The 144,179-nt window shown below is 40.9% G+C and overlaps 1 long non-coding RNA gene across 2 annotated transcripts; it reads left to right on the forward strand.

Annotated features, from left to right (window-relative positions):
- Positions 1-405: 405 nt before the first annotated feature.
- LOC125457860 (uncharacterized) lies at positions 406-86,512 on the forward strand. Of its 2 annotated transcripts, none has more exons than XR_007248684.2 (3): positions 406-520; positions 48,540-48,698; positions 85,786-86,512. It is a non-coding gene; the product is annotated as an uncharacterized LOC125457860 (long non-coding RNA). The 2 variants fall into 2 exon arrangements; XR_009446638.1 differs by lacking the exon at positions 85,786-86,512 and adding an exon at positions 79,263-79,435.
- The last annotated feature ends 57,667 nt before the right edge of the window (positions 86,513-144,179 follow it).

Below are 144,179 nucleotides of genomic sequence, written 5' to 3' on the forward strand. Positions count from 1 at the left end.
AAACCTATACTAATATTGTGGTACACAATTTAATTGATTCAAAAACTAGCTTACACCATGATGAAGTGCCAGAGCACCAGTATACTAGACTGTAAGTATCTTGAAAAATAAGTACACTTTTCAATTAATGATTAGCCTGAGATTTCTGCAGTATCCTTGTACAGGAGAAAAAGAATTTCCATTTCTAAATATTTTCAATTTTCTTTCCAAAATTTGGAAAATTAATAGGCAGTCTGCATATTTAAACAACACCCTGCCAACATACAAATCAGCTGAAGTTTAAAGGGTTAAGCTTGTGCCGAAGGTATCTGTTGAAATTCAATCCATTTTCATATCATTTTATGTATAGCAGGAATGAAAGGGTTAAACTGAAAGTCGATAATATTTCCTGCTGCTGCTTGGGAACCTCGCCTGTGCGTTTCTCATGAAGTTCTATTTACCACGGGGTTTGTTTTAGAGAATGGATTTTATTCAGAAGGTGGCTCATCTGTTTGTTTCCCAGGAGTGTCCTCCTCAACAGGTACAAATGACTTGTTGTTCCCCTGTTCTGTCTGCCTCCTTGGCGACTGATAGACGAGAGCTATTCCCCATGCAATGAGAGTCTAAGTGATCTGGGTCGAGTTAGCAGCAGGTTTGCAGTGGGCGGTGGTTGTGGGGGTGGTGGGCGTACTGTTTACTGCAGAATAAAATTGCTTTTCTGCTTGGAGATCTTTCAAGCTGAAACTTTTAAAACAAAGAAGTTAACTCTTCCTGATGAAGTGTGATTATAGGGAGACTGAAGGTAATTTAGATTTCTCCACTTTCTTCATGTAAATTTCCTGTTTACAAATGACACCTCTTTGCTCAGGTGTATCAGATTCACTTCCCTGCAGAAAGGAAAACTGAACTCTGTGACTAACCAACTGGGTTGAAAGTTTAGCTTGCTGTTGACAGATAAATGCGCTAATTTTCTTCTGGAGCTGACTTTGCCCTGTACAGTGGACCTGTTTCCAATGATTGTTTCAGAGGACCCTATAATCTGTCCAAAAGATGATGTCAAGTACTACAAGGGCCTCTGCAAGCTCTGCTGGTAACGTTTTGGCGATTGAGTTACACAGCTGCTTTTGAATTCGGTTACTTTAGCTTGAGCCTGGCTGGGAAATGAGCTTCGTGAACTTTTCCATCAACACAAGTTGCACTCCTTTCTAGAACTGACAACATCCTCACTTGTAGGAAAACCGATCTCAACCCAAGCTGAGATGTTCTTTTTCTGACTGAAGAATGTAATAATTTCACTCGCAGCTAAATTAAAAATATTGGTACTGCAATGATATGGAGTAATAAAAGAGCTTCCCTTTTTAAAATGTGTCCCAACTCCTTTTTGACATTAATTTTAAGTGATACAGGCATAGGTAGTAAGGGCAGTATTTATAATCCATACTTAAATACCTTATTGCCTAATTGAATGGTGTCGTGCAGGTTTGGGGGTATAGATTCAACTTTTTTTCCAATGCCAACGAAGGAAGTGTGAGATGGTTTGTGATCAGGTAGATAACTGACTTGCAGGTGGTGGTGTTCCCTATATACTGGCTATAATCATCCTTGGCGATGGTCATGTCACCAGTTTGAAAGGTACAGGAAGTCTCGTTGAATTGCTGCAGAACATCTTGTAGCTAGTATACACTGCTGTCATCACACATCTGTGGTAGAGCAACTGAATATTAATGATAGTGGATGGAGTTCTAATCAAATGTGCAGCTTCGTCTTTGAAGGTGTAAATCAAGTGGATGTTGTTAGAGCTGCACTCATCCAGGCTAATGGTGAGTTCCATCATCCTCCTGCCTTAGGTTTTGTAGACAGTGGAAAAGCAACAGCAGAGAGAAGCTAAATCATTTGCAGAAAATTACCCTGTTTCTGCACTGCACTTGTAACTACAGTACTTTTTTGGGCTGGTTCTGTCACTTAAATGGCCAATAGTTTCCCTGACAATGTTGAAAGTGGGTATTTCAGTGATGATAAATACCATTAAAAATTAATGGACGTAGCTAGATTCTCTCTTGTTGGAAATGATCATTGCCTGGCACTTGTGGGATGGATGTTTCTTGCAATTTGAACCCAAAGCTGAATGGTCGAGACTAGGTGAAACTGGCTCATTACCCAAGCAATTACAAATGGAATGGAACACTGTAATCATCTGAGAATATTTCCACTTTTGACTGGTACTTGGATTAGCCCAGACCAGAACATTGCTCTGAGGACCTCCTGCAGCTTTTAACATCCACCACTACAACTTAGGTATCACTCCAACCATTCAGAAGTTTCTCCCCCAAATCCCCATTGACTTCAACTGAAGAAATACTCAGCCAAATGCTGCCTTGATACCAAGGGCAGTCACTCATATCTCATTTACCGAATCAACATTTATTTGCAGCAAGGCTGCAGTGAAATTTGGGGCTGAATACGCCTGGCTGAACCCAACCTGAGCATTGATCAGTAGGTTACTATAGGGTAAAGGCCACTTGAAAGCAATGACCACAACACCTTCCATCTTTTTTGATAATTGAGAATGGATTGATGGGGCCGTTATTGCCTGGATTGCATTGGTCTTGCTCTTTTTTGGAGATGACATACCTGGGCAATTTTTAAAATTTGTTGGTAGATGCTGGAGTTGTAACTATATTAAAACAGACCAGCAGGAAGAGCAGTTGATTCTGAACCACAAACCTTTCGCATTACATGAGAAATGTTGTCAGCACCAAAAGCTTCTGTTTTATTTAATGCATTAAGCTGTTTCTTAATACCATGTGGTGTAAATTGAATTGGTTGAAAACTGACTTCTATGATGGTGTGATCTCAACAGCAAGCGAAAATAGATAATTTCTTCAACGTTTTTGACTGAAGTTGGTTGCAAATTGTTCAAACCTGCCTTTTGCACTGAAATGATGGGTGCCTCAATCACTGAAGTTTCAGGTTAATTGCAGGTTCTCTTCCTCCTGTTAATTGCTTGGGTGTTCACCATTATCCAAGACTGGATATGATAAAACAGCAAAACTTTGATTAAAACCATGGGGTGTGGGGTCAGTTGGCTGATCTGTAAATACATAATTTCAGAATTCACGTGTTTGAGGTTTCACTGTTAGTTTTAGGAATTGAACTTTTTATTGTAAGAATGGTGGGAAAAATCTGGGTTTGAGAAATTAGTAAGTACACCATCGTACTTATCATTTAAAGAATTGTCCATCTATACATAAAGATGTCACAGATGAAAGTTTGAAAACATTAAAATGAGCCACATTTCCTGAGCGTCTTACGGGTTTAAATTAGTCATATGGATATCAAAGAAACCAAATGCACATTTGTAAACAAGAACATTCCTTGTTGGAGCTAGGAAGTCTGGGCAGAAGCTCATTAGCCTCATTAGAAATATAAATTATTCATGTGTGTCTCAGAATCAAAGCTTTGGTTTTAAAGGTACAAGTTAATTAATTAATACTTCAGACATCCCAGCTAGCTTCAGTTACCATAGAAATAAGTAATATAAATGGAGTGTTGATTGGAACTCTGGGATGTTGTAAGATTTTCAGAATGGAATGAAAAAAATGACTAAATTGGTGAGAGTTAGCCCTGAGTTCAGAAGGCTGAAGAAACCAATCTTCCCAGAGCTGTAGACTGGGAATGTAGAGCTCCTTAGAAAGTTTCTCATTTTCTGTTTCAGTCAGGTCAGGAATAATGAGTGAAGTTTGGGCTTGAGCTGAACAAACCCAGACCTACAAGGGTAAAACAGTTTGGAGTTGACCCCGAGAAGATGGATTACCTTCGAGAAATTTATAAATCAAAGATATTCTTGGGTGCAATCGGAGGGGAAAATGAAAGTTTTAGTTGGATATTTTTAGACTAGATTCCCTACAGTGTGGAAACAGGCCCTTCAGCCCAACAAGTCCACACCCACCTCTTGAAGCATCCCACCCCGACCCATCCCCCTAAGCACTATGGGCAATTTAGCATGGCCAATCCACCTAGCCTGCACATCTTTGGACTGCGGGAGGAAACCGGAGCACCCGGAGGAAACCCACGCAGACACGGGGAGAATGTGCAAACTCCACACAGACAGTCACCCGAGGTGGAAATTGAACCCGGGTCCCGGGTGCTGTGAGGCTGCAGTGCTAACCACTGAGCCACCGTGCCGCCCCTTATTCAAAATTGTTGTCTTTCATTATGCCTTTTGATATAAAAGTGTAAGTAATTATATAATAGAGTTAAGTTAGTAGTGTTTGCTTTATTTGATGCTTGTGCAGCAAAATTCATTTGTTTTAAAGCATAGAATATTGTGGCATAACATTTTCAGTAAATAGCTAGATATTTGAATTTTTCTTCAAATGTTAACAGGCTTTATGGAGATTTATAATATGCCTATCAAATGCAACTTCCACTTGTACTCCTGCATTGTGGCTTTAACTGGGTTTATGTCTCATTTTTAGATATGCCTGGTAATGTTTCTGGCTCTCTCACTTTATTGAATTTGCATGGGTTCCCTGGTTTGACGGTTATGCGGATTGAAGGATATGTCAGGGCTCGAGGTTGCAAATTGTGTTTGCATACAGTTCCCTGTTCGTAGTGAAATATAATGCTTCATAGTTGTGCAGTTTTGAGCTTTTAGATTTAATCAAACTCTAACCTATTTGCCACAGTTGTAGTATCTGAGAACACTGTAGTGCTGGAGTCCACAATTTAAAATGATATCTTGCTGGTCTCCTCCCAATGTTGCTGTTGATAGATGCATCAATGGCAGATATATCAATGAGGATGAAGCGTCATATTGTCCTCCCATCATTTGCTATGCATGCAGTCTAGCAGCAAGGTCCTTCAGAACACATCCACTTTGTATCATACACAATACTACTTTCCTATTCAGTTGGAATTTCTTTGCCTCTCTATCCACTTGTACTACTATCTAACACTATGATATCTAGCCTCAACGAGTGTAATGAAAATTGCATGCGAGGGAATCATGTAGATTCATATGTCCCCTGAAAACATTAACTATGGGTTTGTCTTTGCATAATCCTATAAAGTAGTACTTGAGAACAGTGGTCTGGAAAATATAACTTTAAGTTTGTGAGTACCTAGCAAGGTAAAGTCAACTTAGTGGAAAATCAAAATAGCAGTAAAAGAAAATTCCATCAGGTCATCATCTTTGAGATACAAACCTGTATGGTGTAAACATTTGTGGCTTTTTCCATCGAGCCATGTGGCTACAAGAGTGTCTGCTCCCAAGCCATATTGCACTGAGGCACAAATCACTCAAAATCACCTTCAGAACATGTTTATATGCCTGACACAAGATTTCTGAAGCAACTGTAATTACTCAGAGCTCATTCACAGGAGCAGCCTCCAGCAGGACAATAGAAATGCGTTGGGGATGTCCTCAAAGCTTCTTGGAAAGAGTCAAACATTTGTGGTGATTCATGAGTTACCTTGCTTGTGGCCAAACAAAATAGAGGAGGTTCTTTTGAGGTGGCACTGAATATGTTGACAAATTTTAGGAAACTACAGGGATGGTGGAGAAGTATTGGAGAGAGTGCACAAACCCCCAAACAACCAATCTAACAAATGCTCAAGTATCATCTGTCATGCATGTAACATAACCTGCATATAACTTATCAGTCATCTTAGAACATATCAAACCAGAGTGCAAACAAATAGTCCTCATTCCTGAGGGGCTATCTGAGAAGATGAAGAAGCTACCATGTGAATATGTTGGGGCATGGAGAAACTGGCTTTAAAAATGTTCGTACATCCTTCTTAAGTTTGCTTGAATAAGAAAGAAAAACTCACATCCTGAAACCTTGCTGGCAATTAAACACTCCTCCTTCCCTTGGCCCACCCTTAATAAATGTAACTCAATTGAAAGAGTTAGATACTTTACAAATAAGCCAGTGAGAACTTAGTCCACTTATTTACACCTGAAAGGATTCAGATGTTTTCCAAGAAAGCCATCACCCAAGAAAACTTTCTGACAGATTTGAGCTGATTCTATCGGTACACAATGTTCAAAACAAATAGCACATATGCAAATTGTGTAAAACTGAGGCAGTATTTTGCAAAGCTCCGCAGTTTCATTTGACACAAGAATGCAAATACTGTCAATCCCTGTGCTAGCCTTTCAACTGCTTTGGGTGGGATCTAGGTGTGGGGCAAGCTAGGCTAATTTTAGTAGTGAGGCATTTAACCAGCAGCAGAAGTGCATGGACAGACATTCAGGCAGATATAATCATCTGAGATAATGGGAACTGCAGATGCTGGAAATCCAAGATAACAAAGTGTGGAGCTGGATGAACACAGCAGGCCAAGCAGCATCTCAGGAGCACAAAAGCTGATGTTTCGGGCCTAGACCCTTCATTAGAAAGGGGGATTGGGAGAGGGTTCTGCAATAAATAGGGAGAGGGGGGAGGCGGACCGAAGATGGATAGAAAACAAGATAGATGGAGAGGAGAGTATAGGTGGGGAGTTAGGGAGGGGGATAGGTCAGTCCAAGGAGGACGGACAGGTCAAGGAGGCGGGATCTGGACTTCATGCTGCATAAAGTGCTGATCAGCTCAGTCCTAATTTTGCTGTAGTATTCATTTTTCTTACCCCTCTCAAGCAGAGAGCTGGCAGCTGACTCACTGTCAGGTCTTACCAAAGAAATTCTGCAGACAGCTTTCCAGGAGCTACGTGATACAGGTCAAGTGGCATGATCGGTGAATTTCTTTGCAAATCTTCCAATGTCTCTCTGATGCTGCACAAATAGCAAGGGCCAGCTGCTCAGAAAATTCATAAGAGTGAAACCATAACACATCATATTGTGTCACATGCCAACACACACAAGCATGCATTGCCAAACCTACCAATTTGTTTAAGAAAAATCAGCTGCCATCACTGGACTAAACAGCATGGGAGAGCCTTTAATTAACTATTGTTTAGGGATTCTGACAAGCCAATATATAGAAGAAATATGGAAAGATTAATCGGAGAGGAAGTCATTCAGTCCATTGTGCTAATGCAAGCCAAATCTAGTCCCATTTTCCTTTCTTGGTCCATAGCCAGAGAGGTTATAGCACTTCAATACCTATCTAGCTATGTAAAAACAGCAAGGCTTCCTGCCTCTAACTCCCTATCTGGCAATGGGTCTGAGGCTCCAATTATACTCCTGATGAAAACATTCTCCTCAACTTGCATCTAATCCATCTACCTATTACTTTCAATCCACACCCATTGATCATTTATTAATGGAAGTAGATAGTTCCTGTACAACCTGTCTGGTTCTGTCATGTTTTAATGCATCTCACCCAATTGGGTCTTTCCTCATAGCTAAAACTCTCAAATCCTGGCAGCATAATCTTCGGCACCCTCTCCAGTTTGATCACATCTTTCCTATATACCAGTGCACAGAAATGAACACAGTATCCGAGCTTCGGTCTAACTGATATTTTGAATGAGTTCTAGAAATGACTGCTCAGTATATAGTCTTAGGCTAAGCCAACGAAGGAAAGTATCTTGTATGTTCTTGTCCACATTATCCACCGACTCTGCTTCCTTCAGGGAAATAAATAAAAATATTCCAGAATCCATGAACCTAGATATAATTATTCACCAGGGCATGACAGGAACTTTAGTGAAAAGGACTGTGGGATTTTTTTGTGTTCAAGAGACAGCAGATGAGGCCATGGTTTAACATCTATATCAGAAAAACAGCATAACACTCCCTCAGTACTGCACTGAAATATCATCCCAGATTATGTGCTCAAATGTCTGCAGTAGGGTTTAAACCCATGACCTTTTGAATCAGAGGACAGAGTGCTATCATTGAGCCAAGACTGAATTAAACCCAGCACAAACCAGTTGGGCCTGTTCTCTGTTGTAATTTCTATGTAATTTGATGTTGAGGTTTCTTTCACTAGAGCTGAGAAGGTTAAGGGGTGATCTGATGGAGATCTTGACGATTAGCGAGGTTTACAATGATGGATTCTTTTCACTGGTTAGCAACAAGGTGGCAAAACTTTGGGATAATCACAGGAACGGAATGAGAGAGGGACTTAGAAAAACATTCTTTTCACACAGGTGAGTTAGAAAGTGGAATTCTCTGCCATGAACTATTGCACAAACAGGATCAGTAAACATGTTAAAAAGGAATAAAGTAACTAGAAAGAAAGGAAAATTAAAAAGAAAGGAAGAATGGATTAAATTTAATGGTGCGTCAATAGACCAGACTTGATGAAGTAGGCAGGCTGATTCTATTCTGCAATAGTCTAAATTTCTAATAAACAAGGTAATAGAATGATAGAATGGAAGGTTTAGATGGGATTGTGGTCTCACTATTCAGGTAATCAGTGTTGCCATATCATCCACCAGGACCTGAGTATTGTGCTGACCAGAGAAGGGAGAATGTAAGGTTGAATTGCAAAATAAATACACTTATTCTTAATAATAACAAAGATACAATACTTACATTTATGTTTGAAATGATGAAAATATTTTAATTGCTTAGCAATATGATTGTATTTAATCATTTAGCAATTAGGTCCATAAACATACTGACACGAAAATGAAAAACTAATATGTTATGAACATATTTATTACTCGTAAATTTGTCAACTACTTCCTTTATCATTTTATACACAGCACTTTCTTAAGGTTATTTCTTATTAACAATCAGATTCACTACCTTCAGTAGAAGAACTATTCAGTATGATGTACTCAGCCACAGCACAACCAATTCAATTAGCAAAGAATTTAACTGTGAATTATTATAAAACCATATGTATACCAAATGAAACAAAGTTAGCAAGTTGACTTAGAATTTCAAAGTATATCAACCACCCAGTGAAAAACATCCCCAATGATCCTTTCTTTAAATTGTCTATGGTTTTCACTAGAGGGCACTGCCACTGCACAGGCATAATTCTGTCTGAATAGAAAGTGCTGTGTGGCCATTAAAAAATTAATTGTGCCACATTTTCTCAAACAGCAGGCAATTAAAAAAAATTGTGCGGTTTTATTTGTAATTCCATCTACTTGTCTGAGGTAGACAAGTCACAGTGCTTGTGGTCACAGAACTTTCTCCCCCAATCACAGATGTTTACTACACATTATGAGTTACGGACAAAACATTGCAGTAAACCAGACCAGCCTGCAGTGAGACCACTACCCAGAATTCAAGAAGTGCTGGATAGTTCCCACTAAGTTGTGGTCGACTTGGAAACAGCGACTTATTAATCTTCTGTTAGAGGGCCAGCTGCAGCCCTGGCAGATACCATATTTTACCACCAACCTGGGTCCGGACACTCATTGTCCATTTAAGAAGAGGGGAATAAAATCCTACAAATCAGCTGCTTTCTACGTGCAAAAATTGAGCTTTTCTATGATAATTCTGGTGCGTCATCTTACTGCAGCTAAGATTTACCAACATAGAGAAGCTGCCTTGTTTCCAGCATTAATCATATTCTCCCAGCATATTGCCATGGTTGCCTGGACACAGGATTTGAGCAAGGCCTCTCATTTGATTCCCACACATCAGACCCTGAAAAGCATTTTTTTTCTTCAGCTTTTGATTGTCCCTCTGCTGAAGCCCTTCCCCCTGCTGTGTCAGTATGGGTGGGCAGAACACTGGCAGAATAGGCCAGGGGTGAGGGGCAGCCTAGGCTGCTGGTCACACATCAAGGCCTGAAAACAAAGCCCCCAGGAATCATCCTTACAAACACAAATTCCCTTCAGAGAAAACAAATTTGGTTTTCCCTCATAGTGTGGGTGTCACTTTAGTACTTTCTGAAACTTTATTAAACCTGTTGCAGTATATTGTATTTGTATCGCACAACATCCAATAAAGAAAATTTCTTTAAATCTAGCAGGTAAATTGGACCAGACCATGGGTAAAATATAAAATAAATGAGTAAAATGGGCTTTAGAAGTCCAATCGTCTGCTACATTTGAAGGTGTCGACTCCACAGTATATTAGCGAAAAAAATCTTTGTTGAACTTCAAGTGAAAATTTGACAAATTTAGAGGCTGTGCCTTCTTTGCAACTTGTTGACCCTACAATCAAGGAATAAATCTAACCTTTAAAGATTCAGTAATGCCCAACAGTTAAGCCCTGTGACTTTGAAGAGGCTTTCACAAGCATCAGAAAAAGGGGAATGAAGTGTGAATATCATTCAATTTAAACCAGTCCTTGCTCAAAATAGTTACATAAATGATACCCAAACGAAGAAAGAAAAAAATCTTAGTGTTTTCAGAGTTTTCTTTGGCTGTTATCTGTGCGCTGTGTTTGTCCTTATGTAGCTCCACCTCAAGATGCCTGAGCATTGATGTAAGACTTTGAAATGAGCTTGCACAGGAGTGCCCAGATTAGCAGCTTTGCCAGGCTTTAGCCACTGTGACCCTTTACACTTCAGCAGTTGGAGCCAGACACTTTGAATGCACTATTTTTTTGTTAGAATTCCTCAGTTTTATTTTTATCAGGTTTTATTTGTCTAAGCATAATAATCATCCATTTTGCAAATCAGCAAAATGAAATTCTAGGCAGTGGCATAAGAATACAAGGAACAGCTGAAGAATTAGAAAAAAGAATGACTTTAAAGAGAAAATACAATCACTTGAATGATTTAAGATTCAGCTGTTCACAAAAAAAGTGTTTAACATAAATGCCTACAAACACTGCTATGCTGTCTCTGAACATTGGTCAGCTCAGCATACGCTCACTGGCAACAATTTGCAAAAGCAGGAAAAGGGAAAAGCTTTTAAACTCTACTTCAACTTTCTTTAATTCCTTCTAAGCTGTTTTAAATAATATCCATCTTCCTGCTAAGTAAATACGTGGTGCATATCTACTGCTTGACTTTATTGTGGATTACATTTGTTAATAACAGATTAAGGGTATTCTTCATTCAGCATTTTACACAGTAAGGTACATAGGCACAACTGAGTTTTCATACTAATATTTCAAGTATTCTTAATTCTGCAGGAGATCATGGCTTTTAACCAGCCCAACTTTGACATCAGCCACCGGGAATACATAGACAAAACCCATTCTGTAGAGTTTACACTGTATCACACCATATGTGGGATGAAACAATCCTGTCTCTTATAGAAGAGATGCAGAAATGGACAGCAGTGCGGGGAAGGCTTCCCCAGCACTGATGTCCTACATTATAAATGATACAGGTGGAAAAGTGAATTGACTGTTATGGTTCTATGTCTGCACCAAGTGGGCATGAAGACTATTCCAATATGAACTGCACTGTGATGTGAGGGTGGGGTAGGGATAGTACAAGTTTTTGTACTGAACAACCCCGCCTAGAGGTTTTCCACTACAACTTTCTTCCATGCTGGATTTGATCAGTGAAAGAGTAGAAACAGGGTTTTCTTACTTTTGCCTTTCAAAGTGCATTAAAGAAAGGGTTAAACTTCAGTCATTAGACACAGGAGACACAAGTTAAAAACATTTCCAAAATGATGAGTGAGGTAATGCTGTACATTTAAATTGTAGAACGAAAACAAATGTCTCATAAAAACTTGGTTGCAAGTACTTCTATTGTAAAAGTGGAATAAACAACACAGCAAAGACTTGTTGAAAGCTTGCCGAGTTGGGACTGAACATTTGCTCTCTTGTTTCCCTAAACAAGTTGTTGAAACACATCATTCATCCTGCTGGGTTAAGGAAGTTTACTGATCCTATCGACTCAATCATATATAGCCACATTCAAAGCAATGCAGGAGGCTGTTTGCTATTGTTTCCAGTTCTCAAGCATGGTCAACATCAGTAGGTCCAATTGTGCTCTTTATCTTCATGCTGTAGATGAAAAGGAGTAGATATATACACTTCAGCATTTATTGCTTCCCTAGTTCTTTGGAAGGCGATTAAAATGTTTTATATGAACTAACATGTCACTTCTTGTGACCTGAGTAACCTGGCATATTTTAAGAAGTGGGACAAGAAGGAAATGGAGACTGAAAAGTAATAATCAATGCTGTAAAGAAAAGAAACAAGAACAAATTGAAGAGAAAATAAGAATACAGAAGTGTTATTCGTGAGAATAAGGAATACCCCTCCTGACATTTTCTCATTGCATCAAGTCCATTGTTCATTTTGGAAGCTCCTGTCATAATTTTCAGTTACACAGAAAATACAGGCAAGAGAAACAGTATTTTTAATTACCTCTATTTCTAAAATAAACCTCCAAACATTGCATTGTAGTGTGTACTGAGGCTTTCGAATGAGAAGTTGTCAAATTTATATCAGTTTCAAATTGTGGGAAGTTTGTTTTTAATTCTATTAATGACCTTCAAAAAAGTCCTGCTTTTCCATCCACTGTTGCAATAATTCCCAGAAATACGAACTGCAGGATCTAAACGAACTGTCCTTTATTAATTAGTACCATTTCAGATTCCTTGGTAATGGCGCTATTCAGATTAAACGTGGTTTGAAAGGAAATTTAGACTCAATTTTGTAAGTTAAAAATCTAATTTCCTGATGTGTAGCACTGGAAAAATAATAGGTAAATTGAAACAATGAGGGTTTTTTTTGGTTACCAGGAATACTTCTAAAATGATCCTTATAAAACATGCATTTTACTGCTGCTTAAGTTTCTACCCAAAAATGGGTTAAAACAGATTACATTATGAAAATAATCCAATAGACAGACAACGGCATATATTCCTTGTGTTCTAAACATGAGCAAGCCAAAAAGTGAAAATTCATTATCTTTTAAGAGGAACTTCTCCAGAGCTATGAAGTAATAAGAAAAATTGTGGACATCATTTCAAGAGTTATTTAATGATCAGACCCCCTGTAAAAAGGGTGAAATTTCACTATTTACATGTTAGGAAGTAACAAAGCCTTGCCTAACTTCATAGGCCATTCCCATGCTCATATACTTAGCAAATGCAGCTTTGTGTACATTTCACAGAATTTTGGCAGCATTACTGACTTTTACAGAGAACTGAGCCCTTTGGTAGACATAAGCCACAAAGAAGAGGATTATAGGGGTTATTCTATGGCTGTCTGTCACACAAATAGCTAATTAACTGCCGATTGTATCCCCTTAAATCTCTCCTTATATTCAGAATATTGGCCAAACCTACAAAAATAATTACAACACATCTGAAAGCCTAGTCAAATACATGCAGGAAATCTATGGAGTATATCTAAATGGGAAAGACAGTTAATTTTCACCATAAGCAGCAAGACAGTATAACACGTCAGAACTTCTTTTTCAACAATCTACCTGTTTAATTTAGTTTTAGAAATTCTGAATGTGACAAGGATTATTCTAAAGGTAAGCAAACAAAGTTCAAACTACACTGCCAATAAATAGATACTACTAGTATCATAAATATTACATAGCAATTAATAAATTCAAGAAGGAATTTATGAAAACTTTTTTTGTTTCAAATATAGAGCTCTCTCTCACATGAAGTACTTAAGGATATGAGCACAGATGCATTTAAGGGAAGGGCAGAGAAAGTGCGTAAGGAAAAAAAATTCAATGCAAGGTTATGCTGATAAGGTCAGATGAAGTAGGGTGAAAGGAAGAAGTGTCATAGCAGACTCTCCACAGATGCTACCAGACCTGCTGATTTTCTCCAACATTTTGTGTTTGCTTCAGATTGCCAGGATGCACAGCATTTTGACTTTATTGGGGTACAAGCAGGCTTGTAAAGAACATAAACAACAGTACGAACCATTTGGGCAAATGGCCTACTTCTGTGCTTTAAATTCCACGTAGATTACAACAAGCGTAATGTTTAATGTGCCCGGAGTTACTGACTCTGAATGAAATAACAAAGCAGAATATATCCAGTTCCTGAATGACATGAGCAGAAAATTAGGAAGGCAGTGAGAGATAGCTAATGGGAAGCTTCTCAACATCACAAGCAAAGGTCCCATTTTCCAGCTAAGTGTTGAACGGCAAGACAGAGTTCTCACGAGTGAGTAGTTTGAAGCCTATCTGTATATAGTAGCACTATTTAACATCCTTGTTATGTCACCACCCCTCATTGAGACACAGGGTTTTATTTTCCACCTGCCACATGGAAACTGCATGGTGACAATTCCCAACAAGAAAGTCAGAGCGATGGCCTAGTGACTCCAACTCCCTGCTTGCTCCTTCAAACCTCAATCAATCTCCAATATCTCCATGGGCAGTGACTTCACACAAAACTCCATCCACCAGAACTCCATCTCAAAGCAGGGTGGCAATTTACTCATGTCCACCATGGCTGGGACCACTGAAAGGAGCCATACAGGGGAGCTGCAGACTGGCATCACTTGATCGGGTGCAAGGCTAGACATGAAAGATGTTCTTTATTCATTCATGGGAGATGGATGTCACTGGCTGGCTAGCATTTATTGTCTAAACCTAATTGTTCTTGAGAAGAAGGTAGTGAACTGCCTTCTTCAATGCTGCAGTCTATGTGCTGTAGGTAGACCCACTGTGCCCTTAGGGATGGAATTCTTGGATGTTGACCTAATGACAGTGAAGGACTGGTGAAATATTTTCAAGTCAAGATGCTGAGTGACTTGCGGGGGGGGGGGACTTGTGGGTGGTAGCATTCCCATGTATCTCTTCTAGATGGAAATGGTCATGGGTTGGAAGGTGCAGTCCAAGAATCTTTGGTGATTTTCTGCAGTACAACTTGGGGATGGTACACGCTGCTGCGACTGAGCGTCAGTGATGGAGGGGTGAATGTTTGTTGGGATGGTACCAATCAAGTGAGTCGCTTTGTGTTGGACGGTGTCAAGATCCTTGAGCGCTCTTGGAGCTGTACCCATCCAGGCAAGTGGGGAGTATTCCAACACACTCCTGGCTTGTGACTTATACATTGTGAGCATACTTTGAGAGTCAGGAGGTGAGTTACTCACTGCAGTATTCCTAGTATCTGACCTGCTCTTGTAGCAACATTATTTACTATCAAGTCTAATTCATTTTTTGGTCAATGGTAAACCCCAGGATGTTGATAGTGGGGGATTCAGTGATGGTAATTTCATTGAATACCAGGGGGTGGTAATGAGATTGTCTCTTATTTAAGTTGTTCATTGCTTAGTGTGGTGTGAACTTTACTTGCTGCTTTTCAGCCCAAACTTCAGTATCTGAAGACGTGCAAATGGTGCTGAACATTGTGCAATTATCGGCGTTACTGACCTTATGATGGGTGGAAGGTCATTGGTGAAGCAGCTGAAGTTGGAACTCTGAGGAACTCCTGCAGAGATGCTCTGGAGTTGAGATTACTGACCTCCGGCAACCAGAATCAATGTCCTATGTTCCCCGTATGACTCCAACCATTGGAGAATTTTCCCCATTTATTGGAGTCCCCCATTTCCCAATTCTCTTAATCGTCAGCCTTGTCTTTTGCACCAATGTGTTGGGTTCTTTCATCATTAAGGATGGGCATATTTATGGAACCTCCTCCTCCAATGAGTTGTTTAATTTTCCACCATCATTCATGTTGTGATATGGTAACACAGCACAGCTTACACTTTGCACCTACATTTTGCACCTTTGCCACCCTTTCCTCCAAGTGTTGTTCAACATGCAGGAATACTGATGCATCAGTTGTTGAGGGAGGATGGTACATAGTACTGAGCAGGACATTTCCTTTCCCATGCTTGATCTAATGTCATGAAACTTTATGTAGTCTGGAGTCAATGTTGGGGACTCCCAACATTGTATATCAGTGTGTTGCTACTGCTGTATGGTCTGTCCTGATGGTGGGACAGCACATATCCAGGGACCATGGTGATAATGGTATTTGGAATATTGTTTGTAAGGTATGATTTCATGAGTAAGTCCAAGTCAAGCTGTTACTTGACAAGCCGGTAAGACAGCTTTCCCAATTTTGGTATCAGTCTACAAATGTTAATTAGGAGGACTTTGCAAGGTTGACAGATCTGTTTCTGCCATTGTCATTTCAGGGCCGAGGTTGATGCCAGTTTGTCCCATCCACTTTTATTCCTTTGTTGAAACTTGTAGCAATTGTTACAACTTAATAGCTTGCTAGGTCATTTCGGAGGGCAGTTGTAGAGTTCTATCACATTGCTGTGGGTCTGGAGTTACATGTTGATCAAACCAGGTGAGGATGGCACATTTCCTTTGCTGACCGACATTAGTGAGACAGATGGGTTTTTCTGGCATTCAGCAGTTGTCATCATTAGATTCTTAATTCCAGATATTTACTGAATTCAAATTCCACCATCTACTATAGCAGGATTCAAGCATAGGTCCCTAGACTATTCACCAAGTTTCTGGATTGATATTTTAGTGATAATACCTCTAGGCTATTGCATCCACTAAAGCAATGTTATTAGTAATCTCAGTTCCCTGCAGTAGCCAATACTTCCACCTCTGACGAGTGGGAGGATAAAATGCCAGGGGGGCTATAAGGGTGTGGTATGGAGGTAATGAGGCGAGTTTGGGAAGCTAATGTGAGAAAATTTGCTGGGGATTGAGGAGAGAATCCTGCTACAAAACCAATTAAAAAATGATACATTAGTTGTTTCTGGTAACATTGAGCCTGTAGTCTCCTTCAAATTCTGGTTTCTCACTCAATCGAATCTCCACCAGTTGTGTATTTGCAAATGAGAAAAACCAAAAAACTAATATCGGTCAACTTTCCAAAAGATGAAGACACACTTGAGTGTTACATATATGAATGCACAAAGTATTCACAACTAAATTGAAAGATAAAAACATTAATAATCCTGGCCAAATACAATGCACAGTGAAATTTTAGCACCGTATATACTCATGTAAAAGTTGAACTTGTTAGGGCTTTTTAAGGTTAAATTTATGGGGTTGACTGTTACATGGATACTACTTTTGAGGGACTGAAATTTATGCTACAGTCTACAATACCGGAAGCACAATTGATCTCTAAACGAATAAAGAGACAAAACACAGCAAATTTCGGTAATTACTGTAATTTCTTATCTTCGAGTTCAGCAGGCAGCTTTTGTGTAATCTTAGTTCTCTGCTGAAGTACTAAGTCATGCCTTCTCATAAACCTGTGCAGCATCCAGCACTTGTCTTGAAATCTGAAATCCTAACCTTCTTTGGTATGTTTTGTGCGTAGATTCGGATGGTTTCATGACTAATACATCTTCCATTTTGAACATTTTCAAGTACCCACTGATCAACATTTTTCTCCAATTGTGGTCACTTGCCAGGTTTATCTCTATTTGTACACATCCTGTTTAGTATTTTCTGAAGTCAGTTCACTATCTTTGTCCGGTCTCTCTCAAATTTCTCTGAAACACAAAATTCTCTTGATGCCACACAGTTACTTGTCTTCTCTGCAACTTCAGTAACTTTCAGTTTAAATTCTGCTGTATATTTTTTGGATTTTCTAGAGGGCATTTTTACACAAAATGATGAAGAAATTTCAAAGTGCATAATAGCACACAAAGAATTCATTTCCCCATTGTAACATTTATGTATAGGATAATACCTTGACTCACGAATGTTGATATATTATCTGTGAAGAACTAGGGTTGGCTTTTACATGAGATATATGGAAAATGCCTTATTTTTGGCTAAAATGGGGGTGTTGATTTTGCTTGAGTATATACAGTAAGTCGAATTGCAATGGTCTTTTAAACAAAATTGTATTAAGCAGAGTCTTGTGATAACCGAAAAAAGCTTCTATGTAACCTGAATTGCCTCAAAACATGCCCCATCATTTTCAGAGGCATTTGATAAGGTACAAACATAGCCAATTCTCTTGAATTAAGAAGTCTAACAATACAAGACAGGGAGTTGGGCTAAGGCTGTATTTTCAGGGTGGCAACTTATAACGAGTGTCACAGGGATCAGTGCTACGGTGACAATTATTTACCATATTTTTGAATGAAACAGATGAGGAAAGTTTGTGGATGACACATAAATAGGTAGGAAGGTAAGTGGTGATGATGACACAAGGATTTTGCAGAGGGTATAAACAGGTTAAATGCATGGCAAAAATCTTGGCAGATGTAATATAATATGGGGAAATGAGAAGAAGGAAGAACAGAGGAGTTGAATATTATTTAAATGGAAAAACACTGCAGAAAGCTATGGAACAGAGTGATTTAGGAGGGCTCATGCATGAATCAAAGAAAAATAACAGCCAAATTCAGTGGTAATAGGGAAGGCAAATGGAATATTGGATTTCATTTCAAAGGAAATGGAATATAAATATGGGGAGGTTTTGCTAAAACTATACAAGACACTAACTAGACCACAGTTGGAATATTGTGAATAATTTTGGGCCCCTTGTCTAAGGAAAACTATATTGGCATTGGAGACAGCCTAGAGGACACTCATTAATCGATGGGGCAAACAGCCTCTTTCTACACTGTAGCAATTACTTGACTGTGTGAAATATATGCCACATCAGCCAGACACTACTGTTTTCTTTTCAACTCAATTTGACTGTCTTTTCCTGTGTCCTTCTTGTTACTAAACTTTTGTTTAAAAAAATTACACACATGCAAGGTATAGCAATTGAGTAGCAGCTAGTTCAAGGCTTATATTTACCTGCTGTACAGAGAATTTTTCAACTACAGTGGCAGGGACACTTCTTGATACAATGAACACAAGTAATTTTGTTTGTACATTTTCTCATTGCATCTCTAAATCTGTAGCATTCTAAATGGAGTGCAATAAAAATGAGTCCATTCAAATTTAAATTGCTAATTTTGATCCTTGTACAGACCATACCTTGAATAAGTGATTTGGTAGGCTAGTCATTATCTAAATGGCTTTCGATACTGTAAAATTGTTAAAGCTGTCCAGAAAAATGCTTCCCTATGAAAAGATTTATAGCAAGCTTGCATTACAAGTTTGGATCAATTTGCATATCAGGTAACACTATGCATTATATCCAGTTACATTTAGTTATCTTCCACTTTAGTTAAGCTGTAACAAGGTGCAATTTTCAAGAACTACAAATGGACTTCTTGTAATAATTGTACTCATGTAATTATTGAATTGTATAAGATTCATATGTTCATTTTCACAATATAACTTAGTTGAGGTGTTTCTTTGGGGAAAAAAAAACTGAAGACCGCAGGATCATTCAAAGGTCATGCTATCTCTAGAAACTTAAGTGTCAGTCACACTAATAACTGCTGTACTGAAAGACAGTTAGATATGTAAACCAAAACATTTCACAAGATGGTATATATGCCAACTAATACGCATTTACATATTTAGCTGATTTGGCTTGTACATTATTTACATATATTGGGTCCTGAAAATTCAACTCACAAAATGCTGATGTTATTATATAATCTTTACAATCAATGCTCACTGTCAACTTTGCTTCTCATCCTATGCTACATTTAGATAAACTTTATTTGAAATGTGTAACATTAAAAATGTGCTTTCTCTATATCTAAAACAGAGTTCAACATTTTTTTTCTCCAAATTCATTTAGCTGTACTGCATGAAGAGAAATGTTCAGAGATATTCATGTATTCATTCTGGTAAATTCAAGTACAAACTTGCAGGCCACATTAGTATGCTGGAGTTGCAATAAATGTCATCATTCTTGTAGACATTTACAATGCTTATTTTAATGAACAATTGTGAATTCACATGGTAGAGACAATGCCAACTTACGAATAATCTTGCATTACAATTTGTAAATTCTGGGACTGATTTCGAAGTGCCAAAGTGGTTCAATTTAGGGCCAATTTAGACAGTAGATGAAACCAAGGAGTTCACATTAGATTCAAAATTATGCATACAAAATGGAAGATCATGTATTGATCTTATAGATCATGCACCTCAACATCGAGTCTCATTTTCACCTTTCACTATTCTCTTGATCATCATCTCTACAGAGCTGCAAAGAGGACTAGTATCCTGGTGACTTGATCAACTAGGGCTGAAGAGAGGGCTTGAAACTAATTACAGCAGGTGGGGAGTGTTTGCAATTTGGCAAGTGTAGGTTTACAAATCAAGAAAATATGGCAGAATTACAGAGCCGCTATTTGGATAAAGACTGCTCAGAGTGGGGCCAGAGAGATCACACTATACAAACATGGAAAGTCAGCGATAAATATGGTCAAGAGGGGAAATAGCAGTAAAAAAGCAAAATTAATGGCTTTACTTGAAACTATCATATTCAGAACAGAACAGATGAATTAATTATAGAAATATAAGCTGTTGGGTTTGATCTTACAGTCATTGCAGAGGCATAGTTACAAGGAGATCAAACTTGGGACTTAAATATTCAGGGGTATATAATGTTTTTGAAAGGACAGGCAGAGAGGAAAAGGTGGTGAGTTAGCATTACTGATACCGGATGGAATAACTACGATAACAAGAAATTATCTTGGATTGCAAGATGTAGAATCCGTTCAGATGGAAGTAAGAAATAAAACCGGAAAGAGAAACAGTAATTGTCATCTGTATAGGCCCCTACAGTAGCTGTGCACTGGGATGGGGAATAAATCAGGAGGTAATGAGCGTATGTAACAAAGGCTGTACAGATTAATCACGGATGATTCGTTAGATTGTTTGGAAGAAACCAGAGAAGAATAGCAGGTATTTCGGAGAGTTTCCTAGAATGGTATATTGTGGATTCAACCAGGGATCAGACTAGTTTTGAATCTGGTGATGTGTGATGTGATAGTTTAATAAATGATGTCAGAGTAAAGGATCCCCTTGGAAACTGTGGCTAAACCATAATAGAATTTAGCATTCAGTTTGAGAGGGAGAAACTTGCTGTGCTAAGCTTAATTGGGAATAAGGACAGCATTAGTTGGAATGGACTGGTAAAGACGTTTAGCAACAAAAACTGTTGAGGATCAAAGGCAGGCTTTTATGTAAGTAGTCATGGCTCACAGCAAAGAACAAGCCTAGTGAGGAAGGAGTATTCCGGGAAGGTGTAGGCCACCATGATTAACCAGGAAAGTAAAGGATAGTAACAGAATCATAGAGTCATACAGCACAGAAACAGGTCCTTCAGTCCAAACCAATCCATGCCAAACATAATCCCAAACTAAACTAGTCCTACCTGCCTGCTCCTGGCCCATATCACTCCCAACCTTTCATATTCACAAATCTGTCCAAATGCCTTTTAAACATTGTAATTGTACCTGCATCCACAAACCCTCAGGAAGTTAATTCCACACGCAAGCCACCCTCTGTGTAAAAATTTTGCATCTTATGTCTTTTTCAAACTTTCTTCTCTCACCCTAAAAATGTGTCCCTTAGTCTTGAAGTCCCCTATCTTAGGGGAAAGACACCCTCTCATTATTTTATAAATTTCTAACAGGTCGCCTGTCAACACCACTTCCCTCAAATACTCCAGTGAAAAAGGTCACAGCCCATCCAGCCCTTCTTAATAACACAAACCTTCCATACCTGTAAACATCCTGGTAAATCTCTTCTAAACCCTCTCCAGCTTGCTAATATCCTTCCTATGACTGGCAAACAGAACTGGTCACAGTATTCCAGAAGAGGCTTCACCAATGTCCTCTACAACCTCCACATGACTTCCCAGCTCCAATACTCAAAGGACTCAGCAATGAAGGCAAGCATGGCAAATGCCTTTTCAACCACCCTGTCTGTATGTGACACAAACGTCAAAGAATTACGTACCTGCATCCTTAGGTTGCTTTGTTCTACAACACTACCCAAGGCCCTAAAATTAATTGCACAAGCCCTACCTTTTTTGTCATATCAAAATGCAATACCTCACATTTATCCAAATTGAACTCCATCTGCCATTTTTCAGCCCATTGACCCATTTGATCAAGATCCCTTTGTAATCTTAGAAAACCTTCTTCCCTATCAACTATACCAGCAATCTTGGTATCGTATGCAAACTTACTAACCATGCCTTCTATATTCTGATCTAAATCATTTATGTAAATGACAGACTAAACAGGGCCCAGAATTGATCCCTGTGGAACACCGCTGGTCACAAGTCTCCAGTCCAAAAAGCAACCCTCCACCATTATATTCTGTCTCCTGCCATTATATTCTGTCTTCTGCCATTAAGTCAATTATGTATCCAATTGGTGAGCTCACCCTGAATCCCATATGACCTAACTTTAATAATTAGTCTACCATGTGGAACCATGTCAAAGCTTTTACTAAAATCCAAATAAATCACATCTAATGAGCTGACATCTTTATGGTAACATCCTCAAAAATTTTAATCAAGTTTATGAGACATGATATTCCTCGCACAAAACTATGCTGACTATCCCTAATCAATTTTTGCCCTTGTGAATGTCCAGAAATCCTACCCTTTATACTCGCCTCCAACAATTTACCTGCAACTGAAGTCAGACTCATAGGTCTATAGTTCCCTGACTTCTCCATATAACCTTTCTTCAACAGAAGTACGTTAGTCACCCTCCAGTCATCAGGCACCTCACCTGTAGTTATACATGGTGCAAATATTTCTTCAAGGAGTCTTGTAATTTCTTCCCTTACTTCCCAAAATATTCTGGGATACATTAGATCAGGTCCCAGAGTTTAATCCATGTTGATATTCTCTAAGACCTCCCAAACCTCCTCTTCTGTATTGTGATCCTTTTTTGCAACATCAAACTTCATTTCTCTGCATTCTCTAGACTCCTTTTCTTTCTCCACAGTAAAAACTGATGCAAAATATTCATTTAGTATCTCTCCCTTCTCCTAAAAGACAAAAAGAAACATACAATGTGGCAAAGATTAGCGGTAAACTAGAGGATTGGGCAAGTTTTAAAACAAACAAAAGATAAATGAAGAAGTAATAAAGAGGAAGCAAATAAACCTTGACGTTAATTTTGCATGTAACATTAAAACAGACAGCAAGAGCTTCTTTAAGGATATAAAAAGGACGACAGAGGCCAAAGTGAACTTAGGTCCTTTATATAATGAGATCGAGAAATAATAATGCAAAACAAGGAAATGGCAGAGTAGTTCGATAAACACTTTTCATCAGTCTTCACAACAGAAGATGCTAATTGCATTCCACAGATACTAAATATTCAAGAGGCAAAAGGAAGAGAGGAAATAAATAGAATAATTATCACTTCAGAAAAGTCCTGGGGAAACTAGTGAGGCTAAAGATTAGTCCCCTGGACCTGATGGGATGCACGCTAGGATATTAAAGGAAGTAACTACTGAGATAGTTGACATCTAATCTATCTTGATATGAAAAGAGTCCATGGTATTGGAGGTAGTATAGATGTAGAATTAGCTAAGTACTACAAAACAAAGTTCAGTTAAGGGAAGGTATTTTCAGAATGGCAACCTGTACCTCATGGTGGATCACCGCTTGAGGCAACAATTATTAACAATATATGTTAACAACTTGGATGAGGAAAGTGAATGTATTATACCCAAGATGACAGAATAATATGTGGGAAAGCAAGTTGTGAGGTGACACAAGGGTATACAAAGGGGTATAGACGGGTTATACGAGTGGACAAAAACCTGGAAGATGGAATATAATGTAGAGAAATGTGAGATTATGCACTTCAGCAAGAGGAATAAAGGAGCCAAAAATTGTTTATGTGGAGAAAGACTGCAGAAAGCTACAGAAGACAGGGAATTGGGAGACTTTGCCCAATAAGCACAATATTCTAGGATCCAAGTTTAGTGAGTACTAGGGAAGGCAAACGGAATATTGGTCTTTATTTCAAAGGAAATGGAATATTAATGTAGACAAGTTCTGCTCAAACTATACTTGGCACTAGTCAGACCACAATTGGAATATTGTGAACAGTTTTGGGCCCCTTATCTAAGGAAAACTATACTGGCATTTGAGGGCACCAGAGAAGGTTCATTAGGCTGTCCGATGAGGAGAGGTGTGTAGATTTGGCCGATACTCATTTGAATATAGGTGAACAACAAGCAACCTTATTGAAACATGCAAGATTATCAGGCAGGGTAGATGCAGAAAGTTATTTCCCCTTGTAGGAAAATCTAGGACAAGACGGCATAATTTTAGAACAAGAAGTTGCACATTTAAGACGGGGATTAGGAGGAATTTCTTTTCGCAGAGGGTTCAAAATCTGTCAGATGCTTTACTGTAGACAGATGATGAGTCTGGATCATTAAGTATATTCAAGGTTGAGACAGACAGCCTTCTAAACAGTAAGGGAATCAAGGGTGATTGAGGAAAAGGTAGGGAAGTAGAGGATTATCAAATCAACGATGGTCTCATTGAATGGGTCAGCACAATTTATCAGCTGAATCACCTGCTTTTTCTCCTTTGTCCTATATGCTTATGGCTGTTTACTGTTGCATACATATCTTGTCTTTAAGAAACTTCACCTTTAAAGGGCCCCGTATGTATACGATAATTGGATTTTGCCTGGCTGTTGGTCTGCTGTGAGTTTTCAAGATACACAGAAATCAGTTGTTTTACTGTAATATCCACTGCATAACTTGTAATTTTTTACTGTTTAAAAATATAGCCTTAGAGTTAATCAATCCCTGAAGAGTGATTGATTATTAGACCATTATTGTTCACAGGACATGGTGAATAACGATAGAAAACATAATGCCAATAAGGCCAATCACCCCCGAACAGTCAGCAAGCAAGCTAATCTACAGGTAGAAAAAACAGTCAATGGTTCTAAATCATACTAAAGTGTATGAGACAACTTTAGATGTCTTTGCTCATTACAACATTGGAGTGTGATGAAAGTACAGCTTGCTGGTAAGCAGACAAATCTCAATCAGTTTAACTCACTTAAGAAAGGCAAATGAGCTGGTTGTGTGCTGGTTCAATAGCAAGCAAGGGAATTCTCAGAATGACCTCACAATTCCCTGGTTCAAGTTGGAGCAGACTATAAATTCTAAAAAAATTTAAAATGATTAAACAGCATTCAGGATTACTTTGGGAGCACCAAATGAGTAAAGGCAAACCATTAAAATTTGTTCAGCAATAGGGAATGAAGTCTACGTAGACTTAATCGGGATTAGTCATCAAAAAGATAAAGGATCCCCAAAAGATTTGAATCACCTTAGAAGACCAATTAAGAATCAGACTAAACTTCCATTTTTGTTAACAAGAATTTATGTCATTTATGTCGAAACCTACAGAATGTACAGACTACTTCATGATGCAGAGAAAAGGGTTCATTATACATTGTTTTCAGTGAGGAGCTGGAAAATAGGATTATTGAATTTGTGTTTGCATCAATTCCCAAAGAAGCCTTCCAGAAAGATTTGATAGCAAACAATATTAATAGCAGCAAAGAGCTACTGAAAGACGGACATAAATACAAAGTGATTTTTGCAGGTTGATAAACAAGCTCAACATTTGATACAATCACAAAAACCTCTCACCATAATATATTGTGTGTAAGGTATGGCCTTCTGAATGCACTAAGAAAACACCCAGCCTTCAACCAATGTTACAAGACAAATGGCAGAAAAGGCTATTGGCAGAATCAGCACACTGGAGAGAAAAAGGCTGACGTAGCTACAAAGAGCCATGCAACCCAATCAGACTGTGCACAGTGATTAGAGATAGTGGGAACTGCAGACGCTGGAGAATTCGAGATAACAAAGTGTGGAGCTGGATGAACACAGCAGACCAAGACCCTTCTAAAGGGTCTAGGCCCGAAACATCAGCTTTTGTGCTCCTAAGATGCTGCTTGGCCTGCTGTGTTCATCCAACTTCACACTTTGTTACCTCTGCACGAGGTGATTGAATTCAACCTCAACAAAGACCCTCTAATATGTTGCAGAATTTGACAGTGTACGTGATATGACAAAAAGCCATGAACACATGTTTCATTCTGTCAATCTCAAGGGAGACAATGTCATCATTGAAACAATGTCTAAAGTATTTGCAAAATTTCATATGATCTGTTCTCAGAAACTGTTAACTGCTCATTACTGGCTAAGACTAACACAGGGCACACTTGCCTACAGACATGGGAAGCCATGCAGAATCCTATCAATGTAAAATATTCAGCAATTATGGTTGATCAGTTTTAAATCCAGTGTGCCTGGATCTTGCACATACTATTCATTCAAAATCCTGCTGGACCAGTATTTACACATGTACCAGCATGCCCTGACCTTGCACCATTCACAAGTCATGGAAATGACCACTAGACACAAGAGAAACTTCAGCAGTCTATTCAAGAGACATTTGAAGAATTGAGAATGGCACACTTGCTTCTGAATTAATGGAGCTAAAATTTCAGCCCTCTGCTGTGGAAAGGAAAATGAAGGTTCAAAAGCTAAATGCTGAATCAATAGCTCAGGATAAATCTAAACTTGAGAATAGCATTTTGAGATCTGGATTCATATTAGCAAATTAGCTGTATATTATTGGAGACTTACAGACTCATCTGTTATAATAAACAGTTAAACCTTCTGTTGGAAAGAAAGGTAATACTGTATGTATACCTTGCCTTTAAGAGAGTTAACCTTTAAGCACTCTATGTGAGTATGTATACAATGTTTGGATTCTTCTTGATTGCTGGTCTGGTGTGGAATTCTAAGCCGCACGCACAGAAATCATTTTGCTGTAATATCTGTTTCAACTTGTAATGTGTTTTGTTTGTTTAAGCCTATCTTCTAATCAACCTGCTCAGAGATGTTATAACACATCTCTAGACTAGGTGGGACACGAAACTGGGCTTCCCCACTCAAAGGTAGGGATACTACCACCACACCACTAGAGCCCCTCTTTTCGGTTTAAATAACTAACTGTCAGATTTAATCAAACCCTGATGAGCAACTGATGAGTGTTAGATAATTATCGTTGACATAACACTCACCTTTGTGCTGTTATTGATGTCATTCATAATCTGTGTTCAGTAGAGATTCACCTTCTAATATTTCAATTTTGCTACTAAGATAATAAACTGAAAAGACCAGGAAATTCTGTGTTCATCCAACCAAGCCAGCCAACTTAGTTGTCAACACTTGTATTTGTGTGGCAGAGACAGTAATTTGGGATCCAAGTTAGGCTTGGCCACGTTAACTTATACCAAAATTATAATTCTGCACTGAAAGTCAGTGATAGTAGGAACTGCCAATGCCAGAGTCTGAGATGACAAGGTCTGAAGAAGGATGCAGTCCCTAAACGTTAGCTTTCCTGCTCCCCTGATGCTGCCTGGCCTGTAGTGTTCATCCAGCTCCACACCTTGTTATCACTGAACAGGCGATGTAGTGTTGAAAATCAGATGAGATGTTAAAGAAAGGTCATCCCACACACAGTGACTGAAGTACATGTTGAGATGACAATCTTGGGAGAGGAAGGAAATGTTCTCTAATATCTTGCCAATTTACTGTCTCAATAAATCACCCTAAATTAGGGCAATTTGAAGTTTATTTCAATGCTAACTCAGGACATTACATGGCTGCTACATTTGTTTGTCTATGATACAACAATCACTGCACAATAAGCAAAGTTTGAATACTTCAATGTACTAATGTAGATGCATATCTTTGATATTGCAATACAAGCTAACACTCCCTGGTAATATGCTGTGATGCAACACTATGCTTTCTGAATGGGCCCAGTTTGAATGACTTTTCTCCACAACAAAATATTTGCTCATTTTGCATTTATCCTTGTTGATCACTATTTATGTTGTTGAAGCCTATGCTTCCTTACCATTAAAGTTGAGACTCTGACATTCCACTGTAACAAATATATAACACTGAAGAAATTAAAAATATGCCCCTCTTTTTTGTGGATATTACGGACTAACTGACGTAATTATACACACACCAATCTAATATTGAAACTGGGTGGATACTGGCATCAGCAAAGGCTAAAGTTCATTTTATAACTCAGATTAGTCATTTGCTGCTTTTTACAGGTGTAAGCTTAGACCAAGAGATGATTAAGCTCATCAGAAAGTTTAACTGAAAAAATTCATTTAACTGAGTCACATGTGGTAACGGTGATCTTTGTAATAATTGTTGCAGTGTAAATGTGCAGTTTTGCTGAACGGGCTGCAAAATTCCCATTGCCCCAGGACAGGAAAGGCGGGGGTCAGACAGAGAGTATTTGGTAATACCGTGAATTAGAGCACTTTTAGAATCAAGTACAAGTCTTAGCAGATAAAAATCTTTGTAAGTTACAACTCAACCATTTGGTCTAGCATGATTCATCAATTTAACTTAAATAAAATATTTTACTCCTTCATGTATGTTAGTTAAATAGTAAAATGCTGGTATCGTTAAACATAATATAGTGGTAGTTAGTAAACCTGTATTTTTCTCAACTTTAAAACAATGCAGAAAACCTGATGAATAATACATAAAAAAATGAGAAAAGTTCTTCCAATCTAATACTACAGTGAAGAAGGATCAGTGTTTGACAGCAAGGGCTGTTGATTCAAATAAAATTGGGTACATAACAGGAGGTTGTGGAAGTGTGCAGAGGGTCAATGGCTAAGGAGAAATGGAGCCTATAACAATTGTGCTGATTTCAAAAATCTGCAAATCTAAAAAGTTGTTACTTATTGGAAGAAGCACATTGAACCAGAAAATAAAGCACAGTATGTTTTTGTTCACTCTTGCTACAGTTATAAGGATTATAAAATTATAATATTTTGGCTGTAGCTTTGAATTTAAGGCAAATGAAGGGGGGTATGTGACCAGTTATGCCACCTTCCTGACAGCACAACTGGGTGTTTTGCCTCTTGGAGATCAAGGAAATATTTAGAGAGTTTTACTGGAAAGAAGGTGGAAGGAATTTACACTTGGAGCCAATAGAGGCGCAGTCATTGAGTTGACAATGAGTAGAATCTGGGGTCTGGATTTTCAACTTCGAGGCAATGTATGGAGGTAGGAGTTCACCTGTCTCACTGCATCCATTCGGGATAATCGTCCTGCATGGTGAAATCTGCATTCTTTTGGGATGTGGCGAAGTAGGATTCAGGAACTGCATGATGGAAACTGGCCCTCCATCTCCAGATAAAGATTGGAGGTGGCCATGGGCACTGCTGAATGGCAAGGATGGCTGGCTAAGTGGCCAACGTCAGTTCCCTGGGATTATTTTCTTAAACATTTGTGATTCTTACCCTCACACTTCATACCCCTTACCACCCATCAACTTACTACGTCCATACATGAAAACCCATGCGCCCCCTCCAATGTCTACGGTCACATGGCCAATTTAGTGCATCCTTTGTTCTGTAGTTTTATGTGCACGTGAGAGTTCAAATTCAAAAACAGACTGGTCAAGGAGAAGGCAAGGTCAAGAACTGCCTACAGGTTTGGGCTTCTTTAGAACATTGATTCTTGAATATTAACAGTAATTACAGTTATTTGAAGCAATCTGAAATAGTGCAGGCTCTGATTTTACTGTTCCATTATTTAAAGACTGTTATCTACATTCTATGTCACTTATTCTTCCAATTGAATTAACTGCTCCTAAACTGTACTATTTAGGTCTACTAGGAAGCAGTTCCAAGACATTATCACGAAGTCTGTCCATTTTCCTAACATAACAATGCCAACTCCAACACCTATGACACCCCTGCCAACTTTTGCCCTTACACCCTCCATGAAACTCGCCCAATATTTATCCTATACCTTAAAAACCATCATGTGATGAAACAAAATAAGATTCAAATTGTATTTTAAAGACTTCCTTCATCAAAACAAGTAGTTTATTCATAGCTACACAGATACATAAGCCTTTGATAACTTCTTTGTGTAATCAATTAAGCAAACTTACAGTCACACAATCTTACCCCACTGTGATAATGACAGTTGTATAATGCAGGCAAGGAATAGTAATACTGAAATAATAACACCTATTGTTCTGTCAACAGACAGCTATTGAAACTCACAGAACATTATCTCAACCCAGACAAACTGGGGAGTTTTGTTTTATTTTTAAATGCAGTCCATTAAAATAACTTCACAACTTGACAGCTCAGTAAACCTTATTCACATACTGCAGGTAAGCATTAAATTCAGTTCACCCTCCTGAGTTTGGATTTTTCCCCCATGAGTTACATCCTGTTACTGATTCCCTTCATTCTGGCAAAAATAGATTTATTGGAAAAGGGGTTGGATGTCCAGATCAATGTCCTGTCTGCCAAAATAGAGTCCCTGGAGTTTTGACAACTTCATGACAATCTCAGTCTGTTTCCCAAAGTCTCAGGATTATGTTAAAAGTATCAGATTGTAAACAGTTACATAGTAAACTGTTCACTTCCTTTCATTTGAAAGGGAATTGAGTCAGTACAGGTAATTAATATTTCTCCCTGGATGCAAGGTTACTGCATTCCACATTGTGGTGGGAAAAGGTGCAGAGAAAACCATCTTTGATACCAAGCTACTGGCTTCTCTCCAAACAACCCAATATCTCAAATTTAAAGCAACTCCATGTGGTCCGCAGAAAAAAGTAACTACTTGACTTGGTGAGCTACTACAATTGAATACAGATGGGGTTTGTTTTGTGCGGTTGGCTGGATGGCTGGACTACAAAGCAGAATCATGTTAGGTTCAAATCCCCTGCGGCTGAAGGTCACTATGAACACCCATATACATAATCACCTTTCATAAATGTACATTATCTCAACTTTAGCTGTTTTCTTTAGCAAACAATACTATGCTCCAACAATTCTTTGCATGAAGAAATTTCTCCTAATCTCTCTCCTCACTGACATTTTGGTAAATCAAAATTGGTGTCCCCTTGTCATTAATCTCCCAGCCAGTTGATAGTGTGTTTTCCTATTCCTCCAACCAACACCCTTCATAATTATAGAAGCTCATTGAACTTATATATTTTTCTACACTGTTCTAGTAGAAATAGTCCCAGCAGTTCGTTGAGAAAAAAAAACATTAAGTAACTTATAAAGGGGTCAGTTCATGTTATTAACTTTCATTGAACAAAAAGGCTGCAAGGTCAAGAGAAGTAGTGGGACAAATATCTGTCAGTGTCCAATGTGCAATACATTGAGTACACCTTGAGTTGATAGAAACCTATAGTATAAAAATACACAGAATTGACAAAGCTCAGAGCCAAATTGGACCATTGCATTGAGAAAGGTTGCAGTAATGGCTAGAATGTGTAATGGAAATGGCGCAATGTATGGGGATGTTCTCCTTTTGAGATTGAGAGACTTTGTTTGGAGTAGAGCAAAAGTCTTACATGTACAGTTAAAAAGAAGTGTCTGGTGTTAGATATATTGCCTATTTCTTTACCTGTGAAGCCCTGTGTGTTGAATTGTTTGTTCTGCAGCTGAAAAGCAGGAGAACATGGGACATCGCCACAGCTTCAGACATTCCTGTGCTGGCATGGATAGGTACCAGTAACTGATGGTGAAGTGTGGAAAAGTTTCAGCTCCCCGTGATTTTCCACCAACTCAATTCATCCCCTGAATAAAGGGCATCATCAGACATGACTGCATTCTGAATTGTGGCATGCTGATCTGTGGTAGCACTGAGCCAGCCAGTAATATAGAACATAGAACAATACAGTGCAGAACTAATCTAAGCCCCTCCCCCACACTATCCCATCATCATCTATCTGCTTATCTAAGGACTGTTTAAATGCCCCTAATGTGGCTGAGTTAACTACATTGGCAGGCAGGGCGTTCCACGCCCTTACCACTCTCTGAGTAAAGAACCTGCCTCTGACATCTCTCTTAAATCTATCACCCCTCAATTTGTAGCTATGCCCCCTTGTACAAGCTGACGTCATCATCCTCGGAAAAAGACTCGCACTGTCTACCCTATCTAATCCTCTGATCATCTTGTATGTCTCTCTTAAATCTCTTCTTAGCCTCTGTCTCTCCAATGAGAACAGACCCAAGTCCCTCAGGCTTTCTTCATAAGGCCTTTGCTCCAGACCAGGCAACATCCTGGTAAAGCTCCTCTGCACCTTTTCCAATGCTTCCACATCCTTCCTGTATTGGGGCGACCAGAACTGCATGCAATATTCCAAGCGAGGCCGCACTAGAGTTTTGTACAGTTGTAGCATGACATCAAGGCTCTTGAAATCAATCCCTCTACCAATAAAACCTAACACACCGTAAGCCTACTTAACAGCACTATCAACCTGGGTGGCAACTTTCAGGGATCTATGTACATGGACACCAAGATCTCTCTGCACATCCATACTACCAAGAAATGAGAGATCTGGAAATTAATGTTAAATAGATACCTTCACTATGCACAGAGAGTAAACATGAAATATCTTGATTGAAATAAAACTTAATGAACAGCAACATCAGGACAAAAGAAGTTGGTTTGGTGGCTCAATGGTTAGCACTGCTGCCTCACAGTGCCACCCTTGGGTGACTCTCTGTGTGGAGTTTGCACATTCTCCTCGTGTCTGCGTAGGTTTCCTCTGGTTTCCTCCCACAGTCCAAAGATGTGCAGTTAGATGGTTTGATCATGTTAAATTACTCGTGGTGTCTAGGGATGTGCATGCTAAGTGGATTAGCCATGGAAAATGCAGGGTGATAGGCTAGAGGGAGTGGGTCTGGGTGAGATGTCCTTCGAAATGTTGGTGTCGACCCAATGGGCCAAACAGCCTGCTTCCACATTGTAGGGATTCGACATCTAAGTAAATGACATGTTTAAAGAAAGAACCGGAGAGTGTTCTTGTGGTTCAGGAAAGCCAGGTATGCTCAGAGCAACAAAAAGACTACTAGGGCTGAGATCATCTCTGTCCTGCTTTATCGCTCAGCATGCCTCTATGATCATCCCAAATCTGATTTGGTCCCTGCTCTGTTAACTTGTTCGCGAACACTTCCTTCAACCCTCGGTGGTGGACTGCCAACCTTGTTCACTTTGGGTCACTGAGGTCTGTATTATCCCTGACAACTTCAAGCAGCAGTCGGCATTGGGAAAAGTAAGGATCTTGAAATTTCAACCTCTTGGCCCTCATGCCAGACAGACTGTTTGGCAATTCCTGGCCAGAGTTAAAAACTAAGGAGATATATAGCCAGTTATGGGACAGTTGGGAAACAATACTTTCATTATGACTTAATACTTTAGCATGCTAAAAGGAAACATAATAATGCTTCAATTCATTTGCAGCATTTCATAGTCATTTTGTGTCAAAGTCATAATAAATACAGTAAAATTGAAAATGCATTGAGAAGAGCTTTAAACATGGACTGTGGTCACAAGTATTCTCACTGTTTGAACCATAATCCTTTCATGGCTTGAGCAGCTAAATACACCCTGATAATCAATCAAGAATTATTTTCATTTTAAGAGCTAAAATTTTCAGGAATTTCAGAAAACAAAACACACATTATACACAGTTAACAAAGAGAACATCTAATTCAAGTGATAAATATATCAGACTGCCTGGACCTTGAGAGCTTCTGGACCAAGTGACAAGGGTGCACTGAAATATTTGCTTTCTGGACATATGAGCTCTGGCTTCTTCATTTAGAGATGCAATGTTTTCAGAAGTTAACAGAGAAATCTCATACTAAAATATATCCAAAAATATCTTTCATTCAGATTTCATTCAGGAAGAAAGGGAATAAATTAGCCTTCAGATATATTCTGTCACAGAGGTACAGAAGTTTGTTTCAAGCATTTATTTACTTTATTTTGTCTGTCAAATATTGGAAATGACCAGAAACACAGGCTCCAATGTGACAGTGGTCTGTGTTCCTAGATGTGAAGAATGAATGAATATAAAATTAAAAGTATCAATTTAACCACTTGAAAGAAATGATCCAGCAAAAAATCCCTAACGTTCCCAGTAACACCCATTTGTATTATGAGGGAAGAAAAAGAATGAATTCATTTGGATGAATCTTAACATTTATTGTAACGTAGCTAGCCCCTCAACTGGGTCAGCCATGTTCTGGAGGCCTCCCATGCTAACTTCAGGCTCCAGCATTCCAGCAAACAAAGTGAGTTAAACAAGCTTTCCAAAACTGAGTTATGTAAAAGATGTCAGAATTAGGTTAAAATTTAACGAAAAAGTCCTTGAATGGCAGATTTAGATCCCGGTAATTCTCAAAACAATAGTTTCATATTTGATCAACGGAGCTTTACCAAGAGGTATGGAGAACAGAAAGGCACTGGCAGCAGTTCAGAACACTTTTTCTTGGACAGTGTGCAGCCAGCTATGTCCTACCGCTCCTCCCCACACCCCACCACCACCTTCACCCTTTTCCCTACCTTACATCTTCCTATCCTGATCTCCAGAAATTGCTGGGTCAAGTGCACCATTCCTATATGAACTACACACAAAAAAATCCTGCTATCTGTCTCCCCATTTAAGTTAATTATCAGAATTGGAGGTCCCAATTCTTGCATTGCATATATGGACTAAAGTCACTTCAGAAAGTTCAGTTTGTCCATTTCTGACTGTGTACTTTCTAATTGCATGTAAATTCTAATTACTGTCAAATAACCTTCCTAACCCTGAAAACAAATCTGTACAAATGGAGATTTTTTTCCTTCTATTAGATTTTAATTATTTTGCAGACATTTTCAGAAAGACTTTATGTTTAATGTTATCTTTATGTTATTGCTGTCTGCCTTAAACCAATGTTACATTGCCAGTCTAGGCACTGCATTGTTAGTTAATAAAATTCCAGTTGGATTGGGTGCTTAGTCTGTTCACAAAGTGCCAGATATTCTGTGCAGGGTGCCACACTGTTTGAATCTCTGTGTACAGTATCTTGCAGGGCAAATGGTCATAAAAATTATATCAAAGTTAAGTTTAACAAACAGTAGGTGCTGTTAGTTTGTCAGCTACAGTAAATTTTTGTTCAGTTTGCATTTTCTCCTATTACTCAGGCTACACAAAACATCAAGAGTTGGAAGCAATATATCACTTGCTCTAAATACTCCATTAATGCCACTTTGAAAATAGTCACTGCTAAGGGTGAGTTAATTGCCTGCTGATCTCCCTTCTGATTGGGCATGCACCTACCAGCCATTGCCACCTCCCTATAGCAGCAGGTGGATGATGATTCATATGCTATTACATTGTATTGTATCATATCAGAGTTTTAGAACATTGTGCCATTCTACTGACTGAATCAGCTCTTAGTCAGTTCAGAAATTATTTTAAAAACCTAATAGCATTATGGATAAAAATCACTGCAATCCAATGATCTTTCTAATAAAGCATTGCTCAAGTGCATTTGCTTTAGTCAGAAAGATACTAGGGTTCAAGTTTTAGCTAAGTTAGATTCGAGCATACGGACTCAGGTGAATGCTGCTCTGTAAGGCATTCGATTCAGAAAAGAGGAGGCATTTACATCAATCTTGGCTTTATTTTCTATGCTAGACAACCTTTCTATAAAACTTCAGAGCTTTGCTAAAACATGCGCTACTTTTTTTAAGATTAATTGATAATTTCAGGTAACACCCTTCTTAAAAATTTTGGACATACATTATGCTGATATCCTTCAGAATCTTTACCCCAGTCAAACCTGACCAACAAGTCAAGGCAGTCTCTAAATAATGAAAAGTTGTAAAATAGGCTACAACTGAAACAGAAAATTTAGGCTAATTAGCAGTACAAATTAATTAACCATGCACTGGCATAAAAATCAGCTTTAACTTATCATAGCTATTTAACTGATACAGTAGCATGATATAGTTTTATAAAAAAGAATATTATAACTATGAATTAAAGGTCTGACGTAACACTGCAGGACCAATATTCATTATTGTACAACTTAAGATTGAACATTACAATTCATCATTATCAATATTTTGCATTTTATGAATATACTAACTAGAGCATAAGTATCTACTTTGCTTTAACATTGTATTACATTTGCCTCTCTGACCTTGTGGCCAAATCATACATGTTAAGAAATTATAGTTGGAGCTAGACATTAAACACATGTGTAAATAACTAAGGTGTAGTACCAATCTATAGAGAAAACATGTTTCTGATTTTATGGAACAATTTCCATGCTATTTCTTGAAAGACAACAGGGGAATCTTCCAGTGCTTTAGCCGATACTTATCCTTCAACTATTACCAGTGAAACAGATTGTCTGATATTTATCACATTGCTGTTTGTGGGATATTGCCAAATGGAAATTGAATCACAATAATGACACTTCAAAACCTACTTTGTTGCGTAAATTTTATACATTTAGGATGTCCTGAGCTTGTGTAAAAGAGCCATACAAATCCATGATCTTCTTTCTTTATAAAGTAGAGATCATGAATTGTGTCAGGAAAAGAGGAAGATCTAGACAATTAAACATCAAACCAAATGTGTTTCTTTTTTAATGTTGAACATGGTTACTAATTTCAAAATACTTTAAATATACTGTGATAATAATGATATATCTTCTAAACCAAATGTCTAAGAAAAACAAAACAATGTATAGAAGGTAATAATATTTTGCTTGAAGGGTTTTGTCTCAGCATACATTTTCTTGTTGGGTCATTCTGCATGTCTGAAGGTTTGTCACTATTTCTAATTTTTTTTAATATCATAAAGTGGACACAAAATATACAAGCTTTTCATAGAGATTATAGAGCCATGTCCAGAAATGATGAAAAGGTTTGACTTGTTTTGACACCATAAACAGTGGAATATATCAAATGTCTCACAGTTGTTCAATCAAATTTGAGATGCTACAAGGGACCTGTCTAAATTGGTGCATTGTCAGTCAAGGTCTGTCTTTCATTAAAAGTTGGCCAAACAATTAACATTTGTGTCAAATTGTTCTTTTCCAAGTTAATATGGATTTTTCAAATTCCCCTTATCCCATTTTCACGTTCAGGGAAACTAACCAAAAAACATTTGAATGACAATGGAGATATAGCTGAAGCAGTCTGAATTTGTCAATAATGGGATAGTACAGATCACTGTATTACTGTTATTGTTGCAGTCAGTCCTGATAAAACAGAAAGTTTGTTCTAACCGCATTCCTGTCTTCCATTTTTCCAAACCCTGGACAGCTGCTTTCATATTCATTCCCTCCACTTCATTAAGTTTGCTTCCTTTCAGTAGCTACCAGGATTTGCTTCAAATGATCAGCAGCAGATATTAGCCTGAAGGAACTGGCAGTACAAAGTTGTTGGCATGCATGCCAAATATTTAATATTGCATTCCCACATCATTCCATATGGGGGCATGTCTCCCTAGAATTTACTTTTGAGAGGAACACAAATGTGCGTTTCATATTATTTTAGAGACATAGATCATGGGAAACTTGAAAAAAATTGTATTGTACCTTCTTACATGATTTATAAATGTATCTACTTAAGAATTCAGAATGTGTTGGCAATGATAGTACAAGAACAATCTTGCTAGCATAAACCAAACGTTGGAATGTCCAAAGAACAGTGAAGTGAACCAGTGAATATGTCAATGTTTGTGAAGAAAATGAAATTAAATACAATCTCATTGGATTAGTGTTGGGAGTATCCTGTGAAAGTTAAAGACTGTGTTTGGAAAAAAGACTCCAACAGCAAGGAAAGACTTCAGTAGCAGTCTACTCAGAAAAAGGATGGTTTCCTTCAGTAGTTTCACCGGAACAGTTTCAGCTGGCTTGCTTTCATTGTTGCTGAAGCAACAAACAAGGAAAAACATCCTTTTTGGCACTGTATTCTTTGCCTGCTGCACAGCAAGTATACCAATGTAATGGGATCAAGGCCAACAATAACTTGATCTGCTGTCTGCATTTTCCTTTAAATTGAGAAACGTAGATAAGAGGTCAAAGCTGATTATTATTGTACCACTTGGGCTAAAAAGACAAGGTAAGTTGAGAATTATTCATTAGATGCTGCCAAGATTGGGGTTCGAAAGCCTGAAATTTGTAAGAGGAGTTAACAGTGCTTATGATTTTGATCATGTAAAGAATGTAATAAGAGTACAAAACTGATTGATGAGCCTTTTGGAAAATAATATTATATTAATAATGATCATGTTGAGCTTTTGCAAATATTTATCCTCTGCTACCTCTCACCTGAAAATGCTGGCTCACATTGGAACATTGCAAATGATTTAGGGAAGGCTTCTTTCTGTCCTCCAAGTGACAACAACACAAACACAATCCCAACAAGGGTTAACTGATCAAAGTTAGGACAAGTCAGCCTAACCAGAACCCCTTCCTTAAACTGAAGATATTGACACCAATTCTAATTTTAATACTGGTGCTACTGCATGGACCAGACTAGATGGTACAAATTGTGAATTCACTCTGGAAGTTACCTGGCCTTTACAGCTCATCAGATAAGTATCCTGACCAATCAAGGCAGTTGAATACATAGGCTTGATTTCAAAACATTGGGAAAGAAAGAGCATTCAGTTTTATAGTTCAGACACGGGGAGAGAATACAAACAAGTTCAGTGGTCATAGCAGTATCTAAGAAAGAGCCAACAATTGCTGCGAACAGTGAGGTTAAAATTTAAAGATAAAAAATGAGTCTCCTTTTAGATGACAAGTTTGCTGTTGTGGTTTGTCTTGGCAAGTGAGGGAGATTTTATAATATTCAAGTGTTGAAGGTCATTGGCATTATCATGAGAGTGAACTTGCTGAGATGAGTAGTGGGAACTGGGCAACATGACAGAAAAAAATCCAGTTCTCATTGGAGAGATTTAACAACATGGTGAATTGAATTGTCACCTTTGAGTCAGAAGGTTGTGCAGAGAATAGAGTACTAAGATCTGGGATAAGCCCCACTGCAATACTGAATGAATGCTACATTGTCAGAGGTGACATCTTTTAGATGACAAGTTAAATCAAAGTCTCATCACTTCCCTCAGGTAAACATAAAAGATCCCATGGCACCATTTCAGAGGCAACTACCACACATATCCTGACTAATATTTATCCCACAATGTGCATCAATAAAATGTAGAATAACTTTGCCTCTGTAACGTAATGCACATCTAACGTTCATTTAAGTGGTGTTTCATGATGTTTTGCCAAATTCACAGCTCGGCTGTTTATCTTTGAGATATTATGTCTTTTAGTAAAGCCTAGAATAATTCAACAGATATATAAAAATGAGGGAGAGATCATTAAATCAATATATGTGGATACATATTAAACAAGTAGTAGTCTGTAGAATTACGAGCATAGTAAGCATTAAGCTCTCTGTTTGACCTGCATCAGTTAAAAGTCATACAGCTTAAGCATTGCAAATGCATTATAAATTAAGAAACAAGTGTCACTTTGAGACAGCGCTTAAAATCTTGTTAGCACGTCAGCAACCCTTGAGCATCACTCCTAAATTTGATGAAATTTTTAAAACATTTGGATGAGAAGTAAAATAAGCTGTCTCACTTGAACCCATTTTAAAATATCATACAAAGTCAAGGCTGATCACAGACTAGATTTTTCATTGTTTACAATGCTCCTGGTAACTTCCCCTCTGTTTTCTATGATAAACTTCATTTCTATGTAGGCACCTTCATGAGGAAGACAAAAAGTAAAAGCCACAAATTTGATCATGATTCTTAGAAATTCTATTGTGTGACTGAACAATTAGATATTTGACCAAGGGTTTGACAATCTCTTGTTATCTCAGAAGCACCTTGGGACTTTTTGCTAACTCAATTAATTACAAGTAGTTGTTGTGACATCCAAATAGTTCACTAGCACAATACATTTAAGGGAAGCAGTTAATAACCGTAGCTTGGAGTATGGTTTGTAGAGCTCTAGGGATACTAAGCCGGACACTGCAAGCTTGCATTGTCCTTAATACCCACATTTGTGAAATGGATAGCTACTGCCTCCTTAGTAACAAATTACCAGAGTCATCAATCAGCAACAAATATATTGTTTGTAGATTGACTACTTGTCTTACTCTACTGTGCTATTGAGCCACAGCTTGCCATTCTTACAAAAGCAGTGTTGGCATAGTTCCTATGATATTATGCATGACTCATTGACAGAAATTTAATGTTCAATATATGTTGCCAATGTAAAATCAAATGATTGTTTATTAAAGAAACTAGGATGAGATGATTTTAGAAGAAAATAAATGTGTTTTGGTAATTTATTTTTGTCTTTTTAAGTCTCCTTTCAAGTAGGCACTGTTTCTTGGCTGAAAGGAATGGCAGACAGGCAATCTGCTAAGAGTCTATGCCAATGCCATTTTACCACCCACTGAGAAATGGGCATGAATGGACCTTTTGCTTTCTTTGTACATTTGTTTTGGTGGGGGGAGGAGTAGAGCTGGAATGAGGTGGGGAGAGGACAAACAGCACAGAGTGATCTGGTGCTAAAATAGCTAAGAGGCAAAAGGACTTTATTTGCACTCATGTAGAATATTTCCATTTCATTCATGCTCACAGTCTGAAAGAGACTGCTACATCTGAGTTAACTAAAGCTAAATTAGGGACAGTTTGCTTTCTTTTGATTCAGTCATGAGATGTCAGCATCAGTGATGAGACCAGCATTCTATTGTCATCTTTGGCTGCACTCAGAAGGTGGTAGTGAGCTACCTTCTTGAACCACTGCCACCCACAAGGTAGACTGTCTCCTAAGGTGCTATTAGGTAAGGAATTCTCACCTAGCGGAAATTTGGTTGAGACTACCAAACTTATTTGAGACCTTTTACCTACAAAGAGAAGACATATTTATCCCTTTTATTAGGCTTCAATTAAAAAAAGAATTGGTTAATACAAAGTACAAAATCAGGCCCAAACTGAAGCAGTCAATCCCACTAGTCTACCTAAATCACTCTTACCTCTTCCAGAGAAATGCCTTGTCTACACTTAAACCACCTTTTATAGCATTTCATGACACAGTAAGCATAAAGTAGCATGATAAATAAATCACTCAAAGTCATTTATCACTAGTGGGATTTTGCATGTTGTATTCCGAGGTTGAAAATTTGGGTTTCAGGCTTGTGAATTTGATCTTTGTGTACGTTTGATATTAACAACCAAAATTTGAGGCTGCATCAGAAAAATTCATGGCTTCATGGAGATATTCAAATCCAATCATGAAGTCTTCAATAGAGATAATGGGAACATGCAGGTGCTGGAGAATCTGAGATAACAAAGTGTAGAGATGGATGAACACAGCAGGCCAAGCAACTAAGATGCTGCTTGGCCTGCTGTGTTCATCCAGCTCCACACTTTGTTATCTCATGAAATCTTCAATATTGAGCGTTGTTAGATTTCACTAGGAGCATAACATACCATCAAAACTAAACACAGAGGGGTCCTGCCAACTTGCCTTTTGAGGGCAAAATTTCTTCTACTTCTTTAATTTTTCATCAACAGGAATAGTGCCAGATGACTGGAGGATAGCAAATGTGGTTACCCTGTTCAAGAAGGGGAGTAGAGACAACCCTGGTAATTATAGACCAGTGAGCCTTACCTCAGTTGTTGGTAAAGTGTTGGAAAAGGTTATAAGGGATAGGATTTATAATCATCTAGAAAAGAATAAATTGATTAGGGATAGTCAGCACGGTTTTGTGAAGGGAAGGTCGTGCCTCACAAACCTTATTGAGTTCTTTGAGAAGGTGACCAAACAAGTAGATGAGAGTAAACCGGTTGATGTAGTGTATATGGATTTCAGCAAGGCGTTCAATAAGGTTCCCCATGATAGGCTATTGTACAAAATCCGGAGGAATGGAATTGTGGGAGATATAGCAGTTTGGATCGGAAATTGGCTTGCTGAAAGAAGACAGAGGGTGGTAGTTGATTGGAAATGGGAAATGTTCATCCTGGAGAGCAGTTACTAGTGGTGTACTGCAAGGGTCGGTGTTGGGTCCACTGTTTGTCATTTGTTTGTTATTTTTATAAATGACCTGGATGAGGGCGTAGAAGGATGGGTTGGTAAATTTGCAGATGACACTAAGGTCGGTGGAGTTGTGGATAATGACGAAGGATGCTGTAGGTTGTAGAGAGACGTAGATAAGCTGCAGAGCTGGGCTGAGAGGTGGCAAATGGAGTTTAATGCAGACAAGTGTGAGGTGATGCACTTTGGTAGGAGGAACCGGAAGGCAAAGTACAGGGCTAATGGTAAGATTCTTAGCAGTGTAGATGAGCAAAGAGATCTCGGTGTCCATGTACACAGATCCTTGAAAGTTGCCACCCAGGTTGACAGGGCTGTTAAGAAGGCATACAGTGTTTTAGCTTTGATTAATAGAGGGATCGAGTTCCGGAACCAAGAGGTTATGGTGAAGCTGTACAAAACTCTGTGGCGGCCGCACTTGGAGTATTGTGTACAGTTCTGGTCACCGCATTATAAGAAGGATGTGGAAGCTTTGGAAAGGGTGCAGAGGAGATTTACTAGGATGTTGCCTGGTATGGAGGGAAGGTCTTATGAGGAAAGGCTGAGGGACTTGAGGCTGTTTTCATTACAGAGAAGAAGGTTGAGAGGTGACTTCATTGAAACATATAAAATAATCAGAGGGTTAGATAGGGTGGATAGGGAGAGCCTTTTTCCTAGGATGGTGACGACGAGCACGAGGGGGCATAGCTTTAAATTGAGGGGTGAAAGATATAGGACAGATGTCAGAGGTAGTTTCTTTACTCAGAGAGTAGTAAGGGAATGGAACGCTTTGCCTGCAACGGTAGTAGATTCGCCAACTTTAGGTACATTTAAGTTGTCACTGGACAAGCATATGGACGTACATGGAATAGTATAGGTTAGATGGGCTTGAGATCGGTATGACAGGTCGGCACAACATCGAGGGCCAAAGGCCTGTACTGTGCTGTAATGTTCTATGTTATGTTCAATTTTCAATTATCCTTTGGTATATTTTGGCTTATGTGCTACAGTTGTTTGTTGGTCTTCCATTTAGATTTTTTCCTTCTTAACTAGTACTTTCCTCCATTTAATGTAGCAGTGTCTACTTTAGCCTTTTAGTGAGATGAGAATAGATATTGATTGGAGCTTCTCACATATCATATAATTGAATTTATGAAAAGGAATTAATAAGGGTCAAAGGTAAACAATAACCTCCAAACTGTTTCAGACACAGTCATCACTACTTTGGAAGCTAGACTTAAACAACGCAAACAGAGATGTGCTCTTGCTACCTCCACTGCACAGGTCAGATTATCAGAGTGTTCTGTTTTTAGCTGAATAAAGATTTGCAAAGAACTCCTGAATCAGAGACAGCTATTCCCATTTAAATGACAGTTACAGTTACATGAAATATTCATAGTCAGAAGTCACATGACATCAGGTGAAGTGCACTCTGAAAGCTTATGATTTCAAATAAATCTGTCGGACTATAACGTGGTACTGTGTGACTTCTGCCTTTGTCCACCCCAGTCCAACACTGGCACCTCCACATCATGAAATATTCATGACAATGGATCAAGTAAATGGTGACTATCATGGTTGCAAAGGACACAAGCATCATTGTTTTCCATAAAGAAACAGAACACGACTAAGGCATAATAATCAGGTTGTATTTAGTAGCGGTTTTCCCTCACTATCGCCTGCAACAAACCTCTTAAATCCCTTAATCACTCTCACTATCCCACCTCCTAAACTGATAACCTTACATGGCCCCTGCATTGCCTATTCACTAAACCAGGACACATCAACACCTTTGATCACCTCCACCCACACTAACAGCTATAGTACTCATTTTTTGTTCACTCAATCCCTTACTTTCTCTCATTCCAGAAGACAGCTCACAATAGGACAGAAAGTGGTAGAGGTATGCCTGACATTCAGTCTCTATAAAGGAATGAATCCTGGACCTCGCAGGAAGAGAAGGCTAAGACCAATTCAGGGAAGATGTCAAAACATCCATTTCCTCCAAATGAGTAAGCACCCATGCTTCATTCACTGCATCTCTCATACTAACTCCACTGTCCATGCCATTTTTCAACATCTCGCCTATTTTGCATGTTTAGCAAGATAGAAAGCTAAATATTAATGAGGCAAGTTGTACATTAATAGGGTGGCTAACAAACTACAGTCCCCCTTACTTGACAACTTGCGACTGCCTAGAAAGAATGTCACCAAACTGCTCAGCAAAAGCATAAAAGATGCAGTGGTGGGCGTTTATGGTACAGTGGTAGTGTCCCCACTTCTGAGTCATAAGAGGTGGATTCAAGTCCCACCTGCTCCAGAGGTGTGTAAGAACACCTCTGAATAGTATAATTGGATAATATCTAAAAGATGGAGTGAGATGGTCGCATTAGTTGAGACAGGTCTCAATGGAATTCTTGTCTGATTATCCTCCAAATCTCATCATAGCCTGCATTACTTAGACCTGTATGAGATTTCCTTCCAAATGACGGGGAAGTTCCCAGCTTGCATTGATGTCGTACTTCGTGAAGCTTACAAGAATCTGAGAAGTGCACTGTAATCATTGCAGTCAGGTACAAGAGGGAGTTGGATTACTGCTTTGAATCTTTTGGCTCCCTCCTTTCAAAAAGGGTAATTCCCAATTGATTCACTTCACACAGTAACCACTCTCGCTCTTCAGTGCTAAAGAGAACATTGTTATCCATTCATGTTTGCCGTACCATGGCGAGCAATAGTTCACTTTACTGTTACAATCACAACTTTCCGTTCTGTGGCAGGCTATAGCTCTTAAAATGTCACATCCTTATTGAATTAAGCCAAGTATCCATCGAGCCGAGTTCTTTGGGTAAGCTTGTATACTTAAAACAGGGAGCTTCAGACAGGCTTTAATAATCATAAAATGCAAGTCTGCTCTTAGCTTGAATTTCAGTCGTAGCTCTGCTTTCATATTGGGCCAGAACAGTTCCATTTGCTTTATAAAGTCCTGTGTACTTTTATTGGAATTATGGAATTGTTAATAACTCTAATTGCTAAAACTGATCCCTTTTAAAGATTTGCAATGAATCCAGAGTCAACATAACAGCTGGAATTTGTTCAATATGATTTTCTTTAAATCATCCAGGATGTGGGGTATTACTGTTTGGGCCAGTATTTATTGCTGGTGCCTAGTTGCCCTTCAGAAGGTAGTGATGAGCTGCCTTTCTGAATTGCTGAAATCCATTTGCTGGAGGTAAATCCACAATGCAGTTTAGGAAGGAGTTCCAGGATTTTGACACAGTGACATTGGAGGAATGGGCGATATATTTCCAAGTCTGGGCAATAAAAGGATTGGAGGGGAACCTGCAGGCGATGGTGTGGGCAAAGGAGCACTTTCTGGTACCTGACCTAGTTCCATGCATAACTAATGTATGTTCCCCAGCTGTCCAAATTCCAACAAATTCAAATACTGTACCCATATAGACTAATTAAAGTAACGCTAGTGAATCTTCTCAATCCATACATATTTCTGCAGTAACAAGTTCCACTTCCCTAAGCCTGTCTTGGTAACTTTATTTAAAAATAAAATCAGGTTTTAAAAATTGGCCTTCTTCATGACTCTATATCCCCTAGTGTCTTGAGCACTGCTCCACAAAATGACCCATACCAACTCCCTAGCATAAGACTCAGTCTTTCCAAGTTCATGAATACTAACCACATGGACCCTTAAAAGGACATGGCTGGATAGGGGGCAGTGAAAATATTTTGGGCAGATTACCCACCACCTTTCTGCCCAGACCCATAATACAGGAAGGCAGTATGAGGCACTCACACAATCAAACTTTTCAAGGCTCTTAATTATCCAATTAAGTGGCAATTAAAGGCCTAAATGTATTTCCACTGCCATAACACACTGAAGAGAGGATGATGGGAGGCTGTGAGAAGGTTTTTTTTCCACCAAAGGTGCAGAAAGATCAGGGAAGAAGCAGTGGTACCTCCTTCTGAGGTTCCCTGTGCACATCAGAGCATCCCTCTTTCCACCTCCTTGCCTGGCCGCCAAACTGTACCCCACAAAACACACCAGACTCGCTCTGTGGTGACACTGACATACTGTGGGATTGCATGCAGTTCCAGCAGTGCCAACCAGAGAGTTCTGGCTCTACTGGGACTGCCTGAGGTTGTAGCCAGTCAATGTAATATTGCTGTGGGACAAATCTTCTTAAAGTTTATTGGTTTGTGACCAACCTTTCTTAAGGGTGGGGCACAGAGGGGAAGAATATGTCCTCACACCCACCACCCCACAACCTCAGGAGCAGAAAAGCTGACATTTCGGGCCTAGACCCTTCATCAGAGAGTGCTCCTGAGATGCTGCTTGGCCTGCTGTGTTCATCCAGCTTCATACTTTGTTATCTTGGGTTCTCCAGCATCTGCAGTTCCCATTATCGATGTAAATATGAGACCTTGGTACAGATTTGAAAAAAGAACACATTTGAGGAATGTAGCAAACTATGGTTAGCCAAGAGTATTATGTAATGAGTAGATGGTATGAGATTTCAAGCTACATTTATTGCATGCCATGCCAAGCTCTTTCACAGACTTCGAGCACTGTCTTTGTATTTCACACAGAGCACACAGTCAAGATGCAATATACAATTGAAAGCCTTGCCATACATACATCTTCAAGTGCTTCACACATCAAAGCATTGTAATGCAATCTGGCAGCATGATGCATAGCCATTTACTGACATTACACATTACACTAAAAGCAAATGTCTATAAACAAGATAAGAAAGTATCCACTTAATAGTAATTCACATCAAAAATAATTTAACAGAACAGCCACTGATCAAAAATGTTTGGTAATTTGAAGTTTGTACTCGTGAAGAGATGTAATTCTGCTTCTCAGATGAAACACTTCAGCATGACAAACAGAAATGTAGAAGAAATAAACCTGTTGGATACCATGATTCCTACAGTAGAGATGACAAAATGGGCACTTACTAGAATGCCACAGATAGGGCAGTTAGCTCTGCCAACTGTACGATGGGTCTGCACACATATGCGTGGATGAAAATCTTGTTAATTGTCCTCACTGCCAAAACTAAACTGATTAAGCCATCATGGCATCTTGGATACCTTTGCAGTATTTGTCAGCCAGAGATGAGTAGGCAATCTGCTGGGTCAACTTCCCCAGTTATTTCTTGCCTCATGAAATACAGCTGCTCTTCCAATGTTGAAAATTTCTATCTGAGAGAGGTTGATAATTCTGATCATATAATTTTGTTTTCTCTGAAAAATCCTCAAGGAATGACTACCCTTAGGGAATTTTTTTAATATTAAACTATTGATTGTTAGACAAAGTCAGCATTGTTAGTTCATGTCATATTACAAGAACAACATAAAGACTTTGTCTACCTATTTGAATAATATCTCAGAAGACTAGTTGCAATTGGTCTCAAGTTTCTTCAGAGCACCTATTTCTGTCTCTAAACACAGGGTCAACTGCTACCTTCCTGAAAAAGCCTCAGTGCCCATGTACTACTTTCCCACGATGCCCGACTCATTTCCCCTCCCTTTCACCACAGGTGAAGGTCCTTGCCATTGGCAGAAGTAGTCACAACTGTAATTCCTCTCAGGGTCCTCCACACCATAAATAAAACATAATTATGGACCAGGTCCACTGTGGTCAGTCTGGAGTTACCTTGCATGATCCATGTAAATTCCCTGGAATATCACAGGCAGTGGCAACACAACACAAGAAACAGGAGGAGTAGGCCATTCGTCGCTTCAGGCCTGCCCTACCATTCTACAACATTGTGGTTCATCTGCCCCAGGCCTCAAATCCTCTCTCATGCTAGCTCATCACAGCCCCCAACTGCCTAATATTACAAAAATCTACATACTCTTTAAATGCTTTGTAATCTAGCTTCTGTTAGTTACACAACTGTTTGGGTTAGAGAATTCCAAATATTCACTGCCCTCTGAGAGAAGAAATTCCTTTGCATCTCAATTTTAAATGAGTGCCCTTATATTCTGTAGAATGTTCCCAGTTCAAGATTCCCTAACTAGTGGAAACATCTATTCGATATCTAAACTGTCAAGCCCTTCAGAATCCTGTATGTTTCAATAAGATCACCCATCAGTCTTCTAGCTTATAATGAATAAAAACATAACCTGTTTTGCCACGAATCCCAGGAATCAGTGAAACTCTTCTGAACTGCCTGCAACGCCAGTGGAACCTTTTTTGAATATGGGGACCACAACTGTCTATGGCATTCAGGTGGCCTCACTAATACCCAAGTAGTTTTTAAAAAGAGCTAGTTTCTTGCTTTACCAACTGGGATCTGGAACTTCTGGTGCAGGAAGGACCCATCCTCATCCCCCAGGACTAGCAAAGGAGACTATGGCATCAGACCCTGCCAGCATTACTGGAAGTTGCCACTTGGGTCAATGTAGCCTGGAGGAATGCCAAGTAAAGCCACAAGGTGGTCAATAACCTTCTGCTCTCCATGAGAGTAGTCACCACCGCATCCTCCTCTCTGCTGCTTCACACTCACTATGACCCTGTATTCACCAACCAGCAAGGCTTATCATAGGATCTCTACAGTGTGGAAGCAGGCCATTCACCCATCAAGTCCACACCGATCCTCCTAACAGCATCTTACTCCGACCCACCCCCTAGCCCCTCTCTGTAAATCTGCATTTCCCATTTCTAACCCACCTAGCCTGCACATCCCCGGACACTGTGGTATACCACTGTCACTATCACATGTAATCTCTTCCCTCATTCACTCTCACCCACGCAATCACCCCACCCCACTAACCCTACATTCTCTCTGTGTTGCTGTTTCACTCACTTGGGCCACCTCACCATCTACACCAACATCTCTGCCAGCCATTGTCACCTCACTCATGCCTTCCCATTCTCTCCTTACAGGAGAAAACAGCACTCAATAGGGCTAAGAGAACCAAGACAGGTGGTAGGATACTGACATCTGGCTCCTCAGCCCTAAAGAGGAGAACATCCGGGCCTAGGTTGGGCAGGATAATGACCAATCACGTGATGCTGCTGAAAACTTCATGTCTTGGCAAATAGGTAAGAATGATTCTCTACCATTGTACTAATCTCCCATTGCTGTCATTGTGAATGTGTTCCTAACACACCCACAATTCCACCCCTCGTTCATGACATAATCTCTCTTTTGTCTCCTCCAGCTCCAAGTAGCATCAGACCCTCTCTTTGCCTCAAACGTATACAAATAGTGTCCTGCATGAGTAGGAAATGTCGATGATTTTTTGCAATTGCAGAGAATGTGAATTCACAATGTTTGTTTTTTCATTGTATGCAAAGAATGTATAGGACTGGTTTAGAAAAATATTTATATACATACACAGGTACTATGAATAATGTATATTTTTGCAATAAAAATCAGTGGCCCATAAGTTACAGGCACATGGCGTAGGTATGTGATTGATGCAGCCCTGTGAAGTACAACATATCTAGCCTTTGGTTGATGAGTGCTGACAACCACCATAGGCTGCCTGGTTTTGTGTCAACACTAAACAGCAAAGCAACACAGAAGTACTTAAACTGAACATTTAAGGACTGGCTGATGGGCAAAGAACAAAAAGGCAGGTCAGGGATGCTGTGAGCATCTTAAGTAGATATAATATGAATGTGCCGTATGAGACCAACTGAGGAGCTCTGAAGTGCACCCTGATCCAATTCACAAGGTGGTTATTTTTTAATCCCTCAGCATAAAATGTCCTGGCTCTAGTGATACAACGAAAGTAGCCAGTGCACTTCAAAGTGCAGCACTGTATAGGAAATGGGTCAGAGATGTTCCAATGTTGATACAAGCTCTATCTTTGAAGTGTGCACTGAAATGTTGGTAGTTGGTGGGCATTGATAATGAGACAGAGTGGCAAGTTAGAGCTGTCAGGTCAAGTCTGACTTAAATGTCGGGAATTGTAACCAGTCAGTTTCTGTCCATTGCATATTAAAAAGGGGAGATGAACTAGTAATGAGATATTCATCCAGGCAAATATATGCAACTAGGCCTCTATCTGCTCACTTGCAAAATTCTCTTCTCACTGTTCAATTCTTGGTTTGAAAATGAGACATTTTGCTCTCGATATCAAGAATCTCCTTACTGACAATCTCACCCTACTTTCCCAACTTTCTCACCAAGGCCCACGTCTATTGGTGGGAGGAAAGATTCCACTTCAGCCCAATCAACTAGTTTGTTTGTGAATAACTTCAATGTTTCTGGTGTTGTTGACTTTTTGTAATTTGAGAATAATTCAGATTATTTCAGATACATCTTTCATTCTGCGTGAGATTTATTGTGTCCCTGAGTCTTATTTGTGGCTTTAGGAGTTAACACTGTTATTTGATCCATTTTGTCCCCGGTGATAGTGACTGCAGAAATACATTAGACCAATTGTAACTTCTGGCAATCCAAAGCTTGTTGGACAAACTATTCTAGAATTTTACATTCCAAACTTAAATTGATTAAAAGTCTGTCAATCTCAGTCTGGAATATACTCAACAGCTCAATCTCTCCACCATTCTGTGGTAAAGAATTCCATAGATTGACTACCTCCAGAGAAAATATTCCTCCTCATTTCAGTCTTAAATGAACAACCTTTACACTAAGATTGTGCCTTCTGGTCTTAGAATTTCCTACAAGGTGAATCAACCAGTGGAGAGGGCAGACAGGTCTAGAGTTTAAAGTGCCATATGAAAGACAGCATCCCAAGCAGATAGGTATCCCTAAGGACTGCACAGATGTGTGGGATTTGAGCACAATGTTCAAACTCAGAGGTGAAAATACTGCCGACTGAGGCATAACTGATAGCTTTTCCCCATCCCAAATTTGACAGTCTGCTCATCATGTTCTTATTTATCATTTTGACTAGCTCTCAGTGGTTCCATTCCACAAACTATTTTATCTATTCCTGGCAAGGAAGATTTTGCTGTGGATTTGCATAGTTTAGCAAAACAATTTTGTTTACACATTTTCTCACTAACTAACTCACATTGCACATTTTTCCCTGTTATATGATTTGTCACAGTGCTAATAATCCACGAACTGTTGTTGACCAGGTAAATCATTAATTTTTCCATTGTACAAGTGACATCTCTAGTCCATTCATTATTTATAGCTGTGTCAGTGTAGCATAAGTCTCAAAATTGTGGTTTGCTGCCTTGTGGTTCTGTAAATATTAACCACTCAGTGAATATCTAGATATCTTTCTCAATGCTGATGTGGTTTAGATCTGATCATCTATTATATCAAACACAATTCTGGCTCTAATGAGGCCGTTTATAAAGGATCTTTATAAAAGAGAACGAGTCTTTCTTCTACACATTTATAAGATGTTAATCAGTACTTTTTACTTACATCTTAAAACCTTTATTAAACATACCTTTTGTATGTAATATCCTTCTTAGTTGTAAAATATTCCTGAGACATGTCCCATTAACACCTCACCATTAACTTATCTCTTCCTGCAGCATTCATAACAGCATTACACACCTCTCGCACTTCCTCACTTATTGTATAATGTGCTGGCTTGTAATTTTGTTTTCTCTCCAAGGCCTATTTGAAGCTGCAAACAAATCAAAGCACTCCTTTCATTTTCTCCACGCTTCTGTAACATTTCTTAGCAATTTTAAATGTTTTAGCAATTTATACATCCCAGCTACTTCGAGCTTAAACAAGATGGTAGCCAAGTTGAACAGTTCTCAGGAGACTGAATAAAGCAAAAGACTGTAGTCAATGTATCAGACTCTTTCTCTGCAATATAGTATTTGTGTATCAGTCCATCTCTGACCACTAGATGGTTTTACACAAATTTAACACATCAGGCTGTATTTGAAAGCATCTAAGAAACATTACGTTCACCACCAATCTCAAAGAAAGATCCCTACATAGATTTAGCAATCCATGAGGTTTGGTCCATCGGTATTTGTCTTTCCTAACCAGTTCAAAACTAGACCCAATCCAAGGGTCTACTGAGGCTTCCAGCAGCACAAATGGTAAGCAGATAATTACCTTGGAGAATCAAAGCTACAACAGGGAAGCCAAAGCACCAAATGTTAGCTTTTAACTTGAATTTTCAGACAGCAAAATAAATGACAGTTGGTTTAACCTAGAAGCTAAAATGTTGTTAAGTAATTACAAAAGAAGGTGGAAAAATATCATTGTTCACATTCAATAAATACAAAACATGCTTTTCAGGGCCATTGAGGGTCATTCACAGTAATTACAAACATTAGTGCATCATTAATAATCCGATTCCACCTCTTCCAATAAGGTTTAACTTTTTCACAGGTTTTGTAGTGAGATTAATAAATAGAACCAGCAGCAGCAATGTACCAATTGCTTCGAGATTACACAATCTGGAGGAGGATAGAACCACTGACAGCATTTCTGGATTTCCATGCATTTTCTGTACAAGTGCAGATTCCCAAAGTTACTGTCACTTTCAATGGTGTAATGAAAGCAAACTCTACCATCACAAACATAAATGCAGGCTAGTATTACACCAGATAATTTGAGAGACTGGGACCACTAGGATAGTTGTACTTATGCCTTAGCAATCAAGTGAATTGGTGCTAGATAAAGTAATGGTTATCTCAAATTATCCCAGTCATTGGGAGTGATCAAGTGTGGAATCTTCCATTCTGGAGTGCAAATCTGGCAGCGGCCATGGAAGTGAGCCTCACTTCCGCTTAATGGTGTGTCGGCTATTTTTGCGCAATTAAAAACTCATTACAAATGCAGACAGGAGGAGAATTACAAATCCTGTAGTGACGAGGCAGACCCATGTTTTTACAGAGGTGAAGGTCCAGGCATCATAATTAAAAAGCACTTGGTCAGGCATTCACTCCAAGCAAGCCAGGAGCATTACTCAAGTTATTGGAATGGATGCCTGTAACTAAACATATTGGTACTGCGCACCCCCCCCCCCCACCACTTCCCCAATCAAACCTCCACCATTGTCCAGCCTCCTTGACACATCCAACCCAGATGAGTGTTCCATGATCTCAATCATAGCATGGCATGATCATGTACTTCCCAAAGATGACAACAATGGCTATTCTCTCCAAAGTCCAGCATGTCCAATACCTTGGAGACAGTAAGAACTGCTGATGTAGAGTCTGAGGGGCCCTGACCCAAAACGACACCTTTCCTGCACCTCTGATGCTGCCTGGCCTGCAGTGTTCCTCCAGCTCTACACCGTGTTATCTAAGTCCAATACCTTGCCCTCTGAATGCCTGCTATATCCAACTGGAAATATGGAAGCACATGTTGCTCACTCATTTGGAACTTAATTGAGCAGAGAAATGAATTCTGATGAACTGACCTTTGAATGAGCATGTATAATACGCAAAGCAAAGCAAAAGGCTCCCCAATGGGCAGCACTGGAAAGCTCAAGCTACCTTTAAAGTCTGAGAACTTAATTACAAGCTTTCATCACAGAATTACGAAGCTGACTATGTTGCCTCTAATGCAATAATGTTTCCCCCTCCAACGCTTTTCCCCTTACTATCTGTGGCAAAAAAATCTATCCTGGCTGAGCTGAGAGTGAATGCACTTGAGATAAAGGCAGTATTTGACCAAGTATGACATCAAGGATCCTGAGCAAGCTGAAGTCAATAGGGATCAAGGGAATACTCTCCACTGGTGCGAGTCATATCTGGCACAAAAAAAGCTGGCTGTGGTTGTTGGAAATCAATCAGCTGAGCCCCAGGACATCTTTGCAGACTTCCTCAGTGTAGTTTCCTAAGTCCAACCAATATCAGGTGCTACATCAATGGCCTTTCCTTTATTATAAGGTCAAAAATTTAAATGTTTAATGATGGTTTCACAATGTTCACTATAATTTATAACTTCGCAGATACCATAACAGTCCATGTATATCGGCTGCATCACTGGACAATATGCAGACTTGAGCTGATAAGTGACAAGTAGCATTCATAGGACACAATTGTCAGACAATGTCTATCTCTAATCAGAGGGAATCCAGCCATCTGCCTTTAATACTCAATGGCATTACCATAATCAAAGACTTCACACCACCCCCCACACATCAACATTGAAGGGGTTCCATGGAAGGGGTAGGAGCGGTTGGTGGGGAGTGTGGTCTGAACTAAGGAGTAGCGAAGGGAATGGTCCTTGCCGAAGGCAGAGAGGGAAGAGGAGTGGAAGATCTTCTGGGTGGTGGGGTCTAAACGGAGTTGGCAGACGTATTTCAGGATGATATGATGGATGTGGACACTGGTGGTGTGGAAAGAGAGGGGTGGGGGTCGGTTAAGAGCTGTGGAGCGGGGAATGGAGGATGCATGGTGGAGGGCTGTCTGGGTGACAGAGGTGGGGTAAAGAGTGTTGTTTAAAAAAGGCAGACATCGGGGATACTTGGGAGTGGAATATCTCGTCAGAGCGGATTCGATGGAAACGGAGGAATTGGGAAAATGGGATGGAGTCTTTTCAGGGCACAGAGTGGGAGGAAGTGTCGTCTTTGTGGCTATGGGGATCTGTGGGGTTATGGTAAATGTCGGTCCATAAACTGTCACCAGAAATCGAAACGGAGAGGCCAAGAAAAGGGAGGGAGGTGTTTGAGATAGATCAAGTGAATTTGAGGACGGGGTGGAAGTTGTTAGCAAAGACGATGAACTGCCTGGTTCAGCCTGGGTGCAGGATGCAGCACTGATGAAGTCATTGATGTAACAGTGGAAATGTTGGAGAACAATACCCCCAGATGACAATCCCCTGGCTATGGAAAAAGTTGGAAGAATTAAAGGAAAGGTTATTCAGGGTGAGCACTAGTTTGACTAGGCAGAGGAGGATATTGATTGGAGGGGTTGGGGGAACTGGATGGGTCTGTTGGAAAGGAGATACCTGAGGGCCTGTAGGCCATCCATGTGGGGTATGAACATGTAAAGGGATTGCACGGCCATAGCAAAGGTGAAGCATTGGGGGCCAGGGAGCATGTAGTTACCAAAGAGGTGGAGGATGTGGTTTGTGCTCTGGATGTAGGTGGGGAGTGCCTGGACCAAGGGGTTTGAAAGAATGGAGCCAAGGTAGGAAGAAGTGAGCTTGGTGGGCCAGGAGCATATGGAGAGGATGGGTCAGCTGTAGTAGTTGGGTTTATGGATCTTGGGGAGCAGATAGAAACGGGCATGTGGGGCTAAGGACTGTAAATCTGGAGGCGATGCAGGGGAGGTCACTGGAAGTGATGAGGTCATATTTCCCACTCACTACACCCCTCTCCCCCCTCTCTTTATCTGCAGCTCCTCCTACCCCCATATCCAGTCCTGAAGAAGGGTAATACCCAAAACATTGACAGCTACTTTCTTCCAGCTGTTGCCTGGCCTGCTGTGTTTTTCCAGCCTGCTGTTTGTCTACATTGCATTCCAGCATCTGCAGCCTTTTTTTGTGTCTTCATCATCTTCAAGCAGGTAACAGAAGTGTGGATGTAACAACTAACAAATATTGCCAATTCCACAAATACAGATATCTTGGTGATTTATATACTAGATGTTGTTTGACAAATTAAGTGACTGGCATTTCGATTTAAGTAATGTGTTATTACTTTTTCTCAGGCACAATAACCATTTTGATCTGGTAAGTAGGATTCTTCTTCAAATGAGGTTGTTTCCCATTAAATGGTTTTAGACCTGAAAAGGCGCATAGTCAGCTGCTTCAGTCAGATATACCATATGGCCTTAAAAGGAGGAAAGATGACAGATAGTATGACTTAATGCTTCATGTTCTATACATGCCACAGAATCACAGAATTGTTATGGCACAGGAGGAGGCCATTCAGGTCATTGTGCCTGCACCAGCTCTTCAAATAAGCATCGTTACCTAACACCATTCGTTCCTGAATATCCTTGCACACACTTTCTATCCAAATAATATTCCACTGCCCTCTGGAATGCATCAATTGAATCTGCCTCCATGTCAATCATTGCCACTTAGAATTTATTATTTTTCAATTGCTTATACTGAGGCTTAATGATCCTCTTTGGAATCACTGACAGAACACACATGCTGCAAATCAAACTGGAAGGCACAAGTAATGCCCATACAATAGTAAAGCTTCCTGCAATGCAGTCCTGGCAAACCATTCCACCTACAAACAATAAAACAAATTATTATGCCCACAGGCCCAAATTGGATACAATACTTTCGAAAGAGTCTCATGTTCATATGAGCAATGTCAATGTGACTAATGTGAACACAGGAGAACTGAACATAAATTCATAGAGGGCACTACACAGGGCATGGGAAAAGGAAAGGTTATGTGGGAATATGATGTGCTTTTAAAGGGACCGGCATCCTTTAACAGATAAGCTAGTTCTAGATTTTTGCATCAATATTTGTGTAAAATTAATAAAGGAGTAAGTTGACTTCCGAATATACAATTCACTAAGTTTTCTGACAACTAAGAAATTACAAACTTGAATTTATCTGGCATATAATCTGCCATCTGCCAAAGCTATACCACATAAAATACTATCAGGACTATCTATCAGTTCAAGGTACTAAGTTCATGTTTTATTCATTCAAGTAGTGTAAGTATTTCTGGAAAGATGAACATTTACTTCCCATTCCTGGTTGCCTTCAACGAAGCCATCCTAAGTCACTTCTTTGAATCATTGTGAACTATTTGACAGAGGGACATTCACCTGGGTGCTAAGTAGGTGTTCGATGGTTTCGATCATTTACTGTGCTGAAACAGGTCAATTTGCCAAGAACATCCTTGAATGTTAAAGACAACTCCTGACCTCTTTTCTTCATCACAAAAAAAGTGCAAGAAACTCTCAGATAAATTTGCCACCAAGATTGGCATTAACCATTTAGCTGCGAAATTCCCCTTTCTGCTGGCTGACTAAGACAACTATTTCCCATGGTCCCTCGAATGACTCCTTACCCTGAACATACATCTTTCTCCAGATTCTCTCCTGGCTCTTCTCATACACACTTTGGTTTTGGTTAGATCAGAAGAATCAGAACGTGCCCTCTCTCAACACCATTCTCAGAAGAAAACTGCTGAATACCCAACTTTCTTGCTTAGTCTTCATGCTTATCTAATGATAGCTCCTCTTCATGAACTGCTTTTCAAAACTGTCATCATTGCTGCCAGTCTTAAAACAAATCTTCCTGAAACTGTTTATATCTCACAAATCAAGGTTCAAATCCCGTCATAGCACTGCAATGCCCCAAAACCAAAGTCATGATTAATGACTGCTGTGTCTGTAAATATACTGCACTTTATATGGTGGCAGTGGGTAACAGTTTTAAAAAGCCAAGCATTTTAAATAAATTTAATTTTGAACTAGATTTTAAAGAATCAGCTCAAATTTATGCCAGAGATCTAGATGAATGAATCAATAAGTTGAAGCTGGTGATGCTGTAGAGGCATTTGAGAAGTTGAACAATAGCACAGTCTGTCATTCAGTAGTTTCCTAAAAGGCACTAGTGAAGAAGAAAGAGTCAGCTACATCTTTTCCTGGGTAGGAGTAAAAGGATTACATTTGTTAAATGGCTTGGAGCAACAGCAGGAACCCAAACAAACACAAATTTCTGGAAGGACACATTCAGACAGGGGAGAGAACCCTCATAAAGTGCTGAGAGATGAGGAAGGCCCAAACCTTGTCTTATCTTCGCTCTGCTCAGGTCTATCAATTCAGACATGAAGTTGTCGGCTGAGGAGTTGAATAGAACAAAGTATAAGCCAACTCTACTCATGAAAAATCCTTCTTCAAGTGACCATGAGGAGGTAAGACAACAACTCATTGACATGCAGTTGGAAGGGAGTTGGCACTTACATAATCCTGTTAGATCTGGGTCTGAAAGGACAAAACATACACATACAGTATCCAATCATGAAAACCTCATGAACACAACCACAAGATTTTGGCGAAGCTAAGACTCCAAGATCATACATCAATAAGACCAAAACTGGTAAACAAATGGAAAGGGAGAGAGTACAAGTCTGACTTATACCTACCATCATAGATGATGGCTGCAATGGGGAGGGAAGGCTATCATAGAATCCCTACAGTGTGGAAACAGACCCTCACAGCATCCCACCTAGACCCATTCCCCTATTACCCACCTAATCTACACATCCCTGAACACTACGTGCAATTTAGCATGGCCAATCCACCTAGCCTGCACATCTTTGGGCTGTGGGAGGAAATGGGAGCACCCAAAGGAAACCCACGCAGGCACAGGGAGAATGTGCAAACTCCACACAGATAGTCGTGCAAGGTGAGCTGGAAAGCAGAAAAGACCATCAACATAAGGCTAGCAACATTATTGTCAAGGTTGACAATATTAACAGTATCACCAACAAGTAACAAAGCATTGACATCACCAGCAAGTGTCACAACAATGAGCAGTATCAAACACAGGTTGTACACCAGCAGGAGTAACACACAAAACGTTGCCTATGTGTGGTGCCAATTTACCAGTGAATAACAAATCCATCAAAGTGATACCACGACACTTAGAGAAGAAAATGATGCTACAAAGAGTTCAGTTTAATTATAAAAGTCAGTTGTTAATCTTTTATAATTCGAAAAAAGTCAATAATTGGAATATTTATGTTGACGTACAGGTATAATGTACTTCCTTAAAGAAAGAGGGGAGTAGTATTGTGACATTGTTTGTAAAACTATACAAGCTAATTGTTATGAAAACGTGCATCTGGGTGCCCCATTTTCCTTTTCACTGCAGTTATGACCCATGTAACAATATATTAATCCTCCAGCCACAGACAACTCCTGGAAGAAATAGACTTAAAACTCTCACATTTTAAGGCTAAAGTGTGATTATTTCTAAATTATTTAAACCAGAAGATGCAACAGTTTCTTTAACTAGGTTAGAAACAACTTTTCAGTTACACTATCAGTTGCAGTGCTTTTTTTTGATCAGCATACAAACTAACAGCTGGCGCAAAGTCTGTTGGAAAGAACTTGAAACTTGCTTTTAACATAATCAAGTATCCAACATCCAGCAACACTCAATTGAAATAAAAATAGAAAACGCTGGAGAAACTCAACAGGGCTGGCAGTATCTGTTCTGAGGAAGGGTCACTGGACCCGAAATGTTAACTCTGTTTTCTCCTCCACAGATGCTGCCAGACCTGCTGAGCTTCTCCAGCAACTTTGTTTTTGTTCCTGACAGTATTGTACAGGGAGCAAGTGTTTCTTCAGAGGTTTCAAGATTGTGAACATTATTTATGAATACTGGAATTCTAAAAGAGTGTGGTAGCTTGTACAGGAAATTTGGAACTTGTGTAAACAGGGCTACAGCATGGTTACTTACCAGTCTATGGGCACAAGGACTGTAATGTGCAATTATTTTGATAGGTCATGTTTTCTATGTATCTCCATGGCTGTAACACATAGCCTCATAGTAATTATCTATACAGATACATATTTGCAGATCTTCGAAGGTAGCAGGACAAGTCAGTAAGAAGACAGTGCAATATTTTTCTTCATTAGCCAAGGTACAAGAGCAGTGAGGTTACGAAAAAGCGGTATAAAACTCTGGTAAGATCTGTGCTAAAGTGCTGCACATGATCCTGTCCACTACATTACAGGAAGGATAAAATGGTAGGTGCAAAGATCATTCATAATAATATTGCCAGGAGTGGGAGATATTAGCCATGAGGAAAGACTAGATAGGCTGCAGATTTTTATATGAAACAGAGAAGGCTGATGGAGAGATTTAGTTGAGGTGTGAAAAGCCATGTACCATAAATTCATGCATTGTTCGAATGTTGCATCTTCACTGAGGTACAGCTTTAGGAACACTTGTAGAGGAGCATGGCAACTTGAATGGCAACTTCCCCAATTTCTTCATTTAACTCTACATGTGCTGTCATTAAAAATTGCTGATCAATTCACTCTATAATAACAGTGGCAGAGATAGCCTGTCTTACAACAAGAGTGAAATACTCTGGATGCTGGAAATCTGGAAAAATAATGACATGCTGTAGAAACTATGGTAATCAGGCAGTATCAATAGAGAAATATATAGAGACAATGTTTCAAATTCAATGTGATTTCTTTGGAACTGAACAGGGATAGAGGAGCTTAAACAGTTCATCAACTTTATTAATACCTTTTGCCCCAATCTCAAGTTCACCTGGACCATCTCTGATACCTCTTTCTCCTTCTTGGACCTCTCTGTCTCCATCTCTGGTGACTGCCTTGAAACCGACATCTATTTCAAGCCCACCAACTCCCACAGCTACCTAGGCTACACCTCCTCTCAGCCACATTCCTGCAAGAAAGCAATCCCTTTATTCTCCACCTCCTCTGTGTCTGCTCCCAAGCTGGAGCGCTCTACTCCTGAACTTCCCAGATGTTCTCTTATTTCAAGAACCACAATATCCCCCTTTGGTTGAAAATGCTCTTGACTGTGTCTCTTGCGTTTCCCGCACCTTTGCCCTCACATCCCCTTCCTTCAACAAAAACAAAGACAGACTCCCCCTTGTCCTCACATATCACTCCACCAACCTCTGTATCCAATGTGTCATTCTCCACCACCTCTGCCACCTACAATCTGATCCTACAACTAAAGATATATTTCCATCTCCACCCCATCTACCTTTCGTAGGGACCGTGCTCTCTCTGTGACTCCCTCGTCCGCTTCACACTCCTCACTAGCCCTACAAGCGCCCCCACACCCAGTACCTTCCCATGCAGCCGCAGGAAGTGCTACACCTGCCGCTATATCTGCACCCCCCCTCACCTGCATTCAAGGCACCAAACAAACCTTTCATATTAGACAGAGGTTCACCTGCACATCTATCGACGTGGTCTATTGCATCCACTGCTGTGGGCCTCTTCCCCATCGGTGAGACCAAGCACAGGGGGAGACCGCTTTGTAGAGCGCTGCTGCTCTGTTTGCGGCAAACAACAACACCTTCTAATCACAAACCATTTCAACTTCTCTTCCCACTCCCTGAGCGTCATGATGTCCATCCTGGGCCTCCTCCGGTGTCACAATGACGCCACCCAGAAACTGGAGGAGCAGCACCTCATATTCCTCCTTGAGACCCTACAGCCCACTGGCCTAAATGTGGACTTTACCAGTTTCAAAATCTCCCCACCCACAGCCTCATCTCATGGCCAATCCTCCCTCTCATCCCCACCTCCTTGACCTGACACAACCTGTCCATCTTCTCTCCTACCTATCCACTCCTCCCACCTCAATGACCTATCCCCACCACTGCCTACCTGCACTCACCTATACACCATCCCACCTATCTTCCCCAGCTTCAACTCTCCTCTCTATATATTTCTGAGATTCTGGCACCCTCCCTCATTTCTGAAGATGGGTCCTGACCCAAAATATTGAATTTCCTGCTTCTCTGATGCTGTCTGGCCTGCTGTGTTCCTCCAGCTCCACACTGTGTTATCTCTGACTCCAGCATTGGCAGTTCTTACCATCTCTCAGGGCTAGAAATATGATGCGTTTTATGCTTAAACATCAGTCAAAGAGGTAGTGAAATAGAATAGAAGGTCAGGAAAAATTTGGAGAGAGAGAGAAATTAGACATCAAAGGTGTCATAGAACAAAAGACAAAAGAGAGTGGTAATGGTTCTAAAGAAGAGCAAAATACAGTATATAGGTCAGCTCTAACCAAAAACAAAATCACAAAACCAAGATAGAGACTGGTAGAAAATTAGTATACCAAAATGCAGTGCAAAAGTCATTATGTAAAGTTGTTGAACTCAGTATTAAGTACACAAATTGTAAAGTGTCTAAGCAAAAAAATGAGATACTGTTCCTCCAGCTTGTCTTGGCCTTCGCTGAAAAAATACAGCAGGCCTAGGACAGAAATGGGAGTACAAGAGTGAGATTATATATTTGTAATTATGAGTGATCTGAATGATGGACTCGTTTGCTATTTGAATGAGAACATAACATAAGAACATAAGAAATAGGAGGAGTAGGCCATCTGGCCCCTCGAGCCTGCCCACCATTTAATAAGATCATGATTGATCTTTTTGAGACTCAGCTCCACTTACCTGCCCACTCACTATAACCCTTAATTCCTTTACTGTTCAAAAATTTATCTAGCCTTGCCTTAAACATATTCAGCAAGGGTGTTCTGCCAAGCAACCAAACTGTCTTTGAGATAGTAAGAACTGCAGATGCTGGAGTCAGAGATCACAGTGTGGAGGTGGGGGAACACAGCAGGCCAGGCAGCATCAAAGGAGCTGGGAAGTTGACGTTTCAAGTTGGGATAACAAAGTGTGAAGCTGGATGAACACAGCAGGCCAAGCAGCATCTCAGGAGCACAAAAGCTGATGTTTTGGGCCTAGACCCAAAACGTCAGCTTTTGTGCTCCTGAGATGCTGCTTGGCCTGCTGTGTTCGTCCAGCTTCATACTTTGTTATCTTGGATCCTCCAGCATCTGCAGTTCCCATTATCTCTGATCACAGTTTCAAGTTGGGACTCCTCTTTTGGATTCCCTAGTGTAGAGGTAACCGCATTGTGATCAGTCAATACAGTAGACTAGATTGAAAGTAGGACAAATAAAACATTATTTTACCTGGAAGGCATATTTAAATCTTGGACAGAGAGGAGGACGTAAAAGTGTAAGTGTTACAGCTCCTGCGTATGAAGGTGTTGAGGGAGGGGCATTAGGTGTCAGGGTTGGCGGAGGATCAAAAACTGAAGTTGTTGGAAAAGCTCAGCATGTCTGGCAGCATGTGTGAGGAAAAATCAGGGTTAATGTTTTGGGTCTGGTGACCCGTCCTCAGAACAGTGGAGTCAACAACTCTGGTTTCGTGGATGGAATGTTCTTTTTGAAATGCTGACAGTGAGTAACACCTGCTCTGGATTTATCTTTTATGTCTTTTCTGCAACCATTGCCACTCACTTTGCAATTTATTCAAAAACTGTGATATCTAATCTTCTTCATCCCTTAATCATTTTCCTGGCCTTTCCTTCAGTTGCCATTGCTCCTCCTCCTCTTTCTCAAAAGTATTAAATTCAAAACATATACACTACTCTTTAGTTTTGGGAAGTGTTACATTGGACATTAAATGTCTATCCTCACCATAATTCATGTTGCAAAAATCAGGACCAACATATTTGCTCAACTTTAATAAATTCTTGCTCAAAGTATAAAATCAAATTATGCAGCTTGGGCGAATGGAATCTGCGCTATATCTTGTGATGCACTTTCCAATTATTGTGAACATGTGACCTTATAAATGAATGATCATATGCACATGGTCAATAATGCACTAACAGCTATCTGATTGCATGTAATTTGAACTTGGAGCAAATCTACCTTTACCAAATACTGTTTTAATAGCTCATTAGTCAAAGCTATTGACATACTACTTGGAACTTTTATCTAAGATCCATTCAAACCATTAAAAAGGAAGAAACTTCCTTCTCTAACACAAAGTCAGATAATGTTGAAAGATAATGGTCCTCTGATCTTTTGAAAGCAAAAATAAACAAAGGCACTCCCAACTCGTCAAACACTGTCTTAATAAGAGATAAACCAAAGTTGCCTGTCTTGTCATAACAAAAAGTATTATTTTTCAAATCCTTTGCAGATACTTTTGAAACCCAAATTTATTTTTCTCAATTTCAGCCAGAAATGTGTTTCCATGCAGGTAGCTATTTTACAAGGCAGAATCTTCTAATTCTGTGCTGGACCAGATGCACTGGATCAATCAGTCACTCTGAATTTTAGAATTGGTGAATGAATTCAAGGGCAGAGGGGTATAATGATCCTGCTTAAATGTGCGCATTTGGCCTCCTTATTTTCAACCATGCGCAACATTTAGGTGATCCAAGGTGCCTTGAAACAGCATCAGGAACATAACCTCTTTTGTAGCTAATCTGATCTCATTACAAAATACATGCAGGATGTGTGAAAACTTGTGCTTTTACTTCTAAGTAGGCAGTGATGGACACAAGAGCATTTTAGAACTATTGAAGAATTTGGGACTTTATTTTTGTTTGAAATCTTTGTAGCTCCAAACGTAGTCTGATGCAATCGTGATAAATATATTTGGGAGGCTATTACCTCTTGTTTTCTCTTCCTACTTTAGTCAAAGCTGATTACCCCAGATTACACACATTCTGAAATTCAACAGTCAAGGCTCTAAACAGTTTCTTTTGTTGCTGTGATCCACAAATCCAAATTGTTCTGTTATTTTCTGAGTGCCTTAGATTGGGATATTGTGGGATAATCCGAAAAACATTCTGCAATGAAAGGGTAAGAGTCAAAGGCTGTTGTTCATATGGACACCTATGACATAGATAGTAATAGTTAAGGTTTTGCCAAGCAATCTAATGGGCACCCACCCTTTATTAAAGAGTAAAACCTCAAGGGTTTGTTGTATTTGTTTTCCACAATGCAGTCTTGCTAGCCTGCACTGAGGAGATTGAATCGATAATGGGTGACTGCTTTCTGAACCACCCCCAGCCAGTTTTCGAGCACGATCTTCAGCTCCTTTTCATTTGTCATATCATTTCTCTACTCTGCCCCCACTCTGATCTCAGTCTGGCTGGCTATATCATGCCAGTGGAGCTAAACACAGGCTCAAGGAACAGGACCTCTTTTCCACTCAAAACTGTACAGCCTTCAACACTGATTGCAACAATTTTAGATTGTAAACCTCAGTGTGTTCTGTGTGTCTGCTTTTACTTTTGTTTCCTCATTTCTGCCTTGATACAGTTACTTTGCAGTCATATCTACTATCTTGCCATTCACACCTCACGTACAAAGGTTTCTTCTATAACAGTTGTGTTGAAGAGTCCAGGCTTGAAGGACTGTGGCTAAATGAATTTGTTTCAATTTCTGAGAATATCTATCCTTTTTTTTAAAAAGGTCATTTTGGACATTGACTTATTTTTATTTAACAAGACAATTTATGGAAATTACATGCTTTCAGCTAATTGTGGGAGGTTACCTACCTGAGGTTAATGACCGCCACAGAGCTAATTTCTGTTTCAACATAATTTGAATGCAGTGGGAGTTGACGTCCAGCATACTGATGCTTTCCAATTCAAATCTCCTTTTTCCAAAAATCCCCCTGTTGTGTATCCATCACGGTAGCTAGAAATCTCTGGGGCACTTTGCCCTCATATTTCCCAAGTGGTGACTCCTCTATGAGAGGGAACTTCCCAGAAATCTTCACTAGAAATCACTGCCAAAATCTTTGCCAGAGTCCTCTGAACCACTTGGTAAGGCACCTCACTGAGACTGTCAGTGCAGTTTCAGAAAAGGTCAAGGAACCACTGATGTGTTGTCTGCAGTCAGACAGCTCTAGAAGAGCTTGTAAGAACAGAAGATGATCCCCTTCACCACATCTGATGATCTTGTCAAGGCAGTTGCTGCAGTCAGCCTCGAGGGTCTGTGGAAGGTAAGGGAGAAATTCAGCTGTACTAAGAATTTCAGCACAATATTTCAACAGTTCCAGGACAATATGATTCCTGACATACTGGGTGAGGGCCAGACTTCTGACCCATTCCCAGTCACTAATGGAGAGAACAAGGCTGTTTGCTCATGCCAACTCATCAGCATGTCTGTGTATGCCATCCTATCTGATGCCCCCTAGGATGGTGATGCTGGCAGTGGAATCATTTCACTCATAGACGAGACATTACAGTCATCAATGTGAGATAGCTCCAGGAAAGAACAAGGTCTTCAAGGATGTATTTTGTGATTTACTATTTGCCAAAGACTGTGCACTACTGCAGAGAAAGGATACAGCATGAAGAAAACTGAACTAGTGTACAGGCCTGCTCCAGGAAAACCAAGGATTGAGCCCGTGACCAAAACCTGTTATCGATGGATAGGTTCACATATCATGGCAGGACACTGTCCTGAGCTTTCAACATTGACAATAAGGCACAGATAAGAATTGTCAAAGCAATTGAAGCCTTTGGTAGTTTATGAAAATCAGTACAGAAGCAAAGAGGAGTAAGTTTGTCTCCCAAACCAAAGGTTTATAGAGCAATCGCCTTGCTCACATTTCTCTACATATGTGAGACTTTGACCTTGTCATGACAAGAAGCTGAATCACTTTTATTTGAGCTGCTCCGAAAGAATTTATGGAAAGACAGGATACGAGCTGGCATGTAAAACGTCCACACAACACTGAGACAGTCACAACAGATTTGGGCTGGTCATGTTGCTAGAATGCCTGATGCTCTCTTACCAAAGTAAATCTTCAGTGGAGAGCCTGAATCTTAGGTGTACTCTTAAAGTAGTCAAAGGAAGTGCGATAATACAACTGAAGGCTTCACAAGAATTTTGAGTCAGTAAAACGTGGAGCGAGAGGGGCACAGAAAGTCAGACTGCATCTGAGGAGAAGGAAAGTTGACATTTTGGGTTGGGACTGTTCATCAGGACTGCAGAGGGGAAAGAAAGCTTGGAAATAAATAGAGGGAGGGGGTGGGCTGGGGGAAGTAGGTGGATGCAGGTGCGAGGGTTGGAGAGATAGGGCAATGGGAAGAGTGGGGCGGAGAGGTGAGAAGGAAGATGGACAGGTTGTGTCAAGTCAAGGACGTGGGTATGAGAGGGAGGACTGGACATGGGATGTAGCTGGGAGTGAGGAGATTCTGAAGCTGATGAATTCTATGTTGAGGCCACTGGGCTGCAACCTCCCGAGATGGAATATTGGGTGTTGTTCCTCCAGTTTACGTGTGGCCTCACTGTGACAGTGGAGGGGGTCCAGGATGGACATGTCCCCAAGGGAGTGGGAGGGGGAGTTGAAGTAGCTGGCAATCAGAAGGTGGTGTTGATTGCTCCATGAATTAGTTCCCAAGTCTGTGCTTGGTTTCTCTGATATAGGAAAGACCACACCAGCAAAAATGGATGAATAGACCAAGTAGGAAAACATACAATGGATCCGTGTCAGATTTTTCATTCCATAACTTGACTCCCAGCATCTGCAGGCCTTGCTATCCATAAGAATTTTGACACTGACTTTGAGTCCTGGGGGATGCTGGCCCAGAATGTTTGCACCTGCTGCGACCAGAGAAAAAAATTGATGCAACCTCCATTGAAATCAAGTGCATAGGCTGTTGTCGCACAGTGATAGCATGCTTGCCTTTGACCCAGAAAGCCAAGGTCCAAGTCCCAATTGCTTCGTAGGTGTGTGACTATACCTCTGAACAGGCTGATTAGAATATAATCGGAATTAAGTACTTAAGAAAGGCAGAGAGAAAATGCAAGCAGAGGTAATCCTGAGACAGCAAGTCAACCAAAGTTCAATTGTCCTTGATATCCCGACATATTTGCATCAGAACATTCTACATTTAATTATCCTTAGTAATCACCTACGCATTCTCCAGAATCCTACCAACAACCAGAAGAATTTCATCTTAAAGAATGCACAAGGGATAGCATTAATATTTCTATACTTGAATTCTCAGAACCCAGTCTACATAGGTATTTTTCCTAGAGTCAATTGCCGTTTTATCTTAATGATTTTATCTGAAAAGACAAATGATATCTTTTGGATAGCAAAGATTGTTAATGCTGGACGGCAAGTTACGGAATGAAAAATCCAACAGGGATTCACCTGTAGGTCTTCTTACCTGGTCTATTCATCCGTTGCTCCTGATGTGGTCTCTTCTATATCGGAGAGACCAAGCACCGACTTGGCAACCAATTCTTGGAGCATCTGCATTCTGGAAGCTCCAATCAACAACGCTCTACGGTTGCCAGCCATTTCAATGTGATAGTACAGGTATGTTTGTACATGTGTGAACTATTTTGTATTAACATCTCCCTGAATCATAGAATAGTACAGCACACAAAGAGGTCATTTGTCCCATTGAGCCTGAGCTGACCTTTTTGAACAGCAACCCAGTGAGTTCTATTCATCTGCTCTCTCCCTGTATTCCTGTAAATTTTTCTCCTTCAAGTATTTATTGATTTTTTTTTGAAAACTACAATTGAATCTGTATTCCCCCATCCATTTAGTCAGCATGCTCCAAATCCAGACCAGTTGATGCATAAAATGAGCTTTTCCTCATGAATTTGGAATAGAGATTATTCTCCCACTAAGAATACAATAAGCTTCAGATCAGGCTCAGATCAGCACGAACTGTAGAAAACCTAAGGAAAATTCAGAGACAATCCTAAAAATGTCAAGGACAGAAGAAATCCTTGTTTCAGAAATGAAATTATTTCTCAGTATAGTTAATTCTTCCCCTCAATTAATTCAGAAGGTTAATAATCATTAATACTCTCTAACCCAGTCAAGGGGTATTGATCTCACAGACAATACTTAGATGAAAGGTTGCTAGATGGCCATTGCATGTGGAAACAATTTGTGAATTTTCTTTTCTTAAACTCGTGATTTTTTTTTTGACTCTAGCAACTACATGCTAGCAACCACCTGATCAGCATGATTGAGACCACCTCACCGAGCAAATGGAGGGTCAAATCCAGGCCTCACTAGTCTGTATGGTATGGTTTTGCACTTGGGAAGGCACTTGAAATATTCAGAATCCACAGAAAATAAAGAATAAAACTCAAAAAACATTGTAGTGCTTTAAGTGTAATTTAATTTTACGATATGCTAATATTTCTGAAACAACTTGCTGTTATATATGGCCTTATATGTTGCAAAACATGCCAAGGTACGCACATAATCACACAAAAATTGGAACCAAGCCAAATCAAGGACACATTAGGAGTAACTAAATTCTTGGTCAAAGCAGAAGGTTTTAAGGAAAATATTAAAAGACAGTAAAAGAAAGATCTTGCCAGTGAATCTAGAACTTAGAATCTAGAAGATAAAAGGTACGTTTTACAGCAGCATATAGAAGATATAGTATTGCTTCGTAACATGAAAAATAATTGAATTAATCCGAGAGGCCATTTCCTATTGTCTGTCATAACAATAATTATGTATATTTAAAATTTCCAAAGTATGAAACAATTTCTATTTTGTCCATCCATATACATAAAGAATTAATATAGTTTTGCACATGACAGTGGCTAGTTCCTATTTTTGTTCTTACAATTTGTAATTTTATCTACACCTTAAAAGGGGCTTCTGGTTTGTAACATGTTGTGTTATAATGTCTGTATCAATTATTTTGCCAATTATAGTTAAAATAACACAGCCATGTAAATCAAAACTAAACATGCATCAATTACCTTGGATGACTATCCTATGGAAACTTTACAATCAATCATTTCTGACTCATAAGTCTCAGTTTTTCATATCTTGCAGCTGCATCATTTATTACACTTCTGAGTCATAACACAAGCAATCAAATGTGAAAAGATTCACACCTGAATTCTGGGTCCAACAGCTGAACTGTGGTCACATTCGCTGCTGCAATTTGTTGAAACTTTGTACTATTTTTCACAGCCTGAGTGGAATCTTATTCCCAGCAATATTCTGCAGTGATATCATTTTAAACTGGAGAAACAGGAGAAGACAATGTCATCTCAAATAAACTTGAAAGTATGCTAACACAACAGTAAAGGTGATAACGTATTCTTGTATGTACAGGTTGAAACTAAATTAAACCCCTGTATTTTTTTCCCAGTATTTATAACAATCCATGTCAGAATGGATGAAGTGCCTGCCTAAGTTTAAACATTAGACCTTACATTAGTATGCAAGTTGTAAAAAAAAATTCAAACTATATTAATGATGGTTATGCAACAGGATTTATTGATGCAGCGAATCATCTCACATTAATTTGATGCAATCACCATAGACAATCAGTTGGCATCATTTTGAAAATGTTAACTCTTTGACTTCTGGTCAGTCGTGGGACATACCAATCAACAATGTCACAACTAAATTAAAAGATCTTGTATTTAAGAGAGATACATAACTTCCTGATACATTGCATTGTGAAATATTTTTAAAGTGCATTTATTTTTATAATTTGGAGAAATGCAGCAGTCAAGTTATGGAAAGCATGATCTCATAAATAGCAATTAAATAAATTATGAGATAATACAAAGAATCATAGAGTCATACAGAATGGAAACAGACCCTTTGATCTAACTCATTCGACCAGGTTTCCTCAACTGAATTAGTCCCATTTCCCTCCATTTGGACCATATCCCTCTAAGCTTTTCTTGTAAATGTACGTGTCCAAACGTCTTAAATGTTGTAATTGTACTCACCTCTATCACCTCCTTTGGCAGATTATTCCATATATGTACCACCCTGCGTGTGAAAAAGTTGCCCCTCAGGTTCCTTTTAAATCTTTCCCCTCTCATTTAAAAACTATGCTCTTTATTTTCGAACTCTCATACCCCGGGGATAAACCTTGGCTATTCACTTTATCTATGCCCTCATGATTTTATAAACCTCTAGACGATCATCCCATAACCTCCTACTCTCCAGGGAAAAAAAGGCTATCCAGACTCTCCTCATAGCTCAAACCCTCCAGTCTCGGTAACATCCTTGGAAATCTCTTTTGCATCCTTCCCAGTTTAGCAACACCCTTCCTATAGCAGGGTGATGAGAATTGTATACAGTGCCTCAAATGTGATCTTACCAATGTCTTGTACAGCTGTAACATGACGTCCCAACTCCTGTACTCGATGTTTTGACCAATGAAGGCAAGCATGCCAAATGCCTTTGTTGCCACCCTATCTATTTGTGATGTCACTGTCAGGGAATTATGTACCTACAAGTCTGGATCTCTCTGCTCAACAACATTCCCCAGGGCCCTACCAATAATTTGGCAAGTTGCTGTTTCTGTTTGTCAAAATATAATATTCATCAAAACTAAACTCCATCTACCCTTTCTTGGCCCAGTTGATCAAGATCCTATTGTAGTGTTAGATAACCTTCTTTACTGTCCACTATATCACCAATTGTGGTGTCATCCACAAGCTTACTAACCATGCCTCCTGTAATCTCATCCACATAGTTTTTATAAATGATGAACAACAGCGAACCCAGAACCAATCCTTGCAGCACATTGCTGGTTACAGGCCTCCAGTTTGAACAACAACCTCCACCAACACCCTCTATCTCAGGCCATCAAGCCAATTTCGTATCCAATTTAATGTATATTTTAATGATGATGGATTCTACCATAGTACTCTGAACAGTTCCCCTGATACTTGCAGGCTAAGATCTTTTCAAATTTACTGTCAAGATGAAGCAGCTTTGTCTCTGATTTCAGCAACATAATTTGTAAACGTTCACTCCAACATTTGCTTCCCAGTGCAAAGAGTGTACATCACAGTGATTGATGAACTGAATTAACAGCATACATCTTCAGTTTTTCATAATAGGCAGAGGACGAAATTCTCATATTTCCCATGTTTCCAAAACCCAAAACAAAGCATCCACTGTTAGATGTGATTCTGTGGTTGGATAGCTCTTTCTAAATAATGCTGAATGTGCTAAGAGCTACACTACAACCAATTTAAAACAATAAATCAAGCTTGTACCATGGCTCATTTGCACTTACTAGAAGCAATGTACGCTCATACACAAGAACCCATACTCTACAGACAAAAGGAATAAGTATAAAAAACCAAAAGAACTGCGGATGCTGCAAATCAGGAACAAAAACAAAGTTGCTGGAAAAGCTCAGCAGGTCTGGCAGCATCTGTGAAGGAGAAGACAGAGTTAACATTTCGGGTCCGGTGACCTTTCCTCAGAACTGGAGGAATATGTTGTCATACTTCTCTGTTGTTTTCTTCATGATGATACTTTGGCCAATCTGAGTCAACATGCTAACCAACTCTCCTCTCGAATAGATTGTCATGATTGTTCAAAACTTGGCATTCTTACATTTGTCCTGATGAGTTCAAGATGAAAGCTTTTCATCACATATCTCTCTTTTCAACAAGATCCAAGTGCTGTGGCACTAAATGATTAAAGAGATCTTTCTTGATTTATTTGTTTCAACCTATTTGGGCAGATGATCTGAAATGGACGGATTGACATACAAGGGAAGCCAGCATTGGAAAAAGCTACTGATTAAGTAGTGGATTTTAATCTAGATGAATGCAATGTAGCCCACATTGTTACAAAGAAACATGAAATACCTGTCTAGTGAGAAAGAAAAATCTATTTTGGGCGATTATCAACCTATCATTGGAAACACTAAGCTGATACTAGGGTGTTACCATCAAGTCTAATCAATGAATAGTATTTATTTAAAGGTGTTAAACTAGATTAGAAACAAGAAACTAGATTTTGAAATGTAAATGATGAGCTGGTTAATGAACAACAATCTCCCAGATTCCAAACTAAAACACCAACAGCACAAAATTTGTACTAAAGTACCAAATCTGATTTCAGTAATCTATGGACTGAGAGTAGAAAAACCATTAGATCTTCTTGTCCTACTTGATGGTATCAATGAAAGTTGGACAGAAAATTCTGGAACTACTCAATGAATCAGGTTGCATCAGTGGAAAAAGTGGGAACGGGTGAAACTTGCCCAGGTAAAGGAAGGCAGGTTTTGGTACGTAAAAGGTAAGTAATTTCCCTAAAAGTGTTGATGCATCATGATTCTGAGATCATCCCATCCTTTTCAGACTGTCACGCAGCCAGAATTCAAGGCGAATAGGAAATCACCACACAGCTACTTGATAATTAACCCAAATATTCAAATCACTTATTCTACACTACATTCAACCTCAGCTGTACCCATAACACCTTTTTCAAACCTCAGTAAACCAGCGAGGTCTCTAAGGACAGAGCAGAATGGAAATAGCCCTTCTGGTGAAATTGACAGATTAGGAAACCTTTCATCATTGAAAATGACGAGATGTAATCATGATCATGTGAAATGCTCCTGTCCATAGCAATTCTTTTCTGAGAGAGTACTATCACTACTTGACATCTAACACTTCACTCATATCAGCTTCACATTCATCCTGTGTACCTTACCATGGCACGAGGAATGCTTGTGTAGCTCCAACTCACATGAGATCCTGAGGATGGTGCAACAGCCAGAGGATCCACGTTCTTGACATACCTATGTATCAGAGCCTCATGTGGTGGAGAAAGACCACCATCTAAGGTCATTCTGCCGAAGTAAAACAGGGGTCCATTCAGTTATTGGATCCTCCTGATACCTTAGATACATGTAAATATTTCCTAGTACGTAGATTAGTTGAGCAATGCCTTTCGATTAGTTATAACTGTTTGAGAAAGCTAAACCGCAGTGTTTGTTTTATTCTGTACAAAACAATTGTATAAATGTGAACCACGTTAGTAACTGTGTATGTACATAAAGATTTTGTTTTTATGAATAAAGTATATTTTGCAAAGAAAAATGTACCAGCACCTCAGGTGGTTCACGCTCTCTTGGCTAGTTGCTGCTGGAATCTGCAGCTATTGAAACAGGTGCAGCAGATGGACATAGATTGTAAGTGGCCTTCAAAGTGTCTGTTACTGGAGGGTACTGCAGTCTCTTTCCTTAGAAGTCATTTTTTTGATAGATGGATGGATCATCCCTCCTGCCCGCGCTGGTTGTCTGGTGATCTCAGAGGTGGAAGGCAGTGTTCTATGTCAATTAAAAAGTTTTAGTAAAGCCCATTGCTGACGTCTACATGTTCCAAACCTGCAAAGAGATGTGTTGTTTGTGCAAAAATTAAGGTGGGGAATGTTTTACATACCCCACCATGCCTCTTCCTCTGTGAAAGGATAAAAAAATCACATGGGTTCTAAAGGGAAAAGTGAAGAAACAAGATGATGGATCAAGTAGAATAAGTACCAGTAAGGATTTCCGAAGAAAATTGAGATCAATAGATATGATCCGAAATTGCTGAACTCAATTTTGAATGCAACAAGATCAGGTGCTGTTCTATGAATTCATAGAATCATAGAATTCCTACAGTGTGGAAACAGGCCCTTCGGCCCAACAAGTCCACACCAGCCCTTGGAGCATCCCACCCAGATCTATCCCCCTACAACCCCCACAGCCCTGAGCACTATGGGCAATTTATCATGGCCAATTCACCTAGCCTGCACATCTTTGGACCGTGGGAGGAAACCGGAGCACCCGGAGGAAACCCACGCAGACACGGGGAGAATGTGCGAACTCCACACAGACAGTCGCCCGACGGTGGAATCGAACCCGGGTCCCTGGTGCTGTGAGGCAGCAGTGCTAACCACTGAGCCACTGTGCTGCCCCAAATTCATTGCAACAAGCCACAAGGCACTCCAGTTAAAAGGACATTATTGGTCTTGGATGAAATATCCATTCTCAACTCAGTCAAATGGATTACCGATGCTCATTCATAGGGTCCATATGTGAAAAATAGCCAATTGAGTGAGGTAAGAGATGTTAATTATCAACAACAAAGTGGAGCACCAGCAAAGAATATCCTTTAATCGATAGCCAGAGACTTTTCCCCAGGGCAGGATTGAGTGGTCATAGTTTTAAGGTGTTAGGAAGAAGTTATAGAGGAGACGTCAGAGGGAGGTTCTTCACCCAGAGAGTTGTGAGCGCATGGAATACTTTGCCAGTGGAAGTCGTGGAAGCAGAGTCATTAGTGACATTCAAGCGACTGCTGGACATGTACATGGGCAGCAGTGAATTGAGGGGAATGTAGGTCAGGTTATTTTATTTTTGGATTAGGATTATTCCACGGCACAATATCGTGGGGCGAAGGGCCTGTACTGTGCTGTACTTTTCTATGTTCTATGTTGTATGTTTAAGGAGTAGGAAGGAGAACATTTAACAGAGATCCCATGAAGAAAAAAAAACCTGGATGGATATCTAGTTCAGAGCAGGTTGAGACATATACCGCAAGTTGTTGAGGAAAATAATAAAACTCCAATGCAACATAGTCCTTTCTGAAATGTACATATCATACAAAAATGTAACTGCTAAGGATAGAAAAATGTAGAATGAAATGTCAAGATGGTATCTGAGAGGTACTGCCAGACCTTTTAATTAAGAGGGAAGTGGCAGAATTAAAGGAAAGTTACGTCAGGAGTATATTTTATTTTACTTATGGCGATGTGGTATTGTAGTTGTAATAATCATTGCATTAGTAATCCAGGACTCCAGGCTAATGTCTGAGAATATGGGTTCAAATTGTAACATGGCAGATGTTGAAATTTAAAGTTAATAAAAATCTGAAATTTAAGACAAGTGCAATGGTGACCATGAAACCAGTGTTGGCTGTCAGGAAAAACCCATCTGGTTTACTAATGTGCTTTAGGGAAGGAAATCTGTCATCCTTACCTGGACTGACCCATAAAGGAATCCAGTTCCACAGTGACATGCTTCACTCTTAACTGCTGTGAAGTCAATTAAAAGTGGGCAATAAATGCTGGCCTAGCTGGTGATGCTCAAATCCCATGAATTACTTTTTTAAAAAAATTCAAATATTGATGACTTAAGTACCTTCTTTTAATTCTTTCTTAAGACGTGTGTGTTGCTGGCTACATCAACACATTTTGGCTTTAGCTAATTGCACTTGAGAACGTGGCAGTGAGCTGGACTCATCCAGGCAAGCAGTCCTAAATTACAGAGTAACCAACTTTGAGGTGCTGGGTCGATTCAAAATCTAACCCATTTTACATGGTGAAAGTGCCACATAACGTGGTGGTGGATAGGGGAAGGTAACAGTTCGACTCCATAAGGATTGTGAGTTGGTCACTTTTGCCAATATTGTCGTGGACAGATGCAACTATGACAAATAGAGATTTGTAAAAAAATGAAGTCAAGTGTTTGCCTCTTGCTCGTTCTCTCACCAGTTGCTGTAAACCCAGTTTAGCAGCTCCGTTCTGAAGGATTTGTCTAGCTCAGGGAGTGGTGAGGCTACTAAGTCACCCTTGATGATGAATGATGAAGTCCCTCACCTAAAGTTTGATCTATGTTTTCACTACCAATTCCAATTAGTGTTCAACATGGAGTAATATTGATTTGTCAGCCTGGAATGATGAGAGGTAGTTTTCATAGAATCCCTACAGAATCAAAGAATCCCAACAGTGTGGAAACAGGCCCTTTGGCCCAACACATCCACACCGAACCTCAGAGCATCCCACCCAGACCCACCAACCTGCCACCCCCCCAATAGCCCACCTAATCTACATATCCCTGAACACTATGGGCAATTTAGCATAGCCAATCCACCTAGCCTGCACATCTTTGGACTGTGGGAGGAAACCAGAGGATCCGGAGGAAACCCATGCAGACATGGGGAGAATGTCCAAACTCCTGACAGACAGTCACCCGAGGCTGGAATCGAACCCGGGTCCCTGGCACTGTGAGGCAGCAGTGCTAACCACTGTGCCACTGTGCCGCCCTATGTTAGCCTTACCCAAGTTTGACCAGATGTCATGACAGATAATGGGAGCTGCAGTCAATGTTTTGGGTTCTCAGGACAACTCTCTCCTGACTATATATCAGTGCATCACCATATCTGGTGGACCTTTCTTGCTGATGGCACAGGACAGTGCCGGAGCTGGTGATGGAGATGATGGTGCCAGGTGGTTAGGCTTGACTTTCCAAGGTGTGTCAATCTGAGTGAGATTGCCATTTTTTTGAGAAAACGTAAGAGGTCTGCATTTCTGCCAGGAGCTTCCTTCAGAAAGGTAGAACTGCATTTTAAATAGAACAGGCCTCTTTTATGCAAAACAACTGTGGTTTGGAAAACCCTGGCCCTTCTCACAGCTGTCAGTTGCTTTCCTCTGTGCTTTAAATTTCCAGCATCACTGGCAGCTCCTGTGAAAGGATAAATACATAAAATAAATGAGATGATCGGGAGCCAGATACATGGGGTGCCAAATAGGTACTGGATGGGGTTTCAGAATGCCAGCTAGGCAGAGTGTCAGGTAATTATGTACCAGTTGGGTGGTGATGGGCCAATGCCAAGTGAAGAAGTGTTTAAGGTAGAGTTGGGGTGGATGAGAGATAGGTGGGTTGGTGTCAAGAGCCATGGCGAGGAAGAAGGTGTTGGTTCCCAATGGGGAAGGGTTTGGTCACAGGGTGGGAAATGTCAGGGCTGGCAGCGGGAGGAGGTGGGAGAAATGTGTGGCAGTGGGTGGAGTGCAGGCAGTCCGGTGCGTGGTGGTGCTCTGTTGGGTCTGGTGGCAGGTCTTGTCACATCCTGAGGGCAGAGAGACGTGTCAGGTAAGGGTCTAGGGCATATCAGGGGTCTGGATGAGGTGTGGTTTCGGGTGTGGTCACAATGTTGAGGGTAACAATTAAAGAGTTATTCAGAAATTCGATTTTTGTATTCACTCATGGGACATGGGATTTGCTGGCTAGCCAGCATTTATTGTCTATCCCTAGCTACCCTTGAATTAGCATGCTAGGCCATTTCAGAGGGCAGTTAAGAATCAACTGCATTGCTGCGAGTTTGGAGTCAAATGTAGGCAAACCAGGTAAGGATGGCAGATTTCATTCCCTAAAAGGCATTCTTGAACGAGAGGGTTTTTAAAACAATTAACAATAATTTAATGTAATCCATTACTCAGACCTTTTTACAATTAAGGATTGAATTTAAATTCTGCCAGCTGCTTGGTGGGATTTGAACTAAAGCAGTGACTTGGGCCTCCAGGTCACTAATCCAGGGACAAACTACCATAACCCTACCTCCTCAGAAAAGTTGTTTGATGTGTCATGATTTCAGATTTATAAAGTTAATATGTACATATTATTCAACATTCGAATCCCCCTTTAACGTTTTTATGTTATAAAGCACAGATGCACTTTCTCAAACCAACAGCCTCACCAATGAAGCCATGGCAGATTGTGGATTTTGCTGGGTTTCAAGTTAGGCTCTTTGGCTGGGTTGGGGGAAGACGGGGACAATCTGGGTCAGGTGGGGTCAAGGGTCACTTGGAGTGCAGGAAGAGACCAGCATGCAAGTGGTGAAACAGGCAGTCAGTTTGGTTCCATGGAACAAGTTAATTGTAAGTTAATTTTAATTGCGCAAAATGACACATAGGACATTCTAAAATGAACGCCCTTGACCGCGTCTCCCGCATTTCCCGCGACACATCCCTCACACCCCGCCCCCGCCACAACCGCCCCAAGAGGATCCCCCTCGTTCTCACACACCACCCTACCAACCTCCGGATACAACGCATTATCCTCCGACACTTCCGCCATTTACAATCCGACCCCACCACCCAAGACATTTTTCCATCCCCACCCCTGTCTGCTTTCCGGAGAGACCACTCTCTCCGTGACTCCCTTGTTCGCTCCACACTGCCCTCCAACCCCACCACACCCGGCACCTTCCCCTGCAACCGCAGGAAATGCTACACTTGTCCCCACACCTCCTCCCTCACCCCCATCCCAGGCCCCAAGATGACATTCCACATTAAGCAGAGGTTCACCTGCACATCTGCCAATGTGGTATACTGCATCCACTGTACCCGGTGCGGCTTTCTCTACATTGGGGAAACCAAGCGGAGGCTTGGGGACCGCTTTGCAGAACACCTCCGCTCAGTTCGCAACAAACAACTGCACCTCCCAGTCGCAAACCATTTCCACTCCCCCTCCCATTCTCTTGATGACATGTCCATCATGGGCCTCCTGCACTGCCACAATGATGCCACCCGAAGGTTGCAGGAACAGCAACTCATATTCCGCCTGGGAACCCTGCAGCCATATGGTATCAATGTGGACTTCACCAGTTTCAAAATCTCCCCTTCCCCCACTACATCCCTAAACCAGCCCAGTTCATCCCCTCCCCCCACTGCACCACACAACCAGCCCAGCTCTTCCCCCCCACCCACTGCATCCCAAAACCAGTCCAACCTGTCTCTGCCTCCCTAACCGGTTCTTCCTCTCACCCATCCCTTCCTCCCACCCCAAGCCGCACCCCCAGCTACCTACTAACCTCATCCCACCTCCTTGACCTGTCCGTCTTCCCTGGACTGACCTATCCCCTCCCTACCTCCCCACCCACACCTTCTCCACCTATCTTCTCTACTCTCCATCTTCGGTCCGCCTCCCCCTCTCTCCCTATTTATTCCAGTTCCCTCCCCCCATCCCCCTCTCTGATGAAGGGTCTAGGCCCGAAACGTCAGCTTTTGTGCTCCTGAGATGCTGCTTGGCCTGCTGTGTTCATCCAGCCTCACATTTTATTATCTTGGACATTCTAAAATCTCATTTTTGGACAATTTCAGTTTTCAGATAGTCCATTTTGGGAAATTGTATCTATCTGAATTTGTGAAACAGGCAGGCAAGCAACATTTTTTATGCTGCTGCCTTTTTCTTCTTGAAATCTGTAAAAATCATTTGCAATATTTGGGTCATTTGGCCTGATGTTGTGAAACAATGTTAAATGGAGCCAGGCAGTAAAATTCCTGATGGTGTCCTCTATACATTAATAGTGATCTGCTGAAGGGCAGGTCCTCTGCTTCTTTTCACATACCTCACAATCTCTTTAGAGCCCCTCATTTCCAATTTCAAAGTACAATATGGCTCAGGAAAACAATCCCTTCCACTCCCCCATTTCTGAAGGAGGGTCTCGACCCGAAAGATCAACTTTCCTGCTCCTCTGATGCTGCTTGGCCTGCTGTGTTCATCCAGCTCTACACCTTGTTATTTCAGCTTCTCCAGCATCTGCAGTTCCTACTATCTCTGAAGCTGCATCTGTAAAGTGACTCATATTGCCCTCATCATGTGTATTGAAAAGAAACACTATTTCTTTTCTTAAAGGATTCTCCATCTGCAAGAGCCCATCTTTCCTGGAGGTTCTAGCTCTTCCATGATCTCCGCTGTTGGCCAGGGCTTGTAAACCTGAACACAGGAACCTTAACCTAGAATGATTAACAAACCAACAGGACCACGAGGATTCAAATGACTGGCTATCTTGCAAAAGAAAATGCACTGCTGGGCTAAAAAAAAGCTTCTCTCGCCTCCATAGAGATGAAATGATGTTAAGCTGAGTATTTATACGACTGCAGTTAGCAAATGGGCTTTCAAGACTAGCTGCAAGGCCTCATTAAAATCATTGGTACAAATAATCATAAAAAACAAAACTTACAACACAATTACTATGACAGCAGTAATTTCCTTAACATGGGTTTCAGTTTTTCACTGTAAGCCCTTTCATACGCCCATCTGTTAATGTCACATTCTCAGAGTTGCTAGGCAATGGAAGGAAATTCTATAGGCAAGTGTTTTTCTGTGTATAACACTTCGCAATAGAAATTTCAAAAGACTTCTCAACTGTTGTTCCTCAAAGGATTGCAGTTATGCCATACCTGAACTAGATTTTCACTTTATGTCACATTGGTCAGAAATTATTCCTTCGCTTAATTGTCTTCTATTATCACTGCAATACAGACTGAAGAACAAACTTAAATTGGAAACCACAATATTCACGACAGACTTGGCTCATTTACATTAGTGATATGCCATAAACGAGCAATCTGTCTTATACGAAATTCAAAAGCAGTTTGGGTTATTGCAAACCTGGACTATTTGATCTTCAGTAAAACTGGAGTGGTATCTAAAACTTGCACAATTAAGAACACTTGGTGAAATTTGAATTTAACTACAAAATGATAATTGATTTATATGATTCACTTGTTCCTAACCAGAGGTTAATTTGAATTAAATCCTAAACAGCTGTGTATGCGAACCGAAAGACATTTGATTACTTTCAGCAAATATTAATTCTAGAAAAATAAGTGAACCATTAAGTACTGACCTACCGTGTAATAAGAGCTAAAACTGCTTGGGCGTTTGCCAATCTGCTCAAGGAAGTCTACAAATAAATGGTTTCCGGATATAATTGTAGATATATTTCAATATATGTATTTTTAATTCTAGATCAGTCTCATCTGCTAAAAACGTCTGCAAAATATATCAATAATGCAAATCTTTGAAACATCATTTTATTTTCTAGAGCATCATCTTGAAATCACATATGTGACAATTCAATGTCAACCAGTGAAAGTGTGACATATTAACTCTACGATGTATAACAACACATGGACAATGGGCCACAGTGTAGGAGAAAAGGTCAGACTGGACTGGAGTTAGAGTTCAGAAGCCATCTTTTATCTGCTTGCTTTCTCTAGTACTTCAGCGTTAAAATTTCCCATTGTTCTCTTGCCTTCGTCCTGCATTCAGAGTCACTCAGTGTGCATTAATTACCACTTGTCTCAATGCATTTGGGAGATTCCTGTTCCACTCTCTTCATTCAGGAAGACACACTTCGCTTCGCCATCTATTCTCAAACAGACTGATTCAAATCTACAGCTCCTTCATCATTTATTTTCCAACCACAAAAACAATTTGTAAAGTACAAAGATTAACTTGAAGGTTTATTGAAAATTGTTATATCATCTTATACTCTCATGAGAAACTGGCTCCATTTGATCACCAGTATTACTTAGATAGCTGCATAAAACTTGTTTTATGTTAAAAAAGAATTTGGGAAACTATGCATGATTAACTTTACGCTGCAGTATTAAAAGGCTTGTGCTACAAACTCAGTACTACATTCTATTTCAACAGTTCAGTTATCTTACAAAATCTTTCACATTCATTCACTCTTCTGGTGACCGACTCAAAATGTACATCACCATTCTCTAGAATTTGCTCTGATTTCATAAAGGTCCTTCCATTAGCTTTTGGCTGAGCAAGCCAGCTAATTTCCATTAAAATCTTATGACTCTGAAATCCACAACTCAAGCTTGAGCCCCTGTGACTTGTGCATAGAAACTTAAACATCACCTATTTAAACTTCAACCAAGCTGATTATTTTCAAACATCACCTGCCACAAGGCTCTTTGTCTTTCACCTAGAGAGTTACTACAAATTTAAAACATTCACCTAAACAAATTTCTCAAACTTCCTTTACCAACTTAGTTTTGTAGACTACATCGGCTCTCAATTGCAGCTTGTACCATGGATGATTGATTAGGCATAGGTTTGGCTCTAGTTCTTCCAAGGAGCTACAAGCTGCACAAAACCCAAAGCTGACAGTCTTTAAATTATTTTTTTTCCAAATATCAACCATTCTTCATTATTACCAATATCCTAATTGAATTTGTAGATACTCGAAAAAGAATCTCACCACACTCCACCCATCTCTATGGCATAGTGACACACAGCCCGTTCCCAGTGAGAAATACAAATGATCTCTCTTTTAATTATAAAGCTTTTGCTTTACTGAAAAAGACACATTTTGTCACAGCCTTTCACCTTGTACTCATCAGGATATTTTGCAATGATGTAAATTCAAGAGGAAAACCAACAATTATGTAAGTGCTTCAACAGAATGTCTGTTTTTCAACACTACTCAAGTTCTCTACTACCAAACAATGACAAAGCTTTCACTAATTCTGTGAAATCACACAAACAACATCATAAACTGTATTAACTGCTAATGTCATATCTCCAGTTCTTCAGCTAAGTAAACTCAGCTGCTATTTAAGACTTTACTTTGCTAGATGTTAACCTCTTAAATCAGAGCAGCCGTAACATTTAAAATGTAAAAAATTCCATGCTTGTCTGAATTGCATTTATTTCAGGGGTGTTCATCATTTTCTTAACATGATGCCCCATTTTTGACAGTTAAAATTTTTATTCCTAATTAAATCAGGATATTTCTAATTAAAGCCTATATTCTAAAATGTAATCAACAGCTAGATGTTGACATAATTGTTGAAAACAAGCAGCCCCCCCCCCCCCCAGATGAATTAAAAGCCTGAGAATTACTATATATTGCACAGGATTCCTGCAAAACAATAATTTTAATTACTACCCTGCATTAGTATCATGCACAGTAGGTACCACGCTCACATGTTACTGCAGTTGGCGTTTCCTTTATTACCTAAGCGCCTCCTATATTCAAGCATATCAGAAGTAACTTCAGAAGTACAAAGATAGTCATGCAGAATTAGAATATTGCTCAGGAAAGACACACATTCTCAGTGTTTTAAGAATTATACTGGCAACCAATTTAAGATTGCCAGTCATGCTTGCAAATTGGTGCATTTGTGCATGTAGCTAAGTGACCAGTATTAATACACAAGGCTCTGTTCTTTTGGGACAGAAATCCCCTTTACCCGGATTGTGCCTGTTTCACTTGTCAAAATAGGTGACATCCATTCTCTGGCTCATTCCTCAGGGCAATACCTTAACTAATCATTATCAACTTGCCCAGTTTAAATAAATCTGAGCAGTTAACTGTCAGTCATCATCTAACTGGATGAATTTCTGTGGCAAAGCTTCTATCGGAGTTCACTTCCCAACCAATCACCACTTTCCTCTCATGCAGCAAAAAATGTAATTTACTTCTACACAGGTATTATTGCGAATGTCCTGATGAATGCAAGATTGAATGCTTCAAGAAGATAAACAACTTGTCACTGGCACCAGCAGCCATTCAAATTCTTCTGCAGTGGCAATTCATCAATTAGCTTCAGTGGAAACATTCAGATGATATCAAAGCGATATAGTTTCCACTTGCAGGATTGCCAATGTGGTTAGTTAGATGGCATTATGTCAGAGGCAAGCTGTTCTCACAGACTGTCAGTATTTAGAGTAATATGGAAGTGGCACTGTTAGTCTGTAAAAGGCCTTTAACAGTGATAGTCAAAACCAGAATGTTAAATTACAAACATAACTAAGGGTTAATGTATAGATTTAAAGATTACATTTGTGACGTCTGAGCCACTGTGCACCAGGGTCCAGAATGTGTCTTGTGGTATAATCTAGAGCTTGTGTCAAAACACGGTCCACTTTTCCAATTTCAGATTACATACAAGTATTCCCTCAGTGTAGTCTCATGGCTCAGTGGGTCCTGCCCTGATTTCTGAGTCCAAAGTTCCAGGTTCAAGTCCTTTTCCGGGACTTGTTAGCCATGGACATAGTATGCATGAAGCATCCAGGCAGGTTGATTATCGATCCGCTAATCCTTCTGACATCCTAAAATAGATGGTAAGAGCAGGAGAGATTCCTGATCAGCCATACTGCCAACATGCCTATCCAGTGTATGAGTAAATGGCAGAAATTCCTCTTGAAAACATGAAGATGGCTATACCCTGCACTAGATGAACACAAATTAAAGAAGAAAACGGCTTTCAATTTCATTTGGTCACACCCAAATGTAAAATAAGTGTAAATAATAGACAGTAAAGTAAATACTTGGTACAAGGAAATTCCAATAGTCCAGCGATATATATTTTCTTTGAGACTGTTCAAGCCATTAACCATCAGGCACAGTGGGTAGCAGTTTCATTAGGTTGCTTCCTTTTGCAATTTGAATTAAAGGGAGAAAAAGTTTAATTTCCACAATCTTTTTGACCAGTTTTAAAAAAAGTCACGTCAAAAGATGGCCCTGCTCATAGAATTGAACAGACCACAGATTGAATTATCACGATTGTCCTGAAGACTACCTCTGAAGATTGTCATAAAGCAAAACACTATAAACACAAGGACACTATTAGGCACATTTTAAAGCCTTGTATTTTTTTAAAAACCTTACTTGATGCTGAATTATATACTTCCCCAGCAATGGTTCTGGGAATGCAGGCCATGTGAAATCTAGCAAGTAGCCTATCTAGCTCTTACTCAGCCCTCCTTGCCTCATATCAGAGGTGAGAGTGGTGCCAGGTGGCCCACCACCAGTAGGCCAATGGACGCCCTTTTGTAGGTAATTAATGCCATAGCAGGGCTTCACCACATCACCACAGGGTATAGTCTTTAGTGGAAGAGACCAACACCAAGCAAGCAGCCTGGCTGCTTTCTCTGCACAGGCTAGTGGCAGCCAGGTAGGTCATCCCTCATGAATGGGTCTCCTGACCTCATTGGAGGAACCTTCAAGCTATACTCCTGGTCACAACAAGTTCTCTTCTTTCTATGTCCATTCAAACACTAACTCCAGACCCAACAGCAACCCCCCCCCTACCCCCGTCAACCAAAACACCTCTGGTTGGAGCCTGACAGCTTCCCATGACTCACATGGTTCTCGTGCAGCTTACCTGCACAAACCCTGATTGCAACATGTGCAGTGGCCAGGCTCCCAGTGGGTAGCATGTGATTGGTCAGCAATTCTCTTAAGTGGATTTTCTGCCCCAAAAGGCTGGTATTGCACCTGCACTCAATGACTGGCCATGAATTGTTGTGGTCTAGTGAAATTTGTCACTCTTGCATTATGCTAATGAATGCAAGATGAAAATCTTCTGCAGCATGTCTCTTTGGTTAGCAATGTTCAAGCACAGCTGTAGTTATACTTCATGCACATGGTTTTCATTTCAACTGGGCTTGCAATGAGACAACTCATTATACAAGTTTTGTTTACACAACACTAGGCCACGATTGATTATGTATCTGAGTTTGTGACCGACTTTATAGTTGTAATGATTTCCCTTGTGGAGTGAAATCAAGACATTGGTCTTTTAAAATCTTAACTATTTTCTATGGGCTGATTGCTACATATTCATTGAGTTTTATACAGTGTTTTTCACTGCAAAGTCTAGTGAGACCTCATCATATCTTGCCAGTCTTGCCTCATTCACTACCTACCCTATTCCTATGGTGCCGCACTCACCCAGTTCTAGACCAATCCTACCATTCACCATATGCAGAGCAACTTGACATAACAGGGATACAATTAATTTGAAAAGTATTCCTGACACCAGTGCCATTTCTAAAATGTTTGCACCTGTACAAGCATTGTGAAACCAGAACAGCACTGCACAGTTCCTGGCATCTGTGCTGAACATGACCTGCAAGGGAAAATTGGCCCCCCACTTTGTGGGCAGTGGTGGACATGCCGCAGATGGAGGATATCCTCTTCTTCCAGGACCAGCAATGGAAAGCACTCTGCCAAACCATGTCAGCTTGGTCTGAGGTTGCCTGCTAGGTCAGTGCTGTCTCAGTCATTTGGAAGAATGCATAGCACTGCAGTAAGAAGGTCAATGACCTTCTCTTCTCCACACCAGAAGTATCAACATCTTCTCTCTGATACCTTAAACTCACTCTCTCTCTGCTAGGGTACCCACCTCCGACCAAGTCTCATGCTCTACCACTCTCACTATTACCTGGAGCTTCTGCCCTCATTCATTGTCACCCATATTAATACCCATTAGCAGTAAGCCTATGCTAACCCTAACACTAGCTCTATCCAGTCATTTTCTCAGGTCACCTCCCTATCTACATCAAAAATAACAGTCCTACCACTATTTTCATTTCTGTTAGTACCTTCTCTCTTTCATTCCAGGTGGAAAACAACTCAAATATAGGGTAAAAAGAGGCAAGATGGGTAGAGGGCTGCCTGACATTTGGCTCCTTACCCCTCAAGTGAAGAAGATCCTAACTCTGACTGCCCTGAGGTAGATCTCTAAAAGTGAAGAATTACAGTTATGATGCAAAGTTTGAATGTGATTTGGTGACTCTCAGTGTCATCAATATCTGGGCGGGAAGTTGTGCAATCTATGGAATCTGTCTTGGGCACATATGTATTTGATGTATTTTGTGGGTGATTGGCCATAGTTTGGGAGCTTATATTTACCTCATGTTAATTCTGGTTGTTAGAATATATGTTGTATATGTAACAGATTGCTTTACTTCTCCAGCCTTGTATCGTAAAGTTTAATTTGTTTGTTTTAACATAATGGAATCTTGTGTCTTTATTCTCTTAGTAAATAACTGGGATTTCAAACTTTGTCAATTTTAAACAAAAATGTAATTGATCCTTATCCAGGTTGTAACACAAATTTGATAATGTCAACCGGGAATCATAATGTACTTCACACTCGTCTATAGAAAGGCATATTGGATATTTTTCCAATTGTATGTATTTATTTTCCTCTGCTTTATAGGCTAATGCAATTCGAAAGTAATGTGTTATGTGAAGTATTTTGAGATGACATGACATACGTGATTCTAAAAGTGATTCAATCAATTTAAGATGTGAGTGGCTGATCTAAATAAAGTTTGTAACATTTCATTTAGCACTCTTTTACAGTTATAATTAAATAATCCTCCACAATCTGCAAACCTTCTTCCTTGTTTTTTCTATAATCATCTGTATTTACCTCGCCAATATTTTACTTTCATAGTATGTGCTGTATAGTCATGAATCATAGAAAGTTAAACTATTTGTATTTCTACCTCAGTGAACAAACTAAGTGATTCCCTATGGACTGCAGTGGATTTCAAATTCTTATCCTCATTTACAAATCCCTCTGTGGCCACATTTCATCTTGCCTATGCAATGTCTTCAAATACAATGGTGCAGCTCACGCTTATTATGCCTACTATACTTTCAATTCAGAGTAATTATGTTTACCCCCACTCCATTACCTCTTTCAACTCTCCCTTCCTTTAAAATACTCCTTAAATCCCCTCTCTTTTAGCAAGCTTTTGGTAATTTGTCCTGCTATCTTCACATGTGATTCAGTTGTCAACATGTTTATTAATAGCACTCATTGAGCATCAAGGAACATTTTGGTATGCTAAAGGAACTATAAAAATGCAAGTTGCTTTTGTTGCGGTAATGAGTGACAGAATTCACAACCATTATGACATTACATACTGAAATTTTATTCCCAAGTATTTCTCAACAATTATCTCCATTTTCAACACATTTATCAAGGAGCTATCCCTCTGAACACTCCTTGGGTGATGCTGAAACTCTTTCTCCATCTATAGTTTTTCCTCTTTCCCTTTTCGTACTCCATCAAAACAAATTTCAGGCACACTGCTACATTAAAGGCATTACATGAGTGTAAGACAATGTTTAAAAATACTGATAGAGGCAATTATTATTTACACACAGACTGAAGCTAATAGGTGATTTGCACCAAATGGAATGACAGATTTAAAATAAAAATCTTAATTAGTAATACTTAATAGCTTTTCATTCAATTCTTTCATATCACTTGTCAGTTTTTAAACCTTACATTTAGATTTCTTAACATTCTTACTTGAAAATGGAACCTAGCAGTTGACTATCTGTGGGTGATGGCAGCGCCTTTTCAATAGCCCCATAGGTGGTCAAAGTTCACAATTAAATTTTAAGGTAGATCTGTATCTCAACAAACAGCATATTTTCAAGCACAAGATTGTTCAAATGCCAAAACTAGGGTTTTATTCCATTTTGAAGCTCATCTGGGGAGCGCTTATATTTCACACCCCATTAATACCAGTTAGTGAGAGGCCTATATAGTGATTCTTAAAAAGAGAGCTCATGATGACTCTACAAAAAAGCTCCCTACGTTCTTTGATAATAAAATGTGAGGCTGGATGAACACAGCAGGCCAAGCAGCATCTCAAGAGCACAAAAGCTGACGTTTCGGGCCTAGACCCTTCATCAGAGAGGGGGATGGGGGGAGGGAACTGGAATAAATAGGGAGAGAGGGGGAGGCGGACCGAAGATGGAGAGCAAAGAAGATAGGTGGAGAGGGTGTAGGTGGGGAGGTAGGGAGGGGATAGGTCAGTCCAGGGAAGACGGACAGGTCAAGGAGGTGGGATGAGGTTAGTAGGTAGCTGGGGGTGCGGCTGGGGGTGGGAGGAAGGGATGGGTGAGAGGAAGAACCGGTTAGGGAGGCAGAGACAGGTTGGACTGGTTTTTGGATGCAGTGGGTGGGGGGGAAGAGCTGGGCTGGTTGTGTGGTGCAGTGGGGGGAGGGGATGAACTGGGCTGGTTTAGGGATGCAGTGGGGGAAGGGGAGATTTTGAAACTGGTGAAGTCCACATTGATACCATATGGCTGCAGGGTTCCCAGGCGGAATATGAGTTGCTGTTCCTGCAACCTTCGGGTGGCATCATTGTGGCAGTGCAGGAGGCCCATGATGGACATGTCATCAAGAGAATGGGAGGGGGAGTGGAAATGGTTTGCGACTGGGAGGTGCAGTTGTTTGTTGCGAACTGAGCGGAGGTGTTCTGCAAAGCGGTCCCCAAGCCTCCGCTTGGTTTCCCCAATGTAGAGAAAGCCGCACCGGGTACAGTGGATGCAGTATACCACATTGGCAGATGTGCAGGTGAACCTCTGCTTAATGTGGAATGTCATCTTGGGGCCTGGGATGGGGGTGAGGGAGGAGGTGTGGGGACAAGTGTAGCATTTCCTGCGGTTGCAGGGGAAGGTGCCGGGTGTGGTGGGGTTGGAGGGCAGTGTGGAGCGAACAAGGGAGTCACGGAGAGAGTGGTCTCTCCGGAAAGCAGACAGGGGTGGGGATGGAAAAATGTCTTGGGTGGTGGGGTCGGATTGTAAATGGCGGAAGTGTCGGAGGATAATGCGTTGTATCCGGAGGTTGGTAGGGTGGTGTGTGAGAACGAGGGGGATCCTCTTGGGGCGGTTGTGGCGGGGGCGGGGTGTGAGGGATGTGTCGCGGGAAATGCGGGAGACGCGGTCAAGGGCGTTCTCAATCACCGTGGGGGGGAAGTTGCGGTCCTTAAAGAACTTGGACATCTGGGATGTGCGGGAGTGGAATGTCTTATCGTGGGAGCAGATGCGGCGGAGGCGGAGGAATTGGGAATAGGGGATGGAGTTTTTGCAGGAGGGTGGGTGGGAGGAGGTGTATTCTAGGTAGCTGTGGGAGTCGGTGGGCTTGAAATGGACATCAGTTACAAGCTGGTTGCCTGAGATGGAGACTGAGAGGTCCAGGAAGGTGAGGGATGTGCTGGAGATGGCCCAGGTGAACTGAAGGTTGGGGTGGAAGGTGTTGGTGAAGTGGATGAACTGTTCGAGCTCCTCTGGGGAGCAAGAGGCGGCGCCGATACAGTCATCAATGTACCGGAGGAAGAGGTGGGGTTTGGGGCCTGTGTAGGTGCGGAAGATGGACTGTTCCACGTAACCTACAAAGAGGCAGGCATAGCTGGGGCCCATGCGGGTGCCCATGGCCACCCCCTTAGTCTGTAGGAAGTGGGAGGAGTCAAAAGAGAAGTTGTTGAGTGTGAGGACGAGTTCCGCTCGGCGGATGAGAGTGTCGGTGGAGGGGGCCTGGTCGGGCCTGCGGGACAGGAAGAAGCGGAGGGCCTTGAGGCCATCTCCATGCGGAATGCAGGTGTACAGGGACTGGACGTCCATGGTGAATATGAGGTGTTGGGGGCCAGGGAATTGGAAGTCCTGGAGGAGGTGGAGGGCGTGGGTGGTGTCACAGACATAGGTGGGGAGTTCCTGGACCAAAGGGGAGAAAATGGAGTCCAGATAGGTGGAGATGAGTTCGGTGGGGCAGGAGCAGGCTGAGACGATGGGTCGACCAGGGCAGGCAGGTTTGTGGATTTTGGGAAGGAGATAGAAACGGGCCGTGCGGGGTTGGGGAACAATGAGGTTGGAGGCTGTGGGTGGGAGGTCCCCTGAGGTGATGAGGTCATGAATGGTGTTGGAGATGATGGTTTGGTGCTCGGGTGTGGGGTCATGATCGAGGAGGCGGTAGGAGGTGGTGTCGGAGAGTTGGCGTCTGGCCTCGGCGATGTAGAGGTCAGTACGCCATACTACCACTGCGCCACCCTTGTCTGCGGGTTTGATGGTGAGGTTGGGGTTGGAGCGGAGGGAGCGGAGGGCTGCCCGTTCTGCGGGGGAGAGGTTGGAGTGGGTGAGAGGGGTGGAGAGGTTGAGGCGGTTAATGTCTCGACGGCAGTTGGAGATGAAGAGGTCGAGGTATCAATGTGGACTTCACCAGTTTCAAAATCTCCCCTTCCCCCACTGCATCCCTAAACCAGCCCAGTTCATCCCCTCCCCCCACTGCACCACACAACCAGCCCAGCTCTTCCCCCCCACCCACTGCATCCCAAAACCAGTCCAACCTGTCTCTGCCTCCCTAACCGGTTCTTCCTCTCACCCATCCCTTCCTCCCACCCCCAGTCGCACCCCCAGCTACCTACTAACCTCATCCCACCTCCTTGACCTGTCCGTCTTCCCTGGACTGACCTATCCCCTCCCTACCTCCCCACCTACACCCTCTCCACCTATCTTCTTTGCTCTCCATCTTCGGTCCGCCTCCCCCTCTCTCCCTATTTATTCCAGTTCCCTCCCCCCATCCCCCTCTCTGATGAAGGGTCTAGGCCCGAAACGTCAGCTTTTGTGCTCCTGAGATGCTGCTTGGCCTGCTGTGTTCATCCAGCCTCACATTTTATTATCTTGGAATCTCCAGCATCTGCAGTTCCCATTATCTCTCTCCCTACGTTCTTTGTCAGGGCTCAGGAAGAACAGAAGGGCACCTATTGGCTCCACAAAAAAAATTGCAATCATTTTTACTTATCCTCTCAGAAACTAGCTCTCTAGTTTTTCTACATTCCCCTAAGCACCTTTCAAACCCAACTTGGTGTCCAACTCAGACTAAGAGCCAGTCCCATTCCCACTTTGATACCACATGCTGGTTCCATTGAAACACTCATTTGGGGGTGTGCACCTGCATTTCAAAGACATTTGACCTGAAAATTGTTTCAGATAAACTTCAAAGCTGTCAGGCTAACTGCACCCAATCTGTGCAGAAGCCTAACTTTCCTCCAATTCTTATTGACTCCTTGAAAAATACCTGAAAGATTATTCCTCTGAACTTTATACCGTGAAAACCATGTTAGTTCACCTTTTGTAGAAACAAATGCACTGTTTTACCGTAACTTGAATACAAGATAAATGTTTCATTACTAGCATTGGCAATTCTTTGTTGTATATTGTTGCTTAAGAGAGAGTTGTAGAGAGAGATGGAATTACTTTCTAGAGAGTGGAGTTTGTGGTGGAGACTGAAGATAATGAATGATATTCAATGAAATGAAATGGTCTATATCTGCTGTAGCACAGGCAAGTGTCAGTGCCATGTTTACGTTATAAATATGATATTTTTTATTGTCAGGAAAGCTATTACTTTTTTGTTCCTCCATTGTAAGGAATATATCCATGCGACATGGGATCATATAATCTGCATCAACAACTCGATCATTTTTAATGGTCTTCAACATAAGCTTTTTATAAGTGAGTAGAAACTCCATGGTCCAGATATTCCAAACAGTGGCCACTGAATCCATAGGTTCTAGTAACAGGACAGAGCTGTGTGCTGTGTCTTCCAAACTCAACTTTGACAGAAACGCACAGTCACATCCTCTCCCACCTCCCCCCTCCCCCACCACAGCCCTCAATGGATGCTCTTTAATGGCACGATCTGACATATGGCTGTTTAAAAGTAAAGTTTGCATGTTAGTGAATAGGTGAGTGATTGGAATAGGTAGTTGGGTAGAGTAGGCATGGGTAGGAGGATATGATGGGTAAGTCTTATGGTTGAGAAATATAGGTGAGCAGTTGGGTAGTGGGTTGAGTAAGTGGACAGTGGAGCGATAGATAGATACATGAGATTGACAAGCGTGTAAAGGATTGAAATGAATAATTGAGAGAATGGGTAAGAGTGAGGTGCGTAGGTGGTTGTGAGTTGAAGCTGAGGGAGGTGATTGGGTGAGTGATAAGTGGATGAGGTGATAGTGGTATCTGTTGGGTATTTGGAAATGGGGGAGTCAGGGGGCAGTCAGGCCAGATGGTTAGGGGAATAGTCAGTCGGATAATTGGGGATTATGTTGGACGTGGTCAGTGGTAGTCAGATAATCGGGAGTAAATTGGATGGTTGAAGTAGTATTGTTCTGGTGATCAGGGTATTAGTTGAGTGATGGGAATGAATAGCGGTGGAAATAGCACAGGAAATGGTGGCGGTATAAGTAATTAATTTTGAAAAATTTGCTCATGAGACATGGATGTCACTGGCAAGTCCAATGTTCATTGCTCATCCAGAGTTAAACACATTGCTGTGGGTCTGGATTCACATTTAGGCCAGCCCAGGTAAGGATGGCAGATTTCATTCCCTAAAAGGAGAATAGTGAACCAGCTGGATCTCTGAAACAATTTATAGTGGGTTCATGGTCTTCATGTGGCTAGCTTCTCATTCCAGATTTTTAATTTAAAACAAAGAATTCAAATTTCACCATCTGCCATAATGGGATTCAAACTCATGCTTCCAGACATTTGACTTGGGCTCTAGATTACTAGTCCAGTGACATTACCACTGTTCCACCATCTCTCCACATTTAATGAAATGATCTGTGCCTGATGTAGATGCCAGCAAATGTCAAGTACTGTACTGGAGTCAGCTCTGTGGTGACCCAGATGTTAGACTCAATTTCAGTTTGTCCAAGATTTCCTGGGTATCTATCCAGGTAAGGATGGCTAAAATATCCAAAGCTCTGACTCCAACCCAGGGTCACAGATATTCATAGGGCGTCCGAGGGAGTATGTTATTTGCCTGTCAAAAGTTGAAAATTCACAGCCAGTTCCTACCAGCTCAGTGCATCAGGACTCCCATTGGGTCCTGACATATATGTCACTTCTGGCCCCTCTTGATCCAGACACTGGAAGTTGTAAAGGTGTAGAGCTGGATGAACACAGCAGGCCAAACAGCATCAGAGGAACAGGACGGCTGACGTTTTAGGCCTAGACCCTTCTTCAGAAATGAAGGAGGGCAAGGGGGTTCTGAAATAAATAGGGAGCAGAAAGAAGTTGGATAGAGGAGAAGACAGGTGGAGAGGAGGCAGACAGGTCAAAGAGGCGGGGATGGAGCCAGTAAAGGTGAGTGTACTGGGGAATGTCTGCAGTTCCTACTATCATTGGAAGTTGTAACCCCACTTGCTTACATTGTTATATATTTTTGTGTTGTTTGCTTGATATCAGCTCATGATTGAACTGAAAGCAGAATATTGATTTACAAAACAAGTTAATTCCTCAGCTCTGTATGAACAACAACCGAGGCAACATCCAGGGGTGAGTATCATGACAAAAATCAACAAGGGCATTTGATCCACATAATGGTTAATGAGTAGTACAAGACTGAATTCTGCAAGAAGGTAAGAGGTGTGACTTACATAACCATACAAACAAAGGCATGACAAATGTAGACACATAAATTGTCAACTACAGAATTATTATAGAATCTATTTCAATCAATCAATCTGGTTGTGATAATGTATTCACTTGGAACTAAATGAACATTTAGTACAGTGAATAAGTCTACTTACAGCAAAATATCACATTAGGGTAGCTGGTAAGCCCACTAGACTGGTATCAGTGTTAGTCTCTGTTGGTCTATTAGGATCAAAATAAATCAATGTTTGACTAGAAAACAACTCCTGGATTTGATGTAGATCATGATTATGCTTAATATGCCCCTTGGTAATTCTCTAACAGTTCTGCAATTGCAGTGAAATTCCAGATAGGAAATAACTATACAAATCTTCAGTATTCTTCCTTTTTCTCCCCTTTATTCCTTCCTGGGATGAGAATATCGCTGGCCAGGCAGCATTTATTGCCCATCCCTTATTTCCCAGAGGACAATTAGGAACCTCTGGAGTCACATGTAGGCCATACTGGGTAAGGATGGCTGAGTTCCTTCCACAAAGGACATTAGTGAACCAGAAGTGTTTTTACCCCAACAATCCCGGGCAGCACGGTGGCTCAGTGGTTAGCACTGCAGCCTCACAGTGCCAGGGACCCAGGTTTGATTCCAGCCTTGGGCAGTTGTCTGTGTGGAATTTGTACGTTCTCCCTGTGCCTGCATGGGTCTCCTCTAGGGGTGCTCCAGTTTCCTCCCACAGTCCAAGTTATGCAGGGTAGGTGGATTGGCCATGCTAAATTGCCTGTAGTGTTCAGGGGTGTGTAGGTTATAGGGGGACAGGTCTGGGTGGGATGGTCCAAGGGGCGGTGTGGACTTATTGGGCCGAAGGGCCTGTTTCCACACTGTTGGGAATCTAATCGGGGATGGGTTCATGGCCATCATTAGGCTCTTAGGTCTAGGTATTTATTGAATTCAAATTCCACTGTCTACTGTGGCAGGATTTGAACCTGGGTCCCCAAGATATACCGAGGTCACTAGGTGAACAGTCTAGTGATAACACCACGAGGCCATCTCCTCTCCTATTGAAGGGCCAGCAAAATTGAGGATTAGATTCCTAGTCGTGTTTGTCATCTGGTTCCATTTCTGAGCTCTATAACTGGGTTACAGTGATTCATCAGATTGGCTTTGGAATCTCCACAATTATCTATTCAACGGCAAAATGTGAAGTAATTCGGAGGCACAACAGTCTTCACCTTTTCTGACATGAGCGTAATTTCTACTATCTTAATAAGACAGTTAATTGGCATCTTATGTCTTGTATTAAAATCATTTTGTTGGGTAAACCTGGTTATTGTTTTAAAAGATCCATCCCAGAAAAGAAAGGAATATGTAATATGGTTGTGTATGTATTATATGGGTTTATCTTACATTTAATGGTATATCTTCTAGTATTTGCAAGAAGAGGTTTATTTGGTCTGGCAGCATCCATGAATAAAAAAATCAGAGTTAATGTTTTGCGTCCAGTAACCCTTCCTCAGAAAGGGAAGGGTAGGAAGAAGGTTCTGAGGAAGGATCACTGGATCTAAAACTTTAACTCTTGATTTGATTTTTCTTCACAGATGCTGCCAGACCTGCTAAGCTTTTCCAGCAACTTCTTTTTTTTGTTCCTGATTTACAGCATCCACAGTTCTTCCGGTTTTTCAAAAGAGATTTATTTGTCTTTGGAGATGCACCTGTTCTAAGTTCCCTCTGCAGGGGCACAGTTACAGACAATACACAGAAACCCAGAAGTTATAACCTAAAAGGGTTAAAAGATTGCGGATCTAATTACCCAGTGTTGCTGTTTCCTGTGTCGAGCTCATTTTCTCACCTTATCAGGTGATAAAGTTACTTGATTTGTTGCTTGCCGCTGAGTGCTTGGATGTCCTTCCTCACTGTTTACTCGCACATTAAGTAGCACTATTCACTTACAGCCATCAGAAAAGAGGGTCACATGTTTTCAGGAAAAGCTCCAGCCTCCCTGCTGTAAAGTCAACTTTGTCACCTCATAACTGACAGTAATTAATCACCTGTTTAACACATGACACAATAAGGATAAGACATCTGACCTTTTAACCCTTTAGAAAGTACTTCCCATTGTTGGAGCATTAACCTATTACGATACACAATATCTCCTGCTTGAATTTCTCGCTATTTTTGGTTTTACAGTAATCTTGTAAAAGCTATCTAAATACCATGTATATATTTCACATTCCTTGTGATGTTTTTCGAAATTAGACAGTGAGAAGGCTTCTTGGACCATGTCAGAGACACCTGATTAGAAGTTAAACATGTATACTCTAGTTTTCACTGATGTTTGCATTTTGGTTCCTTCTAAAACGAGTAAACTTGCTCATCTGTGACTAAGCGTCAAATGTATTTATCAAGGTTCCTTCCTGCACTGCTCAAGCACGTCTCCTGAGTGCTCGTCCAAGCATAGGAACTGAATTCCGCATAAAACACAGAGAGGAACAATAGGGATTTTGGAAAGAATGTAGGCAGAAGATTTAAAAAGTAATCAAATTTCAAGACGCGTTAGTAAGGCAAGTTAAGAGCGTGTGCATGCTCCTGTTCAATGCAGTATTTTAAACATTTAAATTCAGATTTAAGATGAAGCAATCAGTAATATAGAAGAGCTTGTATTGTTTTGTTAGATTTCACTGACACGTCAAATCCAAGGATTTAGATTAATTTTCTTTTACTCATCACAGCCATCCACGATGTTCTGAGTAAACATAGCAAAATTAAAAACAAATTAAGTCATTTGTAAGGTGCACATCAAAGGGAATTTGTCAAAGAACAGATAATACTTCAGCCCTAATGACAGGTGCAAAAGGGACAGATGTGAATTTATGTCCATAGGGGAGAACACACAGCATTCCCAACATGCTCCCTGCACATCTCTTTCATTGCCTGGATTTCAGCAGCATGGAAGTTAAACTAACACAGGGATATCACTCTCTTTGAGGTTATCAGTGCCACAATTCAATTTGAACTGTCAGGTTTGTAAGTTCCATATCACACAGCCACCTGTACAAACTCTGAGCAATCGTCTCTGAGCCAGGAGACACCTCAGTAAGAAGTAAGACTTGCATTTATATGGCAGCTTTCATGACTGAGCCGGGATGTTTTAAGGCACATTATAACCAAGAAAGTATGTCAGAAGAGTAGACATTATGTCAATGGCTAAAACATTAATGGTATCCAATTCGATCAAAGTAAATTCCCACAAACAGCGAGGAGATTATAAACAGATGATCTGACTTTAGATGTTGGTTGAAAGATAAATAATAGCCAACACACTATGGAGGACTCTTTTCTTTGAAAAGCCTTGTGGATTCTTTGCCAAGCACCTGAGAGGGCAGATTGGAGATCAACATAACAATGGCACTTCAACCATACAGCACTCCTCAAATTATGTCGCAGCCTGGATTATATACTCAACTGGGATTTGAGCCAACAACTTTCTGGCTCAGGAAAGATCAAAACCATTGTATCAAATGGACAATTTTTACAAGCAAACATTTTTCAAAATTTGTCTTTAAATCTCTTTATGATTCCTTTTGACTGGGAAAAGAAAAAGTTCTCAGCTTTGTCCAAGAAGCAAAGTTTTGGGCCTTCTCTCCCTCAAAATTTTTCTCCTATATTCTCTGGCTGAAATTGGCGTAAACCCTCAATCATCACCCCAACAGTCAGGACTCATACTTAGTACACAAATGCAAGCTCAGCTTCCTACGCCGAATGCTGCTGTAACCTCCTCTTCTGTATTTTGCAGTTTTTACATACTGCTAGGTTTTTAACCATCACAGTGACATCATACAGATTGTACCAAACTATCTTGATAGGCAAGTTGGCAATAAGCAGAAGCAGTAGATGCTAATTGGTAGGGAGAAGTATTCCCCATTCCTAGTAGGAGGAGAAGGTGCGTTCCATCATTGGTGTGTCCAGTACTGATGCGGAAATCAATAGCAGGTTTGAGGTAGAAAATCAATCTGCTTTTATTCAACCCTTTTCGTTGTTCCCTATTCTCCTGCATCCAGCAATATTTTTTGACTTAGAAGGCGCAGATGGCAGAAACGTGCACATCTTCTCTCTCTCTCTTTTCACACTTTTTGACTTTCAGATTGCTAGAAAGTGCAAGCTAGTCAGCCTGCCATGGAAGGGAGGGAACAAAAAGGCAATGATGTTGAAGAAATGCCAATGACTTGATCTCACACTTGCAATCACCAGCTTATATGGACAGCATACATAATTTCAAAGACTTTTAAAAGTTCTATTATTAATGAGACACCAGGCATGAGACCCCTGTGGCCAGGACACAGGACGATGCCAACAACCCAGCAAGTAAGGTTGCTCATAGATTCTGCTGCCACAGATTCAGATGAGGTCTTCGATGTGACTGACTAACAGGGCTGATGGATATGCACAATAAAATGTTTGGTGCATTAACAGGCTGCCAGGAAGTCCATGTGAAATGTCAAGCGGAATGGAGGACTCAGGCAGCCACTTTGCACAGGATTTTTCACAGAGCTTTGTGCCTGCAATCGTCAGAACAGAAATAGCAGTATTAGTATGTGGATCTAAAAATGAAGAAGCGTCTGATAGCTGATGTCTCATTTTCTATGGCAGCACAACCCAATGTCTGAATGCGGCAGTGGGGCTTCAGGGAGAGATTATGCAAGTTCTAACTGTTGCATTCATGGCTCAAGGTACCTGAATAAAAAGAATTTTTCAGAATGTTGCAGCATTCTCTCTTCCAAAGGCATGCTAGAATTGATGAGGGTCTGTCACAGGGCTGGAGGATTAACCTGTTTTCTGCTCTCAGGATGATGGCTATTGACCTCTTAACATGGTCATTCCTTCAATTCCCTTACCATAAGCTGTCAGCCCAGACTGCTACAGCCCAGCCTGACTTGGCACATTCCAAACCCAATTCCTGAGGGCCAGACCTGTGAAAGATTGTCCTCCAATGCCACGTGCAGTCTGCCTCATTGAAAGGCTATGGTCTCCACCAGCTTTGCTGAAGCCATAAAGATAGCACTGTGTAGGAGTAGCTAAACAGGCCAAAGCCTGAGGAAAACAAGCACTGAAAGAATTAGACCATAAAACATTAGAGCAAAAGTAGGCATTTGCCAGCCTCATTCTCCCTGTAACCCTTGATGCATTGACTAATCACGAACCTATCTCTGTCTTAAATACACTTAATGACTTGGCCTTCACTGTGTTCTGCAGCAATGCATTCCATAGACTCACCACCCTCTGGCTGAAAAATTCCTCCTCATCTCAGTTTCCTGCACTCTGAGGCTGTGCTCTTGGGTCCTAGTCTCTCCTACTAGTGAAGACATCTTTTCCACACCAACTCTATTTAGGCCTTGCAGTACTTTATAAGTTTCAATGAGATCCCTCCTCATCCTTCTAAGCTTGAGCAAATACGGACCCAGAGTCCGCAACTGCTTCTCATATATCAAGCACTTCATCCCCAGGATCATTCTTGTAAACATTTACTTCCACTCCTATATCTTATGGTCTTATAGTGCAGGGAATTGGAGTTGAAATGCCCATCAGCCATGATTTAAATGGTGGAGTGGACTTGATGGGCCGAATGGCCTTACTTCCACTCCTATGTCTTATGGTCTTATGGTTTAAACTTCCTCTGGATCCCCTTTAATGTCAGCATATCTGTCCTTTCATACAGGGCCCAAAACGACTCAATATTACAAATGCCTGACCAGAGCCTTTTGCAGTCTCAGCAATACATTTCTGCTCTTGTATTCTCGCCCTCTTAAAATGAATGTTAATATTGTATTTGCTTTCCTAACTGCCAACTGAACATGCATGTTAACCTTAAGAGAATCCTGAACTAGAACTCCCAAGTCGCTTTGTGCTTCAGATTTCCAAAGCCTTCCCCCATTTAGTCTCTGCCACTATTCTTCCTACCAAAGTGCATAACCTCACATTTTCCCACAGTGTATTCCATCTGGTACTTCTTTGCCCACTCTCCCGGCTTGTCCAAATCTTTCTGCAGTCTCCCTGCTTCCTCGACACCATCTGTCTCTCGACTTCTCTTTGCATCATCTGCAAACTTAGCAACAATGTCCTAAGTTCTTTCATCCGGATAGTTAATATAAAACATGAATAGTTGTGGCCCCAGTACCAAACTTCACTGGTCACTGGCTACCATATGGAAAAAGACCCATTAATCCATACTGCCTGCCTTCTGCCAGTCAGCCAATCTTCTGTCCGTGCCACTCCCTTGCCCCAACATCATGGTCTCATCTTATTTAGTGGTCTCCTGTGCAGCACCTTGTCAAAGGCCTTCAGAAAATCCAAATAGATCACGTTCACTAGCTTTCCTTTGTCCAACTTGCTCATTACCTCTTCAAAGAATGCAGGATACTGTGCAATACTGTTGATTTGATTTTTAAATTTGAACCATAATGTTTATGTTGCCATGGTTTTATTGAATCCAAGCAAAAGTTTCTCTCATTCTTAACACAGGAAAGGCAAACTGTTCATGAATAGCTGCCCAGAAACTAGATGTTGGATTGTCACATTGCCTCCTCTCTTCTTATTTGTTTGCTGCTCACCATGTATTTTGTGCCCTCATGACGGAGAGGCTATTAACTATTAGTATTAGCTACCAGGATTGATCGGACAAACTTGGTTTGTTTTCACCTGAATGTCAAAGAATTAGGGGTGACCTGATAAAAGTTTTCAAAAGTTTTCATGAGAAGCATGAATAGAATAGATAGTTGGAGTCTGTTTGTCAGGTTAGAAATGTCAATTACTAGGTAGCTTTAAACCTTTGTAAGGTAAAAAGGGCCAAGTTTAAAGAAGATGTGGCAGGCAGTATGTTATTTTTACACAGAAGGTGGCAAGAGCATGAAACATGCTGCCAGAGGAGGTGGTAGAGGTGGATACAATAGCAACATTTAAGGGGTATCTTGACAGGTATACAAATGGAATAGAGCGATATGGACAACAAAAAGGCAAAAGGAATTAGCTTATAAAGGGATCATGTGTTGGTGCAGTCTTAGTGGGCTGTTTCTGTGCTTTGTCCTATCTCGAGCACCAGCTTGGAAGGGCTAGATACATGAAGATCTGTGGCCGTAGTTACCTTCTCAGCTATAGAACGTACATCTTGCCCTGCAGTCAGGTTGCATTTGTATTTCTGATTTCAGAGAGAGCATTTATACTGAAATCCAGAGATGTCACAATAGGGTGAGGAAGCTTGTAAGAACCTCTTAACTGTTGGACAATTGCAGGGGCTGAGCTTCCCGTAAGGTGTCCTTTGAGTCACCATACCCACTTCACCTGAAGTCATACATTCCTATCCCTAATCACAGAACACATTTGAATAGCCTTATCTGAGGTGTATGACCACCTCCTGGAGCAAAGTGCCCTGGCAATTTTCTCCTACTTGAAGTGGCACAATGTCTGCAACTCAGATTGCAACTTTTCCAGTTGGATCACAATTTGCTCAAACTGCAAACATTTGCTACACATGTGCACTCTGGATCACTGTTGTGTTCTGCAGCTTCCACATACTGCAGCAGCAACACATCAGCAATCCTGCCAAATCCACCATATTTTATTGATTAACAAGTTTCTAATATTTGTGATGTTTACCTTCAACAGATCCCGCACTCTTTATAGTTCATTGTGTTATCTTACACCAATATCAATTTTATACTTAACAAGCTATTAAGAAAAATAGAGGAAATAGACTGGAGACCTAATCATACACTGAAGACCTTATTTTTAACGTAAAGACTTGAAATACTCACCAATCCAACTTACAAATTTTTGTGCAGGCAAAAATAACCAGATCTCTCCTTCCTTCATGCACTTAATGCCTTGAGATGCTTGACAAGTTTCACAGAAGTTAGCAAATTTGCAAGTTTTAAGAACTCTCCAAAATTGCTAAGGCAAAATCATAACATCAGTGAGTAAAGTTTTGGCAAAGATCTGTAGCTTGGATTTTGGATGAGGTTGTTGACTTGCTCACTAAGCTGGCTTGTTTTTGTTCAGATGTTTCGTCACCATGCTGGGTGGCATCATCAGTGGAGCCTCCGACAAAGCGATGTTATTCTACTCTGCTTGGAATTTATACTGTCCGGTCTGTAATGGTAAGTTCTGTCATTTCCAGTTTTGATCTGCATGGGTTTGTACATGGGCCAAATTATATGTTTGTTGATTGCATTATGGGTGGAGAACCATGCCTCTGGGAATTCCTGTGTGTCTCTATGTTTGGCTTAGGCTACTATGGTTACCTTGTCCCAGGTAAACAGACAAACACTTACACGGATTAAAGGCCCCATTCCCACAACATGCAGAACCAACAAGGTTTACAAAATACTATGTAACGACTGCCACTAACATGACATCAGACAGACAGGAAAGAAACTAGTCATCAGAACACATGAAAATCAATTAGAGGCAAAAATGGCACAATGAACTTTCCTTAATATCAGAACACTCAGACAATGAAGGTCATCAGTTTAACTGGGACAAGGTAACCATAGTAGTCCAAACCAAACATAGAGATATGCATGGGAATTCCTAGAGGCATAGTTCACAACACGCAATGCAATCAATGAACATATAGAATTGGACCCCATATACAAATCCATACGGATCAAAACCAGAAATGACACTACTTACCGTAATAGAGCAGACAGTATAAATTCCCACGGGAATAGAGTAAAATTGCTTCATGGGAGAATCCACTGATGATGTCACCTAGCATGCTGATGAAACATCTGAACAAGAACAAGCCAGCTCAGCAAACAAGTCAGCAACTTCATCAGTGAGTAAAAACAAACTAACGTGGAAGTAATTAGTTATCCCCTTAAATGGTGCAGGTTGTGTTGAAAGTGAATGGTCCCTGTCGTTGAACACATGCTTGGGCATGCACAACTAAAACAAGACATTAGCTGTGTCGTGAGCCCTGATTATACACTTATTCACTTCAGGATCTATCTACTCTGTATACTCCCATTGACACTCACTGCATGTCCACTAATACACTCAGAAAAATGATATCAAGTGCGACCTTTGCCAGAACTGCATGCCTGTATTATAGGTGTCATTTTGGACCTTTAATTCGTTCCCAGTGCCAAAAATAGATGTTATGCATCCAAATTTTGTGGTGATGGACTTTGTAAATCCTATTTCACCATGAGTGGAATTTTTAAAATCCTCCCGCCTATAGTTTAATTTACATGAGAAACTTGAAATTTATTTGAATAAATTAAATCTGAATGAAGTCACCTAGTCCTAGAGGTACACTTTTGTCTGGCTTTTGAGATACATCCCCAACCTCATTCCATTTCCCTCTGGCCCTTACACGGATTGTGAAAGCTGTGCCAATTGAAGTCAAGTGCCTCATTGTAAACAAGGAGACAAGAATCAGCTTTCTTCCTACACGCAAATTATGCCTGGTCATGGTGGGGTTTTCGATGCCTCTTAAATGCACTGCAAGTTTAAGAGTTTTCAAGAAAATGTAAAGCCTTCTGAGGCTTCAAGGATATCGTATAATGTGTAAAGTGTTTTCACAACTTAAAGTACAAAATTAGTTGCCAGATTGTATAATATAGGCACTTTAATTCAGTGATGCATTATAGAGATTTGCCCTCTGTAGTAAAGTTGACTTTTACATTAATCAGTTTTATGTATTTGTTCATTGTACAATAATGATTTTCCAAAGAAAAAGCACGAAAATACAATGTTGAAGCGTTTCAAAATGTTTTGTAACCTTCGGCATTGTCCTTCCTACTGAGATGATTATCCCTGGCAGAGAAAAAAAAACAAAATGTTTTGACACTTGGGGAAAAAAAACTAACTACCTGTCCCTTTAAATTGTTATGATGTGGAGATGCTGGTATTGGACTGGGGTGAATAAGTCAGAAGTCACACGACATCAGATTATAGTCCAAATTGACAAAGTCTTTGACAAAGGAGCACTGATCCAAAAGCTTTTGATTTCAAACAAGCCTGTTAGATGATAACCTGGTGTTGTGCGACTTCTGACTTTAAATTGTTAATAGGCATTCTGCCTTGAAGTGGAAATGAATCTTTGTTCTTAGCACCCCAGAGGGTAGTTTAATGTTTGGATAGTTGTGAAAGTTATCAATGTTTGGCTGAGTTTCAAGTACTAATGAATTTTCACAGTTGGCATCTTATTCAAATGAGGATGAAAGACTGTCAAGAGCAGGCATTGGGGACACAGGGACTTGGAGATAATGTGGATGAGCTAAGGCCGCATGACAGGTGAATGGGTGGTGATGGTGATGGTGAAGAGGGAGGTAAAGGATGAGGCTTACAGCCCATTAAATATTGTTGGGAACTGGACTGTTGCATTAAAGAACAGATGTAGTCTTTTTAGCTTGCCATCTTCCCACAGTCCACATGCACCTCACCATGGTTCACTATCAGCACTGGATACCTGATCCTGGTGTGAAATGACAAAAATGGCATGTGCAGTCACACGAGTCAAATTTCTAGTTTGTAAACCGCAAAAGTATACAGAGGAAGATTCAGCCTATGATTTCTAACCAATTTAGGAAGGAGTCTTAGATTCATATTTTTGAATATCCATTTTCTACTAATTTTGCCGCAAGTCCCTATTTAGAATAAGTACAATTATTGCTGATTTATCTCAAAGGAAGTGAACAATTCTCTGCAGTGAAGACAATTGTTGAAAATCTTAAATCACTGTCATCTGATGCTACATCAATGCACCTGAGGTTCACCAATAGCCATTCTACCCATTGTGCACATTTCTCGGGGGTAGAAATAAACATTTCACCACCTAATCAATCACTCCCATATTAATAATAATTGCCACATAGTGGACATAATACTATTATCTTGTGTCAACAAATCAAGAACCATTTCAAAAGGACAGTCAGTAATTACAACTTCTGGAAACTGTTATTCATCGTCGAATAAATGGAGCGCCTACTGCAGACCTAAATTTTGGGTCATTTAGCACATCTGCAAAAAAAATCTGTTCATATTCAATCACAATATGTCTGTCGATCAGCAATAGATTAGTCTACTTTGATTTCACTTTTCCAATGTCAGTATGGGATTTAGTACAAGTTGTCTTCAAGTTTTTTCAACACATAGAACTTAGCTTTCCAAAGAGACTCAGAGGCAAAGTGGAAACAAGTAGATCTAGTCTGAAAGCACTGAAAACAGGACATTGCTGAAGAGGCTAAGATTTTTAGATATCACAAAATCCGAAAAGGTGAAAGGAAAGCTGAATATTACTCAATTTTAGTGGAAGGGGACTACAATGTGAAATAAAATGCTATTGTTATAAGAAAATACAAAAACATTTGAATTATTTTAGGCAAATGCTTGCAGAAAAATATGGATCTCTGAAAAATATTTTCACAAGATTTGTCTTGGCTTGAGTAAGAGTCAGTGATTGAAAGAACTTAATAATTGGATACAATCCAGTATTGAGTTCTCCAAACTCACTCAGATAGAGATTGCTACAGTAGTGCCAGTAGAAAACAGAACCACCTGAGGGAATGTTTTTGTGCTGACACAAATTCACCCACTAATAGAAGCTGGCACAAATTCACACGCTGAGTCACTGCATTCTCTCTCCACGCTACCGTGTTCCAACCTTCACAAAGTGTTTGACAAATACATGTTTGAAGCAATGCACACATTCAATAACAATAACTTCAATAAATTTTGTTTCCTTTGAGGCCTGATTTCACAGCTGTATGAAGTTTTACTAATCGTCATGAATGAATTTACAGAAGTCAGTGCTGCTTTTGACATCACTGCCAGAATTTATAAGCTCAGAGGCAACACAAACACATCAAATTTGATTTCTTCCTGGCATGCATTGCTCAGTTCAAAACCAAACTCTACATTTAGCAACTAATTCATCCACAGAATTCTGCATTCTCCCATGTACCTTTCACATTAAATAATTTCAAATCTCTGCCCCATGAGGAGAAGTGGCTGTTACATGGGCAAACAGGAAGTGACAATAACTGGAATACAAAAAAAGGTCAAAAATGAGAAGCTGTTCATCTCAGTGAAAGTCAACCACTTGTTAACCCTCCACTTGACATTTAATTGGGTGTCAGGTAACCCACAATGTGCTTATCAGGTTGATAAGTACAAAGAGTGTAAAACATTCAGAGTAAAAGAGTAAAAGTTCAATATTATAACTTCACAGAATTGGCTGAATTTTTCTCAAGGTCAAGTCCTGCCACCAGGGCAGAAAACAAATCCTCAGACTGTGTTGGAAGATGGCAGAACAATGGGCAGGATTTTACTGGTACCAGACAATGAAAAGGTTGCTCCCAACTACAGTGCAGTTACTCAAATCAGCCTGCCCCTCAGAACTATCAGCAACACAGCAGCTTGCAGCATTATCAGTGGAGGTTGTCATTGCAGAAGTTGCAGAGAGAAGCATCCACATGGCAGTGCCCTCAAATGCCAGATGGAACAGTTTAGTTATCTTGCTGGAGCCAGGTAGGCAGGCCCCAGTGCTAGATGCTGATCCCTCTGATGGAGCTGCAAAGGAGACCAGCGTCTCCAGACAGCCGCTCTGTGGAAAAGAGATCTGTCACTAAGGACAGTCTGTCCCTGGGAACCTGCCAGAAGTCTGCTTCAGTACATCCAACACCAGGAAAATGCTGTGCAGGTGGAATTGGTTGCTGATTACCCAGCAAATTTAAATAATTGGCTCCCACGTCCAGTTGAAGGCAGCAAAACAACTATCCCTGCAATTGACAATACCCTGCAGATGTGATGGTAGAGAGTCTCCTTCCAATGCCTTTGTCTTTGATTCATAGAGCTGTACAGCTTGGAAACAGACCCTTCAGTCCAACTCGTCCATACCAACCAGATATCCAATATAAATCTAATCCCATTTGCCAGCATTTGGCCCATATCCCTCTAAACCCTTCCTATTCATCTCCCCATCCAGATGCCTTTTAAATGTTGTAATTGTACAAGTCTCCACCACTTCCTTTGGCAGCTCATTCCATTCACGCACCACCCTCTGTGTGAAAAAGTTGCCTCTTAGGTCCCTTTTATATTTTTCGCTCTTATCTCCCCTAGCTTGAGGAAAAGCCTTGCCTACTTACCCTATCCATGCCCCTCATGATTTTATTACCACAATAAGATCACCCCTCAGCCTCTGATGGTCTAGGAAAAATAGCTCCAGCCTATTCATCCCCTCCCAAGAGCTCAAATCCTCCAGCTTGGCAACATCCTTGTAAATCTGTTCTAAACTCTTTCAATTATTTTTTATTCATTTTGTGGGATGTGGGCATTGCTGGTTGGCCAGCATTTATTGCCTGTCCCTAGTTGCCCTTGAGAAGGTGGAGGTAAGCTACCTTCTTGAACCACTGCCCACCAGCTGTAGGTTGACCCGCAATGCTATTAGGGAGGGAATTCCAGGATTTGGACCCAGCAACAGTGAAGGAACAGCATATATTTCTAAGCCAGGATGGTGAGTGGCTTGGAGGGGAACTTGAAGGTGGTGGTGTTTCCATGTATCTGTTGCCCTTGTCCTTCTAGACGGAAGTGGTCATGAGTTTAGAAGGTGAGGATCTTTGGTGAATTTCTGCAGTGCATCCTGTAGATAGTACACACTGCAGCTATTGAGCATTGGTGGTGGAGGGAGTGGATGCTTGTGGATGTAGTACCAATGAAGCAGGATGCTTTGTCCTGGATGGTATCAAGATTCTTGAATGATTTTGAGACTGCACTCATCCAGGAAAGTGGGGAGTATTCCATCACATTCCTGACTTATGCCTTGTAGATGGGGGACAGGCTTTGGGGAGTCAGGAAGTGAGTTACTTGCCACAGTATTCCTCGCCTCTGGCCCACCTGTGTTTATGTGGTGAGTCCGGTTGAGCTTCTGATCAATGATAACTCCCAGAGTGGTGATCGTGGGCGATTCAGTGATGGTAACACCTTGGAATGTCAAGGGGTGGCAATTAGGTTTTCTCTTATTCGTGATGGTCATAGCCTGGCATTTGTGCAGCACAAATGTTACTTGTCACTTGTCAGCCCAAGCCTGGATGTTGTCCAGATCTTGTTGTATTTGAACATGGACTGCTTTAGTTTCTGAGGAGCCACAACTGGTGCTGCACATTGCATAATCATTGGCGAACATCCCTACATCTGACCTTATGATGGAGGGAGGGTCATTGCTGAAGCAGCTGAAAATGGTTGGGCCTACGACACTACCCTGAGGAGCTCCTGCAGAAATGTCCTAGAGCTGAGATGATTGGTCTCCAACAACCACGACCATCTTACTGTGTGTCACATATGATTCCAACATCGGAGAGTTTGGCCCTGTACACATTGATTCCAGTTACGCTAAGGCTCCTTGATACCACAGTCAGTCAAATGCAGTCTTGATATCAAGGGCTGTCACTTGCACCTCATCTCTGGAATTCAACTCTTTTGTCCATGTTTGAACCAAGGCTGTAATTAGGTCAAGAGGTGAGTAGCCCTGGCGGAACCCAAACTGGGAGTCATTGAGCGGGTGCTGTTTCATAGCACTGTTGATTACACCTTCCATCACTTCACTGACGATGTAGAGTAGACTGATGGGGCGGTAATTGGCTGGGTTAGATTTGTCCTGCTTTTTATGCTCAGGACATACTGGGGCAATTTTCCACATTGTTGAGTAGATGCCAGGGTTAGAACTGTACTGGAAAAACTTGGCCAGGGGAGCAGCAAAGTCTCAAGCATGTCTTCAGCACTGTTGCTGGAATGTTGTCAAAACCCTTTGTCTTTGCAGTATCCAGTGCCTTCAACATTTTTTTGATATCCAGTGGAGTGAATTGCATTGGCTGAAGACTGGTGTCAATAATTCTGGGGATCACTGGAGGAGGCCAAGACGGATCATCTACTTGGCACTTCTGGCTAAAGATTGCTGCAAGTGCTTCAGCTTTATATTTTGCACTGGTGTGCTGGCCTCTTCCATCAGAGAGGACAGGGATATTTGTGGAGCCACCTCCTCAAGTGAGTTGTTTAATTGTCCACCATCATTCACGACTGGATATGGCAGGACTGCAGAGCTTAGATCTAATCTGTTGGTTGTGGGATTGCTTAGCTCTATCATTTGCTGCTTATGCTGTTTGGTGTACAAGTAGTCCTGAATGGTGGCTTCAACAGGTTGATATCTCATCTTCAGGTATGCCTGGTCCTGCTCCTGGCATGACCTCCTGCACTCTCCATTGAACCAGGATTGATCCCCTGGCTTGATGGTAATGGTTGAGTGGGGAACATGCCGGGCCATGAGGTTACAGATTGCGCTGGTGTACAATCCTGCCACTGTTGATGGCTCACAGTGCCGCATGGATGCCTAGTCTTGAGTTCTTCAATCTGTTTGAAGTCTGTCCCGTTTAGCACAATGATAGTGCCACATAACACAATGGAGGGTGCTCTCAATGTGAAGGTGGGACTTTGTCTGCACAAGGACTGTGCAATGGTCATTCTTACTGATACTGTCATGGACAGATGCATCTGCAGCTGGCAGATTGGTAAGGGTGAGGTCAAGTACGTTTTTCCCTCTTGTTGGTTCCCTCACCACCTGTCACAGACCCAGTCGAGCAGCTATGTACTTTAGGACCCAAGCAGCTCGATCAGTAATATGCTGTTGAGCCATTCTTGGTGATGGGCATTGAAATCCCCCACCCAGAGTATATTTTGTGCCCTTGTAACCTTCAGTGCCTTTTCTAAGTTTTGTTCAACATGGAAGAGCACTGATTCATCAGCTGAGGGAGGACAGTATGTGGTGACCAGCCAGTGGTTTCCTCGCCCATGTTTAACTTGAAGTAATGACAGCTCATGGGTCCAGAATCAATGTTGAGGACTCCCAGAGCAACTCCCTCCTAATTGAATACCACTGTGCTGCCCCCTCTACTGGGTCTGTCCTGCCTGTGAGAAGGGACATATCCAGGGAAGGTGAAGGTGGTGCCTGGGACATAGTCACACTCACACAATCATACCTTACAGACAATGTCAGGCTGTTGCTTAACTAGTCTGTGAGACAGCTCTCCCAATTTTGGCACCAGGCTCCAAAGGTTAGTGAGGAGGACTTTGCAGGGTCGACAGGGCTGTTTCTGCTGTTGTATTTTCCTGTTTCTAGGTAGATGCAAAGTTATCCTCATGAGATTTCTTTGAGACTTTGTAGTGATTGGTACAACTGAATGGCTTGCTAGGCCATTTCAGACAGCAACTGAGAGTGAACCACATTGCTGTGGGTCTGGAGTCACATGTAGGCCAGACCAGGTGAGGATGGCAGACTTTTTTCCCTGAAGGGCATTCGTCAGAACATCCTTCCTGGAGGGAGACCAGAATTGTATGCAATACTCCAAAACTGGCGAAACCAATGTCCTGTATAGCCACAATATGACCTCCCAACTACTGTCCTCAATGCACTGATCAATAAATGCAAGCATACCAAACACCTTCTTCACTATCCTATCTACCTGTGACTCCACTCCCAAGGAACTATGAACCTGCACTCCAGGGTCTCTTTGTTTAGCAACACTCCCCAGGACCTTACCATCAATTATATAAGTCCTGCCCTCGTTTGCCTTTTCAAAATGCAGCACTTCACATTATCTAGATTAAACTCCATCTCAACCAATTGGACCATCTGATCAAGATCCCTTTGTAGTCTGAGGTTATCTTCATTGTCCACTACACCTCCAGTTTTGCTGTCATCTGCAAACTTACTAACCATACTTCCTCTATTCACATCCAAATCATTTATATAGCTGACAAAAAGCAGAGGACCCAGCACCATTACTTGTGGCATATCGCTAGTCACAGGCCTCCAGTCTGAAAAGCAACCCTCAACTACAACCCTCTGTGTCCTACCTTTGAGTCAGTACTGTATCCAAATGGCTTGTTATGAGATGCCACAGCCTATTTTCAGAGGGATCGATAAATTATGTGGAAATACGGAATCTGCAGCATCCGGCTTTAGTTTGCTACCCAGGTCGGAACAGTCTCAGCTGTTTAGAAAAATACAATTCAATGTGAGAGAAATAAAATCAATGACCTTCTCCACTCCGTCCATGTACTTGAGCAAACAAAGAGGACAAGAACAGGCCAAGATAATAAAATGTGAAGCTGGATGAACACAGCAGGCCAAGCAGCATCTCAGGAGCACAAAAGCTGACATTTCAGGCCTAGATCCTTCATGAGAGAGGGGGTGGGGAGAGGGTTCTGGAATAAATAGGGAGAGAGGGGGAGGTGGACCGATTATAAGAGAGTTGCAGTGGAGAGAGATTCCCTGAGGTTAGTCTGGAGGGAGGAGGGTAACTTCTTCAGGTTAGGCATCCCTGGAAGAGGCTTCGCAGTGAGGTTAAAATTGTATCAGAGATAATGGGAACTGCAGATGCTGGAGAATCCAAGATAATAAAGTGTGGAGCTGGATGAACACAGCAGGCCAAGCAGCATCTCAGGAACACAAAAGCTGACGTTTCGGGCCTAGACCCTTCATCGGAGACGGGGATGGGGAGAGGGTTCCTCCTCCCTCCGGACCAACCTCAGGGAATCTCTCTTCCACTGCAACTCTCTTCTAATCGGTCCGCCTCCCCCTCTCTCCCTATTTATTCCAGAACATTGTTTCTGCTTACATCCAGTCAAGTCCCTTCAGTCACCACAGAGTCTTCTAATCTCCAGAGGATACAGGATGACCCTATCTAGCCTTTCATCATAAGGCAATCTGCTTCTTCCATGTCCAAGTTTAGTAAAGCTTCTTTAAACTGCTCCCAAAGCATTAACATCCTTCCATAAGCATAGTCACCAGTCCTGTACACAGTAAACATGATGCTCATCAATGACCTGTATTATTGAAGCTTAATCTCTCTACTCTTGTATTCAATTCCCCTTGTAATGAAACATAACATTCTATTTGTTTTCCTGATTACTTGCTATATCTGCAGACTAACCTTTTGTGATTCGTACATGACCGCACCCAGACTGCACTGCAACCTCTCACCATTTTGACCACACATCTTTTTTTTCTCTCTGCCAAAATGGACAAATTCACACTTTCCCATATTATACTGCAATTGCCAGATCGTTGCCCACTTAACCTGTCTACTTCCCTCCTTAGGCTCCTTGCATCCTCTTCATAAATTAATTTCCTACCTATCTTTATGTCATCAACAGAATTAAATGCTATATATTCAATCACTTCATTCAAATCATTTACATAAATTGTAGAGTTGAGGCTCCAGCACTGACCCCTGTGGCACACTACTTATGACACCTTGCCAACCTGAAAATGTGGGACAATCTTCTGTCCATGCAATATTTTATGCCCAATGTCATGAGCTTTTATTTTCCACAATAACCTTTGATGTGACACCATTCAAATGCTTTCTGAAAATCTAAGTACAATATGATCACTGATTCCCGTTTACTCACAGCACAAATTACTACTTCAAAGGGCTGTGATCATTTCGTTAAACATGATTTCCTTTTGACATAACCATGTTGACTCTACATGATTACCTTGAATTTATGCTAGTGGTCTGTTATAATGTCTTTAATAGTAACTTCTAACAGTTCCCCGAAGACTGGTGTTCAGCTGACTAGCCTGTACTTCCTGCTTTCTCCCTTTCCCCTTTTTGAATGAAAGAATTACATCAACTATTTTCACCGAATTTAATGAGTTTTGGTAAATTAAAACTATTTAAAACTAATCTCAAGTTACTTCTTTTAAGACACTAGAATGAAATCCACCAGAAGCTGGGGATTCGTCAACTCACAATTCCAACAATTTACTTGGCACTACATTCCTAATAATTGTAGATGTTTTGAATTCTACCCTTCCTTTCAATTCTTGGTTTACATGTATTTTTGGGATGTTACTTGGGCTAAGATCTGGGCAAAATATCCGTTCAATTCACCTGACAGCCCTTTATCGTACAACACCAATTCCCAGTCTCATTTTCTACAGGGCCAACATTGTTTATTAACTGCAGAGATAGTAGGAAATGCGAATCTGAGATAACAAAGTATAGAGCTGGATGAACACGTCAGGCCAACCAGCATCAGAGGAGCAGAAAAGCTGTCGTTTCAGGTCCAGACCCCATTTTGTGAAGAACGGTCTAGACCCGAAACGTCAGCTTTCCTGCTCCTCTGATGCTGCTTGACTTGCTGTGTTCATCCAGCTCTACACCTTGTTGTCTCATTGTTTATTAACGCTTCTTTCTTAAATGTCTGAAGAAATTTTTAGATCTGTTTTTATATTTTTGGCTAACTCCAACCTTTCCCCCCTTATTAATCTTTTTGTAATTTGTTGTTGTTTTTTTATATTCTATCCAATCTTCAGAACTGCCTCCTATCTTTCGACAATTAAGTCTTTTCTATGAGTGCTACTAACTTTTACTTTTTTAGTTAATCACAGATGGCCATTTCAGACCCTGCATTACGACAAATTAAGAAAATTCTATCTATTTTATGCTTTCTGGAATATCTTCAAAAATTGCCACTGCATCTGGGCGGACCTATCCCTTAATCTACATTTCCAGTTCACTTTCACTGGATCTGCTTTCGTGTCCTCCTAACTGCCCTTGTTTAAATTCAAAATAATAGTGTTGGATGTATATTTCTTACCATTTTCTTCCCAATGTCAAGATAGGCCTCACTGGACTTCTTGTGAAATTCTGCCATAAATCTTACAATAGCCCGCATTGCTCAGGTCCTTGTAAGATTCCACCACAAGTTCTGTTTATAAGAAAACTTGGTTACTTTTGGCAAGCTATGGCGGCAAAATTACTTTATAGTTTTGTAAAAATAGATACAATTCAAAGCAGTATTTAAAAAAATGAAAGCAAACATGTTAAGATAACCTCACTATTTATGGGGAAAGAAACAATAAATATTTGTGAGGACTTTCAGAGGACATTTAACAAAATATCTCATGAAGCATAGATTGTGAAGGCACGAATAGTAGTATTAGATCAATAAGAATTTGTTAATAGGAAACAAAAGCTATTTTTGAGAAGATATTATTAGAAGTTATTAGTAATAATAATTGAGCCAGTTCTCACTCTCATTATCTACTCAAGAAAAACTTAATTGATTGTGATCAAATGCAAAACAGTAACATTTGCAGACAACATTAACCCATGTACGTGTGCAAAGTTGGAAAAAATGTATTCAAGGACATCTGGAAAGGAAGCTAATGATTGAGAAATAATTTATGCAGGAACAGTATATGGAATTATTAACTTTAACTCACGTTGCCAGAATGATCATATTGGTTGAGGGAGAAATGGATTTTAAAGTATTTAGAGGTCAATTCACACACATATCTCAGAAATTTAACTATTCTTAATTAGAGTGTTGTAATTAAGGACAGTTTAAAACATATTGCACAAAATTATCTCATAGGTTCAACTTTTGAAATATAGAGTGCTGAATTGCTTTTATTTTAGTTTCATCCCATGCCAAAGATCTTGGCTGCTGACACATTGGTGTTGTATTACCAGGGGCAACTCCAAAGTCAAGTTGCCAAATTCACCAAGGCACAGCACATTTCTTTTTCAAACTCAAGTTTCCCAGTAGCCAACACTTAAGGATTTTGCAAATTTTAGTTTTGAGTTGTTGCTGCTTCCACAAGGCCAGAAGTGAGAGGACTGATGTGGTCTAAAACCAGTGGAAAAGAAAATATCATTTTAGTGTTTGAGAGAAGCGTTTTTTTCAGAAATTATCACCACAGTTACCGAAAAAGACTGAAATATCCTTCAATGTGACTTTTACTGGATGTTATACAAAATAGTAAGTGAGGCTTTATTTTCCCAACAAATTATATTTCAAACGACAAGTTTTTTTTAATGAGGTAAGGAAGTAATACACCCTGGCTAGAGTTTTTTTTCTGGTTGTTAGCCTTGTTATTGCTCTGTTATCTCTTATTCTTCCTTGTTTGTGTGTGACAGACATGTAGCAAGGAGGAGTTAAAAGGATGTGCCTTACTTCATTGACTTTCTCACTCTTGAACAATACACTCATTAGTCATCTTGATGGTGCAAGTGCTCTTTCCTGTAATTTACACCTTCTGCGCTCATACCTATAGCAGTAATGGTCTATCCAACTTTACACAAGGTATCTCAAGAAGCCAGAATTGTTCTCCTCTAAGAAACTAAAAAAGGGCTTCCAAACCTTCCGAAGTGGAATTGTTGAAGCTTAACACATCAATCTAACTAATTAAAATGCTGGCACGTTAAGTGTTCAGTTAATTTCAGACTTTTCAACCTAAAATTCAACCAACCTAAATTGAGCTATGACAAAAATGGCAGGTAAAATCAATCTTTTATTAGTTGTCATTGTCACGTATTTATTAAGAAAATGCATCTTATTCTCCAGAAAAGAAAAACAATTATTGTTACATGGATTCTAATTTTCTTTTTCAGCTGATGTTTGCATTAAAGTGACTTCTTCCATAAAAAACTATAAAGAATTTGCATGAGTATGGACGACCAGCAAAATGTAAGCCTGCACTATAATTCAATATCCAGTCTGATATTTTTTCTCATTTACCATGTAGGTTTTCTTTGACTGTAATCACCAATAGAGCTTTAAGTAGCTTCTGCACAGGGTGAAAATGTCTTTGTGCCCAAAACTGTAACTTTGCTGGCAGTAACTCAAAGAAAGTCCTGCAGCAGAATGGGGACAATTGGAGTAGTTGTTGGGGGATGGGGGGTGCCGTTGGGGGTCGCATGGAGTGAATTTCAGGAAGCACTTCTGTCTTCAGACTGGTTTCACTGCAGCAATGACGGGCTTTGAAATGGATTTAATTACATTTATTTGGTGGCCACAGCAGCAGCTGAAGAATCATAACTGGAGCGGGTCCAGCACCTGATCTGCTCACTGATCAACCAGCTTTGAAGAAGGGATCTAAAATATGTGGGAGATACCTGATTTACATTTGTACAGTCAAAGGCCAGTTTTAGGCTTCTGTCTGGAACATCAGCAAAGACACATTTATCAAAAATAACAGTACCCCTAATGTGGATGTGGAATGTCAGATCCAATCTTTTCTTTTGACCCCATTATCCAGGAAGAAAGGTGTAATGAAAACTGACACACACACACACACACACACACACACAAAACTATGTGTGTTATGGAAAGTCTTATAATAGTCAAAGATTATCCTCATTAGTTGATATAATTGTGCAAATGAATGCATTAAGATCCTCCACACAGACTATGTACATTCTGAATGACAATGGATCTATGCCATTACTTACAATTAAAGAAATATTGCTACTTAAAAACCTTTCTGAAAACCTTGCCTAATCTTTAAAAACAGGAGTGTAAAATAATACAGTCATTAATGTGATGACATAAGCACACTGCAAATCATCTTTGACATATTAATTTTACAACCATAAACTAACTTAAGAACACTTTGTAAAGGCATACATTAGATCAGATCAGATCAGATAACATAGCCCTTTAAAACAGCACATTTCTTAATGTCGGGATTACCTCTGTAAAGGACAGCCTCCAACCTAAACAAACTTTGTGAACTGTTCAAACTAACAGACTACAACATAAAGGGGACGAGTAGTCCCTAAATAATTGACTTGAAAGTATTAAATGTGTATCATTTACAAAAGAATTTAGCAATTTAAATAAATATTGTTACCACATCAGACTGACAAAAAAATCAACATGTCAAATGGAACTAAGTAGAAATCATGCCAAAGTAAAATGTAATTAACTTAACAACGCCCAATGTTATTATGTAATAACTAGCCCTTAGCTAGAAAAATGGATGTGTCACACTTCAATAGTTGAATAGTAATAAGGATTCTTAAGATTATACCATTAATAATATTTTTACATTATTTTCAAAGCATTAATGTTAAAGACTGCCTACGTACTATGAAAGATGATAGGGAATATAGTTAAGACTTTTCTTTAGTAAACTAAATTGATCATTCCAATAATCACAAATTCAACAAACTCCAGTAAAAGTAAAATAATTTAAAATGGTGCATTTTAGACAATCCCATATAAAAAACAACTTTCGTAAATAGATAATGATTAATATGAGCAGTAGTATATTTTGGAATTATAAATAAATCATAACTGCTTTCTCTGCAAAATATTAAATGAACATCTTGGTACCTCACAACTATTCACATGTGCTGAATTTACAATACGTATCGTGCAAGACTTCTACATTTAGTCTTAAATCATTGAAATGCACAGTGGCTCAGTGGTTAGCACAGCTCACAGCATCAGGGACCAGCGTTTGATTCCACCCTTGGGCGACTATCTGTGTGGAGTTTGCGCATTCTCCCTGTGCCTGCGTGAGCTCCCTCTGGGTGCTTTGGTATCCTCCCGCAGTCCAAAGATGTGCAGGCTAGGTGGATTGGCCATGGAAAATTGCCCATAATTTTCAGGGATGTGTAGATGAGGTGGGTTATGGGGATGAGTCTGGGTAGGATGCTCTGAGGGTTGGTGTGGACTTGTTGGGCCAAAGGGCCTGTTTGCACATTGGAGGGATTCTATTATTCTATGTACAGACCCTTCAGTCCAACTAGTCCATGCCGACCAGATATAATAAATTAATTCACTTAATTTTGAAAGTGGTTCATTTTAGTGATTGGTGATTCATCTTGGAAGGTCAAATTTGAATGCAGAATACAGGGTTAATGGCAGGACTCTCGGCAGTGAGGAGGAACAGAGGGATTTAGGGTCCATGTCCATAGATTCCTCAAAGCTGCTACTCAGGTTGACAGGGTTGTAAAGAAGGCGTCTGGTGTGTTGGCTTTCACTGGCAGGGGAATTGAGTTTAAGAGCCGTGAGGTTATGCTGCAGCTCTATAAAACTCTGGTTAGACCACACTTGGAATATTGTGTTCAGTTCTGGTCACCTCATTATAGGAAGGATGTGGAAGCTTTAGAGAGGGTGCAGAGGAGATTTATCAAGATGCTCCCTGGACTAGAGGGCAGGACTTATGAGGAAAGGTTGAGGATGCTAGGGCTTTTTTCATTGGAGCAAAGAAGGATGAGAGGTGACTTGATAGAGGTGTACAAGATGAGAGGCATAGATAGAGTGGATAGTCAGAGGCTTTTTCCCCAAGGTGGAAATGGCTATTACGAGGGGGCATAATTTTAAGGTGATTGGCGGAAGGTATGGGGAGATGTCAGAGGTAGGTTCTTCACACAGAGAGTGATGGGCGTGTGGAATGTGTTGTTGGCAGTGGTAGTGGAGTCAGATACTTTAGAGACTTTAAAGCAGCTCTTGGATAGGCACATACAGGATAGTAAAATGTAGGGTATGTAGGGTAGATTGATCATAGTAGGATAATAGATGGGCACAACATCATGGGCTGAAGGGCCTGTACTGTTCTATGTTCTATGTTTAATGTTAATCTAGTGTCATTTGCCAGCATTTGGTCCATATCTCTCTAAACCCTTCCCATTCATATTTTCTTGCATTTTTCATATTCACTTAATATTAATAAAATATAGTAATGCACTGTGACTATTTTAATAAAATATGTCAATATATTTGACTAAATAATTGTGATTGAAGCTAAAATTGTGCAAGTTTCAGCTGTTCAGAGAACACCAAACATTCAGATCTCATAACAGATGAAAATTAGATAGCAACATGTGGAATAAAAGACACAGCAATCATGTTCCTGGTTATGCAATAGCAAACATTCAAGCCATGCATTCATGCTGAATGTTAAGAATTTGTTTGCTTACTATCATATATATGTTGACTTGAAGTAGTTTCAAGTGTGCACTAATGCAAAGAAGCCAGACAACACAAAAATCAGGCTCACAGTTTTAAATCCAAAATGCAACAATACAGCAGCTAGATCAAGTCTAGGAGAGTGTCACTCTGCTTTGGTTTCACACCAGGTGTACAACAAGTCCAGCCTACCCTGATGGCCTACCAGAAATCCTGTGAATGTTATGATCTTACATTGATTCTTTTCAGTATTATGACAGAAAAACTGGGCAAAATTTAGTGTAGATGCTGGGAGGGGGAAACACGGTGGGAGGAGTGGGTTAATCAATCAGGAGTTGAAATGTCAAAATCATGACAAAATCAAGGCTGCATGGTGACACAGTGGCTAGCACTGCTACCTCACAGCACCAAGTACCTGGGTTGGAGTCCAGCCTTAGTTGACTGTGTGGAGTTTGCACCTTCTCCCTGTGTCTGCGAGGGTTTCTGCCCGGTGCTCCGATTTCCTCCCACCGTCCAAGGATGTGCAGATTAGCTGGACTGGCCATGCTAAATTGCCCATAGTGTCTATGGTTGGATAGGGTAGGGTGTGTGGTCTCTCCTCAGAGGGTTGGTGTGGACTCAATAGGCCACATGACCTGCTTCCATGCTGTAGGGATTCTATGATTCAGAATGAAAAATTAAGGTGAAACATAGCAGTGTACAAGTGTCCCATGGTGTACGTCTATTTGTATAATATTTGCATGCCAGGAATATGCATTACATTAAATATTCTTGAAAATAAGCCTTACCTTCAAGATTAGGTCAGTGATGCAGTTGAAACATGTGGCACCCAATTCCCATTAGTTTAAAATTGACATCCACCAGTCACCTTTTAGCCTTTCCGCCTACAGGACTCTTTGTTGAGACGTGCCATACAAGAAATGGAAGCAGGAGGAAGGAGAGTCTGACCTACATGAGGATGTCCAGGATGAGGGAATGGGATCTGTGCTTGTTGGACAGGGGCATAAGGAGTGGAATGCTAATGAAGACACAGAATGCGGTCAGAACATGGAAGAATTCAATGGGAAAAGCCTGTAGTCTTGGGTTTGGTGATGAGGATGGTGAGGTGGTGCTCTCTGTGTAGATAAATGAGGGGTCTAAAGGGTGGGTTTGGTATGTTCAAACGTGGTTAAATTCAAGTCGCCATCTGACTGAGGAAATATTCACTGCCCCAGCAGGAACTCTGACCTGATTATGGAGGGATGTGAGGTGGTGGGTAGCTGGTGAATGGTCAGGAGAAGCAGGCGATACTGCATCCTCTGGGTTCACTGATGTCATTTGTCCAGAAGTGAAAAGATTAGTCTGTATTGGCTGAAGGCCTGAGGCCTCCACTGCAAGCACTTATGTAGGAAATGTATGTTTTACGATTTTAAAAATTGTGGACTGAAGTGAGAAAGAACTGTTTTAAAAATCAGTGCAAGACTGTTGTTTTGAAAGCAATTTACCTGATATTCTTGACAGGTAAAGCGTAGACAAGGGCTTGACCAAGCAGCAATTGAAGTTCAGATTGCAGACAACCTGGAACCGATGCTTTGTTCTGATGCAGCTCTTGTTAGCATCAAAAAGTTGATTAGTCTGTGGTCTACTGACAGTTGTCAATGATAGAAACATTCTACTTGCCATTAATTGTGTGATTGGTTATTGGGTGACTGAACAGCTTGAAGCTTAAGATATGGGTGAAATGCAAGCAAGTGGGACTAGTTTGGTTTGGGAAACTTGGTTGGCATGGATGAGTTGGTCCAAAGGGCCTGTTTCCTTGCTGTATGACACTATCACTCTAAGAGACAGAGACAGAGACAGTGACAGAGACAGAGAAAGAGAAGTATTCCAGCCCAGAAGCTGTCTATTACCTTTGCTGCAGCAGTTGCTGCAAGCTGTGACTTTTGAATTGGTATATCAGAGGCATTTTCCAAGTAATCAGCCACTCTATCCTTCCTACAAACTACAGGAAACATCCAGAAAAAGGTATCTGAACAACAAGGGGTCTGGCCTGCCGAAGAAGAATCATCTCAACATCAGGGCTGGGAAGGAAAGACAACTGAACTGACTTTCCAGTTTTTCTACCTCTACAGATGTTTGTCTATGAGAACGTGAGTAAGGGAGAATTTATAAAGGGATTATAGTTTTAGTTAGCAATGTTATATGCCAATGGTTTAGATCTGTTTACCTCTAGCTACAGTCTAATTACTGGTAAAAATAATTCTTTTTTCAGTACCAAAGCCTGATCTGTGCTTTCTATCAACCTGGGTCTGAAAGTCAAGTAAATTGAGGTACATAAGAAAAAAATTTGTTGAATGACATACTACCCCAGTGAGATATAACACATATTAAAGAGAACAAAAAGAGACACATTAAGGCTCCACATGGTTTATAAACAAAGCACAATTACTCACACTAGTCCTGAGTAGCTTTATGGTAGTGCTAGTTCAGATGCTGTGTTGCCACTTCAGCATTTATGTCAGTATTGAAATGGCTTCCCTGTTCTCCAGCAATCTCTCAACCAGAGGTGAGGATCTTAAGATCAGATGATCCCCTCCCCTACTGTTTCCCTTTCCATGTGATTATGGGTCTTCTTGTCCTGGAAATTTAGTAACATGGCAAATCTCAACTGACCCTTATGTCTGCATGCATCCCCATCACACACATTGGCCTAAAAACGATTTGTACCTAATCAAACCCAGCTATCACACTCTTTAGCCAATTAGTCCTGGGGCTGATCAAGCATTCACATACCTAACCTTGCCATGAATTCACTCAAATACACGGCTAGATGCCCATAGAGAGTTATCCAATTGGATTGAGGGACATCATTGGTCCTTTTCTGACACTGATCCCACGTTCTTAAATGGACGCCACTGCTCCTAACTTCTGCTGTCTTTCAGCATTGATAGGCTGTATGGTCCAAGCTTTCTGGTGTCACTAGTTTCTTTACTAATGCCCTTAATTCACCAATGGTAATTACTTGCAACCAACGTGGATGAGCTGCAACATTACAAAGCTCTGCAGATGGTTATTTTCCAATTCTGAACATTAAAATAATGGGCTGAAAATTAATTGATACAAAGTTAACCAATTTTCAGTAACTAAATGTAAATAGAAGCAATTAAGTTTGTGTGTAATTTTCTCTGTTGTCCCATATTGACTGGTTTTGAATTAGTACTAATATTGTTGAAACACATTTTCCTGTTAGACCCTTAAAGAGTCACCATGGTGAGGGCAGACAAAAGAAACACTTTGATCTCCATCATCTTATCTGTCTGGGCTCAACTTAAATGTTGGTTCTCAGACATATTGCACCAGTCAGTCCCTTTTCCCTTTACCAGAATCAAAATTAGCTCTGAAATTAGTATTAGTCTAAGGAGGCTTACGGAGCACAAATTTATACGAATTTTCTTTTTTCTGAATATTTCCAATTTTGATGGAGGCTTCTGTTCTCAGCCAGCAGAGTTTGGGGGCTGATTTTACGCTGCATGCAAAGTATTCAAAACACCAGTGTTGCGGAATATTTGTGTGTAAGTTTTATGATTCCTCAATGCACCTTTGAGAAAGAATAAGACAATACATTTGTCATTTCTGAACATGGTGGGGGCAGGATTATCTGGCGGGTTTCATAGTCATATTTAGTTTGATTTCTTTATTTATGGGATTAGATTTCCTGGCACAGAATTACAAACTGAGTCAACTAAAATTACTTGAGCTTTGCAAGTTCAAAATCCTTCCTCTATCAGTGAGCAAACATAGCATTCCTCCTTTCTAACAGCAAATCCCCTCACCTGATCTTTGCTTCTTGCGTGATCCACAGCTCTCAGTGTTTGAAACCATTTACTCCTTTTTGATTTCTTTAACCCTCAATGTACCAAAGTAGCATAACATTTGAAAGACACAATCAACAAGCAAATATTACTCTGAATGGATTGACGAAATAAGACAAATTTCTTATTTCACCATCTCTATATCTATGCAATAACAGGAGAGATTACACTCTGAGCTAATTCTTCTTCCGTTCACTTAATTTCATTAAAAATAACAATATTTAAGAGTTAACAATTAAAAATGTTGTGCACCAGAAAAGAAAATGTCATTCTTCAAGCACATAATTTGGTGTATCTGGAAAAGTTCAGCAGGTCTGGCAGCATCTGTGAAGGGAAAAACAGAATTAACGTTTCGGGTCTGGTGACCCTTCCTCAGAACCTTTCTGAGGAAGGGTCACCGAACCTGAAACATTTGTTTTCTCCTTCACAGATGCTGCCAGACCTGCTGAGCTTTTCCAGTAACTTTGTTTTTGTTCCTGATTTACAGCATCCACAGTTCTTTCAGTTTTAATTTGGTGTATCTGTTTGATAGCCTATCATTCTTTTATATTCTGATATTTCACTAAGTATCAGGTGAATTGCGGTGATGTGAGTATGTGTTTGACATCAAGACAAAACATGGCATCAAGAAGTGGGTTGTTTGAGCTCAAGCATCTCGACCCAAGACATCACTGCAAGATTTTCTCAAGGTAGCGCTCCTAAGCCCAATCATTTCCAGTTGCTTCATCTATGTTCTTCTCACTACCATAAAGTCCAAAGTGGTGTTGTTCTGCACAATGTTCAAGACAATTCCTCACCTACAGAAGCACTGTTTTCATGCACCAAGACCTGGACAACATTCAGGCTTGGACTGATAAGCGACAGGTTACATTCACAAGTGCCAGTCAATTACCAACTCCAGTAAGAAAACATCCAACTATCCTCCCTCAACGTTCAACAGCATTCCCATAACTGAATCCTCCACCTTTGCAATTATCAGGTTACCATTCATCAGAAACCTTACTGCCCTGGTATGTGGATACTATGGATGAAAGATCAGGTCAGAGGCTGGGAATTACGGCAACTCACACCCTGACTCCTCAAAACTATCTTTCATCTACAAGGTACAATTCAGGAGTGTGATGTAAAACTATTTCTTATCCTGGGAAGTAAGAATAGAATTTCTGTTTTTCAGTTCACAGAGATCCACTCACACCAAACAAAACTGTGTGACTGTCACAGGGAGAGTTATCATGTGATATCCCATAGTGAAAGGGCCACCCTGTGGCATAATATATCATAAGCTACACTAGAATCATGATTTTATTACATTTCATGGTTTGGGATGGTTATCTTCCAACAACCCAAACGTTCAGTCAAATGCTTTTTTGATGTCAAGGTCATATTCACCCCAATCGTAGTAAATGGCAACAAACAGGGAGTAGGATAATAAAATGTGAGGCTGGATGAACACAGCAGGCCAAGCAGCATCTCAGGAGCACAAAAGCTGACGTTTCGGGCCTAGACCCTTCATCAGAGAGGGGGATGGGGGGAGGGAACTGGAATAAATAGGGAGAGAGGGGGAGGCGGACCGAAGATGGAGAGCAAAGAAGATAGGTGGAGAGGGTGTAGGTGGGGAGGTAGGGAGGGGATAGGTCAGTCCAGGGAAGACGGACAGGTCAAGGAGGTGGGATGAGGTTAGTAGGTAGCTGGGGGTGCGGCTTGGGGTGGGAGGAAGGGATGGGTGAGAGGAAGAACCGGTTAGGGAGGCAGAGACAGGTTGGACTGGTTTTGGGATGCAGTGGGTGGGGGGGAAGAGCTGGGCTGGTTGTGTGGTGCAGTGGGGGGAGGGGATGAACTGGGCTGGTTGAGGGATGCAGTGGGGGAAGGGGAGATTTTGAAACTGGTGAAGTCCACATTGATACCATATGGCTGCAGGGTTCCCAGGCGGAATATGAGTTGCTGTTCCTGCAACCTTCGGGTGGCATCATTGTGGCAGTGCAGGAGGCCCATGATGGACATGTCATCAAGAGAATGGGAGGGGGAGTGGAAATGGTTTGCGACTGGGAGGTGCAGTTGTTTGTTGCGAACTGAGCGGAGGTGTTCTGCAAAGCGGTCCCCAAGCCTCCGCTTGGTTTCCCCAATGTAGAGAAAGCCGCACCGGGTACAGTGGATGCAGTATACCACATTGGCAGATGTGCAGGTGAACCTCTGCTTAATGTGGAATGTCATCTTGGGGCCTGGGATGGGGGTGAGGGAGGAGGTGTGGGGACAAGTGTAGCATTTCCTGCGGTTGCAGGGGAAGGTGCCGGGTGTGGTGGGGTTGGAGGGCAGTGTGGAGCGAACAAGGGAGTCACGGAGAGAGTGGTCTCTCCGGAAAGCAGACAGGGGTGGGGATGGAAAAATGTCTTGGGTGGTGGGGTCGGATTGTAAATGGCGGAAGTGTCGGAGGATAATGCGTTGTATCCGGAGGTTGGTAGGGTGGTGTGTGAGAACGAGGGGGATCCTCTTGGGGCGGTTGTGGCGGGGGCGGGGTGTGAGGGATGTGTCGCGGGAAATGCGGGAGACGCGGTCAAGGGCGTTCTCAATCACCGTGGGGGGGAAGTTGCGGTCCTTAAAGAACTTGGACATCTGGGATGTGCGGGAGTGGAATGTCTTATCGTGGGAGCAGATGCGGCGGAGGCGGAGGAATTGGGAATAGGGGATGGAATTTTTGCAGGAGGGTGGGTGGGAGGAGGTGTATTCTAGGTAGCTGTGGGAGTCGGTGGGCTTGTAATGGACATCAGTTACAAGCTGGTTGCCTGAGATGGAGACTGAGAGTTCCAGGAAGGTGAGGGATGTGCTGGAGATGGCCCAGGTGAACTGAAGGTTGGGGTGGAAGGTGTTGGTGAAGTGGATGAACTGTTCGAGCTCCTCTGGGGAGCAAGAGGCGGCGCCGATACAGTCATCAATGTACCGGAGGAAGAGGTGGGGTTTGGGGCCTGTGTAGGTGCGGAAGATGGACTGTTCCACGTAACCTACAAAGAGGCAGGCATGGCTGGGGCCCATGCGGGTGCCCATGGCCACCCCCTTAGTCTGTAGGAAGTGGGAGGAGTCAAAAGAGAAGTTGTTGAGTGTGAGGACGAGTTCCGCTAGGCGGATGAGAGTGTCGGTGGAGGGGGCCTGGTCGGGCCTGCGGGACAGGAAGAAGCGGAGGGCCTTGAGGCCATCTCCATGCGGAATGCAGGTGTACAGGGACTGGACGTCCATGGTGAATATGAGGTGTTGGGGGCCAGGGAATTGGAAGTCCTGGAGGAGGTGGAGGGCGTGGGTGGTGTCACGGACATAGGTGGGGAGTTCCTGGACCAAAGGGGAGAAAATGGAGTCCAGATAGGTGGAGATGAGTTCGGTGGGGCAGGAGCAGGCTGAGACGATGGGTCGACCAGGGCAGGCAGGTTTGTGGATTTTGGGAAGGAGATAGAAACGGGCCGTGCGGGGTTGGGGAACAATGAGGTTGGAGGCTGTGGGTGGGAGGTCCCCTGAGGTGATGAGGTCATGAATGGTGTTGGAGATGATGGTTTGGTGCTCGGGTGTGGGGTCATGATCGAGGAGGCGGTAGGAGGTGGTGTCGGAGAGTTGGCGTCTGGCCTCGGCGATGTAGAGGTCAGTACGCCATACTACCACTGCGCCACCCTTGTCTGCGGGTTTGATGGTGAGGTTGGGGTTGGAGCGGAGGGAGCGGAGGGCTGCCCGTTCTGCGGGGGAGAGGTTGGAGTGGGTGAGAGGGGTGGTAAAAACAGGGAGTAGCCAGGTTATAAAAACCATGTGCATCAGTGAAAACCATGAAAATTACATATTTCAAATGAAAGTAAAAGTATTTGTCAGTTAATTTGGCCTTTGAATTGAACATGAATGATACCTAAATTAATTAGATTCTTGAGAAAATAAACCATCTATGCACTGAAGTTTTTGTTAAATTCTAAGGATGTGGGTAGTGTTGGTAAAGCTGCATCTATTGCTAATCCTAAGATGCCCTACAAAATAGTAACAGGTTTACTGCTTGAATTGCTGGAGTTCTTCTGATGATAGCACTCCCACTGTGGCACTGGATGGGTACTCCAGGATATGGATCTAACAAAGATAATGGAAAGGCAATATATGTTTAAATCAGAGTTGTATGTGACTCAGAAGGGAACTTGGAAGGAATTGTGTTCCCCTGACAATGTTTTCTTGATCATAGAGTTCACAAGGAAAGAGTTACAATAGTTATCTTTAGTGAGTTAGCACAGTATATCCTCTGGATATCACATAAAGGAGACAAAATCAGATTGTAATAGGGAAAACATGACAGGAATTGGGAATGCAAAATCAGGTAAATTGAATTGTGAAACCAGAAGCATGACAAAATGGGTACATTTAAATGTTTTGATTCTCTTCATGCACCACAGTGTTAGCCTGAAAATATAATGACTAGAAGTTTCTACTGTAGCACACACCTGGCTACATAGGTATACGATTGTAGTACCAGTCTCCTATTCAAATTCCCATATCTACAGAAATCTGTCTCAAATATTTAAATTATCTTCCCATTGATTTATATTAGTCAAGCTGTGGAGATAAGATCTGAGAGTTTAATTTGTGAACTATCCATCAATGAGAAAACTGCATTGGGAGCAAACCTTTTTAAACCCCCTAGTCTATGCAAGTCCAGCAAGAGAAACCAGCAAGTAAGAAGTTTAAGCAAAACTAGAACAGAATTGCCTAGACTCTGTGACCACTTGTAGCTCTGAGTTTATAATGTGTGGACCACTCCTCCACTGTATGACCAGTGTAATTGTGGACTAAGGATATAAAATTATTTAGCATAATATTCACATGATAACATGTTTTCTGTCATGCTCTTCAACTTTTAGATACAAAATTGCCTTGTAGGCCGGAGACCACAAGAATCAGTCCTGGGTTCACTGCTTTTTGTCATTTATATAAATGATTTGGATGTGACTATAGGAGGAATGATGAGTAAGTTTTCAGATGACACCAAAATTGATGGTGGAGTGGGCAGTGAAGAAGGCTACCTCAGAGTATAATGGGTCCTTGATCAGATGGGCTGATGGGCCAAGCAGTGGTAGATACAGTTTAATTTAGGTAAATGTGAGTGTTGCACATTGGCAAAGCAAATCAAGGTAGGACTTATATACTTAATAGTAGGGTCCTGGGGAGTATTGCTGAAGAAAGAGACTTAGCATACAGGTTCATAATTCCTTGAAGGTGGAGTCACTGGTAAACAAGGTAGTGAAGAAGGTGTTTGGTACACTTGCCTTTATTGGTCAGTGTATTCAGTATAGGAGTTGGAAGGTCATACTGTGGCTATACAGGACATTAGTCTGGCCACTTTGGAAAACTATGTTCAATTCTGGTCTCCCTGTTAAAAGTAAAAGGATGCTGAAAGGATCTACATGAATGTTGCCAGGGTTGGATGGTTTGAGCTATTGTGAGAGGCTGAATAGGCTGAGGGTATTTTTCCTGTAGCATTGGAGACTGAGGGTTGACATTATAGAAGTTTCTAAAATCATGAGGGATATGGATAGGTTGAATAGTCAAAGCCTTTTTTTCCCAGAGAAGGGGATTCCAAAACTAGAGAGCATAGGTTTAAGGTGAGAAGGGACAGATATACAAGGGTCCTAAGAGGCAGCTTTTTCCACACAGAGGGTGGTGCATGTATGGAATGAGCTGCCAGAGGAAATGGTGGAGGCTGGTACACTTACAACATTTAAGAGGCATCTGAATGGGCACATGAATAGGAAGCGTTGAGGGCTATGGGGCAAATGCTGGCAAATGGGACTAGATTAATTTAGGATATTTGGTCAGCATGGACAAGTTGGGCTGAAGGGTCTGTTTTCCTACTGTGCGTCTCAATGACTCAGAATCTAGTTTGAATGTCAGAGAATACAAGATGTTCAGTGATTCTAGACTAGGGAGAGATACGAACAGCACAGTGTTATCTCCAGTGGCACCTGCAGGAAAATATGTGCATGTGAGCATCAGTTTAGAAAAGGATCTGACCGGTCTCCTTCTGACAGCTTCTGGCCATTGCTAAATAATCTTCCAAGACAATATCAATTGTCCTAATAGAGTGAGGCTGTGGAGAGTGAAGGCACCCATGTAACATTATTGCAAAGAGGTTCAATTCTTTCAAGAAAACAGCAAGGAGCTAAGGTAAGTAATAAATACTCAAAATGCTAATTAGCAAGAGGGCAGAATGAAGGGTCGCAATTAGCTTTCTGAAACAGTGAGAAATGGTTATTTGCAGCAGATGTAAAACAACCCCCTCCAATCATTCGCCTAGAGTTTAGTGGCAAAGGAATGAATAACCATGCTTGAAACTAAGACTGTATTTAGAACCTGGCTGTTAAAGATGAATCTGAAAAGAGACCTGAAACTGCCAATCACACAAAGGTGCACTGCATTGAACAACGTAGTGACTGTAAGGAAAGGAATTGTTGAAAATGAAGATGAGATTTGAATATTTATTATGTATATCCTGAACTTTAATGAAGAAACACTTCAAAATAGTCATGAAAATGTTAATTTTAAAGTTACGCTTCGCACACTACTTTCTTATCCAACATCACAATTTCCTCTTACCTCAAAGTCCTGGTTAGTTCATTGAATTTCTTTTGGCCCTTGGAATCAACGCAGAGATAATGGAGATGGCACTAATTGCTACGGCCATCTGCTCCCCTTTTGCCGTAAAATTTCCTTTGGATGGCCTACAGTGCTTTTTTCAAAGAACAGGTTCCTCATTTGATGAATTGGTGCCAGTAATTCTCCACTAACACATCAGAACATTCGGGGTTCGAGGCATTGAAGCTCTGCTTTCATATTCAAACAAAATGTTCAGCCAACAATTATAAAGTCTTATTTCCAAGACTTTTCTTTTTAAACTCCTTAATCGCTTGAAATTCTGCAGCCGTGGCCTTCCATTGGCAGATACTAGGACCTTGGGCAATATTATTATAATGAACTAACACTGGAAAATGGTCTGAATTCAGAGCTAAATTGGCTATAAGTGAAAGTTCAGTCTTTTCAGCAGATAAAATGTCTCTTGGAATCTAGGTGTAGAAGCTTTATTTGTTTCAAAATAGAGAAAACGTCCTTTTATTTATCTGAGTTGTACCAAATCAAAGAAAATAATAGTAATGTCCCTTTTACGGAGGAACCAATTTCTGACATGCGAAATCAATCAACATATACCCTTATGAAAGTGAGACTTTAACCTTTCATAAGAAAGTGACAAGCCATTTAATAATTATGAATATCAGACATTCATTAATCTAACTCTAAAGTATAGTCATAGCCCTGAATGATGCAATGCCAACAGAAAGATTTTTTTAATAATGAACTGTTGCAAAACCATTGGAACACTCAAAGTGTAAGAGACAAATGCAAATCCATATCACAGCATTAGTGAATTCAGTGCTGTCTACTTCATCGACCAAGAACAGAAATGTGAAAAACTTTATGCATCATAAAAATCCCAGAATAAAGTAGATAGAAACATGAATGAACGTGGTGTTTATATAAACAAATTCCAAATACTGATGTACTGAAACAGATAAATGTTTAGGAAATAAAGGATTTAAGAAATAAAGAGAGAATTGCATATATAGTGCCTTTCATGATTTCAGGACATCCCAAAACATATCAAACCCAGTGAAGCATTTTTGATATGTAATAACTATTGCAATGTACGTAACATAGTGGTCAATTAATGCACAACCTGGCCCTACAAACTGCAATGAGACAAATGGCTGGATCATTCACTTTTCAATCTTAGTTGAGGGATAAAATGTTGGCAGAGTATTGGTAAATTTCCCTGTGTTGTGGAATATTTCAAACTGGATTTTACATTTGCAATGAGGGACTGACTACCGTAGTCCTCTGCATGTGTAAACTCCAGCGGCATGAACACATCACACAATAATACCTGAAATTGGCAGCTTGCTTGGCATGTTTAAAGAGTTAATTAACAAGCCTTTACTCTTGTTTAGAAGCCAATTGACTGCAATCAAATGTTACCACATCATAACATTGGAGAATTACAGTGGCATTGAACTTCTTAATTTATAGTTCTTTGCTTGCAAAGTGTGGAAGTTTTAGCAGGGTAACTCAGTGCACAGCCTACTGCTGCACTAAAGTCTTCACTGGTGCCATGTTTGAACATGCCTATCATTGTATATCTTTTGGATCCAACACTGCAAATTAAATTGATACGGCCAGAGGCTTTGCAGTCATAGTTGGTTTCACGTGAATACAAAGAGCAATTGATTGCACTCACCATAGCCATAGAAGCTCCAATAGGATAGCCAGGGGCTTTCAGTCATCAGCAGAAAAGGACATCTCTCTCTACCAATATTTAGACTGCACACAAATCACTAAGAATAATGCACCTTACGCAGGAACTGGCCATGACAGATACATTCTTAGACACTGTCAGGTACCAGGAATGTTTACAGGCCCAGAATCATTGGAAGAATGTAAGAACAGAAATTGTTGGAGAAACACAGCAGGTCTGGCACCATCTGTGAAGAGAATGCAGAGTGAATTTTGAGTCCAGTGACCCTTCTTCAGATGCTACCAAACTTGCTGAGTTTCTCCAGCAATTTCAGCTTTTGTTTCAGATCTTCAACATCGCAGTTCTTTGTTTCATATCATTGGGTGGATGGCTGTTCGGTGACAAAAGATACTTGTTTAAATAATGGCTGATGTTTCCAGCAGGAGATCCATGGCTGGAGATACAGTCTAGGTCTAATAAGGTAGCCATACATCAACCAGGGACATCAATAGAGCAGGCCATTTATCTGTTCAACATTTTGATTCGGAAGTCTGATTCATTCAAGTAGCACTCTCCAATTATGGACCAGACACAGTGCCCCTACAGTTGTTGTTTGCTGTATGTTGCCAAGCTGCCATCCAAGGGGAAGGAGCATGGAGAAGATGAATTCATGGACACAGGACAGAGCTGTGATGTCATGTACAAATATAGAGGAGGGTGAGGTAGCTGTGCAAGCCACTTCTTGAGAGGAGTAGATGTCGGAAGAGAGCAGATGCTCTGATACTTTGACACTTCCAGTAGCAGGAGATCTCCAATACAGTAACAACTTTCTCTCTCGGCCCTTTCCCTGTAGCTCCCTTTCATGAACATCAATGCTATGTAAGAGCAACATGAGTCACCAAAAAAGGTACAGTGTAGGATCCACATAAACACAAATTCCACAAAATTGTGAAGAAAACTAAAACCATTACATCAGACAGAAATAATACACAAACGCACCCAGAAAGGTAACTCTTTTGTATTCACATAACACAAAACTAAGGCCAGATGTCTCAAAGGAGCAGGACACCCATGAACACTCCTTTGGGACTATATAGTGATTTCAGGTTCTTCTCTGGCAGCAGCAGCATGATGTTAGCTCTCGTTGGTAGATGTGCTGGAGACAAGTGACTGACCTTTATGTCCCATTATCTGTGATGACTTTGGTGGCAGTACTCTGGTTGCAATGACACTCTGAAGGCTGTATTGTTGGAAGAGCTGGTGGTGATGGTGGGGGTGGGGGTGAGTGGACAGGGAGGCTTCAGCTGGGGCAAGGGTAGACTTAGACTGGGAGAGTGACCAAAGACAGGGCTTGGGTTGGCTGCTGACCAGCAAAAGCCAGAGAGAATACATTAAGAGGTAGTGTTCTGATTGTTAGGATGTGAAGGTAAGCTTTCCTTTATAAAAACTTACCTCGTGAAGCAGCGGCCCTCTTGCTTTCGGCATCGAGAGTGGTGAGAGCACAGGCCAGGAAGTAAACAAATATATTCGGGCATTAGCTAAATTTGAAACACTACACTCTCCCACCCATCCTCCTCCTCTAACCAAAAAGAAGACTGTGTGGAGGGTCGGTAAGATAAGGTTTTTATTTCTTTATTCTTCTGGAAATCTAGAGTAGAGGGAAAGGAAGCTAGGGCAGTTGCATGCTCCTCTTGCAGGATGTGGGAGGTCAGGGTAACTAGTGTCCCTTCTGACTTCACCTGCAAGAAGTGCACCCAACTCCAGCTCCCCAAAAACTGTGTTAGGGAACTATGATCACTCAGAAGGCTGAGGGGGTGATAGAGAGGAGTTATAGGGAGGTGTCACACCCAAGGCACAGGACAAAGGCAGCTGGGTGACTGTCAGGAGGGAGAAAGGGAATGGCAGACAGTGCAGGGATCTCCTGTGGTCATTTCCCCTCAATAATAAGTATACTGCTTTGGACACTGTTGGGGGGGACGACCTACCAGGGGAAAACAATAGCAGCCAGGTCTCTGGCACTGAGCCTAGCTCTGTGGCTCAGAAAGGAAGGGGGGAGAATATGACACCGATAGTGATAGGAGATTCACTAGTTAGGGGAACAGACATGAGATTCTGTGGTACCGAGTGAGACTCCTGGATGGTATGTTGCCTCCCAGGTGCCAGAGTCAGGAATGTCTCGGATTGGTTCTTCAGTATTCTTAAGGGGGAGAGAGAGCAGCCAGTAGTCATGGTACACATTGGTACCAATGACATAGCTAGGAAGTGGGATCAGGACCTGAAAAGTGATTATTGGGAGTTAGGATGGAAGGTGAAAGCTAGGACGAGTAGAGTAGTAATCTCAGGATTATTACCGGTGCCATGGGCTAGTCAGGCTAGAAGCAGAGAGACAGTACAGCTGAACATGTGGCTACAGAGCTGGTGGAGGAGGAGAGATTTAGGGTTGTGGATCATTGGGATACTTTCTTGGAAGGTGGGACCCTTGCAGGAAGGATGGGTTGCATCTGAACTGGAGGGGTACCAACATCCTGGGTGGAAGGTTTGCTAGGGCTCTTCGGGAGGATTTAAACTAGTTTGGCAGGGAGATGTGAACCAGAGCTGCAGATCAGAGGATGGGGTAGCCACTGCACAGACAGATAGAGCAAGCAGAGAGCCTATGATGAAACATAAGCAGTTGATACAGCAAAGTGGCAGTCAGTGCAATGGGTTGAGGTGTGTCTACTTCAATGCAAGAAGTGTCAGGTATAAGGGTGAAGAACTTGAGAGCATGGATCAGTACATGGAACTACGATGTTGTGGCCATTACAGAGACTTGGATAACACAGGGGCAGGAATGGTAGTTGGATGTTCCGGGGTATAGATGTTTCAAAAGAAATAGGGACGGAGGTCAAAGAGATGGAGGAGTGGCATTGCTAATCAGGGATGATATCACAGCTGCAGAAAGGGAGATCATGGAGGAGGTTTGTCCACTGAGTCAGTATGGGTGGAAGTCAGAAACAGGAAAGGAGCAGTCACTTTAGTGGGAGTTTTCCCTCGAGTCCCCAGTAGCAACGAGAGACATTGAGGAACGGATTGGGAGGCAGATTGTGGAAAGGTGCAGAAGTAATAGGGTTGTTGTCATGGTGACTTTAACTTCCCTAATACAGACTGGAACCTCCTAATTGCAAATAGTCCAGATGGAGCAGATTTTGTCAGGTGTGCCCAGGAAGAATTTCTGACTCAATATGCAGATAGGCCGACTGGAGGGGAGGCCAGAGATAATGGGAACTGCAGATGCTGGAGAATTCCAAGATAATAAAATGTGAGGCTGGATGAACGCAGCAGGCCAAGCAGCATCTCAGGAGCACAAAAGCTGACGTTTCGGGCCTAGACCCTTCATCAGAGAAGGGTCTAGGCCCGAAACGTCAGCTTTTGTGCTCCTGAGATGCTGCTTGGCCTGCTGTGTTCATCCAGCCTCACATTTTATTATCTTGGAGGGGAGGCCATATTGGATTTGGTGTTTGGCAATAAACCAGGTCAGGTGTCAGACTGCTCAGTGGGAGAGCATTTTGGTGATAGTGATCACAACTCCCTGACTTTTATTATAGTCATGGAGAGGGATAGGAGCAGACAGTATGGCAAAGTATTCAATTGGGGGAGGGGGAATTACAATGTTAATAGGCAAGAACTACAGAGCATAAATTGGGATCAGACATTCTCAGGGAAATTCACAACAGAAACGTGGAGGTTGTTTAGGGAGCAGTTGCTACAAGTTCTGCATAGGTTTGTTCCATTGAGGCAAGGAAGGGATGGTAAGGTGAAGTAACCTTGGATGACAAGACATGTTGAACACCTAGTCAAGAGGAACAAAGAAGCTTACTTAAGGTTGAGAAAGCAAGGGTCGGACAGGACTCTAGAGGTCTACAAGGTAGCCAAGAATGAATTGAATAATGGACTTAGGAGCGCTAGAAGGGAGCTTGAGAAAACGTTGGTGGATAGGATCAAGGAAAACCCACAAGGTTTTCTTTACTTATGTGAGGAACAAGATGATGGTCAGAGGGAGGGTAGGACCAATCAGTGGTAGTTGAGAGGACCCATGTGCAGAGTTAGAGGAGATTGGGGAGGTCCTTAATGAATACTTTGTTACAATATTCACCAAAGAGAGGGACCTTGATGTTTGTGAGGACAGAATGCAACAGGTAGATATGCTTGACAGGTTGTTGTTAGGAAGGAGGATGTGTTAGAAATCTTGAAAAACAAGAGGATAGATAAGTCCCCTGGCTTGATGGGACATACCCAAGGTTATTATGGGAAGCGAGTAAAGAGATTGCTGCCCCTTTGGCAATGATCTTTGCGTCTTCACTGGCCACTGGAGTAGTGCCAAAAGTTTGGAGGGTGGCAAATGTCATTCCCTTGTTCAAGAAAGTGAATGGGGATAATCCTGGAAATTACAAACCAATCAGTCTTACTTCTGTGGTGGGCAAGTTATAGGAAAGGATTCTGAGAGATAGCATTTATGATTATTTGGAGAAGCGCAGTTTGCTTAGAAATAGTCAGCAAGGCTTTGTGAGGGGCAGGTCATGCCTCACAAGCCTTACTGAATTCTTTTGAGGGTGTGGCAAAACACATTGATGAAGGTAGAGCAGTGGATGTGGTGGATTTTAGCAAGGCATTCAATAAGGTTCCACATGGTAGAAAGTAAGGAAGCATGGGATTCAAGGAAATTTGGCTGTCTGCATATAAAACGGGCTCTCCAATAGTAGACAGAGGGGGTAGTAGATGGAAAGCATTCAGCCTGGAGCTCGGTGACCAGCGGTGTGCCGCAGGGATCTATTCTGGGACCTCTGCTCTTTGTGATCTTTATCAATTTATACATCTTTATGGATGAGGAAGTGGAAAGGTGGGTTAGTAAGTTTGCCGATGACACAAAGATTGGTGGAGTTGTGGACAGCATGGAGGGCTGTTGTAGGTTGCAATGGGACATTAGCAGGATGCAGAGCTGGGCAAAAAAGTGGCAGATGGAATTCAACCTGGACAAGTGTGAAGTGATTCATTTTGGAAGGTCAAATTTGAATGCAGAATACAGGGCTAATGGCAGGATTCTTGGCAGTGTGGAAGAACTGAGAGATCTTGAGGTCCACTTCCATAGATTCCTCAAAATTGCAACTCAGATTGATAAGGTTGTAAAGAAGGCATCTGGTGTGTTGGCTTTACTGGCAGGGGAATTGAGTTTAAGGGCCGTGAGGTTATGCCGCAGCTCTATAAAACTCTGACACTTGGAATATTGTGTTCAGTTCTGGTGACCTCATTACAGAAAGGATGTGGAATCTTTAGAGAGGGTGTAGAGGAGATTTACCAGGATGCTGCCTGGAATGGAGGGTAGGTCTTATGAGGAAAGGTTTGGGGAGCTAGGGCTTTTATTCATTGCAGCGAAGAAGGATGAGAGGTGACTTGATGGAAGTTTACAAGATGATGAGAGGCATAGACAGAGTGAATAGTCAGAGACTTCTTCCCAGGGCGGATATGACTATTACAAGGCGGCATAATTTTAAGGTGATTGGAGAAAGGTATGGGGAGATGTCAGAGATAGGTCCTTCACACAGAGGGTGGTGGGCGTGTGGAATGCGCTGCCGGCAGTGGTAGTGGAGTCAGATACTTTCGAGACTTTTAAGCAACTCTTGGATAGGCACGTACAGGATAGTAAAATGTAGGGTATGCAGGGTAGATTGATCATAGTAGGATAATAGGTCATCACAACATCATGGGCCGAAGGGCCTGTACCGTGCTGTACTGTTCTGTTTTCGATGTTCTGATGAGGGCAACATTTTTACACAGAGAGTGGCTATGTATGGAATAAACTTCCGGAGAAAGTGATGGATCAGGTACAGTTACAATGTTTAAAAGACATTTGGATAATTTAAACAATAGGAAAGATTTGGAGGGAAATGGGCTAAGCGCAGGCAAGTGGGACTCGGTTCATTTGGGATATGGTCAGCATGGACTGATTGGACATAAGGGTCTGTTTCCGTGCTGTATGAATCCGAGTGTGGTCTCACAGGCATGTCAGCAAGGCGTGGTGATAATCATTGGAGATTCTATGTATCAACTGGAAAAACTGAATGGGTAAACGTAGCCCAATGGACCTCAGTTTGTTTTCAGAATAGTTGTGTAGAACTGCGTGTTATAGAGTTGACCAGAGAACAGGCTATTCTCAACCTGATATTCTGCAATTACATTGGATTACTTAATGATCTCATAATTAATGTGCCCCTAGGGAGCACTGACCATAATTTGATTGAATTTTACACTCAGTTTGATGGAGAAAGTATTCTTTTTTAAAAAAGCAAATAATGGCACAAAAATTAGAGGTGGTTAGCATTAATAGCAAAGTGGGTTCAAGGATGCTGGAAAAGCCCGGCAGGTCTGAGAACTTTTGAGGAAGGGTCCCCGGACCTGAAATGTAAACTCCGAATTTTTCTACACAGATGCTGCCAGACCTGCTGAGCTTTTCCAGCAACTTCTGTTTTTGTTCCTAATTCACAGAATCCGTAGTTCTTTCCATTTTTATTTAGGTTCAAGGATAGGCCAAAAGAAATGCAGTGGCAATCATTCAAAGGGATCTTTCAGAACATATCGAATAGATTAATTCCAATTAGTAAGAAAATTTCCAAGGAATGAACCCTTTATTTATGATTAAAATATCAAACATAAAGATATAGCTTATAATAGTGCAGACATGGGTGACAAGTGAGAATAAGAAGAATATCAAACAATGACAAATTAAGGAATAATAAGGAAAAAATGTACAAGAGGAAGCTAGGCAGAAATATAAAACTGATAAGAAATGTCACTAAGTATTTAAAGGAGAAAAGTGTCAACAAAGTGAGCAGACTGGGGAAAGAGGGAGACTGGGGAATTAGTAATAGAAAATAAGAAAATGATGATGAATTAAACAGGTATTGCGCCATCTTCACTATAGAGGATACAGGAATAGCAATTAGTCTGAAAATTGAAGGGAGGGAGTAACTCAGGAAAATCACAACCAGCAGAGAATTGCCACTGAGTAAATTGTCAGAGCTATGAACTAACAAGTGCCGAGGTCCAGATAGACTTCATTCTAGTATCATATGAGAAGTAGCTAGTGAGATAGGCAATGAATTGGTTTTAGTCTTCCAAAACTGCATTAAGGGATGGACCTATTAGATTGGAAGATAGTGAAAGTAATGCCTTTATTCAAAAAGGGAGCAGGGAACTAAGGCCAATTAGCTTAATATCTGTCAGAGGGAAAATGCTAGAAGCTATCATTAAAGAAGTTGTAACAATGCACTTTGATAAATTCAAGGTAATCAGGCAGGGTCAACATGGTTTTGTGAAAAGGAAATCATGTTAACAAATCTGCTGGAGGTAACATGTGTACTAGATAAAGGAAAACTGTCAGATGTACTGTACATAGATTTTCAGAAGGCATTCAATACAATGTCACATTAAAACTTAGCGTGGAAAATAAAAATTCATGACATGTTGGTAACAGATTTTCTGGCTAACAGGAAGGAGAGTGTAGTTTGTAAATCAGTTTTTTTTTTCAGTTTGGCAACATTTAATGAGTCACAAGGCTCACTACCAGGGCCCAAACTGTTTACAATTTATACAAATGACTTAAGTGAAGGGGCCAAAGCTATGTGCTGCCAAATTTGCAGATGATACCAGGATAGATAGGAAAATAAAATGTGGAGAGGAAACAAAATGGTTATAAAAAGATATAAGTCAAGTGAATAGGCAAAAATGTGTAAAATGAAGCATAATATAGGAAAATGTGCCATTTTCCATGTTGACAGGCAAACTGAAAATGAAACATATAATCTAAATGGTGAGGGATTGCAGAGTTCTGAAATTCAGAAAAATCTGATTGTCCTTGTGCATGAATCACAGAAGGCTAATATGCAGACACAGCAAGTAATGAAGAAAGCTAACAGAATCTTTTTATTCATCACATTGGGAAATGAATAAAAACAAGTAAATTTTGCTTCAATTATACAACACACTGGTTAGACTATATCAGGTGTACTGTGCACAGTATTGGTCACCTTATTTAAGTTGGAGTCATACATGGCACATAGGAAAATGGTTGTGAATGTTGGAGGTGAGTAATCTCGGCCCCAAGACATCTCTACAGGAGTTCCTCAGGACAACGTCCTAGGCCAATCATCTTGCTTTATCAATGACCTTCCATCTATTATAAGATCGGAACTGGGGATGTTTGTGAATGATTGCACAATGCTCAGTACCATTTGCGACACCTCAGATGGTGAAGTAGTCCAAGCTCAAATACAACAAGGTCCGAACAACGTCCAATCTTGGGCTGGCAAGTGGGAAGTTACTTTCACATGACACAAATGCAAAACGATGACCATCTCCATTAAGAGATAATCTAACTACCACTCACGCCTTGACCTTCAATGATGTTACCATCACTGAATAGCCCACTATCAACATCCTGGCCAGAAACTCAACTGGACTCACCGTATAAATACAATGGCTATAAAAGCAGGTCAGAGGCTCGGAATATTGCAGTGAGTAACTCACTTCCTGACTCTCCATCGTCTGTCCACTGTCTACAAAGTATAAATCAGGAGTGTGATGGAGGACTAACCACTTGCTCCTTCAACGCTCAAGAAGCTTGACACCATTGAAGATAAAGCAGCCCACTTGATTGGCATTACATCCACAAACATCCACTCCCTCCACTACTGATGGTCAGTAGCAGCAGCATGTACTAACTGTAAAAATTCACCATAGATCCTCAGGTAGCACTTTCCAAACACATGACTATTTAGAAGTTCAAGGGCAGTGGTTACGTGGAAACACCATGACCTGCATGATCACCTTCAAACCACTTACCATCCTAGCTTGGAAATAAATTGCTGTTCATTCAGTATCATTGGATCAAAATCCTGAAACTTACTCCCTCAATGCATTGTGAGTCTAGCTACAGCACATGGACTACAATGATTGAAGAAGGCAGCTCACCACCACCTTCTCAAGGGCTGCTGGGAAGGGCAACAAATGTTGGCCAACCAGCAACGCCCATATTTCACAGGTGAATAAATGAACAAAAAAGGCAGACCTACGGCGTGGGTTCAATTTCTGCACCAGCTCAGGTTACCATGAAGGGGTCTTCTTCTCAACATCTCCCCTTGCCTGAGGCATGGTGACCTTTAAGTTAAACTACCACCAGTAGTCTCTACATAATGAGTCAGCAGTCCTAAATTCTGGTGGACTAAGGCAGCTTTACCTTACCTCTTAAATGCACTGGAAGCACTTCAGATAATGTTTACTAGACTAAGACTTGGAATAGCCAGTTTGCCTTATGAGGAAAGGTTAGACACAGTAGACTTGTATCTGATCGAGTTTAAATGAGTAAAAGGCATCATGGCTTAAAATAAAATCCTGAGGTGACTTGATAAATAGGCTTTAAAGAGGGACATTTTTCAATCATGTATTGATGCAGCCAACAGAGGTTCATATTAGTTGCAGCTTTGTGCCACCAGTTACCAAGAAATAGGTGACACTTTCTGCCATCTCAAACTTCTGAACCCATAGTGACTCCATCAGTGATGCAACAGATTTAGCCACATAATAAAATTCATTTTATTTATTGTTTCCAATTTGTCATTCTTTCATGGCACAGAAAGTAATAGCTGATCAAAAGATAAAGAATCAAAATGTCAAATACAAATCAATCATGGGCATCCCCTAGCCTATGGCTGAAAGATCAACGATCTCATCACTGTTATTATACTGGATGACAGATGGTCAGCCATTCACATGGTGGTGTCTTGAGCAGGTCATCATGGATTTCTCTGCTATTTCATGGTAGTTTGCTTTGGTATGGGAGATGAAGTGCCTAAGACTGTCATGTGAATTTTCAGGCCTTTGGCATCATCAATATAGATTAGAATAACCTCTAAAACAGAAGGCCTGTGACTGTGATAATGTTCCTGTTGGATGAGTGGAGCAGCTTCCTGAATCAGGTCATAGGCCTATCTAAAATGTGAATTGGGTGACACGTCAGTTGCACCACTCGATATTTGGGGGGTGTCTAAGCCAAAGTTCAGTATTACCTTATTTCATGGGTTTACAGAAGTTGGCCAGCTTCTCTCCCGTTGAAATATCAACAATCAACTTACCTCACAAATGCATTATCTTCCCAAACACATGCCAGTTAGTAGGCTCCCCTGTGGCAGCAATCTCTGGTATCATTACCATTCCTACAGTAGTTCAGCCAAAACGGAGCAACCCCCTGGATACGCCAGTTGGACTGATGTGTACCCGTCATAGTTGACATTCACTCGGAGAAAATCCAACCCAGTGACTGTTACTACAGGCCATCCGTTGTCAGATTCTCTCACGATATCAGTAAGTAGCACACACCTGAGTAGCAATGATTCAGTCTATTTGGAAAGCTCAAACAAATTCATTAGGTATTTTTAGACTATTAGCTTATAGTTACAGTTACAATTATATACAACTTTCTTTTAACAATGCTTATGCTGAACTGCACGATAGATGGTTATGTGATTTACATCCCGGCTCTTGGCTTATTAGCATATCAAGCTCTTAAAGCGATAACATCACCCCCTTTTCTCCAAGATAAAGTTACATATACGAAGCTTGAAAATATGTATACACTACGGCAGTTGCAAAACTACAGAGCCAAGTATTTTAAAAGATTATCAGAGATAATGGGAAGATAATGGCTCCACACTATCCTCCAACCCCACCACACCCGGCACCTTCCCCTGCAACCGCAGGAAATGCTACACTTGCCCCCACACCTCCCCCCTCACCCCTATCCCAGGCCCCAAGATGACATTCCACATTAAGCAGAGGTTCACCTGCACATCTGCCAATGTGGTATACTGCATCCACTGTACCCGGTGTGGCTTCCTCTACATTGGGGAAACCAAGCGGAGGCTTGGAGACCGCTTTGCAGAACACCTCCGCTCAGTTCGCAACCAACTACTGCACCTCCCAGTCGCAAACCATTTCCACTCCCCCTCCCATTCTTTAGATGACATGTCCATCATGGGCCTCCTGCAGTGCCACAATGATGCCACCCGAAGGTTGCAGGAACAGCAACTCATATTCCGCCTGGGAACCCTGCAGCCTAATGGTATCAATGTGGACTTCACCAGTTTCAAAATCTCCCCTTCCCCAACTGCATCCCTAAACTAGCCCAGTTCGTCCCCTCCCCCCACTGCACCACACAACCAGCCCAGCTCTTCCCCTCCACCCACTGCATCCCAAAACCAGTCCAACCTGTCTCCGCCTCCCTAACCTGTTCTTCCTCTCACCCATCCCTTCCTCCCACCCCAAGCCGCACCCCCATCTACCTACTAACCTCATCCCACCTCCTTGACCTGTCCGTCTTCCCTGGACTGACCTATCCCCTCCCTACCTCCCCACCTATACTCTCCTCTCCACCTATCTTCTTTTCTCTCCATCTTCGGTCCGCCTCCCCCTCTCTCCCTATTTATTCCAGAACCCTCACCCCATCCCCCTCTCTGATGAAGGGTCTAGGCCCGAAACGTCAGCTTTTGTGCTCCTGAGATGCTGCTTGGCCTGCTTTGTTCATCCAGCCTCACATTTTGTTATTTTAAAAGATTAATAGCTTAACAGTCTAAGAAACTTTATAGTGTATAGATGGTTTGACAAGCTTTCTGGATCTTCTAATGGTGTAACTTTCTGGAGATTTAGCCTTCAAACGTGAATGTTGTCAATTTGTATGTATGCTGGAGTCTTGTGTTGTCAACTTGTTTATTGTCATCCTGATGGTCTTCCACACCTTCATTATCCAAGGTTATTTTTGAGTTATTTTTGATGGAGAAATCCAGCAGATCTGGCAGCATCTGTTGAGAGAAAAATGCAATCAACATTCCATTTCAATGTGATTCTTCTTCTAAAGATGCTCAAGGAAATTTGTTAACAGCTCAGACCACAATTGCAGTTTCAGATAACCTCCTTCTAGCATTGCTTCAGCTCCAATACACATGACAGTCATGTGGTTTACACTCTGGTACTTATTAACATTTCAAACACTTAACTCAACATAGCTCTTAAAAGAATCATGCAATATCCTTTCCTTCTGTTCTTATGTTACAGGTACACTACTGACCACTTCACCCTCTTGAACAGAAAACATCTCAATACTTTCTCTCTGCTGATCTTTCCCAGCTTTCCCTTTGTTAACTGGACTGTACTTAGGATCAATCACTGGGTATAGTTTTTACATTGGCATTAGGCTGCAGGAGTTCATCATTAGTCATTAATGAGTAAAGATTAATTATTTTTCCTTAAGTAAAAGAAGTGAAAATGTTGTAAGCACTCAACAGATCTGGTGGTATCCTTGGTGAGAGAAACAGAGTTAAGTTTTCAGTATTATCTCCTTTATCTGCTTGCTTGCTAAAGTGTTTAGCTCCTCTCTTAGTGGTGATCATAAACATGGCCAGCTCTTCACTTTGAGTCATACAGCTGTTCAGTATGGAAACAAACCCTTCAGTAGATGAGGGGGTCTAGGCCTGAAATGTCAGCCTTCCTGCTCCTATGATGCTGTTTGGCCTGCTGTGTTCATCCAGCTCTACACCTTGTTATCTCAGATTCTCCAGCATCTGCACTTCCTACTATCTCCGTCAATCCAACTGCCCACACCAACAACACTATCCTAATCTAGTCCCTCTTGCCCATATTCATCCAACCCTTCCACTGATATACCCATCCTCATCCTGCCTCATCCCGCCCCCTTGACCTGTCTGTCCTCCCTGGATTGGCCTATCCCCAATAGCTCCCCACCTACACCCCGCCTCTTTGATCTGTTTGTCTCCTCTCCACCCATCTGCTCCTTTATCCATCCTCTATCGGTCTCCCCCTCTTTCCCTATTTCTTTCAGAATCCCCTTCCCCAACCTCATTTCTGAAGAAGGGTCCAGACTTGAAACATCAGCTTTCCTGCTCCTCTGATGCTGCTTGGCCTGCTGTGTTCATCCAGGTCTACATCTTGTTATCTTAGATTCTCCAGCATCAGCAGTTTCTACTATCTCTATACCCATCCAGAGGCTTTTTAAATGTTGTAATTGTTAAGTGCCTCCACCAATTCATCAGGCATCCCAATCCATCTGTTGCACTTCCCACGTGGTAACTGCTTTGTCTGCATTCCTCCTTTTTAAAGTGTTGTTGTTTTGATCATTTTTTTCCGGAAGTTCCAAAACAACACAACAGCTTATGAAACAGTAATTACTGCGCCTAGAATTCGAGGAAATCAGCTCCAACACTGAAAATGTCTCAAAAAAGGAACAGTTCCTACAACCACATGTTTTTCCCGTCTAGCATTTTGGATTACCCAGCAACTCTTTCCAGTATTTTAGTTATATGAATGGTAAATATTATTGGGCATAAAGATATGTTACAAAGGCAAAATTTGAACTTCTAGAAAAAAGTTAAAATTTTATAAATATAGTATAGCTGTGAGTCTAGCATGAGTCTAGGGATAACAGAAGTATCGCTACATCAGTATGGAGCTTTAATCCCAAAGGAAAGGATCTAACCTATTTATTGTGGTTTTATTTTTGACTATTCCCAAAAGGAAACAAAATTTCTTTAATCAATATCCATCCGTAGAATGTTGCTTCTCTGTGGTTGAACTCTTTTAGTCTTTCAGAATTCAAAGCTATTCACAATCTGAAGAACTGTGAGATTTCAACCTAAAAACCTAACCGCTAGAAATGTCGATCTTCCTTTACACAATATTCATGTTCATTTAATTGGTTGAAAGTCGGTTTTAATCTACACAGGCTGGTTAGGTGAGTACCCGTTTGTATTTCATCTGCTGAGATCAAGATTCA

Source organism: Stegostoma tigrinum, chromosome 14 (genome assembly GCF_030684315.1).
Source record: "Stegostoma tigrinum isolate sSteTig4 chromosome 14, sSteTig4.hap1, whole genome shotgun sequence".
Classification (NCBI taxonomy): domain Eukaryota; kingdom Metazoa; phylum Chordata; class Chondrichthyes; order Orectolobiformes; family Stegostomatidae; genus Stegostoma; species Stegostoma tigrinum.